The 144179-nt window shown below is 40.2% G+C and overlaps 8 protein-coding genes across 17 annotated transcripts in view; 5 read left to right on the top strand and 3 right to left on the bottom strand.

Annotated features, from left to right (window-relative positions):
* The window catches only part of gorasp2 (golgi reassembly stacking protein 2), a 6337-nt gene extending 941 nt beyond the window's left edge, over window positions 1–5396 (top strand). Inside the window, exons 2-9 of the mRNA XM_061840783.1 lie at window positions 1370–1450; window positions 1528–1731; window positions 3154–3240; window positions 3318–3448; window positions 3546–3648; window positions 3721–3820; window positions 3884–3961; window positions 5007–5396. Coding sequence (XP_061696767.1) covers window positions 1370–1450; window positions 1528–1731; window positions 3154–3240; window positions 3318–3448; window positions 3546–3648; window positions 3721–3820; window positions 3884–3961; window positions 5007–5239 — 1017 coding nt within the window. The 3' untranslated portion in view covers window positions 5240–5396. The remainder of the gene's footprint in view (window positions 1–1369; window positions 1451–1527; window positions 1732–3153; window positions 3241–3317; window positions 3449–3545; window positions 3649–3720; window positions 3821–3883; window positions 3962–5006) is intronic.
* Window positions 5397–5487: 91 nt separating this feature from the next.
* Window positions 5488–22459, bottom strand: tlk1a (tousled-like kinase 1a). Its single transcript, XM_061840774.1, has 22 exons — window positions 22037–22459; window positions 17022–17143; window positions 16863–16934; window positions 16105–16143; window positions 14276–14366; window positions 14136–14179; window positions 13852–13947; window positions 13686–13778; window positions 13501–13593; window positions 13262–13372; window positions 13041–13177; window positions 12644–12832; window positions 12091–12157; window positions 11729–11826; window positions 10150–10231; window positions 9988–10079; window positions 9807–9896; window positions 9536–9705; window positions 8401–8536; window positions 8165–8276; window positions 7981–8088; window positions 5488–6419 (listed from the first exon to the last, which is right to left on the bottom strand). Exons 2-22 carry the CDS (start codon window positions 17136–17138, stop codon window positions 6249–6251), a joined length of 2208 nt encoding a protein of 735 aa, XP_061696758.1. The 5' UTR covers window positions 17139–17143; window positions 22037–22459; the 3' UTR covers window positions 5488–6248.
* Window positions 22460–25534: 3075 nt separating this feature from the next.
* mettl8 (methyltransferase 8, methylcytidine) lies at window positions 25535–30519 on the bottom strand. The gene is given in 11 exon segments (XM_061840781.1): window positions 25535–25979; window positions 25981–26110; window positions 26215–26280; window positions 26386–26492; window positions 27277–27416; window positions 27543–27603; window positions 27739–27788; window positions 28258–28574; window positions 28666–28757; window positions 28863–29019; window positions 30411–30519. Coding segments are annotated over 10 exon segments (1164 nt in total). The 5' UTR covers window positions 29015–29019; window positions 30411–30519; the 3' UTR covers window positions 25535–25930.
* On the top strand, window positions 30022–41835 carry dcaf17 (ddb1 and cul4 associated factor 17). 6 transcript variants are annotated; one of them, XM_061840776.1, is made up of 16 exons: window positions 30022–30147; window positions 32340–32419; window positions 32535–32680; window positions 32769–32872; window positions 33787–33877; window positions 33962–34098; window positions 34184–34262; window positions 35616–35705; window positions 35783–35887; window positions 36554–36656; window positions 36771–36913; window positions 37269–37378; window positions 37756–37843; window positions 37942–38025; window positions 40223–40378; window positions 40440–41835. In XM_061840776.1, exons 2-16 carry the CDS (start codon window positions 32392–32394, stop codon window positions 40545–40547), a joined length of 1572 nt encoding a protein of 523 aa, XP_061696760.1. In that variant the 5' UTR covers window positions 30022–30147; window positions 32340–32391; the 3' UTR covers window positions 40548–41835. The 6 variants fall into 6 exon arrangements, with proteins under 6 accessions (XP_061696760.1, XP_061696763.1, XP_061696761.1 ...); XM_061840777.1 differs by lacking the exon at window positions 30022–30147 and adding an exon at window positions 30487–30569; XM_061840775.1 differs by lacking the exon at window positions 30022–30147 and adding an exon at window positions 30599–30746.
* Window positions 41836–42837: 1002 nt separating this feature from the next.
* On the top strand, window positions 42838–46796 carry LOC133512189 (plasma membrane ascorbate-dependent reductase CYBRD1). Its single transcript, XM_061841561.1, has 4 exons — window positions 42838–43137; window positions 45529–45737; window positions 46015–46169; window positions 46259–46796. Exons 1-4 carry the CDS (start codon window positions 42951–42953, stop codon window positions 46536–46538), a joined length of 831 nt encoding a protein of 276 aa, XP_061697545.1. The 5' UTR covers window positions 42838–42950; the 3' UTR covers window positions 46539–46796.
* A 1167-nt stretch (window positions 46797–47963) lies between these two features.
* On the top strand, window positions 47964–76228 carry LOC133511939 (dynein, cytoplasmic 1, intermediate chain 2a-like). Of its 4 annotated transcripts, none has more exons than XM_061841057.1 (17): window positions 47964–48176; window positions 51207–51318; window positions 52936–53050; window positions 54217–54298; window positions 55889–55948; window positions 56190–56305; window positions 61811–61906; window positions 62373–62535; window positions 62618–62717; window positions 63782–63907; window positions 66947–67093; window positions 67169–67282; window positions 68504–68637; window positions 69654–69798; window positions 73133–73273; window positions 74794–74919; window positions 75585–76228. In XM_061841057.1, the coding sequence occupies exons 2-17, from the start codon at window positions 51211–51213 to the stop codon at window positions 75696–75698; spliced, it is 1887 nt and encodes a 628-aa protein (XP_061697041.1). In that variant the 5' UTR covers window positions 47964–48176; window positions 51207–51210; the 3' UTR covers window positions 75699–76228. The 4 variants fall into 4 exon arrangements, with proteins under 4 accessions (XP_061697041.1, XP_061697039.1, XP_061697042.1 ...); XM_061841055.1 differs by lacking the exon at window positions 47964–48176 and adding an exon at window positions 48582–48726; XM_061841056.1 differs by lacking the exon at window positions 47964–48176 and adding an exon at window positions 48747–48905.
* A 390-nt stretch (window positions 76229–76618) lies between these two features.
* Window positions 76619–104836, bottom strand: LOC133511938 (electrogenic aspartate/glutamate antiporter SLC25A12, mitochondrial-like). Its single transcript, XM_061841054.1, has 19 exons — window positions 104692–104836; window positions 104199–104375; window positions 103699–103752; window positions 99775–99917; window positions 98306–98421; window positions 97113–97252; window positions 95104–95250; window positions 93334–93472; window positions 92564–92657; window positions 90608–90692; window positions 89497–89578; window positions 87508–87666; window positions 85389–85441; window positions 85129–85209; window positions 82151–82291; window positions 81043–81181; window positions 79155–79313; window positions 77169–77259; window positions 76619–77093 (listed from the first exon to the last, which is right to left on the bottom strand). The coding sequence occupies exons 2-19, from the start codon at window positions 104208–104210 to the stop codon at window positions 76907–76909; spliced, it is 2022 nt and encodes a 673-aa protein (XP_061697038.1). The 5' UTR covers window positions 104211–104375; window positions 104692–104836; the 3' UTR covers window positions 76619–76906.
* Window positions 104837–108254: 3418 nt separating this feature from the next.
* On the top strand, window positions 108255–125114 carry hat1 (histone acetyltransferase 1). 2 transcript variants are annotated; one of them, XM_061842425.1, is made up of 11 exons: window positions 108255–108401; window positions 108847–108918; window positions 109247–109322; window positions 110326–110446; window positions 117623–117799; window positions 117893–118014; window positions 118598–118702; window positions 119929–120035; window positions 120530–120681; window positions 121040–121156; window positions 124608–125114. In XM_061842425.1, exons 1-11 carry the CDS (start codon window positions 108395–108397, stop codon window positions 124776–124778), a joined length of 1227 nt encoding a protein of 408 aa, XP_061698409.1. In that variant the 5' UTR covers window positions 108255–108394; the 3' UTR covers window positions 124779–125114. The 2 variants fall into 2 exon arrangements, with proteins under 2 accessions (XP_061698409.1, XP_061698410.1); XM_061842426.1 differs by lacking the exon at window positions 108255–108401 and adding an exon at window positions 108405–108470.
* The last annotated feature ends 19065 nt before the right edge of the window (window positions 125115–144179 follow it).

Here is a 144179-nt window from a genome sequence, read left to right as displayed (position 1 = left end):
CGCAGTAGAACAGCTAACAACTGTGTCATGTCCATTATCTGGAGCAGTTAAAAATCAATCTTTATCTCACTGAATGACACAAATATTACAATTTTAAATTATATGCTCTCTAGAGATGCTACAAGCATGTGTTGCGAGTCCAAATTGGCTACAAGTTTTCCTCTGACAAACCATCAAAAGACAGAAAATGCCAATATAACATTAATTTGAATGATAAATGCTTAAAGAAACAGTCTCATTGCTAATATAGTTTAAGTCAGGAGAGAATATAGACTCAGAACTCAGAGCTTTAGCGGTGCTGAGCTCCTGGGCAGGTAAATGAACACGTTTCAGATTTTATTTATTTATTCATCCATTCATCCATCCATTTTCTTAGCCGCTTATCCTCAAAAGGTCGCGGGGAGTGCTGGAGCCCATCCCAGCTGTCAACGAGTAGGAGGCGGGGTGCACCCTGAACTGGTTGCCAGCCAATCGCAGGGCACATAGAGAGAAACAGCCACACTCACAATCACACCTAGGAGCAATTTAGAGTGTCCAATTAATGTTGCATGTTTTTTGGGATGGTGGGAGAAAACCCACGCAGACTCCTCACAGGCGGGTCTGGGATTGAACCCGGGACCTCAGAACTGTGAGGTCAATGCTTTACTAGCTGAACCACCATGCTGTCTTATTTTTATTTATTCATTTATTTGAGATTTCATTATTGCATTTCTGAAAAACAAAAACATTTTATGGGGCGGGGAGGTAGTCTACGGTGCCACCATCAAATCTCATCAAGGTTTAATTAATTGTCGAATCACAGCAAAAGATAAATGAGTTGGAGAAAAATAAACAGATTGTAAGGCTAATGGGGGCGGATGTAACAACACAATATAATACAGTAGCACACCCCCTAAAGTGAGTATCGAAACTGTACCTTAGATTTCTTTTGGGGGTATGCTTAATTTATTTATATAATACAATGTGCAACATGTAAAACAATAGAAACTGAGTTCTATAAAAAAAAAAGAATTTTTAGGTGTGTTGTGATTCATTTTCTATGTGCTTCAGCACCCTCAAAAATGGGATACAAATGCCTGTGGTTTCAATTCCTTCAACCAGTACTGCAATGCTGGAAAGATTAAATTGAGATGGGAGCACTTAAAGGCTTAAATTCAATTGGACAAACAAAATATCATCTAAATACTGTAAACAGTAAACATGAAAGAAAACTATAAAATGTAGAAAATTGACTGTTGGGAATAAATGAATACAATTTTATGGAACATATATTATAATTTAGGATGTAAATGTAGGTCATTTAATCTGGTTCTGACTGTCCACGACTGAAATCCCTTTATGTCTCTTTTTTTTTTTTTTTTTTTTGCAGGTGCAGCAGAATTCTCCAGGTTATTGTGCAGGACTGGAGCCATTCTTTGATTTCATCATCGGAATATGTGATACTAGACTAGTTAGTTGAACCGGTGCGTGCAGTCAAAATCGGGTGTGTCTATTTCATGCATGTAATGCATGTGTGTTATGTGACAGAGCAAAGACAACGACACCCTCCAACGTGCGCTGGAGAGGAACGTGGACAAACCCACCAAACTGATGTTGTACAGTAGCAGGACGCTTGACGTGAGGGAGACGGTGATCGTGCCCAGCAGCATGTGGGGCGGACCGGGGCTTCTCGGGATCAGCATCCGCTTTTCTGACTTTCAGGGAGCCAGAGAAAATGTTTGGCATGTCCTGGTGAGTAGAAACATAAAGACATATTTATTTTTATTGAGTTAGCTTACTGTGAGTGCTGTGATGCCAAAAGTGGTGGGAAAAACACCTGCGCATTAAAATAAATGCTAAACAAATAGTGCATAGTTCTGTTTGTCTGTGGGGTGCCACTAACTAATTTGAAGTCAGTGTTTCATACTATATTGATTTCCAGTTCATTTTTGAGAAGGGAAAATCTGTTATAAAGATATGTGAAAAAAATGTTTTAAATAGCTTCAGCCTTATCCTTACCACATAATTTTAAACTTTTGAAAATACACTTTTGAAAACACACCGTAAATGTATTTGAATGCACAGAAAAATACATGAGCATAAACTCTGTAGAAAATATGTAACAACCATGTGATGAACATTTTGGGGAGTCCCTGTAGTTTGAGTGCACTTAAGTGTCAAAAGTCCCAATGACATCCAAATCCTGTTTTTCCAGTCTTATGCAGTACATATCTTGCAAACCCAATGAAAGGTATCCCTTTTTAAAAATAGATGTGGAATGGGAGCTTTAAAGTCACTCTAATGTAAAAATATGAGAGAGAGACAGAGAATAATGTTAACAAGCCTGTCAGTCCAATATCACAACAGAGCAGATTTTTCTTCTTCTGCACATTCTTCATTGAGGAGTAATAATGTAGCTGCCTAAAGCACTGGTGTCAAACTCAAGGCTCTGGGGCCAGATCTGGCCCGCCACATGATAGCATGTGGCCCGTGAAAGTAACGCATCTGTGTCAACTTCCTTGATTCTTGTTCAAATCTGTACACAAATTTCAAACCGTCATATGATAAATGATAACATTGAGATACGGCAAACGTTTTTTTTTTCCATCTTACCAAACATCAATAATCGTTGAAAACACCATTACCCTTGATTTCTGACTTCAAAAATAGTTCATAAATGTCATGTATAAATATGATGAGGCGGATAAAGATTTTTATATTTTCAGTCATAACGGCCCTCTAAGGGAAACCAGAACTACAATGTGGCCCGCGATAAAAATGAGTTTGACACCCCTGGCTTAAAGCCTCCGGTGGTTGGGCTGTTTCTTACTGGATCGTCACGGTTCTTTCCTCGTCGTGACAGTGTTCGTCAGCCACCATCTTTTCTTGGGTCTAGTAATAATAACAAAGTGGTTTGCAATTGTGACAGCTAACCCAAAAAAATCTGGAGAGCTGAAATGGTGAGGAACAGTTTAACGCTACATCTGCAAGATTGTTTACTACGTAGTTCTTGGTATTTGGCACTTATCTCAATGTATAATTTTGGAACAAATTTCTGATTTCACTTTTTCAGGCCCTTTATTTGGGCTTATCACTCACCTAGATTGCACTGTCATCATCCACTGTTCTCTCAAGCAAATGCAATGTCTTCTTGTGGTGTTGGTGGATGTTCAGGAAGTGGAGCCAAACTCTCCTGCAGCCCTGGCCGGCCTCAGAGCCTACACTGACTACGTTATAGGAGCTGAAACATTCATGGACAAGGTAGCCAGTTTGACAATTGGATCGACGTCGTCACAAGGGCGAGGGGCTCACCTATTTTGTGCCTTTTCTTGAAACAGAACGAAAATCTCTTTAAACTCATCAACAGCCACGAAGGGAGGCTGCTGAAGCTCTACGTCTACAACACAGACACAGTCGAGTGCCGTGAGGTGTATGTCAGGCCAAATTGTAACTGGGGAGGAGCGGGCAGGTATGCCTGTAACCATGGAAACCATTCTACTCAATTTGGGCCAATGCTCCCGCAGTACCAGATGTGAATGATTAGTCCAGATTTTTCGTGTTTTCAGTCTAGGCTGCGGGATCGGATATGGTTACCTGCACAGGGTACCCACCGCGCCTTCCGCCGAGAACAAGATTAGTTTTCCTACAACGGGTGAAAATTTCTCAGAGGTAGCGTCACAGTTTTAAATGCGTGATGAAGTTTCCAGATATTATTCACCAAGATGGAATGATTTGGGTTAGCAGGTTGGTCTCACTGCAGTCATTCCGACCATTCCAGTGAATATTTCGGCTCTATTAGAACAGAAAAACACAGCTTTTGGACTCACCAGTGTTCAAACAGGTATGCTGAAGCATTTTACAAAATCTTTTGGGTTATCGAGTTAACGTGGCAGCTTTGCTTTAGATGCACCAGTAACCATGACAGACCCTGTGACATCCCAACAATGCGTTCAAACGCCAATCCATCCGGCTGCCACACAAGGTTGGTACAGTGTTCCCTCACATATTTGCAACTGGCTGATGGGAATCTTCACTGCTGGGGGGAGCCACCTATTCTGATATTGTTCCAAGGCCAAAGCCATGTCTAATATAAACACATTGCTTTGGTGGAATTTCTTTGCCATCTTGGAGTCAAGGAACTAGGTTGAAGTTAGGTGCAGAGCTTAATTAGTTATGCTGTAGCTTTGTCTATTAGAAAACATGTTTTGTCCCCATCTTGTGGCATTTATAGGCAATTCAAAACCTTTTTTGTGGTGGTCAATCGTCACTATTCACCATAGGTACAGAATACTACACAAATTATTTGCATCCCAATAGTTCATCCAATCAGCTTTCCTATGTCAAACATTTTCTATTTTGTCATGATCACTGTTTTCATGGAAGCACCTGGAACTAACCGTAGCAATTTTCAGGGAAGTTCTCACACAGTATTCAAGCAAAAGTACAGATACTTAAAATAACTGGTAAAGGTAGAAATTGATTTGGATGATTAAGTTAAGGCTATGAAATGAATTTGATGAAATTAAAAGTGAAATGCATATCATACATATCAAAAATACTTCCCTCTTATAAATGTATAAACTCCCCCTGCTAGCATTGGCTCGACTTTTCAAAGTGTGTCCCATCAACTTTGCTAACACTGTTTAACGAAGTAACAAAAACTTCTAAATTAGCTAATACGTGGGAGTTTTTTTTCTTTTCTCAGATTAGTCACCTGAAAACTCAAAAATATTACTTCATTACCAATAACTACGCGCAGTTGTAGAATGGAAGGTGGCTATGGCAAAGCACCAATCCCCACCTTAAATTTTACATTTTGGAAAATAAATCCTATAAACTAAGTATATAAATGATTAAAAATGTTTTGTAAAAGGCCATCATAATGTACTGTATGCGCTCATGATTTTGGAATTCTACAACAACAATATTTAACTATGGGAGTCGCAACTCATAGATCCGTTCACATTAGCTAAGTGCAAAAGGTCAATATTCTAAATTGGGCTTGACTTTGTGTTGTGTGCCTCCAGAGGTTGTCCCTTCAAAGCAGTCCATCACAGTCTCCACTTCCACTCTGCCTCCATCTGAGCATTCCCTCCCAACCTCTTGCGCAAACGCTGCTGTCACACAGGATGAAGCATTTCCCTCTACTGTTGTCCAAATGATGGGTTCACCGAGCCAAACTCCATCATCGGTAATCAGCTCTGACTCCATAAATATCACAGTGTCTGCAGACTCATCTTTGCACTCACAAACTCAGTGAGGATTTGAATGTCAGAACTTGCAGGTTCAAACTATTGATGCTGTAAGGGTTTTAGTTGTGGATTGCAAATGAAAATGCTTGAACTATATATACAGAACTCTATTTCAATAATTGTAAAATGATACATTTGTCTACATTAAACATTTATACGCAGCTTGTGTGTCTGCTCAGCTGTTATAAAGGAGGGTCTCTATACTGAAAGAAGTAGTGATGTATGGATTAAACTAAAATGAACATACTCAACATAGTTCACTTGGGGGGGAGAGGGCAATTCCTGTCATTTATTATTCACTCTTAGTGGAACTATACAATTTGTACCCGAAGTGAAATATACAGCCCTTGAAAAAATAAGAGCAACAAAAGCAGCAAAACTAATCCACCCACATTTTTTCTAAAAGTGGACATTAACGCTTTGTACATGTTACTGCTGCATTTCAAAATCCAAAGACAAACTGTACAGAATATACTTTTCCAAGTTATCTGTATTAATATTCCTGCATAGGATTTTATGCCACAACTCTACATTTGGTTATTTTGTGCATGAAACGGAAGTACTGAACGCTTCCTCGGCCTACATGACACTAGATGCTCTTTGTATGCTACACATTACATTCTCAAGGCTAACAAACTCAAATTAAAGCCTAACATGTACATGTGAACCATAAACCTTAATTAACAGCGGGTTGCCCAGTCTCCCTCAGGCTCTATCCATCTGCAACATTAGAACAGTGTCCACTCACATATTCTTCAAGGTACGGAGTCTGTTTCAGTGCTTTTGTCATCTCCTCAAAGCGGCTGACAAGCCCATGTCCTTTCTTAATTTAAAAAAAAAAAAAAAAAAAAAACACCACTCTTTACTGTCCGTCTATTGATGAAGTCAGAGGTGGCCATGCAGGTGAGATCCGCTCACCCCACTCCCTCTTGCTGCCTGATGGCCTCAGCGATGCTCACCCTGCACGGGGCGGGAAGGGGGTCCGTTTGGGTCAGGCTGTGTCACAGTATCAGGCTGTCAGTATGAGATGATGCTAGAGGAGGCCGTTCCTGAGCCAGCTGCATTCATCTGAAGATTGCCAGAGGAGCTAGACCTCCGTATGTGAGGAAGAAGGTAGGGGTCACTTCCCATCTGGTGAACGCCAATGCGGTCCTCCTTCCTGTATGCCAGGCAGCGCCTTATAAAGGCCTGAAAAGGGAAGAGGAGGGACAATCAGTAGTGTTTAAAGATAGGGTGTCAAAACCCGCACTGTAGACATACATGTGTTCCTGAAGCAGGCTACATAAAAAAATGTGCCAGGCAGGATCTGACATGTAGTTTGATATTTGTGGCTTAAAGTCAAATGAATTGTGACACTGCAATGTCTATTGGTGCATAAGTTGCTTGACTGCGTATTTGTGTAATGAACACCTAATCAAGCAATCTTCAATCCTTAGTTCACTGTCACATTGTGTTTGATATATAAAGTTTGACCTCTTTTTAAAACATACATTGTCAGACTGTGCAAGAGGTGATAATTTCAGTGACGGAATAATCTTAGCAGTGATAGTCAACTCTTGCTTACCATCAATTTTCCAAAGCAGCTCACCCCCCCCCCCCCCCATAAAAGCCCTATTTGCAGGTTATTTACTTTAAAAGAATGCAATGATTGTTGGAAGTGATGCCGGTAGTGCGACACAAAGCAAAAATCTGCCATTTTGAGTAGCAAGCAAAGTAGCATTACTTCACTGGATAAGTAGTAAAGTTCAGCTGCTTATTCACTCCAACAATAGTTAGTTTTGCATCATCAATGTCTCTCACCAAACAGTAATTTATAGCTGGAGATACAAAGAGCAGTCTGCAGTAACATTTAAATGGAGACACACCCACACACCCGTCCCTCCCCAAGGAATAGAAGAAAGTGATTGGGAATTGATTGTTGATTCTACAATCCAGTGACACTGTAGTACTATAAAAGAGCAAAGAAATGTATGATTTCACTGTCATCATGCTATTTTTATTTTCCTTGGTAAAAAAAAAAATGTTACCTTTTCCATTTACACATTACAAATTCAGTTTTACTGGCATGTTAAACATGGAATGCATTGTCGGTTAATTATTACTACAGACTGCAGGATCAACAATCAGTCAAGGAGAGTAAGGACTGACTCAACTTTGCTTAAACCATATTTTCAATTAAAAGTGAGAACTCTCAAATACGCCTGGGAGATGGCTGAACGCACTGATGTCAAGCAGTAGGAAGTTCTCTAGCTCTTCACATCAAAACTAGTGTGGTGGGAGAAATGGTGTGCGCACGCATGGGTCACTTTCACATTTATGTACATGCATGCTCAAAGGAACACGCGCTCACACAGTTCCTTTCATGGACCACAATCAGCTGTGTACTGACAACTGTACTGCTTGTTTATCTTTAGGAGCTTAACTGTATTGTGCTGACATGTCAAGCTTGCACTAAGTTGCTGATTTAATGTGGCTTCAACTCCACTAATATTTGAAGTTATTGCTTCATGTTGATAACATTCTGTAACTTGTGTGGCATACATTAGCAAGTAATTGGTACAGTTAAGCGAATGCTTTCTGTACTGTGGAGAAGTGTTACTCCTGCCACTTGGGAGCTGCCAAAAGTAAAACGTTTTTTCTCCCCAAGTTATTTTTGAAATCAAGTAATCACTAAAGCAACTACATTGTTAAGTATTAGTTAAGTGTAACAACACTTTGTTGGCTGGCTAACAATAAAACCAAGACAAACCTTAGCTTCATTACTGGAAACGGGCTTCACGGGGAACTGAACGTCGGTAGCTTTGAGTATTGTGTTCTCCTGAAGGATGTCCTGTTGTGATTGATTGTGACCAAAGGGCTGAAGAGAAGGAGTAATTTTTAATCGTCACTTTAAAATATTCAAAAAGAGGAAGTAGCTGCATTTTACTCCTTACCTTCCTTCCATAAAGACATTGGAAGAAGATGACACCAACAGACCACACATCTACCTTGTTGGAGATCTTTGGAGGCTCTTTTCCAACCACAAAACATTCAGGAGGCAAGTACCTAACACCAGATGTAATAAGAATTGGTGCACCTCGTGGCTGCTGGCTAATTTTTTATATTTATTTATTTTTTAACGTGTCACAGGCCACACAGGCTTTCAGTCATGTAGGATTTTATTTCTCACCAATATGTCCCCGCACCCTGCGACGTTAGGTCCATCCCATCCACACCATAGTTGTCATCATCCATGATTTTGGACAAACCAAAATCAGTGATTTTGATTTCTCCACAGGCTGTCCCGTCCACTAATAAAATGTTACCTTAAAACAAAAATAGACCAAGATGTAAGAGATCATCAAGCGTGCAGTGGGAAACAATGAAAATAATAATTGGCCCCCAATTTTTTTTAAATAAATAAATATCAAGATCTGTGTGTTGCTTCACTTACTGCAAGGAATATATTTATGTTCAGGTAAACAGGCCCAGATTTTACCTTGCATGAGTAAATCGAGACAGTATCGTCATTATTTCAGTACAGGAAATACTTTTGTGATATTTTTTGTCAGGCTATGTGCGGTTACATTTCTCTGAATTAAGAAATAACCCTTTGCTCAAAGGTCAGGAAACACTTATTAGTTGACTCATCAACTGTGTCATCTGTTAGTAAGAGGCCAAGAAGATTATTGTCATTAGTGTTGGTTTGTGTGTTCCGTTATGTCGAAATCTTGTACATATTACCTATAATATACCTGCATATTCACAATTGGACAGTGATGTTCCAGTTCATTTTCAACTTTTGTGAGACACTGATGGCATTCATTTTTTTCCCCCAAATGTATTGTCCTGGATTATCACAATGTATCCAAGTATCCTCCAGTTTTTTCAAATTTAAAAATTAAATTTAAGAGCTACATTTTGGTTAACTTGAACATCACAATATTAGATGATCCCTAAAACATTATAATCTGTATTGTGCATGTACACACAAGTAATTTTAGTGAACCACAGAAATATAAGAAACATCCCCCAAAACCTGTACTGTTTATAATGAGCCATTCCAATTTAACTTTAGTTCAACAAATCCCCCTTTGACATTTTTAGATCCCATTTCATCAGATTTTAATGTATTGTGCATGGTGGACGTTATTACTCTATCACCTGGTTGGGCGTTCACTCAATGACTCAAGGATTTGCAGAGATCTCTTGTTGACCCATTTTAAGCTTTTGTGGTGAGTGCTACGGTTTTAACTCAAATTTTTTATATGGGACTCCACTGATCAACAGATTAGGTGTTACCAAAATCAGAAGAGGACATTTACCTGGTTTAAGGTCATAATGGATGATAGGGGGTTTGATGTCATTCAGGTATTTTAGTGCATTCACAATCTGCATGACTATGGACCGAGCCTCCTTCTCTGACATGAGCTTGTGCTGCTTCAAGTAGAAATCCAAGTCGTTGCCGTCGCAATACTCCATAACAGTGCAAAACCTGTCAGACGAGACGGTGGAGTAAAAGGTCAAGTCCAACCCCAAACCAAACCATTAGCGCTGCTTCAGAAACAATAATGGGGAATTCATGAGGTGACTAACGTGTCTGTGTCCAGTGAGAAGTAGTCATAAAGTTTCACGATTCTGGGATGGTCCAGCTCCTTGTGTATTCTATACTCTCGACACGCATGCCTGTAGAGAGAGCCAGCACTTAGAAGATCCAATGCTCCAGGCAGTGCTTCCATATCAAAGGTGTTGTGTCTTTTCAGTCTGTGCTACATACTTATGGTAGTTCTCCTTTTTCTCCTCCCTCCAGTTTTTGTTGAGTTGGTGGATTTTCACAGCGGCATATCTTTGCTCAATCAAGTCAAAAGCCTGCATTAGACAGAAGGGTGTTATTTCTTTTATGTCCCCCCCCCCAATTCCAACGATGGATGCGACTTGCCTTGTAAACTTCACTAAATCCCCCCCTCCCAAGAAGGTGCAAGAGCAGATATCTTTCATTCAACGTAGGGTGATCTTTAAATCTGTGTGGATGGAATGAAAACAAACACATTACGGGGTGACAACCCATTCTGAAACATCATCATATCTGCGTTCGTTCAATGTAGCAGAACCACTTATTACCCAATGATGAAAACATTTTGTAAGACTTTGGAAACAATAAGCAGTGTTGGTAAAGTTCAGTTTCTACATGAACTAATTTAGTTCATCCTCCCAAAAATGAATTAGCTCAGTATTTTCCCCAAAATATGTTGCTGATAGACTATTGTTACCCCCCAAAAAAAGCTGCCATTTGATTTCCTCATTGTTGCTATCCATTTAGTGCACACTGGTAGCCAGATGCCACTCACCTTAAAATCTCAAAATTAGGAAAAACTTTCTTAAATAGTGCTTTTTTTTTTTTTTAAATTAGGAATGAAAACCAAATTAGGAATTCTGTCTTTAATGGGCAAACAAAAACGTGCAATACTGTATGACGGCACCAATGGCGAAAGGACACAGATAACTGCATTTCTTCAAGCTCCAGTTGATCATATTAATATTTTATCTGATCTGTTTTTATATTACAAAACAAAATAAATTCATTATTACGACAATGATCGCATGGTATTTTACTAACGCATCAAATACGCATTAAAATCACTAACAGGATAAATGATTTTCCTCATATTAAATTTTTACAATGATGTACTGCATTGCAAAACAACCAAAGAATACGTTCCCTCCCATTTACAGTGTCCCTGAATCCAAGTTATGATGGCTCATGTATAGTGTGTCCATGAGGGTTTTGTCCAGGAAGTCCTTAATAGAACTTCAATGAAAATAAACTTACATTCGGGGGAAAAAAAAATTATTTGATGCCGCAATGAGCACATTCTCAATAACGTTCATCAGGCAGAAATGAACTAAATTCAGTTCAGTCACCAAAAATATTAACTATTTCATTAACTTTCATTCCCTGAACTTGTTCAGGTACAACATTGCCAATAAGGTTTTCATCCACGCTTCAAATTAACAACCATTTTGAAAATTGGGACATATTATCTTACCTAACGCACCTCATGTACTGTATGGTCTTGCCCAGTGAGACATTATTCACTACTGACTGGAAGTTGTGTGTAAATTTAAAGCCCCAAAAAAGTCCACTCTGGAATTATACGCTTCCTTCAATTTTAGACATTTTTTCCAGCATCACCAAACTGTGTCAATCATACCACCAATGTATCCTTAACAGCATTCTAAACTGTACATTATAAATGATAAGACACCTCATTAATCCTGAGAGGAAAGTTCAGCATCCAGTCATATTGATGTCAACGGTAGATTTTTTTTTTTTTTAATTTACTGAATCCAGCTCACATATTCCAGTTACATTTGTATCCTACTGGTAGCCAGATTTGATCAATAAATATTCCTATTTTTAACAGTTGCTTCTACATCCAGTGATCTCTTGAATACTGGCTTTGTGTGAAACTGTGAACGCCAAGCTCCCTGATGTCAATCCAATCACTTTCACTCACTGTGAGCTGTCTTCATTATTTATTCTCTTCAGTTCCCGAATGTGAAGGTTGCGCACCCTCTCCAGACGCTCCAGCTCAGCCTGGATCTCTGCTTCTTCCTATAAAAGATTCAAGTGCACAAACAAGGAACTTCAGAATAGTGACTACAAGGACAGGGTATCATCAAACCCCGCTTGTCCACAGCTGATGAGCAGTCTTGAATATTAATGAATGGCTCAATACAGCGTTGTTACCACAAAAACAATGCAAACTTACAAAGATGAAAATGTTGACAGCTCTTATTTACAGACTTAAAGGGCTTCTTAGTCATGTTTTGCTTCACACAAAAATTATTAATAATACATCGTCATTGATTAACAAACCTTCTTAAGGTGTCCAAGACGCAGTTTGAAGATCTCCTCCTGTTCATGGTACTCAGCTAAAGTTAGCCTTTACAAGAGACAAAAACATGGAGGAAAAACAAAGACCGTGATCATTGATTTATTTACTCTGTTATGGTACAATTAACCAACCAGACTGCTGAACATCACTCCATTTGCTGCACAAGTGGTACAGCAAAATTAATAGAGAACCTGCAGTGACGTCACCACGGTCGCCCCATGCGCAATTATAAAGAGGCCTTCAATAGACTGAAGCATATTTCCAAATATAATAGAACAATTTTTTTTATGCTTTCACTGATGTTTTAGATTTTTGCTGTGGTATGGTTACAGTACAAGTAAGAGATACTTTGTGCAGATATAGTATCAAAGACAGAAGTTTGGTATTGTGACAACACCCTTTGCAATGATGAAGCTTGTTCCAGAACTTTGGTTATTTTCTCAGGCATACCTGAGATTTTTTTTGTAATGTGAAAAGCAACGTTTATGGCACCATTTGAATCATCATACTGTCCCAAACACTACATGAACTTACAGCTGAGGTAGGCTGGGTTTCAGGAAAGGATCACTTTCTGCTCCATTCACTGCCTTTGTTTTGCGTTGCTTTGGCTCAGAATTTGTTGCAGGTGCCTGCGAGTTGCTGGACGAAGGTGGTTTTCTCTTGGCTAGTAGTTTTCTTTGCCTCTCAATGTCCTCCCTTTGTTGATTGATCAACTCCTGCTGTCTATAAAGCAACAAAAAGGGAAAGTTTTGTTTGAAGGTACTACACTTTCTTTAATGACTTAAAAAAATAACATTTACTAAGAATATTTTTTGGCTTGACAATAACATATCTGGAGTATTTTTAATTGCATTCTCAGCAAATGAATAATAAATTAAAATTATATCTGCTCAAGGAGACGTGTAATGTCAAGACCATGACAGTGTCTCACTTTACGAGGTTTTGGAAGGCATAGCCGTCGGTCCACTGTTCGGTGAACGATGCTCCGTGTCTCACTGTGGTGAAATGGCCCAGACGGAGCCGATCCTGCATGCTTTTCTCCCGACAGGCCTGCTTCTCTTGGTTGCTCTGTCGAACCGTTAGAAATAGAGGTTAGCAACTAACTGCAGAACTAAACATCTGTTTTGTGTAAGACATGGCAATGAAATGTACCTTTTCTATGAGTAGTTTCTTGCTCATGGTGATGCATTTATTCAAGCGTTCCTTGTATTTTTCAAGTAATTTTTGCTGTTCATCTATCTGTCTCCTGAGATCACAGTTAGCCTATAAAGAAGAACATTATTAACCAGTACCCTCAGAAATTGTAGTTTTGTGATTCAAAGTGAAACAAAGGTTTATTTTTAGTCACGTGTGTCAGGTTTTTAAACAATTTTAAATAAATGGCTGATTACTCGTAACAAATCATCTATTCTCCCCTCCTTCTTCTCAAGGTCTAGATTCTTAGTGCTTTCAAGGGCAGCCAACTTCAACACTGTGAGGTCCGTCTGATTGGAAAAGAAAAAAAAAGTGGAAAGACTTGGACAAAATTGGCTTATAAACAACTATAAAGTGACATGAAGATCAAAGAGTCCCTCACCTGAACAAATTTGACCGCTAATTGTTTTGGATGTGCCATGTGGTCACCAAAAGACAAACTGGTGGGAGATGAGCTATTTTGTCTACCCTGCAACTAAAGAGATAGCAATTGTGCTGAGAAAGCCCAACTCCAATCGAAACACAACACAGACATTTGGACAACTTACAGCAGTGCCCTGAGCGGAGTGCGAGTGAGAATTCTGAGGTGAACGAATCACTGGTGGGAGGCCTCTCACCGGACTGGACCCATTCCCACCGTGGAACTAGAAGGGTGGGTGGGGGGGGGGGGACAAAGATTGAGCAAAAGTGGTCACTGACAAAACTTGGGAATAGCAGCTCTGCCAGTGTTTTTTTGTTTTGCCTTTCTGTTAGTTTTTCTTTTAAAGCATGACGAAATTAAATTGGAATAGTACTTCCTTTGAATGAACTGACAACAAAATGGAAAACTTACATCAAAATAATCACTTATTTTGGGACCTCGCACAGTTGTCTTTCCTATGGAGAGGAAAGAAAATGAAAAATTATGTTAGCCGTATTTATTTTTTTGACATAGTGGACATTGCAATAAGTGAGTAACTAAAAGATACTTGCCTTGGCTGCTCTCTGACTGAATGTCCGGTTTTCTTTTTCTGCCTCTGGGTGTTTCAGACTGTTTCTTCTCTGGAGTCTGAAAAGAGTTATGCTATATAATTTTAAAAATGATAATAAACTTTCTAAACTACTGCATCTAGGCTATTGGTACACCATCAGAATCATCTTAATTTGACCACTATGTGGGGAAAAAAAAAACATTATTTCTGGTAGTTGGAGCCGCTCTAGTACATCAACAGATAGCCATTTGACAGAAAATACTTTCCAGCTATAAAAACAAAGTAGGGAGACTCACTGAGCAACGAAAGGTTAACAGTAATTTGTTCATGCCGATACTATTCTGTTTTCGACAACTGTACAGATGATGAGTCCTCTATCAATTTAGAGCAGGTTGAAATCAGTCACAGTCACTTAAAACTGCCAAACATTGGAGCAGCTTCAAAATGACTTGTCTTTTTGAGAAATGACTGTGCTACTTCAGACTCTGGAGTCTAGGATTCTTGTATAACAATACCTGGGCCAGGCTGCTGAGCAATTACCTACACTTGCCTTGGCAAACTCACCAGTTATGTAACCTTAGTTAAAGGTAAATAAAGACTAGCGTGAACAAATATTTAGAGATTTTTTTGCTTCCGTTTTTGAACGAAAATCGGTACTCGAAGGCGCTGAAAAAACACGGAAATAACATATTACATGCAGCCAGACCAGCTGACCCACGACGCGCTTTGTTGTGAATTTCCATGCCGCCGAAAAAAACGGGAAATAATGCGTGCGGCACAAGCAGTGGACCCAACCACAACAGGCTTTGTTGTCGTCGATTTGAACGCGCCCCAAAAAAACCCAAAAATAACAGCGCGCGCGGCGCAAGCAGTTGACCCACCCACGACGCATTTTGTTATTGTCTATTCGTACGCCCCACGAAGAAAAAAAACTGAAATCACATAACGCAACCTCTGTACACAGATGTGTCCCAATAGTGACTGTTGTTTGTCCCAAGTGCTGACAACAAAGCCATCTGTGCCAAGTGGAATGAAATCCATAATTTCGTCGAACTTCATCAGAGCACTCCAAAATTTTAATGTCGCCGTGATGAGCCACTTCAGAAATGTTCTTAAGAGACGGCAGAATGAAATGAGTCGTTTTTTGTTAAAAGGGGGGGAGTCACCACCCCTCAAGACATTTGATACATACAGTTGTTGAAGCAATTCTGCATTTTTGTTTTGTTAACTCGAGTTACAAATGTTTTTGTGTGTTACTTTTTGTAAAAATGAAAATTTGAAAAAAAAAAAAATTCCCCCTTATTATTGTTTGTTTAAAGTTATTCTGCACTTTTGTTAATAAAAAAAAAAAAAAAAAAAGTTTACAATGCTGGGGGCTGAGCCGCTACAAATACGGGGCAATGCACTCCCAGCCTAGGGTACTCTACGACTAAAGCATACATGTCAAGCAAAAAACAAATATAATTCCTAAATTATTTTATTATATAAAGTATTTAAACTATACACGTATTTCTACTGTGCAGTTTATTATCAGGAAAAGCTAAAAAGAAAAAAAATGCTTTAAAAAGCCTCATTTTTTTTAGGCTTGGAATGGATTATTTTTCCATTCATTGTAATGGAAAACATTGATTTGGTTTTCGAAGAATTCACTTTTTGAACCGTTTTCTGGAACGGATTGTGGTCGAGAACTGAGGTATCACTGTATATTAGGAAAAAAAAGATAATGCTTTGTTTATTACCTTGAGTTGCAAATTTACATTCATTTCACGATAAGAGGCTAATTTGTGAAATTATGACAGCAAAAAAATTCTCTTTTGACCCAAAACTCACCGAGTAAGCTGGCGAACCGCCTCTTTTCACATCTGAACCCTAAAAATTCAAGAGAGCAAACTATTAGACAAACATTGAAAAGCTCTATTTTCAAATTTTGGCGACAGTATCATTCATAACTGCAAAAAAAGCTGTACCAGCCAAACGTAAGTGTATTGTTTTACCAAATCACTTTTGACATTTTGTGACTGCTTATAACAATATCTTAGCAATTAGTATTGCCTTGATATCATCATCATCTAATTTGGTAGCATGGAGGCAATGATCAGTGATATCAGACACGAAGAGAAGTTTTGTCTCATAATAAACTAGCATGCACCAAGCAGCTGTTCAATGTGGATGCGATGGTAATGCCCCCAACCCCCCAATATTGAGAATGATCAGTTACGTCCGTAAGGAGACAACATTTGGTGATTTCTGTAACAAAATATGGATATTCTGGATCATTTAGCAACTCTGCAGTTGAATCTTTAATCAGGTTTTAATTAAATGTATTTATACCATAAACCAATGAACAAATTGGTTAAGAACATCAATGATTGAGCACAAGTTAAGAGTATTGCTTGGCTTGAGGGAGTTTAAATGGTTGTAATTGTCAACTTAAACCACAAAATAATTGTATTGACAGACACTTCAAATCAATTCACTAAGTTGAGTCTTGAAAATTACATGGAGGAGGGATCAAGAAAAATAAGAGGGACCTTATAAACAGAATTCAGTGATTTATTGCCCAGGATAAAAGTGGGAAAAAAGGGTACCTCTGATTCTTTATCACTTGAAGATCCCAAGCTTCCAAAACTGTGGTTTGAACATTCATTATTTGTCAAACCCTAAAATGACAAGTGTTATAATTTATATGATATACATTCACAAATCCTCAAGATTGTTTCATTTATAAGAATAAATTAAAGATTCACTTTGGTTCCGCCGCTTGCGCTACCAGTGCTGCCACCAGTGTTGCCGCTGACCCCGCCCATAAAGCGAGCCTCCAGCAGCTCCTGTCTGCGGGGGTCCAGGCTGTGCAGCTCCTCCATGGCGCCTATGAACATTTGCAACAATTGACATCTCATTTTGGTTACAAGAGAATACAGTTTAATTGCCCTGGAGAACATACTCAAGATCTGAAAGGAGAAGACCGCAGTGTCGTAACACTATAGAAGCAATAACAATGCTTCGCCATCAAGCACATTTTTTGTCATCTTTATTCCTGTTACGACTGCAAGGTGTATACAAGTTACATTGCTAAGCACAAATTTCATACGAGGTCCAGGACCAATGTTTCGACAGCAAGTCAAGGATGAATAATTAATTCTTATTAGGCTATTGCGTGTGCTCCCAGGGGACCAGCATCTCTGCAGCCGCAGTAAACCTGCGCGATAATGATGCAACCATTTTGTATCTGGAGATCAAGCTGGACAGTGAATTTGCATAAGACCAAGCAGAGACAATATACTCATAAAACTATATATATTAACACAATACAAGGTAAGAACAAGTTACCATTGGATAGATGTGGGGCAGAGGGGGAGAAAGATGTGGACCACTTACTACAGACTGGCTCATAATTATCCATCAAGTTGTAATCACTTATTGCTCTGCATTCTTTAAGATTTACGTATAAATGAAACGCCACTAAAGTTGTCAGATGTCAAGGTGAGGAAAGGAAAAGTGGCTTGAATAAACGTTTCAAGCCGTTCCGTGACCACACTCTGCAGTATTATGGCGCTCATTTGGATATGTGCCCTTTGGCCACTAGGGGTAGTATAATACATTCCACATTGATATTTGAAAATGAAAGTAGGCCTTTGCAACAAGTTGTTTTGGTAGAGGACAAAGACCACGTCTGTGATTTATTTTGTATCCTCCATCTGCAAGCGTTGCTACTGCTTATGTTCAAAGAGCAGTTGTTTAAAGGTTTTAAACGAGGAGTATACATTTTGTTACCCCGTGTATGGCATTTCACTCTATGTTTTAGCATTAAGCCAGCAGACTTGTGTAGATTTCAACTGCAAAAGGCAGTAAACAACAAAGGAAGCACATTGTCTTTTTCTGAATAATTGTTCAACATTTTCTGTTGGTCGTGAAGTTGGTTACCACCAGCAAGCCCAAACTTGTCCTCGTAACTCAAAAAAACAAAATGGCTGAACTGTGTCCCGAAAACCTCTAAGTTGGGTCCCTTGAGAAGTCAATCATCATTTTCGTTCGTTTCATAAGTGTTCAAAACGAAGATGGGGTGCCATTTTAGTCCCTTTATTTTATGTTTCTGTTGATGCTCCAAACAAGAATGTGACCCGTGTTTTGCACAACATAGCAAGAGTGGAAAGTGCCACAATATGTGCCTCTTAGAAACAATTACAATCTAAGTATTGTTTCCCTCAATAGTAAACATTTGTTTTTGATCAAGTCCATTTCCACTCACATCCACATTGTTTTTGTATATGCGAAGCGCTGTCATCTTCAGCTCTTTTGCCAAGTCTTAAATCACCTCAAGATGACTGAAACCACTCTTAACCCTGACTAAGACGACTGCATAATGAAAAATTGACCCAAATAAATAAATAAATACAAATTTGGCCCTATTAATGCCCCTAAATTGGTCCTATTAATTTGTGACATACACATTCCTTTCTACCATTGCAGATCATCTGGTATTATTCACATTGGGTGCATTAGGTAATCACATTTGGATTTAGATATACATTTGGCACATTGCAAAGTATTTATACCCCACTCATTCGTATTATCAAGTTATGAATAAACTCCCATTACCAATTTACCAATTAGTACTAAATATCTTGGTACAAGGCTTTATTCAAGATACTTACTGAGAAAAGATTTATAAATTGAAACAGGCAAACATTTTTTTGTGGATACAGTCGTGCCTTGCCAAATTGACATTTACTTTTTGCAGCCTCATTGTAATGTAGTTTTTTTTTTTTAATTATACAGATCTAGTTTTATAAAATTGCTGCTTTTTGACTTTCGTTTTTGCAGGGATCATTTTCCACACTGACTAATGTTACTGCAGACTCATGCAGCAGTAAGTGTGAGCCAAGAAGAAAGGGTGTGTATATGACAGCATGTCCAACATTTGGGATCATTTCACTCTTAACACTAACATATTAACTCTGCGCTGAACTATTTTATTGTCACCTCATCTTTTAATAATTATTATTTCTAACTGATCTGTTTTTTCTTCATGGCAAATTATTGAGAGTAAGGCAGTGCTTCAGTTTCCTTCTTTTCAGTGCTCTTACATACTGGGCTATGTGTAAGAGAAGGTGTGTGAGTGAGATGGGAATTTCACTGTGTGTAAGTTCGTAACCTGGGTTCCAATCCGGCCTCCCCTGTGGGGCATTTGCATGTTCTTCACGGGTTCTCTGGGTATGTCGGTTTCCTTCAACATCCACAGTAGGTTAATTGAAGCCTCTAATTTGCCCGTTGGTGTGAATGTGAAAGGTTGGTTGTTTCTATACACTGTGTGATTGGCCGGTGACCAATTCAGGGTGTTCCACGCTTCTCGCCCAAAGATACCCGAGTACAGCACACCCATGACCCAAGTAAGGAATAGCAGTCCAGAAGATGTATGGATGGATGGATTGATTGATGATTGATTCATAAATACAGTACATAAGTACAGTAAATAACCTGTGATGCCCAGTTATACTCAACATGCAAACTGACTAACTTGAAGTATTAACAGTCATCTGCTACCCATGAGTCAACACCACCAAACTCTACACACTGATTTGTGGACTACCACATCACTTCGCAGGCCATGCATGCCCTGCGTTTCCCAAGCCACTCACATTGAAGATCAGTGGGGAAGTGGACAAAAATACCCCCACCTCAGATGCATACTTTGTATTGATATGAATAATCTGGTTTTATACATTTACTCAAATAATCGACGAAATGGTAAGTAGGATAACATATTTTAAAAATATCTGATAGGATAAATAGGAAGTGTTTGCAAATGAGCATACGGGAAGGATAATTTATTTATTTATTCATTCATCTTCCATTTTGCTTATCCTCACTAGGGTCGCAGGGTAATAAAAGCTTTAATATAATAATAAACTGTGTAGGTTGTTACTTTGCAGAGTTTTGTCCATCACAAGGGTTCTGGAACATAACCTCCACAATAAACAAGGGAGTACTGTGTTTCCAATTGAATTTGCAGTCTATAATGCTTGTGAAACCATCTGCTGCAGCAGTAGAACGACACCACAAATGTGATCACATAGCTAAAACAAATGAGAGAGGGAAAAGCAGCAAACTTGGGGCAAAGCCAATGCAATGGAAGTTGATAAATCTATCAATAATATTAGAGTAGATAAAACAAAAATTAAGGAACAAGTTACCTCGCGCCTTTTTTCCATCCGCCATTTCAATGAAACAATGGAAACAGTAGAAAATAATTTGTTAAAAGGCGGGAGGGGTGGATATTGACTTCTACCAAGAAGATTTCCAAGGAACTTGCTGACTCATCACGTTTAACTGGCTACTACAGTTGTTGGAATGATTTATAATTTGATGCAACCAGTGACTGCTATTCCTAAAGTCAATACAAATGCTTTTGGTTTTCTCATTAAGGTGATTATACCAAAGAGTTCAAATTCGGTTTATATGCCAAGGACAAAGATGCCATTTTACACTCTCTAAGGCCTGTTCGGTTCAAGTGAAGCAACACAGATAGGAATACAACCCTTTGCCTTTTGACCCAGTAAGTTTCCAACACATTATTATAAGCCAGTTATGTGTTTTTATAAAGGTTTGACCTAAGGCCTCAGTGTACTAGAATTATCTATATTCAAGCCCCTGCGAGAACAAGCGGTTGAACCCTTATAGCCCTTGCTGTGAATGTCATTTTAACTCCATGCTGCTCAGCACATTGACCACCTGTTTATGGCAGAGACACTTGAGAAAGTCCTAAAAAGCTCTGGCATTAATTAGTGGCCCACTTCCAACAAGGTTCATTGCATTGGAGATGTAACTAAGAACAAATTCCACTAAATGTCATTGTTCTTAATTTCTCCATCTATGTAGTATAATATATCTATATCCCAATCGCACTCAAAGTCTAATTATGTCAACATTTACAGTTAAAGACAGAGCCAGAGAGGCAGGATGTCCAGGCCAAATGTGTCCACTTTGAATTTAAAATGGTGTCAATTTGTGGCTTTGCAGGCAGGGCCATCCATCCGATTTAGCAAGTTACTCTAGGCTGGTTTGATAAAAGGTCACGTAAGGACAACATCCCAATCTTCCGTTACGCGAGCAGTTTTAGTATTTCATGGCAAGCTTTAGCCTGCATTTAACATTAAACGCAGAGCTTGGTGCAAAGTGATGATAGACGTCATGTCTTGACACGACAATCGCCACACAATGGTGGATGCACACCTATACACTTGCATGCCAACCCGTGATAGAAAGAACGGTAACAACCAACAGACACTGCTTTGTCCCCACATTTGCAGCTCCATTTTTTTTTCTTTTTGTACCTTCATCGTTAACTTGACTAGCTCATGCAAAAGGTGCATGTTAATACGGCTGCGAGCATCCACAACAATTGCGACCTTTCCTACTCATGAATACCCGTCGACGGTATGTGCGCAATTGTTTCGTTTAAAAAAATATATATATATGTATGTATATATATATATATATATATATATATATATATATATATATACACACACACACACACACACACAATCCGGAGCCGTCGAAAAGACGATGCTTTGATGTTGCTAGCTAGTAGCCAAAGAGCCTCAATGGACTTTGGAGCCGACATTCTGCTAACATTCACGACTCCGTCGCCTCGATACAAATTCCTTCCCGTTCTGCCCCCACGAAAACCAAACCCCAGGAGCACAGACTCATACACACCTAACAAGATAAATCACCCCAAAGGCGTTTTTCAAAATACCTTAAAGGGCCTTCAGCACCGCCGTGGTATGTTGCTGAAAACACGGTCCGTGGTGAGGACGTGGAGAGCTGGGACCAAAGATGGCGGCCCCTCCAAACTTCCACTACTTTGGACACTCATCAAGCTACTTTTCCCCCGTGTAGTTGACGCCTCGACGCCGATGCATTTCCTCACCCGCTAGCGGTGGAATTACTAAATCGCGATTAGGGCCGAGCCCGCTGGAGAAAGGTGGTGATTATAACTTGGTTAACGTCGTGCAAAACCTCTTGACAGTACCTCGGAACGTGTATTGTGTGTAATCGTGTGTACTAGAGTGTAATTCTGAGCTCTCTCTCTCGCTCCTCAAGTGGAAGCCGACGTCACGCATCGTGTGCAAACATTAGTTCGTGGTTTATGTTTCGTCTCAATAACAACAAATCAAACGCTCCCCCCACTCCAAAATACTGACATTGGCAAGATACCCACGGGTGGTGTGCAAAACGATTAAACGACTATGATGCACTAAAACCTATTAATACATTTGAAAAAAATACACATTTGTTTTCCTGGCAAGTCTCATAGTACATGATACAAAAAGTCTCCACACCCCTGTTAAAATGTCAGTTTGTCAGTCATGAGACAAAGATACTGTAATGTAAATAATTTAAAAACTTTATCGCACCATTAATGGAACTCATAACCTACCGACAACTCAAACATTATTTAAAAAAAAATCATTTGGAGGGAGGAAATCAAAATAACTGAGGTAATGTGGTTGCACATCCTTCTTAAATAAAGTATTATTTCCTACAAATAATGCTTCCGCTTATTTATCAATTCTAGCGACATATAGTGACAGGCGCAGTATTTAAATGAACATCCACTAGATGGCAAAACGTACAATTCACCTTTTGCCATTTATACCACAGAGTAATATCTTTGTTTTTCAACTAAATAGGTCCAGGTTTCCTACAAAGTAATTATGCGATTATTTTTTGGGTCATGTTTTTGTTACATTGAACATTAAAATGTGATTTTTGATCCAATCAAAATAACCACCACACAGCTGCATTTGACATTTTTAATATCAAAATGTAAAAATACTGTACATAGACTGTTTCAAAGAAAAAGTAGAAAGTATAAAATTAGAATGTCAAAAATAAAGGCTCCAAATGATATTAGTACATCCAAACATGAATGGCTGGGTCAATGACGTAGATAAAAACTAAACTATGCATAGGCCCCTTTCACGTTGTAATTCGGCTTCAACTTCCGGTCAGGGCAAAACATTGCTTTGGGTATGATTTCACTTGAAAGTTGACATCCTTACAACTGTACACTGTGAAACATAATAACATTGAATTCAATTGGAATACATTGGGTTTAGCTTTTTTGGTGTCAATATGGTTATAATTCTTGCTGTGCTGTTGGCTGTCCAAACCATGCAGGCAGTCACAAAGAAGTAACTTTTCACCGGTGTGTTTCAGTTTAACCTTCATTAGGCCGTAGGCTTGAATTTGAAGCTTAAAGTGCCACTGACACCTAGAACATGAAATATAGTATGTTGTTAAGCAAAAAAACTCAGCCGGAATGGACTCATCTGTTTGTTTCCAGCATGTCAGAATGTTGCCATATATCAATTTTCCCATCACTCGCCATGAAAAATCTCTCGAGGGTTTTGGGTTGAAGAAGAAGCCCGAAGTGACGTATTTTGCAGACAGCTACAGCAGCGGAGTCGAGTGTCTTTACCTCTTGTACCGGGAAGAAATTACCTGTTTTTTCTGCACGCTGGCCAAAATTTCAGCAGGTTGTGTTGCTGGATTTGGCTCGAACACTCGAGAGGATGGATTCACTCTTCACACATTCCCAAAAAACCCAATTTATCGTGAAAAATGGGTTGCACAGGTGCAAAGGACAAGAGCTTTGTGGGTTCCAAATAACAGGTAGGTGTGTATAGAGCTAATTAAAAAAAAATAGTTGAGGGGGGACTAATTTGTCTGACTTTATAGCATGTATTATGTGTGAATTTAGAATAAATCCCCTTGGTCAAACCAGCAAAGTATATATAACAAAGCCCTTGTATTGCGTTTAAGACAATTTAATCACACGCAATACAATACAACACAAAACAATAAGATAGAAGCACAAAGACCATTTTGTAGCGCGTAACATGAGCTCACTAGCCAAACGACGTATAGTCACCAAACTCGAGCGAATGTTTCAAATGGGCAAATGTTATTTCCAGCGAATGTTCCGGGAAGTCAATGTAGTGTCTGTGTACTTGTCCGAAAGCAGCAGTGTTAATATAAACATAAAATATAAACAGACAGCCATCCTCGTCCTTATAGGAACATTCTAGAAATCTGCGTCTGACAGCGTAATCCTACTCTCATACTCTCAGAACGTAACAAAAGATCCGCGTCATAATAACTTAATAAAGTACGTAAATCAGGGGCGCTAAATGTGTCGATGCGCGCGGCCCACCGTTAGGGGTGGCGCAGGCCGCCGTGAGAGGTGGCTGCCATTTACCCAAATGTGGAGGTGGGTCGGGTGGGGCCAAACATTAGTAATACTAATATTTAGTACTGCCATAGCCTAGTATAGTAGTATTGAACTTGTACATAGATCCACAATGGGGAGGTCTTCTGTTAACATCAAGGAAGTTGTTAGTGCGCAGTCGGGAGACGATGTTGGTATTTAAAATGTTGATTGACCTTCCTGAAATGATTCAGCACTTTATAGAAACTACAAAAGGTATTGACTCACACTGTTATGCAATGATCAAATTGATTTGTGAACGCTTCATCAAGGTTTGTAGATTTCACACAATCAATCTCACCAATCTTGTCATACAGGGGACAGTGTCAAGACACCAGTTGAACAAAACGCCGTTATTTAAACACAAGCAGGACAAAAAGCAAGATGGTGCTACTAAACTGGTACTAAAATGGCATGTGCATGTACTGTATAGATTTTTGGCCATTGTGCATCAATATCTCAGGTGAACTTGTATCTGTGTCTTCAATGAGTTAATGGTTAACATAACAAGCATGTATGTAACTGGTCTCTTATTGTGTATATCTGTAATCAATACAAACTGTATCATGTTGCTACTGCTCATTTATATGATGTAATATTACATGTGTAGCTTAACTGTAAATGGTTGTAAATGTGGAGTAAGGTTTTGTATATTTTATATTTCCTTCAAATGGATGATATCATTGAGGTACGTAATGCTGGAAATTTTACATTAAATAATAGTGTTCAGAATTATTGGTTACAAGTGAATGCGTATATTGTGAATATTTTTATGTTCACTTTCAGATACCTTATACCGGTGAAAGAAATACTAGATTTTGGTGTGCAATAAAAGTTTTCTGATGTATTTTATTTGTACTCAATAATAAAAGTAAAAGAAACTCATAAGTTGTGATGAAAAGGATAGTGGGTGTTACGTTCAGAAGGCCTAAGTGGATAAACAAAACTAACGTAAATGCTTCAGATGATTGATTTATAAACCTGAGAGCGATACTGTGGAATTTATTGATAATATTTCCGAGATTGTTCATTCTCTTGTACAAAAAGTGTCAAAAAAAATTCCATGTCATTTGTGGAATATATCAATTGAAATGCCTGCTTCACTAAGATGAGTGGTGGGCGAGGCAGTCGACATCTTTGGCATGGGGAATATTATTAAGACCTCTACTTCCTATTAAATATCTATGTGTCAATGTATCTTCTAAACCTTCCTGGGCATGCTGCAAATGTTTACATTATATTCTCTAGGGATCCAAAACATCCCAAGTATTTAGCTGTATTGCATCGTTTTCCATAACAATGTGAGTATGTTTACAAAGTCACAGCCTATTGGCCATGTCGGCATACAGAATGTATGCTGAGTGCGCATTCTAGTTTTTATTCTACGTCATTGGGTGGGGTGTTAACAGGGTGGAAATGGATGTGATTTCCTGTACTTGCTCTGCATCCATACCCGGTGCATTGACACTTTTTTCCCTCTGTTAACTTGAAGTCGTCGATCTTCTAGATTCTGAACTTCCTCCAATCCAGCATTGGAAAATAAATTATGAACATCATCTGTGGAGATGAAACAGAGTATTGTATGATTTACATGTTTAGTACATGAAATTATTTGAACAAAAATTGCTTCAGTCAGTAGATTATTGTGTTGTTCTATTTACCTTTTGTAAAAAAATAAACACAGGTTCCATCTCCTCGCACGTAGAAATTGTCTGACAAGCACCGACCTGATTCCAAAATCATATATCTGTATTAAGAGACTACATTCACACAAGACATTTATATAAAGGAGACGGTCATTAGAAAGTTTGTCCAACGAAGCCATGACTTACCTTTCTTAAACCTGAGTTGTGAAAAATCATATCTCCCATAATCACGAAAGAGGAAAGTCCCTCCAAATTTCAGGTAGGAGGCTAGGGTATTGACAACTCCTTGGACCCTGTAAGTCAAATCCCATTTACTGGAACTGTCAACGTACTAACCACAACGATAGCATCCATATATACAGAAGTAATCATACATACATATTGTTATATTAATATAAAATATGACTGCAGATTACCACATCATGTGTAGTAGTGAAGTGAAACATTTCATTTGTCCGCGTGACTTTATTATGCTGTCCCTGATGCCCAAGTTGAGCACACCAGAAGGATCCACAATGAATTAATCATGATGCAAAAACTGAAGAATTCTTGATATTATATTATATTGCTTTATGTGGCCCCATAGCTCTGTGGTTAGAGCGTTGGTTTGGTAAACCAAGGGTCGGGAGTTCGTTTCTCACTGGGGCCTCCACTCCCCAAGAGGGGTTGCGTCAAGAATGGCATCCGTTGTAGAAACTGTGCGAAATAAATATGAGCGTTCATCTGAGATGACTCGCTGTGGCGACCCCTAATGGGACAAGCCGAAAGAAAATATATTATATTGCTTTATAAAGTACAATATGGCAGAGTATCTCAAGGCAACACTGTACTTGTAGTTACAGTTTGTACTATAAAACATTTTTAGCCCTCAAAGAAATTGCTAAATTGATCTTAGTTGAGCTACATACTCACCCATGGTGTTACTATATTGTTGCTATAACTTGAAAAAAACCTTTGAATATGCGTTCAAGCAAAGATTATCAATCTGACAATGCCTGTGGTGGGTCTTCCGAAGTATGTAGACCGAAGTAATAAAGTAGCAAACTCTCCTGTGTTTTTGCAGGAAACTTCACCCACCTGTCTGGATGAATGGAGGAGAGCACAAAAACTGCAAGGATAACATCCAGACTCTGTGGAGGAAAGGGAAGAGAGCACTCTTCCTGACAAATATCATGGACAAACGCATGGCACAAAGAGTGGTCATGGTCGGGATGGCTCTATGAGAGGGGAACAAAATCACGGATATTCAAAATGAAATGCAGTATACAGTATTAAGAGAACACGTTAAACAGATACTGTACATTCAATATATCACTACAGCATGTAAATGTAAGTCTTCTTACCTTCAACAGTTGAATAGCACATGTGGAGAAGTCACAGCAGTATAAAAATGCATCACTTTGCCTGGGAACAAAAAGTTAATAACAGACAATAATAATAATATACTCACAAGATGTCATGATGCACATATGAGACTGGAATGTTATTTAAAACACAATTAAGAGGTTAGACTGTGGTATTATTTCACATGACACTTACTTGATATTATTAATAATAGGAAATACACTGTTCCCAACTCCACACCCAACCTGTAAAGATGTGCAATAGTTTGTATAGACTGCATATTTATGATCTTAAATTTATTTATTTATCTATTTTCTTTACTGCTTATCTTCATTCGGGTCGTGGATGAGTTGGAGGCTATCCCAGCTCACATTGGGTGAATGGCAAGGTACACCCTGGTCCAATCACCGGCCAATTGCAAGGCACACCTATGGACAATTTAGTTTTCAATGAACGTAACAAGCATGTTTTGGGGCCAGCAGATCCACAACCTTAATGAAGATAAATGCTATGGTAAATGAATGGATGGATGTAATAACTTTTTCCAAATCAGATCTGCAACTGAACATGCAAACCCCACACAGGAAGACCAGATCCAGGGATTCGAAACCCCAAACTCAGTCATGTGAAGGTAATGTACGAACCAATTTTTCAACATGCCACAATAAAATAAACATAAGTTCAGAAAACACACAAAATAATATTTTACAAAACCTCCAATATCCTGAAAGAGGCATGTTGTCCAGGGTAAGAAACGTGCATGGATGCTTCTTTAGTTTCCAGGTCTGCATCTTGACAGAGGTGTTGATGTGTTGACGTACAATCTAAGTTTGTGAAGCTGATCTGTTGCTGACGTCTGCTATCCACCTCCCCGTTGAAGCCGCTCTCAAAATTACCAGCTTGGTTTCTTGAATCTAACGGAAGCAGTTCTGGGAATTCCAAAAAGAGCCACTTGCGATCTTTGAAGAATTTATCCTTGTGTTGTTCATAAAATTGATCCCAGTAGTGGCAAGCTTCTGTATCAAATTTTCCTGTGGCCAAGACATTTATGAATAATGTCATATTTCACAGATCAATTTGGAAGGTAATAGCTTTGTAATTCAAATTTAAACACATTCTTGCCTTGCTCGCTTAAAGGAACGTGCACCTTAGAGTTCTCAACTGCTTTTAACAATGCATTTTCTTTGTCCTCGTCTGTCCACTGCACATGATCCCTAAACATTAGGAGAACAATGGTACACACTTCCTCTATAGAATACATACATACAGTAGATGTATATTGAGGATGTTGAATCATATTAGTCCACTAAAGCACTGACCACATATTGTGTTTAAAGATGTCATCAGGATTGGTGAGAATTCTTGAACCCAACGGAGCCAAAGGTCTCCCTTCTGTGCTCTTCAATCTTGTAGATAGTCTGCTGAAGACTTTCTGTAGTGTGCTTGAAAAGAGGCTCCGAAATTGATGCATTTATACTGTGAAAACAGGGCCACATGTTAAATAACATATTTGTCCCACAAAATTAGTTTGAGTAATAGCCCATCATTTGCAGTGCTGGGAAGTATCAATGTAGAAAAAAAAACATTTTACATATGTAATTAGGTATCTACCATGTACTTGAGGATTTGTTTTTTTCTGACTTTTTACTTTTACTCCCCACATTTAGACAAACTTCTGTACTTTTTCCTCATTATTTTGTCAAAAAATGGCCCCTTACTTTTTGGAGTCAATGTGGATGCCACCACACAAACCCCACCCCAAAAGCCAAAAAAGTAGATAGATAAAGTCAACTGTGGTTGACATCTTGATTGACTGATAAGATTGAGAATACAGGGGCAGCAGCCACATGGAGGAACATGAACTGCAGAGCATTAACGACGATGATGGAACAGATTTGGAGAAATGAGCTATACGCCAGCTAAGGCCTTATTTAAGATAATTGTTTGATGTTGTCGGTTTCAAGAATACTTGTGGTTAATGAATTGTGTCTTGTGCCAGCCTAAAAAAACACACACACACACCACACACACACACACACACACACACACACACACACACACACTAAGTTCTGGCTTTCACAAATTCTGTCTAATCTGCAAAAAAAAAAAAAATGCAAGTATAGTGTATTTTTATCATAAGCCCATTTAGCTGTTTAAAAAAAAATTCAGTTCACAACTTTAACTATGCTATGGTAACACGTTGTTCAGATAGTATAAAAGGAGATCGAAAAAGTACTCACATTCCTCTCTAGTAAAAGTACAGATATTTGTGTACAAAGACTGCAAAAAGTAGATTCCAGTCCTGTACTTCATTAAAAGTAATTAAAAATATACAGAATGTGAAACGTAGTTAAGCGCAAAAGTAAATAGTAAAAATCTTTTTTCTTTTTTTTGCATTATGCAACGTCCGTGTTGGTAACTTATTTGTGCAAATGTACTGACGCGTCTTGATTTATGATGTTCCCCTCCCCTCCAGTCGGTGTCAGTAATAAGAATTAACGCCGTTGGGTGGCAGTTACCGTGCGGGAAAACGATCACGAGAAGAAGACCGGTTTTCAAAACAGAGCCAAGGATCAGTAAACATATTCATCTAACGCTCCGACGGTAAAAGAACTACAACATCAAGTTTAACGATACAGTAGTTGATTGTTTGTGTCTTTTGGAAGAATAGCCTCATAAATTTGTCGATAAAATCGCCATTTGAATTAGATCTACCTGATTGAGTATGATACTCTGGTGATGCCTCGTTCTCTATCGTGACTAAGGTCATTTAGATACATTTGAGATCCTCCAAGAGAGTTCTAAAACCTAGGATACACAGCACATAGCTGGTTGTTAAATTTAAAAAAAAATCAGACTATAATCACCCCGCTTGGTTGTGTTGGAGCAGTAAGCTGGAGCATTGACTTTCGCGCATGCGTACTGTTTCATTCGCTTGTACGTGTCGACTGGTTTTGACGTAATGCAACAATGCGGGTCAAACTTTGGTCGAGTACATTTTGTTAGACAACACACACTACTTTTTGGTACAAATTATTTTGTTCTGTGGAAAATACCGCAGCTATCAACCCATGTATTTAAGTTAAATCGGAAGTTTTGAAAAATATCCTGCATCGGATCTCATGATGAGCTCATGATTTGGCACCGAATATACAGTATTGTATTATATTTCTGTAAATGCGGCCCCCTCCCTGCTTATCCATGTTTGTACAATTGTTTCATACTATTTTATTGGCTCTATGTAGTCACATTTTTAAACTTCTTTAGTTGTGTTGCTATATGTATAATGAAGATTCCCATACGTGTGGATATTTATCTTTTTTTCCCAACTAAAACTTTAAATATGTGAATAGTATACTGTAGAAATTGTACCTTTTGTCCCCTCGTGCCCACTTTTAGCCAGCAAACCAGTTCAAACTACCTTTTCTACCGTAATTCCTTGTTTGCTGTTAACTGGATTCAATCATCCAATTTAGTTACATAGGTTTCAGGAATTTTCATGTAATTTCATGTTTTTGATTTCTGATACATTTACTGTCTTACTGCATTCCAATATAGTAAGTGATTAAGATGGGGACGCAGTGGATGACTGATTAGCACATCTGCCTCACAATTCTGGAGTGATGTTTTTAATTTAAAGTAGAAGTAGTCTGTTTATCATAAAGAATACTGTATTACAGTTAATTACAGTTTAAGGTCCCTCTGCTGGCTATAGTAAGACTGTACGTAGGGTTGTAAATTTTTTAACTTTCCTTTTCCAAAATCAGTCATGTAACATGATTGGATGAAACTTGTAGTCTAATTAAAGAAACCATACTCCATTTTCAACATTCTTTAAAAAAAAAAAATCCCCCCGAAACAGAAAAAAGTATTAAATATACATTACAGCCAATGATATGAAATGCAAAACCGTGTTAAATCATCGAAAAGGCCATTACAAGTCAATTTGACTGAAAATGGATCAAAGATAAGTTGCACAGTTGTCATAATGTATACGAGTTTCGGTCTGTACTCTTACATTCACTTTATAAGTCATGTACGGGTAAATTTGGGGAAATCTGTCCCGTTTAGTAGTGATATATCATAGCCTACGGTTATCCCAAATCCTGGAGTTTAAATTTCTAATTTCACTTTTACTATACAAACCAAGTAAGAGTTGAGGAAATCTGTTTTTCTTCAACTAGTGATATGCCTGCTGTCTCTAACGTTGTCTCCAAAACATTCAACCTTCCTGTCCCTCAATTGAGCTCATTTCTGATCCTATCCAAACTCGTCACTCCTAGAGCGAGGGCACAACACCTACAGGCAATTTAGGGTCTCCAATTAACCTACCATGCATGTCTTTGGGATGTGGGAGGAAACCGGAGTGCCCCCCCAAAAAAAAATGCAGGCACGGAGAGAACATGTAAACTCCACACAGGTAGAATTTGAACCCTGGTCCTCAGAACTGTGAGACAGATGCCCTAACATCCATCCATTTTCCAACACATTTATCCTCACAAGGGTCGTGGGAGTGCTGGAACCTATCCCAGCTAATTTCGGGCAAAATGCGGACTACACCCTGAACTGGTCGCCGGTCGGTTGCAGGGCACGTATTGACACAATCACTGAGCTGAAATTGATCGCATGCTGCCCGCAGTAGTCACAGTACTTGCAAAATTATATTGCTGCACCAACGACCCTTGATGATAAGCCGCTTGGAAGAGGGGTGGATGGGTAGAGAGCACTGAACATGGCATAGGTGTCCACTGAGTGTGGCTAAAGCTCTGTGCTTGTTGTGTTGACTGCTTTCAAAGGTTTCAATGCAAAAGGAAGTTGGATCTATTGGGGGCTGTACTTTATCAATTCATGAATGAAAATTACCAACACATTCAAGGTGCTCTGACATTTCTTTTTTGCTGTTCCATGGAAATGTTCTTTCGTTTTTTTACATATGCCATCTCATTTAATTGATTATTGTTTTCCTGCAAATGTTCTCTTGAATGGTTCAGAGAAATCCCACGAGACGATGGCACTTTACCGGAGAAAAAGTAATGTGAATGCTGCTGAAGTGCTGAGCTGGAGGGGGAGAGGAATCAGAGATGGTGGAACTCTAACTAGGCTCAATATAAAAGTCCTCAGGGGCATCCTTTTAGGAGTAAGTGAAAGCACAATAAGCACTAACATAAACATGGCTGGGGTTTCTATTTATGTTTAACTCATTTTTGTCTATTGTCATAATTCAGGACAATAGGGATTTTCATAAAGTGTGGAGCAAGACCTCAAAATCTACAATAATGTATGAAAATGGTAAGATCTATCTGGATAACTACCTGAAGTGCTACAGCTGGTGAGTGCAAATCATTTCAATATTTAGTACTTTAGTGCAAAGTATTGCTTGCACAAATGTCATTCCAAATAACTTGTGCTAGTGATAGCAGTCGTACTATTTTCTGTCATGGCATTTCAAGTACATACTATATGTGGTTGAATATTTACAGTTAAAATGAGTCTTACATGGCCAAATATTGTTTTTTATTTGTTGAATGAAATTATGGTGGGCTGGTAGTGAGCACAGGTCCCTCAATATTCTGGGTTTAGGGGTTTGAGCTTGGGCTCCAGCCTTTGTCTATTGAGTTTGCATGTTCAACCTATCCTTGTATGGATTTTCTTTGGGAACTCCTGCTTCCTCCCACATTCTAAAAATATTGCTTGTTTGTCAATATATGACCTCGAATTGGCTGGCAACCCAGTCCAGGGTCTACCCCTGCTTCTCGCCTAAATTCTGCTGGGATGAACTCCAGCACATCTAGGACCCTAATGAGGGTAAACAGTAGAAAATTGATGGATCCATGTTGAATTATATCTGAGGGCTGATGGTGAATATGTTTTAGATTGAGAGATGAGGTTTTATTGCCCTACTTATAGTGGCATATCCATTGTTATAATTTCGTAGTTCATTCTAAGGTTTCATGGTAGATGTTACTATGGTCATTTAAAAGAGGTTCTCCTCAAAATTTTCACATCCAAATAATTTCTAAAATTGAATTATTCTCATTGCTACTTTCCAGCTAGAGATACCCATTCAACAATTAAAATTCACTTCAATTCCAAATGTGGCTATGCCATGAATATATAGTTTGCATATTATCAGGATCATGTAAGTCATTTTTGCACATTTTTTCCTTCTGCCTAAATGAATGCTGAAGGTGGAGGTCATTGTGAACTTATAACGGTATTCTAACTTTCTGATGAACTTTTCAGTGTTCATTCCAAGCCTCATGCTCTCTACAATTTGCCTTCACGATCTAAAATTGATAAGTTTGAAGATACCTTGCTGTGTCAGAGCCCACTTGTAAGTCCTGCCAAAAAAAAAAAACATTACATCTATACTTTTACATGTATAATGACCATGATTGTGAATTTGTTTTGTTGGCAGGAAACCACACTGGCGTCTCCTTCTGATCACAAGCCCAGCCTTTTGTTTTTGACAGCCAATAATTGGTTGTATCGCTTATCGGACGCAACAGGACAGGAGTTGGAGGGAGTTTTCCTCTCTTCAAAACACAAGTTCAGGTAAATGTAAACCATCTAGTGTTAGTTTTTTATTGTTGTTATTGTTTTTTTCCAAAGTGTGTTTAATTTTGCTTTTTTTTCCCAGGTATTTAAGTTGGGATGTTTCTCAAGAGATATTTTATGTAAAATCTGTTCAAAGGAAAGGCCCACGCTTATCGGGGCAGGTATGAATGAATTTTCTGTTTCTCGAGGTGTTTAAAACACTTAAGTTACCTAATTTGACACCTTTGATGAGGGCAAAATATCAGCAATACCTCTCTATACAATGTAATATCTAGTATATTTCTGTAAGTAAATAAGTTGTTATATGTTATATTTCATCGATTCAAATAGTACACGTATGTTTATCACGTATATGTCAGGAAGTGCCGCAATGACAGCATTTTAAAGGGCCATGGACATACCTAGAAACATTCTAAAATAGATATTGTAATGAAAAATGCATATAACATTATTCACTTCAATGTCTATACAAAAAAATAAATATGAGCGGAGAGCATGTCATGCATGGGCAAAGTTGCGGAAGTCTCACTCCACATCCAAGTGGTACCCATATTGCCTGCAACGTCATCAGCAGACGTCACACTGGGACATTCACCATTGAAAACACGTAGTGACACCAGCTATAGGAGAAGAAGAACAGATTTTTCAGACGCCTCTTCTGAGACAGAAGCTATTTTCGAAGAAGAGAACATCTCACAGTCGAGTGAAGTGGCCGGGGCAATATTACCCTTTCGTTTCGAGCCATATTTAGATGATATGCGGATCACTTCTAACTAACAACAGACTCCCCAACAGTATGTATGACAGTATGTAGTGTACTCAGCCGAGAGTGACGACAACGTCGTAAAGCAGCGCGGCCCAGCGCCGCGACAAGTCATCCTGGTGGCGCCGCGACAAGCCACTCTGGCCACACCGACCGAAGCCGTGATCGGCGGACGCAGCGCCGACGCGCACATCGACACATTTAGCACCCCTGATTTACGGATTACGTCCCCCCCCCCCCCGACTATTTTTTTTTAGTCACTCTATATATACCTACCTGTCATTTGGAACCCATGAGTCTCTCATCCTTTGCACCTGTGCAATCCATTTTTCACAACGAACCGGATCTTTTGGAAACATATGAAGAGTAAATCCATCCACCCGAGTGTTCGACCAATATCCAGCGATACAACGAGCCGGGATTTTGGCTAACATGAAGGAACAAAGAGCTACCTTCCCGTAGGTAAAACTGGTATAAATACACGAGACCGGCTGATTGTGCTCCTGCTGACAATGTCACTTCCTGCTTCTTCTCCGAAACAAATCCCTCGAGAGGATTTTCATGGCAGGAGTTACAAAAAGCCATGTACGTCAAAATCATGTTGTGTGGCGAAAAAAAGGATGGGTCCATTCCGGCTGCCTTTTTTTTTTTTTTTTACTAAAATTGTACTAAGATGTACTTTTACTGTCAGTGGCCCTCTAAGCTGAAGGTGATTCACTGCACTAATTTATTTTCATTCTTATTTTACCAGGCTGGTGTAACACAGAATACAATGATTCATCTGGCCATATTCAAAGTTTTTCCCTTACAAATTGTGGGCATGATGGAAGTCAACAAACGGGTATGTACATTTATCCTTGTGTTGTGCTTTGTATATAGTAGGGATTTGGTGTGAGGACATCCATTTAAATCTTGCAGGTATTCGGGAGCGGCTTTACTGATGTCGTTTTATCTCAGGGTGTCCTGGCTGTTTCCTATAACAAGGCCGTGAAGCTGTTTAGTTTTGAGCACATTGTGGAAAAGGTGTGTATTTTTCACGTCACAGTAAATATTCATTGTTTGTTATATTTCTTCAAATAATGGCCTCTACTTTATAACACGCCATGCCACAATGGATTGCCAGCTGTCTCATCCACTTGAATACATAATCGCCTCACTTCAAATGCATCCTTTAGTGTCAACATTATGTTGTGGTACAACCTTTGTAGTAGACATGTAGTACTTTATCTTCTTTTTTAAATGTGAAATAATCCAGACTTTAGATATCCTATGTCTTTTATGTACTCTTTCCTCCCTGCTCGCCGACATTACGCCAACTTATTTGTAAAACGAATGATGCGTGTGACTGCAGGAACATTAGTCCCTGTAGAAATACGCTTGCTGCTGAGCTTCAAGTCAGAGATTTTGCGTCGACTTTTTTTGTAATCTAATTGAGTTATTTGATCATTTGTTTCAGCCTTACTGCACTTACCATTATTATGACATGTGCTTTGCTACTGTACCATGTTTGACAAATTAACACAATGATGTTTAATTATTTATTTTTTCTGGTCCATTTGTACTGTTGCTGGTAAATAGTCACAATATACCAGAATCATTATATATTGACTATACCATAAGACAGTAATTACTGTCCTTTCCTTTTGGTTTACTAAATTGCTAACACTAAAAATCTGTTTTATTGTGTAGTACTTGGTGGAGAAATTAATGCTTGGAAAGGCAAGTTCCCTTCTCAATGGCAACACAGTGGGAGATATTCCATTTGGCATCCCAATAAATATCCAGATCACAGGTACGTATAATACAGTCTGTGAGAAACATCTTATTAATACACTTGACCTCAAAATAAAACTTTTTTTTTTGGGGGGGGGGGTCACAATGTTTAATTTTTACTCTGATTGCATAGATTGCCCTCCGGTGCTTTTTGAAGTGTCCTGCTCCAATAACGGTGTGCAGATCGGAGGCTTTCCTTGGCACTACATTCACACACCTCTGCAAAACTGTCACCAAGGGACTCACCACTTCTGCTCACTTAAAGACAGTACGATGGTAAAAAAAATAAAACAAAAATAAGAAAATCTTAACTGGCTGAAAATATTGACATGAATGATAGAAATAATGTACAAACTGTAACATTCAGATGGTTTGAGTTTAAAGTATGTTGAATGTAACAGTACTAAACCACTGGTCAATTGGCTAGTAACTAAGTGAAATGTCAGCCTAAGTGGAGTGAGGGCGCAGCTGTTTTTGACAGTTGTTTTAGTCCTCTTCTAAAACCTGCTTTTGTTCCACTTTCTATTGATGTCTACTCCGGATACTTTCTTAAGCACTTTCCTCCCTGAGCTACACAGTACACCTCATAATTTACCCCAGCTAAGCCTTATTTCTTTTTAAATCAATGCAGGCCATAAATGGAATACAGAACATGAAGTGTAACTCTTTAGAGAGTGATGTAATTTTCTTCCATCCCGATGATTCAGGAAGAATCATTCACGTGGGGCCCAGCACCATTAAGTGAGTAGTACAAAGCAACAATGTTTCAGCATTAAGCATACCATTATAATGTGTGATTAACTTTTTCTCAGAAATGTAATAATTTAAACTCAATTATGTTTCACTAGGGTTTAGCCACTTGGTAGCTTAATGCATTAAAATAAGCATTTCATCTCACAGTATGACATTACAGTTCTCTATAAGAACAAGAATGAACATTGTTTGATTAATACTGTACATTCCTACAGTGTCATTCAAACAGAATATTTCTGTGGTATCTTTCTAAAACCCTATCTTTTGTCTCCAATAAGCATCTTTACAGTTATACATCTAAGTGTAATGCTCATTTAGCTGCTGTTGGTGTTTCTTGGTAAATGCCTTTTTTTTCCCCCACCCAGCATTCTAAAAATCCTTGGTGAGTTTAACAGTGGATTGCCATCAAAGGTAGTAAAAGATTTCTCAATGGCAACTCATCAAACCAACATTGTAAGTGTTGTGCTTTGGTATGACTAGATGTTTTTCTGTCACTTATGCGTCCATAATCTTTTATAATGTTGTTTCTGTTATATATATATCTACTGTAGTCTACCTCACAAGTTACTGTCACCTCGTCAGGCCGCACAGTGAGGAAACGATTCCAACGACTCGACGATGATCCTGATCAGGAGGTATGAAAATACAGTAATTTTGAGGTATTTTGGGCTCATGGACGATTGTTTCCTTCTCACCAAACTCCTTACTGATGTTCTTGTAACACACAGACTCAGTAACTACATCTTCCCAGAGTCATTACCAGACTCAACAGCCATAAACGAAACCCCACAAATTTCACCACACTCCTCACCTTTGAACTCTTCCCTACATTATCCAATATTTTCAGATGCACAATGTATTTGTTTGTTGGTTTTTTTTTTCTCTTTTTGTCATACCAAGGTGACGTGTTTCAATTTGCTCTTGCACCCCAATAACAATAAAGGCTATTCTAGTCTTGTCTAACACTCGTCTATGAAATACTTTGACAGCTTTTTATGTTGCCAGTGGTGGTTTGGAATAGAATATATTGATTCTTTGGTTTCTTTCAAATACAGTTGAAATGAGGAGCACTTCCTTAAAGTCACGGGATTCATCTGTGTGCCTTGGAGATACATAACCGGTTTGTGGGAGCCAGAATTATTGGTCGTTGGTAGGGGATCTAATTGTTTACCTTAATTAACCACCTGAGGTGACAAAAGTAATGGTATTCAGTACATCAATAAAAGTACTGATACTTGTACAAAAACAACTCTGGTAAAAGTGTTGAAGCGCCCCCTTGCTTTACTAAAACTACAAAAGTACACACTTATAAATGTACTTTAGTATCCATCCATCAATTGTCTGAGCCGCTTATCCCTGAAGCCAATCCCAGCTGTCATCGGGGATGGGGTGAGGTACACCCTGAACTGGTTCCCAGCCAATCGCAGGGCACATGGAGACAGACAACAGTCGGAATCAGAATAAGCCTTATTGGCCAAGTGTGTAAAAACACACAAGGAATTTTTCTCCAGCAGTCGGACATTCAAAACAAACAACAAAGCAACAACAACAAGATATTTCTGTTTATAGAAACTATTCTTTATAAGAGTCGTGCAAGATGTAAAATCTTAGAACAGGTAAGAGATAAGTGTGTCAACGTCCCACATTGGGTGAAGCTTGTACAGAGTGTCTTTACCTTTTCGCGGTTCCTGTTATAGACCAGTGCAATGATAATTGTGCAAAAGGAGCAGTTTAAAGTGACCAATCATGCGATAGTCTATAAAATAGATTACTAATACTAATACTGATTGGGCCAGGAGGATGTGAGTGAGTCTCCTAACATGGCATCGCATCGCATCATAAAAATAGTAGGTTCGCTGATCAAGAGTTTCATGACTTAATTGCCAGAGGGAAAAAACTGTTCGAATGCCTGCTAGTTTTGACATTCATTGATCATTAGCACTTTCCCAACGGAAGGAGCTGGAAGAGTTGGTGGCCAGGATGTGGAGGATCCAAAAGGATCCTGCCTGCTCTGGACATAGTTCACGTTCCGTCTAAGTCCACAATAGCAGGTAGCGTGGTCCCGACAATCCGTGTAGCGGTTTTGATTGTCCGTTACAGTCTGAGTTTGTCCTTTTTTGTGGCGGCCCCAAACCAGACTGTGATGGAGTTCCATAGTACTGATTGGATGACTGTTGTGTAGAACTGTCTCTGCAGCTCCTGTGACAGGCCGTGCTTCCTCAGAAGCCTCAAGAAGTACATCCTTTGTTGGGCTTTTTTGAGGTTATAATTTTTTTTAACTTGATCGGCCTCCAAAATCCTGATCGTGTAAAGCCTACTAAAATTATTCTTACCTTTGCCTTTGAAATGTTATTCTCAGGAAATATGATTTGCTTTAATATATGAATAATAAAAATATAATCTTTTCTTTACCAAAGTGAAACTATTTCATCCTTGCAGTAATACAAACCAACGTGTTCCCAAATACATTGAAAGTGTTTTTTAAACACATCAGAAACCTTAACAGTTCACATTTTAATCCAATGAATACCAATAGCTAAATGTCAACTAAAGAGGCTTGAATACTAGAAAAACTTTGTTTGGTAAATAATGGGACCTTTAACTACAAATTAAATATTCAATGTATTTTACAACATCCTAAAGTCTTAATAAGTTCCTCCTTGTTAAAATATATCCGCAATTTAAGAAAAAAACAGCTGAAAGTAAGTTTCGGGCACAGAAATAAACCCACTGTGTTTTGTTATACAGTGTCTTCTCGAACAAATGGACCACATGCTACCAGGAAATAAATCATGTAGCGGAAAATCTAAAAAAAAGTAACAAATGTTTCAGACCTTCCGCATGGTAGTATATGAGGACGAGCTGGACCTTTTGGCAGTGGTGGTCACTAACGGTGCAGACGGGGATGGAAGAGCACAGGTTCGACTGCATGACAACCAGAGTGGGCGGTTACTGAAGACTGTTGATCTCTTGGAAACATGGGATGAGGTGAGTAACGACACGCTCGTGTGCCAGTGTACTGAGGTGAACCTTTTATCTTTGGTTTCAGACTTACAGACATGATCTGGTCTTTGACAAGGACACAATTGTTCATATTGAACAAAAGAACACCAAGGTCTGCTGCCATGTCTACAAGCTTAAGACTGACGCCAAATAGCATAAAAGGAGAAATGGAGCTACTTTTAGTTTGAAATGTCCCATAGGTTTGTGGTTTGGAATTCAAAACAGTGACTATCTAACATGAACTTTGTCTTAAAGTGACATTTTCATTAAATAAAGACAAAAAAAACTGCGACTGTTGTGAGTGTCCAAAAAAAAAGGCCCCTCTGACAGCTACTTTTGTTTGACCCAGTTTTGTATCTGCTTTGGAGAGGTAGACGGTGATCTTCACTTGTGACATAGATAACCTCGAGAAATTCGAATTACAGGATTTCAGGGATCTCGGCAAAATTACCATTTATAACTCGACTGCATGGATGATTTTAATTAACACAATTACTGAAGCACCATAACTAAATATCTGGAATACTAGGAAAAGTTGGTTTGGTAAAATATGGGATCTTTTAGTGTTCCACTCTGCTACTTTGCAGTGTCTAAGTGGAATATGTGTATAAATATGTTTTTTTAAATAAATCATCCCATTATTATTTTGTTATGAGAGATGTTATTTCATTGTTATTTAAATCAGTCAAACACAATTGTCATCCAACTTTTAATAAATTGACAGGTCTCTTGACAATGTAATTTTATTTATTTTTTTATTTTTTAAAGGAACAAAGAATGTATCCTGTCACAAAAACACCCTAAAAGTGGTGGTTTGGTTCTGGATTTTGCATGATGACTCATAATTCTATTCCTTTTTACAGTTGTTCCTTCATACAGTTAATGTGCTTGTGTAGATTTGTGGCCCAAAAAATGTTAGGTAATCTGTACGGGCTAAGTATAGTGTGACGTGGACCTTTTTTTTTGTCCATTGTGAAAATTAACAAACACATGGAGGAGCAGCATGGTTTCACAACATCCGGGTGAGTCACAGTCCCTGGGATGGTTGTGGAACTTTTACTGGCTTTTGCAGGGAACTATTCTGAGAGCGGCAGCCAGTGAAGCAGCCAAAGATTACAAAAAAGCCACACACTCCAAAACACACTTGACATTAACCTTGAGGTTTTAAAATATGTTTTTGAACTTTGTGGCAATCACACATTAACCTTGAGGTTTTAAAATATGTTTTTGAACTTTGTGGCAATCACACAACATGTCAAGGCAAGAAAAACAGCTGTTCAGGGTCAAAGCCGAGGCCTGGTGTGCTTGCTAGTCAATCACTGGTTGATTGTAAATGGAGCATTGAGTGAATGGGAATTTATCCCCATCAGTTGTATTGCATGATTGTCAATGATTTGAACCATTACATTTTCTGTCTCCCACTCACAAATCTACATAATAAAACTTGCATTTTGCTTACCTACTGTATGTGCTTTAATTATTTTGATCTACATACAGCAGCATTCAGTCCAGCGCAAATTATTTTAGCACTTAATCGTACACCCTCACGGGTATATTTACATCCAATTGTCCTCATTAGGGTCGCAGTCTAGATTTACAGTGCCATGAAGAAGAAATGAGAAAAAAGTAATTGAAATCTATCAGTCTGGAAAAGGTTACAAAGCCATTTCCAACGCACTGGGTCTCCAGTGAACCACTGTCAGAGCCATTATCCATAAAGACAACAGAAAACTGGGAACAGTGGCAAGCCATCCCAGGAGTTGGCGAACGACTAAAACTATTCTAAAAGTGTGACGGCGACTCATCCAGAAGGTCACAAAAGAACCTTGAACAACATCGAAAGACCTGCTAGCCTCAGTGTTCTTGACTCTAAGAAAGACAGTGGCCAATAATGACATCCATGGGAGAGGTCTCAGGCAAAACCCCCTGCTGTCAGCAAAGAATACAAAGGCTCATCTCACATTTGCCAAGCATCTTTCCTCCTCATACATCTGAAAAACAAAGATTTCTTGACATAAACCATTTTTATTTATAGAATATGCTCTATTGCTTCTATAATATGCTGACTGTGGCTCTTTGAACACATCTTGCTTGATCCAAAACGCTTGTGTTCTTGTTGTTGTTTTTAAACGTGACAATTAAGTATTCTGACAATGTCCTGTGTTATATTAGTCCCATATTTTCTGTTAAATGCGCTTGGAAGCATATGACTACTTGCTATACCGGACATCAGGATTATTTTACTATGTTGCTCTTTATACAAATACATTGTTTGGTTTATTCGAAATATAAAAAATATATATATGCAATGTATTATGTCTCTGATGTAAGGAGACTTGTGGGACACCCTGTAGTTTGTAGTTTGGAGAAGATACATACATGTCGGACTTCCACGACACAGGGTAAGATACAAGAAGTAAATAATTGTGAGTTTTGTAAGCAGTAGTTACAAAAAGCTCCGCCTCCGAAGAAGTTGCAGAACAGCGCGTCACGAGACTCAAGTCTGGAATTCTTCATCGTCTTGGTCAGTCAGCCACTGACAGAGGACGAGGCGACCATGGAGTACTACAAGCCATTTCTGGTCATTTTGTCCTGCGCCGTAGTCGTGGGCATTATCTCGATAATATTCGTGCTAAGATGGGTTCTTTACTATCAAGGGGGTCTGGCCTGGAACGGTGGACTGGCCGAATTCAACTGGCATCCGGTGTTAAACATCTCCGGATTTATCGTGCTGCAGGGTCTGGGTGAGTTGTAGTTTTCATTTATTATTTCCTCGTCAAAAGGAACGCAACAAGTTTTGAGTTCAGTAACGTTACACAAGCCATATTTTCAGACAGTGCGTAGAAGGAGGCGTGGCTGTGTTGGGCGACTTATACCAAACAGACTTTTTGAAGGATTTTCTTTGATTTCTTGATTTGTTTATTTATTCATTCTTTCATTTGCTTCAGCATACATCAACCTGCTCAGAAATAAAATCTATCCATTATCCTCACAAGGCTCGCAGGGAGTGCTGGAGTCCATCCCAGCTGTCAACGAGTAGGGTGCACCCTGAACTGGTTTCCAGCCAATCGCAGGGCACATAGAGACAAACAGCCACATTCACAATCACACCTAAGGGCAATTTAGACTGTACAATGTTGCATGTTTTTGGGATGTGGAAGGAAACTGGAGTGCCCAGAGAAAACCCACACAGGCACAGGGAGAACATGGAAAAACAGGCGGGTCTGGGATTGAATCCGGGACCTCAAAACTTTGAGGCCAAAACTTTACCAGCTGATCCACCGTCCGCCTCGGAAATAAAATGTTATATAAATATTTTTACATTATCATGTGAAAACATGTGTTGCTTCTTGGGGAAAAAAATTGTCAAGATGTGTGTTTTATGCCTGGATCAGACTACAAGACAATTTTTTTTCACGATTGCACTATTCAGACTCCTGCCATAAAATCTTGTCGTATCTCAGGCAGACAGTGCATTTATTCAGATAGCACCGTATCCCGTCTTTTGCGATCGCTGGGCTTCGTCCTATTAAATGAAACACTGTCAGAGAGGCGGAACCAAAAAACCTGTCACTAATAAATGCAACTAGATCCACCCGTTACCATATCGATGATCACAACAATGAATTCATGACAATGTGTGTTATATTGTGTTGGGTTAGGGGAAGAACAAAAACAAGGAAACTGCTGTGTGAAACACTGTCAGAGAGGCGGAACCAGAAAACTTGCTACCGGTCAATGCAACCAGATCTACCCATTACCATAGCGATGATTACAACAATGTATCTTGTCAATGTGTATTGTATTGAATGAGGAGAAGTGTAGTTTCTCAGAATTGAGCTGTCCATTCAAGAAGAGCTTGATGTATGTTCACATACTTTTAATACAATACCGTTTGCAAACACTCAACACAATGTTATGTACCCTGGCAACCTAGTTCTAGCACTTATCGTTGTATGTAAAGAAGCCCGTGTTCTGTCGAATCATGTTAGAGCGCTTCGGTACACATTGATTTGTGTGCGTGAATAAATGTAAACGAAGCACCAATCACAATATGCAATCCTATTGGTCGAGGTGGGCTGCCGGAGAGTTGTCGCTGATACGTCACATTACACTGAACAGCCATCCATCCTTTTTCCGAGCTGTAAACCTGATAGACTTTTCTTATTGGCGTCGTAGGGCTATTGTTGGGCCAAGTCATTGGTCATGAATTGTGTCATACTACCAACATTTTGTCGTTCCCGCCAAACTATGCTGGTGCCAATCTGGGAAATCGCCCCATTAGTTAATCGGGCCACTATCAGGGCAGAAATCTATTAGTCTGATCTATGCATTACATAAACATGATTTCGATCGATTTAACATTTAACATGTTCATTACGGAGATTTTAACATCATAAAGTCAACCGTCAAACTGGTTTGCTCAGATGGTCCATACTATACGTCTGTTGTTGCAGAGTCATGCAGCACTCCTTCCAGAAAATATTTGTAGCTTGGAAGCACATACCACAGGTTAAAGGTTTCCTACATTTCAATAAATAAGAGCTTTTGCAGTATGTACATGAGCATTAGATAACATCTATGTCTTTCCAAATGTTTAGCACAAGTTACTGCCTCCAACCTTCTTTCTTGTTATACACAAAATGTGAAAGCAGTAGCAAGTTGGGCGTTTCTTAGCAGTAATTAAAGTCCTTAATTACTTTTTGAAAAATATTTGCTCGAGGGGTCCGAAAAGCCAGCAATGTGGCAACACTGATTGTGCTTTTGGAAATGTACTCCTCTCAGTTCACAGTCATGTTATTTGTAGAAGCAGTGCACGCAAGCTTTAAACTATTGAAATCGTAATTCAAAAACAAAAAAATAAAATTCCCGGGTAACAAACTTGAATTCATCAGGGGATACTTTGTCATTGTGGTTATTACTGTCTGTATGGCAAAACTTTAGAAAGAGTTCCAAGACTATCCATCATCAAAATTTCTTTACTGAGCTTTTCCATCTCATTCTTCGAATGCCATTAAAAAGTGCAGCTGCGCTTAATGTTGGATATAACTGCACCATTTTCTTCTAAAGTGACGTGTTTCAGGGATTGTAGTTATGTAACGCCTCATTTGAAAGACCCCCTTTCTCTCTTGCAGCCATCATCGTCTACAGACTACCATGGAGCTGGAGGTGCAGCAAACTTACCATGAAGTTAATCCATGCAAGCTTGAACCTGGTGGCTTTCATCTTTGCCGTTGTGGCTACAGTGGCAGTTTTTGACTTTCACAATGCTGCCAAAATCCCAAACATGTACAGTCTGCACAGCTGGGTGGGCCTGGCAGCTGTAATACAATACTGCCTTCAGGTAAATGCCTTCTCTTTCATTTCTTTCTTTTTTTATGGAATTTGGTGTGATATACCTAGCAGTACATAGTTTAGCTACATGAAAGTTCATATATCACTCTTGTTTTTGGCTCATTCGAGGCAGATGCGTAGGCAGTCAATTTGTATATCTGGTTATGATTTGTAAAATTTGAAGATCTCTAACATTAATTAATTATGTGGTCGACAAAGATGGTTTAAATTATGCATTTGTGAAACTTTTTTTGGTATAATTTTAAAGTAGATGTGTTTTTATGCAGCTTGTTTTAGGGGTTGGGCTGTATTTGGTCCCATTCATGCCTGTATCCTGGAAAATGGCCTTTATGCCCATCCATGTCTACAGTGGCCTGATCCTCTTTAGCTCAGTTATAGCAGTGGCACTCATGGGCATCACCGAGAAACTAATTTTTAGCCTGTAAGTACATGAAATCATTTTAACTAAGTTTACTTATTATAGAAGGTTTGTTGAAGCACTGAATGTAACTTCATTGTATTTCCTCCTAGGAACAACCCAAAGTATAAGGATTTGCCCCCAGAGGCAGTATTTGTGAACATTCTAGGACTCCTTCTGGTAGTTTATGGAGCGCTAATCCTTTGGATTGCCACTCGGCAGTCTTGGAAACGGCCCAATGACCAGACCTTGCATAGTTTGAATTCCGATGGAGGCGGTGAGGATGGCACAAAAGTGGGTCCAGCGCTGTCTCAACTGTCAGATGCAGCAGAAGGTGAAGACTTTGGGGAAGTCCGCAAGAGAAGTAATAAATATGATGATCAGGTCAACTGAATTTCAATACAAATAACTCAGAGTTGGAGGTGTCTGTGATGTAGAATGAATGTACTGTATACTTCTTTTCCGCCAGTCAATTATGCTGTATTTTTTTCATATTTAATGTTTGTTTTATATTTTTATTACTTATAGTGAATTCTGAATATGTTTCGCTACGTCCTTATTGTATGTAAACAGCCTCCTTTGTTTCACATGAACTGGATTCACATGTATCGTTAATCATGACAAATTTTACTAAACATCCCCTGATGCTTCTATTGTTGTATGTTTGAAATGTTCTGATGCTATTTTATATAATTTAAAACGAAAAAAAATGCAGATTTTAATGTGAGTCTCTCAGTAGTTTGGTATTGAGTGTAAGTAGTAGTATATACTGAGCATATACAAGTGGTGGGCAAAGCATTTTCCGCGTATTCCCCACTCTGGTCAACCATAGTGCCCGGGTAAAGTGTAACTAAATGTGTCAAAAATTTGAGAAGCGTTTTTCACAACTGTAGCAAATTAGATTTTTTTTTCTTAAAATCCACAAGCATATAAAACAAGGCTTCAAAATTGTCAAAGACCAAGCCATTGTCTCTGCTCTCAAACGCTATGGATCTGTCTGCTGAATCTGTGAAACTGTCCTGTGGAAAAATTGTTAATCCATCTCGCTACTTTCTTACTAACATCTCTACATGTTTGAGTCCTGCTAATATATCCAGATAATGCCCCCGCTGCTTGGGATATATCTCACCATGTCGTCATGTGGCTTTTGACAGTGAGGTGCTCTTATGCAGCCACAGTAATGTAAAATCACGGTCCACATCTTTTGTTGTGAAAGGGTGACTTCTGCTGATTTGTTTGAGTCATGCCCTAAAAATCAGAAGTGGTTAAAAAAAAAAAAAACAACACTATATTGCTACATATTTTTAAGTACTTTGGACATTTGGAGCAAATATCTTTAAATGTGTACAGTAATGATGTACAGTATTTAGAAACAAATCTCTGAATTAACTTTATACGGTCTTTTAATAGGCGGCACGGTGGTGCAGCTGTAAAGTGTTGGCCTCACAGTTCTGAGAACCCGGATTCAATCACGACCCTGAGTGTGTGAAGTTTGCATTTTGTCCTGTGCCTGTGTGGGTTTTCTCTGGATACTCCGGTTTCCTCCCACATCCCAAAAACATGACTTAATTGGACACTCTAAATTCCCCCTTGGGTGTGATTGAGAGTGTGACTGTTGTCTCTCTCCACGTGCCCTGCGATTGTCTGGCAACCAGTTCAAGGTGTACCCTGCCTCCCTCCTGGTGACAGCTGGGAAAGGCTCCAGCACTCCTGTGACCCCTGTGAGGATAGGCGGTTAAGAAAATGGTTGGATGGGTCTTTAAGTATGATGGGACAGTGAGTGGCTTGTTGCCGCTTCTGCCTTACAGTTTGGAGGATTTGCCTGTGTGGAGGTTGGATGTTTTGTGTGTGTTTTCTCTGGGTGCTCTGGTTTCCTCCCCTTCCCCAAAACATACATGGCAGATTAATTGAAAATGCAGAAATTTTCCATAGGTGTGAATGTGAGTGAAACAGGACTTTTGTTTTTCTTTCTGTGTCCTGCGATTGGCTGGTATCAGCTGGAATAGTCTCCAGCCTGCCCACGGCTCTGTGGTAAGTGGTACGGAAAATGAAGGGGTCCTGCGTTTTTCGCTAAAATTGGTTAATTAAAATGTATTTTGTTATTTCCCCCAACATCGCCTATTTGCTTCATAGTTACCAATAAAACGAAAACACTATTATCTGTATATAAAACATTTTAAAAATACAGGTGAATTTAATTGAGTAACTTAAAACTTTGAAAATGAGAATTTCATTATTACAATTGTTTTTTAAATTAAATGCAGATTTGAATAATTTTAAAATTCACCTGGCTGACCTGGCCCAGCTTTTTGTGGCCCTTGATTATTAAAATTTGCCTAGATATGATCGAAGCCAACCGATAGGTATAATTGATTTGCTAATTATTTAATGGGGTAAAAATAAAGTGATATTTTGAGCAGGTGATGTATATTTTCTCAACAACTGAATACATCCTATCGCAATGACTTCCGCACAAAACGCCAAATGCCTATTTTGTCCCTTAGCCAGAGCCGTACTTGCCTGAAAGCTGGTTTGTTTTGACTTTTTGCTATAGATTTTCCGACCATTAACTAACTCAAAGGTTTGTATGCTAACTGACATTTCCATTGGAGTTGTCCTAGCACACACTCGTTGTATTTCGATTTTTTCTCATAGTTTTAGTATGCTTTGAGGCTTTATTCCGCCGTCGCCATGAGAGTTGCAAGCGCATGACAGCCCCCCCTTGGTTCTGGACTAGCTTTTGTAGCTAAATGCTAATAGGTTAGTTCAGTGGTATAACGCTTTGTCTAACTCCAATAATGGTTCGATTGTGTAAGATTATTTTATTCAAACATTATAGCTTTATATGCTACTGCCTTGTGTTTTTTTAGCACGTGGTAAATGGAAGCAATCTAGCCAATCGTGGCATGAAGGCTAACAGAAAGTGGTAAAAACAAAGCGAAGAGGTGATTTGAACAATTAATCAAACGTTCTGTTCATTGAGTATACGCGCATCAAGTGAAAAACAGCGGTCTTTTGTTTTTCCGGGTCCAGATTGAAGTTTACCATTGTAACAGGGTGGGGCTTTAATCATTGCGTTCTCAAGCGGGGACAGGAGTAGTATTTCATGTTTAATTGACACCGACCCCAAACGGGACAAGCCGAAAGAAAGAAAGTTGCACAATGCGATGCAATAATCAAAAAGCTTTCAAGAAATTGTTCCGAGGAGGAAACTGAACAATATACAGTCTCCCCCAAAAGTATTGTAACAACAAAATCATTGCCTTTGTTTTTGGTGTATCCTAAAGACGTTTGGATTTCAAATCAAAAGATGAGTATGAAACACAAGTTCAGGGTTCCAGCTTTTATTTCATGGTATGTAAATCTAATTGTGTTAACTTAGGACAGAGAACCTTTTATTTGAAGCCACACACTTTTCAAATGAACAAAAGTATTGGCACAGACATTATCAAATTAACTTAAAGTGAAATGTAATATTTAGGGGCATAGCCCTTACTTGTGATGACTGCATCAAGCCTGCAGCCTGTTGACTTCAGACTTTTGCATTCTTCATTTGGAAGACTTTTCCAAATCTTGCTCTCATCAGTCCATAAAACTTGGTTTTAAAACCTTTGTGGCTCATCTCTGTACTTTGAAAAATCCAATCTAGCCTTCCAATTCTTTTTGATGCCGAGTGGTTTGTATCTCTCATTTATATTTCTTTTCTCAAGTTCTTTTCAAACAATGGACTGTGATACCTTCAGCTGTGTCCTGTGGAGGTTGGCAGTTATGTCACTGACGGCTGTCTTAGTATGTTTCTTCACAGCATTCAATGTTTCTGTCAACTGCTGTTGATACCCTTTGCTGACCTATTCGATGTCTGTGCAATTGCTCTGATTGTTTTTCCCTCTTCTCTCAGCTTCAAAATGGTTTGCTTTTCAACCATAGAAACCACTGTGATCTTAAAAGCAAATGCAGTTTTTACAAATGAATGAAATCTAATGTTTAAGCAATCAATCTAAAATCAATCAAAAGGCAACACTTGAGCAACTAGAAACACCCAACAGTCACATGTTCCAATCATTTTCCTCTCTTGAAAAGTGGGAAGGTTCAAACAAAAGGTGCTTTGTCCTGAGTTGTTTAACACATCTAGATGTAAATATTATGATGTAAAAGCTAAAATTCTGAACGTTAATTTCATATTCATCTTTTGATCTAAAACCCAAAGATTTCACTAGGCAACAAAAATCTAAGAATTAACCTTGCCACTCCAATACTTTTGGAGGGGACTGTATTTATCCTTGCCATCCAGTACTACGAAGTAATGCTTCTCACATTTTTTTTTCTTGTTTTTAAGTAACCAAAATCTCTGTTCCACACCACCACAAAGTACAAAAACACCAATGAAACAAAGTGTTAAATTAATCCATCCAAACTGTATCTATGTATATGATCTAAAATCTGAATGCAAAGTCATTGCTTTCAACTCAAACACCATTATTGTTCGTTTAATCTGAGCAATGTGACATGATTCCTCCTGGACAAATTGAGTTTTGTGTGTGTGACTTCAAAGAAAATCTGGTCCACAAATCCCTTCAAATTAGAGTAAAACAGTATAACTTCATTATTTCTCAACATATCGTGACTCTTTTTTTTTGGTCTGCTATTCTATGAACCGTTCTGTAATTGTGTATCAAATTTCAGTTAAAAATATCTGCAAAAAACTTACAGGCCATAATTTCAAGGGGTTCTCCACAAATGTCAAAATTATGGTGACTTTTCAAACTCCATTACTTCCCGTTACACTGAAATTGTCCAAATTGACTGTTATTCATGAGAACGGTAGTGTGCAGGAAGGAACTGCTTGTTTCTGAATTTATGATGGTTTTTAGCGGCATTTGAAGTGCTCTTTCCACCTTTTTTTTTTAAAAGAAAATTCCGCGATGATGGCGGCTAATTGGAAAATTTGCAATTAATGTTCCCACAGTGTAGTTGTACAGCTACTATTTTTTTTTTTGTATTGGGTCACATTTCTATTATGTTATTAATGAAATACACATTTTCCCTCCTATATCACTGCAGCACAATGTCTGACAAAAGTGAACTGAAAGCAGAGCTGGAAAGGAAGAAGCAACGCTTGGCCCAAATCAGAGAAGAAAAGAAAAGGAAAGAGGAGGAACGCAAGAGGAAGGAGGTATCTGTTAACCTGAATTCCATTTTGTGCCGTCACAGGAAGGACATCCGGCGTAAAAATTGTGCCAAACATATATATGCGTTCATCTGAGATGATACGCTGTGGCGACCCCCGAAAGGGACAAGCCAAAAGAAACACACACAATAGATTAGTCAGGCTCAGTCATTGGACCAGTCACTCAAGAGCACCTACAAGTAGTGGTCTTTACAGTGTTGACATTCTGTGCCTTTATCATCTTATTTTGATGTGAACTGTCATTACAACATTTTCCTCATTTTATTAACGTTATCATGCAAGCTTGCAACCTGTAAATGGAGACTGTTATAAAACCTTGTCAAAGTTTTCAAAAGTGCATCTTTGTTCAAGCCAAGATGAGGTTAATGAGAGAAAAGACAAACCACCTCTTGGGTTATCCTCTTGCACACGCATGTGATCATAAAAATTGTATCCAGGGAGATTATGTTTTCCACAATGTAAAACAGCAATATTAATAAAAAGTCTGACATTGTCGAATAAAAAAAATGCCCCCCAAAAAATAACAAAGGACAACAAATGAGAACTCATGTTCTCATTTTGGGGGCTGTCCTGTCTTACAAATTCTGTCTTACTGATTACGGCTTTGTTACCGCCTGGACTGGGGGAAGAGCGATGGTAGTATGACAAAGTGAGGACTACTCAATGTTACCAAAGTAGTGATTTTTTTTTTTTTTTTTTTTTTTACATGACTCGCAACAAGTCCTTCGAGTTTTTGTGGTGTTAATCCTTTTTCCACTGAACTTGATTTTCATGGTATTCACTGTGGTAGAGGATGCAGGACAGTGCAGGGATGACAGCATTGAGGCACAGCAAGAATGTCCTTTTTGTTTTATTTCCTTTCTGCTGATGTCTGAGCAATTGAACAGCAAGTAACCTGGTGCCTTTTCACACTAGTTGACAGTGAAAATAGGAAGCCCTGGCTTTTCATATAATGAGGAAGAACTGTGGTGTAGGTGAAACGTGTACTAATAGTATAGTTTATTTTAAGATAACATTTCTATTGTTAAAAATGCTAAATTACTAAATTTCATATATTGGTCATGTTGGAGCTCTTCATCCATAGGTGTGGCTTCATTCCCTTGTCACGTTACATCATTTGTTTTATGTCCCTGAGCTTAGACAGTGAGACATTTGAATTTTCCCCCTCCATTTTCTCCATGTCCATTTCTGGTAAAATCTTTTGCTGAAACGGTGAAATCCACCACCTCTCCTAGTAGAGGCCCTTTCTGTTGTCACAGTTACGCTGCACCAGAATTGATCATTTTACATTTCGCTTGCGGGCTGTACACCGTTGCACCGCAGCAGGACGTACATTCACATGACGTTGTCAACTGCTCCAGGGCAGGAGATGTTGACCCTTCCACGTGCAGACTACAATTTAATTGCGCTTGCCCAAATCCTTGGACATATTACTCCAAAAAGTTCTAGCATGAGACATGAGCAGAGAAACTAGCTAACTGTAAAATTGCCGAAGTTTGGAATGGGTCACTTAAAAACTACTAGCACTATTTGTATTTTCCATAATATATTACCATGACTTGGTAATTGGTGACATCTCAATTTCCTCTCATTATAAAACAGGCAGAACAACTGAAAGATACCGCCATTCACCATGAAGAGTCTGACTTGGAGAAGAAGCGGTGTGAAGCTGATGCCCTGCTACAAAGCTTTGGAATAGCTTCAGATGTTCCTGTTGGTAGGTGGCATATTTTCTATAAATATCTGAAACATATCTATAGTTGATACTCTGATTTCATTCCTGTATAGCACCTGTCAATTAATTGCTTGTGATTGATTACAGGGTTTACGTGTAGAGAAGAAATGCACTGAATATGTCATATCACAAGCATTTTAGTGACCAAAATGATCAAATATTATGCATATGTTCAACTTTTTTTTGTAGGAAAGGAATGTGAAATCAGGAACCCTATGCACTTGTACATTCAAAATTATTAACAGCAACAACCAAAGTGAAGGTCATGCGTGCAAGGCTAGCATACAGAATGAACTTTACTTGATTAGTCCACAGCAATGGCATCGAGTTAAGAAGATAGTAACCAGTTTTGCAACCACTTGTTGCCCCCCTTGTGGTGAATTTTGATCTTTAGTTCATTTTTCATAAAATCTGAATTCCCTCACTTCTGTTCTGCTCATTCTGCTGCAACTGTACAATTGGGATGGAAACTACTGTAAGACGTAATTCTAAAGTTACATCATCAACTACAAAAATAACATGGCCCAGAAAAAAATCCATAATGTGTTCACTGAGAAAAGTAAAGTGCATTATACAGTGGAGCCCTGCTATTTGCAAGGGATGGGGATAGAACCCGATCATAAATAGCAAAATAATTTATGCTTCCCTAAAATGGTTATAATTGCCTAAACTCTATGATGGTGTCTAAGTGACTTGCTACTGGCACCCAGTTCAGGGTTTAGTCCGCCTTTCGCCTGAAGTTACCTGGCAAAGGCTCCAGCACTCCTGTGACCCTTGCGAGGATAAACAGCTTCGCTATGGATGGATGGATGAATGTTGCTGTCAACCATAGGTAAAACTGTCACTGTGTGAACAGCAGGTGGCAGAAGAGAGCCATTAAAAAGATTTGAGCCATGCGACAGACAACCTTAGCATATTATAGCTATATAACACAAATTGGATTCTTGTTTTACTATTCATTTCACTGTGATTGCATTTATTTGAGATATATCCGACTTAAACTGTCATTCGATACGGTCAAGATGTCCAAGATCTGGGCAGTGTTTGAAAACAAAGTTGGCATTGGGAAGACTATTTTCACTGTGCTTTAGTGTCCAGTCGTAATCTTTTCATCAAAATGTGTTTTTCCAATTTGTTTCTCTCTGTAGGTCCTCCTCCTACGTCTCCAACTGCCAAATCAGCAGACAGTGAGACAGGGAGCCAGGACTCGGATGGAGCTGTTGGGCCGAGGTACAAACATGCACACGCGATCACCAACTCAAAGTTAATTTTCTTCTGACAGTACAGAATGATACACTAGTGGGAGCAGTGCGATGAATTACAGTGATAAATGACAAGTTTACTTCAGCTGAGTGCTTGTTTATTTGATTTATGTGTTGTTGATTTAGTGTGATCTTGAATTATCAATAAAACAGCAGGGTGTTTTGGTGCCTGGGGGACTTCTTAACCCCTAATTAGATCTCCATCCCTGAGCTGAAATTCAAGCTTCCCCCAGTGTCCTATCAGGCCTAGGGAGCTGTCTCCCTCCCGCACCCCCATTCATCGCATTGACTCATTTCCCTCACCACGACGGCCATTTCCTACACACATGGAGGTCATGTTTTCTCCCTGAGGCTCGGGGCTCCACTTGCCTTTCTAAACATCTCTCCAAGCCTTTGGTGGCACAATCGTGGGTGCACATTAACACTTTGTGTCATACACACGTGAAGAGTTTCTTGTGTGGATACTGTGTGTGCTTTTTTTTTTTTGGGGGGGGGGTTGGAGATGCTCGTGTGTGTGGGCACATTCACAACTCACTTTGTCAATCAGTGAGGAAGTGTAATTGAATTTTCAAGCAAGATGAAAATGTTCAGAGTTGCAACCCCGTAACCCAAAATGCTTCTTCTATGGTGTTTGCTCAAGAAAACATTTACTTGCCAACATGACCACAGGAAGTTTTCTACTATGTTTAGCTTCTCATATTCTGAATGATGCACTTTCTTGCAACACAAGAGTGATGAAATCAACCAGTATCCTCCACTTGTCTCCGTTTTTCTTTGTAGTGCACATTACTTTTATTAAACAACAAAAACACAGATGAAAGAAATCCTAAACTTCTGTTTCCAGATTTAAAGTTTTTGCGAGTGTTACAGTATTAAAAGTTGACATTTACATTTAACTGATTTCTGACCAAGGAGCTCATCTGTACAAAATAGTATGAACAGAATAAAAGTGGGGTGCTGAAAATAAAGTAAAACAATGTTGCAGTTCTATTTTTAAGTTAAACTATTTGGTAAAAAAAAATGTTTATTTGGGAGGGGAACATAAAATTAATATTATGATCAAATACTTGAGATCTCGCGAAGTTACACTTTAGTTTGGCAAACAATAAAATAGTTTTCAACATCATGATCATCAGTATTAAAGTGTTGCTTGATTTGATTATGTAAACTTTGTATTTTACTGGGAGAGAACTACATAGGCTGAAGTTCCGTAATTTAACCAGAAATACTGAAGTAACAGTAAATATATAACTTTATCTTATAACTATATGACAGGACACCACCAACTGTTTACGTTTTGCTCAATTCAGTTAGTTTTTATGACATAATTTTGAATATTATCAATTCATTCTTGGGCATTGACTTAATAGTCATAAATTTCAATTTTACTTATTTTTCTTTTTTTTTCCCCAATATATTTTTTTTCTTCTCCAGTGTGCCCATAATACTGCCTTGTAAATGTGCATGTTGCACCATGATGCTAACTGTGTTTCCTCTCCTGGTTTGTGCTGGCTTGTGTCTTTCACTAATGCTGCCTTGCTGATGTGACACTAACCAGGACTCTGCACTGGGACTCTGACCCGTCCACTCTTCAGCTTCACTCTGATTCTCAGCTGGGGTACTGGACACTCTCTTCTCTCCTTTCCTGGTCATTTTCCCTTCTCTCAATCAATGGCATGATACTTGTCATGACTCAATTAATCTACAAGTTGTGTATGCACTAGGGGTATGTTAATTTTAACATTGGCTGTAAAACTAATGAGAGCTTGCTATTCCATCTGACATTTCTCTGGTGAGGGAGTGATATTGTTTTCCGTTGTTCTGACTTGTGTAGTGTTTGAATGGTTTTCTGCTTTTAGGCGGGGGACTTCGAAACTGGGAATGGCCAAAGTCACACAGGTGGACTTCCCTCCACGTGAGACTGTGTCTTATACAAAAGAAACTCAGACACCTGTAATGACACAGCAAAAAGAAGGTAATGTGTGAAAGTGTTGTTGTTTTTGTGCATATTACTGGGATGCATTGCTAAAAGGACTTCAACTGCTTCCATTGTCTCTACACACATTTTTTAAGCCCTAATGTGGGGGGGAAAATCCAAGAAACCTCTCTAAGAGGATGGAAATGAATTTTTGTATGTATGAATGCTGACACTGTATATTGTAAAAATGCTCTAAAATGACACGGATACCACTTTACCTGCTTAACATATATCTCTTCTGGGCAGGTGAGGAGGAGCCATGTTAGCAAAATTAGATGAAGATTCTTGATTAACAGTAGAACTATCCATCCACCTGTATGTTACTTCACACTATAAGGCGCACTGTATTATAAGGCGCACCGTATTATAAGGCGCACCTTCAATGACTGGCCTATTTTAAGACTTTTTCATATACAATGCGCACCAGATTATGAGCCGCATCACATTATAAGGCTCATCGAATAGACGCTACAGTAGAGGCTGGGGTTACGTATGCCTCCATTAGATCGAGTTGCACTAAAGACTTTATTGATCCATATATAAGGCGCACCATCGACTTTTTGAGAAAATTAAAGGCTTTTAGGTGCTCCTTATAGTGTGGAAAATACAGCAATAAGAAAAGAACATCAAGTATTTTATTCCTAAATAGTGCATGAGCAATTATTTTTATTTGTTAAAGAACACAATAATCCAATTGTGTGTCAAATGAATGCACAAATGTGTGCCAGGAGTGATTGTGCGTGAGCGCTGAGATGAAAGTAAATGGGGGAAAAATGAGGCCCAGGAAACGCTTGACTTCAGTTTAAAGATTAAATTCAGACAAACCCCACACCCCTCAGGCTTATATGCAGTTCTCCTTCCAACTGGTTTAATTAATAAGCAGGATGAGAAAACCATGACAGGAAGGAGATATAAGATTGATAAGGAAGATAAAAAGCAATGACCATACAACCAGTTAAATGTCTCAGAAGCACAGCGATATTTTCTTTCCATGCTGTGCCTTTTTTTTGCAAATAAGAATATTTGGCAATTCTCTCTGTGTGCAGTTGACTTTTTTTTTTTTTATAATGACAGGGTAGAACATGCTAAACTGAATTTTTGATAGTTCTGTTTTTCCCAACTCGTCCTCTCCAAGAGATGTCCGACCTATCCACAGGTCTTAGAAATTCACCATCTATTGCAAGTCTGTCATTTTTGCTGTCTGTTTGATTCACTTGCATCACTGAACACATCATTTTCAGCATTCGTGAAAGCCTGCTTAGGATTTTAAACAGTTTACACATCTTCTGTGGCTGAGATGTCAAGTGCAGAAATTTGAGGTGGCCCAGTGAGAGAGAAAAAGATAAAATTGTATCGTTTAGTTATTTTTTTTTCCCCCAGCAGAACTATTGAAAGACACATTACAGTTCACTCTGGACTCTATGAGCATAGTAAAACCCTGTTAAACAACAATGTGCTCTGCCAGCTGTTCAGCACGCAACGGCTTTGCCTCGCCACCACTGTATAATCATTTCATCAACTCCCTTGCTTCCCTGTCTTCTCCCTTCGGCGCACATAACAAAACACATTTGGTGAGACTGTGCATTTTCACGCCAAACTTCTTCGGCCAGCAGCCACCTCGCCACTCACTCGCTCCCCTCTGTGCATTTCGATGTTCAGTGTAGCGTCAGGCCTGTTTTCTGATTGAGCGATTTATCATGTTGTCAAATGGAGGTAACGTGACAGGGCGACACTCTCAAGGTCAGCGGGCGGCGGCATTATAGAGGAAGCCCCCCTCCACATGAGAATTCACACTGTCTTTAGTACAAGTCTCCTCTGAGAAAGGAGTAACAAATTTAGGGTTGAAACATCACCTAGCACCTGTCAAGGAGAGGGCATTTAGTATTAGTAGTGGCACTAGACAGAAAATCCCTAGACAAAGCTGCCTCATTTGAAATGACTTACAGACACTATAAATTCAGAGATTTGTTTCTACATATATTATACATATTTGCAAAAAATTGCTGTAAACGTACAAAAACTAACTACCAGACAAGAGGTGGTAATATACTATCGAACAAATTTTCACCATTTCTTTTTTTTTTCTTTTAATTTTTTTTGGGCTGTGGCTAAAACAGTGTCTTGTGACACACTGGAGTTGCCCCTACCCCTCTGTATAAAAACTTGAGTTTGTTTGTATCCATCAGTGGTTATCTGGCACAGTGGGGATATGGAATTAGGTAGATTGCTATGCCTACTCCCTGAAAACCCTTTTTTTCTTTGGGTAGATAGTCCACTGTCATGGCTTCTTTGCAATCCCTCAGATGTAAGTGTCTATGTATCATGGAGAGAACGGTGAAAAAGTGAGGGAGGTGGTGGGAGATTCAACGTCATAGCAATTGAGTGGACAGGGTCTTCACGGCGGTGTGGAAAACCCCCGCGGATCTAGTTCAACTACCAAATGCTTTAATCAGTTATATTGTCAGAGTTTAAACATTTTACAAATATGGATGCACAAGAAAGGTGCTCGATGAAATAGCATTCATTTTTCTGGGTTACAGTACAGGTTCAGTGTTTGACAGGTGAGTGGGTGTGGTTCTTTAATTGACAGTTGATTAGGGTATAGTTTCTGACCATTCAGCAGACACGCCCACATTGTGAGAGAGTGGAGAATATTGCCTTTTTTCTAGTTTAGAAGTAATTTTTATACTTGAGGTTTTTTTTAATACAAAATCATATTTGGCACATGTGTTACTCATCTCTGTGCTATGTCAAATTTAGAGAACATTTATATTCATTTTACAGGGACTTTTTCTATTTTATTTGCATATTCAGTAAGATAGAAAAATCCCAATTCAGTTTTAAAGGCTGTTTCATCTCTTGGCAGATTTTCAATTAATTTGCCAATTACTACCTGGAGCTTGGTAAATTTGTCTATTGCATTTACAAAGAGCACTAGATGGTTACAATACACACAATCAGGATGCACTCTTCAACAAGAGGGTGTAATTACTGACTTAGATGTATTGCTGGTGTGTGAGGTGGTAATGGCATGGTGGTGTACAGTGGTTGGTCTGGTGCAGTGCTACAAAAAGCTTCTCATGCTTTACAAGTATGTACAGCAGTTTAGCCAATCCAGCATTTAATGGCATGGGATTGTTTTAATCACTGTCGATTCAGAGTAAGATCACAACTTCGAATCACAAAAGCCCTTAGTGGCCTTCTCATCTGAAGTGCCACTTTAGAGTTTAGTTGGCTTTTATGCACTTAATGATTAAATACCTATTGTATGAAGAGACGTGGGTAGGCACTTCCTTTGCAATACGGTTATGATTTACCTATCATTGGTGCACCTTTACTTTCTGCGTGGCTGCACAGCACCACTTTTTCATTAATTAACATGCTCCATGTCAACCTCCTTTTATTTAGAGCTCTAAAGTACAATCCAAATTTCCAGGACATACTGTTTAATCAATCAATCACTCTGGTACTTGGCCTTGAATTTAATTTGTCCTTCCAATTTTGAGGGAAAGTTGGGGGAAGATCTTCTTCTATTCCCGCATTATGGTCCAAATGTACAAAGCAAGGTCCATTAAATCATAATTGGATGCGTTCACCATTCACAATCACCATTTTATTAAATGTAACAAAGTGGTTTTCAGAGCTTCTTATTTGTGGAAACAAGAAATGATCTTTCCCACTGTGTGCTTCAGTGATTAGCCTGGCTGGCAAAGTAGTTTGCAAAGTAAAAGCCTGTGGTCATTGCAAAGTGGTTCGCATGTACTGCTTTCAGACTTATTGTGCTATCTGGACTCCCCATCTGCAGCTCAGAGCAAAGGTCATTTAGTTGTATTCTTGTACATCAACGATTGTGTTTGCCTTAATATGTTGTACAAGGGGTAGGACCGGTCATTACCTTACAACCTCCCTCAAAGCCCGGCGCTTTTCAGTGCAAAAGCCATAATAAGGCCTTGTTTCAGAGGAGGTGTTGGTATATAGGACATCCATGATCCGGGTGAATTCAGTTAAATGTAACCCCGTTGTCCCCCCCCCCAACCCCCCGGCCTCCTCCTGCTTTCCTTTGGCACCCACGTTTGCTCGCCGCTACATGCCCCCCTACACATCCCCAGCGGGGTCACCAGGATCACTAGCTTTTCTCCAAATGGCCATTTTGGCTGGCAGGTGCATTATACCCTTTATTTTCAGATTGTCTATCCGCTCCTAATGCCTGGCAGGTTGATTGCTTCGGCTGCCTCACCAGGGAAAGGGCTGACGAGTGCTGCCAGGTCCAGCTAAAAGACAGTGATTACTGTTTTCCTTTAAGCTTGATTGAGGCCCTTGAAAGAAGAGATTTTAACCTTCTCTTGTTAGTTGGAAAGCATACGGACGTACATTGAAATGGCACGCGTCTTCAAACCAGTAAACTCATCAGTGCACCCAATAATGTTCTTCCCTAATGCTCTTTCTTCTTCCATCGGAAAAGGGGGTAAATCACTTCATGGACAAAGTGACAGATGACATTATCATTTAGATTATCTCAGTGGGAAGGAAATTCTGCCATGCCACGCTGTCATTTTAAATTAGCTATGAGACCAAGATAAATGCTTGTATGAACCCCACCCATGTCCCCCAATCCCTCTGCCGCTATTATTTTATCAATATTTATTTATTTATTTACATTCAAACCATGGGCTATATGCCGTCTAAGAGACATGATTTGGAAAAAAAAAAAACTCGCTTTGAGGTACAACCAATGAGCAGTTTGCCAGCTGGTCTGGCCTATAGTTTGTTGTACATTATCTAAGCTTGAATAGAAGTTTCAGGACCTCCTGCTAGGATGGTAATTACACAAACTTGCCCTTCAGGGGTGGGGGAATGCTTGTCTTGGAGCAGCGGGGTGGAAAACCTCTGTGCCCATCCCCATGCCACCTCTGAAGAGCACGAGACAATCGCAGCATCACCACCTGCCCTTGCACTATGCCGTCATCTGGCTAGGCCAATGGGATGAACCCGGGCACCTGCTCGATCCCCTCTGCCCTGTTGCCTCGTCGCCTTTAGAAAAGGCCAACTAGCTTCTGGGACACAGAGCAAACAGCTACACTGACAACTAGGCTCTCCTTTGAATGGATGGATTCTCATTAACAGCTGGGAAAAACCGCGCTGCCTGTGACAACAAGACACCCGCTGTGCTGTGTCCGTTTAACAGAAATAACAACCTCCTTGCTTTTGAGACGCAGCATCTCTTTGAAAGGGGACATCATGCTTGAAAAACCTAACAAATCCACGGCAGAGATACAAAAGTCTTTTGCTGCAGCCATAATCACTGGGGAAAGCTTTTATTGAAAGAAGAGAATACGGGATGTTGAGGAGGTGAAAATCTGTCAGACTTCATTCTTACAAGGCGGCAGTGTTTTGTGTATAATCTTTCCTACATTGATTATATAAAATGCAACATTTATAATAGAAATACGATTATACTGCTTTATAAATCACCCTGTTTAACATTAACCTTCTAATAATCAGATGAGGAAGAAGAAGAAGATGAAGGAGAAGCTGCTCCACCACAACCTGTAGTCGAGACTCTGACTGAGAAGCCGGACCTCAAAGAGGAAGAAGAAGGTAACACTACTATTGATGATGCACAGTTGATTGGCACATCAATCAGTTTAATGAGCTCACCATTAATTTAGCCTCAAAAAAGAAAGCACAGGTTTTGTTGACTTTGACAGATTTGTCAGATGTATCATCCTTGTATTTCATGTTGCATCAGTACAATTCGGAAAAGTTCTACCCTGCTGCGGACTTAAGCCTCCAATAAACACATTGTTGATTTAGTATCTCTATGCGATTCAAGCAGGGCACGTATAAATGGTATCTAACACACACATGCATTGAAGTGCATTCATCTGCTTGTATTAAAAGGCAAGAGAAAATCCAAATTACGCCCTGTGAAATACTTTGCGGTTGTCTATTTACTTTCCTACGAGCTAAAGGTTTGATGTCTGTTGTGTCTCATGCGAGTGTTTAATTATGTGTTGCCTGTGACTGTGCGTGGCATTTTTCACTGAATTCCTCTCGTGCGCAGTGAGCCTCCACGAGCTGACCGAGGAAGAGAAACTTCAGATTTTGCACTCGGAGGAGTTTGTGAATTTTTTCGACCACAGTACTCGCATCATCGAGCGGGCTTTGTCGGAGCACGTGGACCTCTTTTTTGACTACAGTGGCCGTGACCTGGAGGAGAAGGAAGGGTGATCATCTCAAGAGTTTGTACATTTTTTTTCGTCTGTTTAAAGTAGGATTTAATGCTATGCAGTCTTCTTTCTTTCACAGCGAAATCCAGGGCGGGGCAAAACTTTCACTGAACAGACATTTTACGGATGAACGCTGGTCCAAGCACCGTGTTGTCACTTGCCTGGATTGGTCACCACAGGTCTTTTTTTCATCATTATTTATACAGTTGAACTAATTTTCACTACAGGCAAAAGGTTGGAAGAAGAGCGCATGTGGCCAATATACCTACAGGGACCTGGAATATGAGAAAATAGAGAATTTGTATTCCTGTTGCATCTCTAACAGAGATTGATGGACGAGGTGGTCTGATAATCAATCAAGTCATTCTGTGTTCTAGTTCATCCTAATGGTGTTACGTTCTTTCTCACTAAACTTATCAAAGCAGAAATTCACAAATTTGACCTTGTGCACTGGGACATAATGAGGCTTGATTTGTCAAGATTGAGAATTAAGACTCAGAGGGGACTAAGAAATGTATCCCAACTCTTAAGTGATTAAGTGTTGTTTGAAAATATATATCCATGTAACTTAGTTCAAGCAGATGTAGTTAATTGTCCACAAAGCTACAGCTAATTAGCTGTGTTCAAACAACTTTAACTTTTCCAAGACTTTATGCTTTACAATTACATAGCTTGAGTTCGACAGTGTTTATTTTGAGCCACAAGTCCCTCAGGATTGAGAATGTCCCACTGAAATTATCACCAAGTCAGAGACCCTAATTTGTTTCCTTTGGCATCTAGAGTTATTTTTAGAGTTCTTTTTATTTGTTCACAGTATTTACGTGCCCAGTCTGAAATCCATACCCTTCTGATTTGTAATTATGCATCCAAACTGTACTTTACATATTACCCATCCAAAACAACAAAAGATTAATGGTTTGTTTAGGCAAGGTCATCTTTTAATTTGTACTGCTTGTCCCCTGAAAGTAAATGCTTCTGTTTTGAAAGCTTCTTGGGGTCCGAGTTAGGCATTGAAAAGGGTTAGTTATGGTTTCAAGTTCTGAAAATAAGTACCCAACCAGGGCTTCTGAAAGCATGAAGTGAATTAAAGCAGCCATAAATCTTGAGGGAATGGATTCTCTTTAAAGGGATTCAACAGCACGACTCAGGGCGTGCATCCACATAGGGCCAAGCCTGCGTGCTCCCTCGCCTTCAACCTACCAACCCTCCATTCTTCCAACCACTGTTTTCATTCTTTCTTTAGTATCCTGAACTTCTGGTTGCTTCCTACAACAACAACATGGACGCTCCTCACGAGCCAGATGGCGTGGCCTTGGTGTGGAACATGAAGTACAAGAAGACCACACCAGAATATGTCTTTCACTGTCAGGTACTGAAAGCACTATATTTGTCTCCCTCCCCCTCATCCATATGTGTGACTTCCTCCACGACAAGCGTGTAGTCATGACGACCACCCTCCCCCCTCCACCTTCTGTTAATCCACAGTTTGAGTCCCGTATGCTTGCTCCACCTCCACCACATCGGTCCTCACACAGGTGCTCCCATGGTACCGGAAAAGGGCCTGTGGGGCAGGCCTCAAATGGAATCTAAGAATTCCAGCAAAGCTTAAGTGTGCTTGAAGCAGTAGTGATTTGTCAAATTTATTCAAACAAGGACCGCAATGTTCCGAGAGCAGCATGCAGGAGAGAACTTGTAGTGGTCTTCCCAATGCTCTCCATCCTTATTATGCAGCTTGCCTTGAGGCTACTCCTGTAAGACTGGCTGAGCAGAACCACATGTTGGTTGGATGTATAGCGGATGTGGTCGCAGGCTCAGCTGAATGCAACTTAACAGAAGTGTGAATACAAATTTTAAAGGAGGTTCCCTTAACACATGACTAGAAAAGTCCTTATTGATACGACTTCAGGTTTGCACTCGTTTAAGTATGTAGGAATCTCCTTTTGAGGCTCCAATATAGTTTTTTACTTTTGTCCTCTACTTCCCACACAACAGTGAGCTTTTTGGGGGGGTGAGGCCTGGGGGGGGATTTATCTCAGCATTGAAAGATTTATTTTTTTCTTCTTTTTTTTTCAAGGCATGGTTACGGAACACATTGTACTTGTGTCTCAAGGTACGACTACTCAAAAATATGATAATATAATAAAATATATCTAATAATAATATAGTAAAAATATGATCGCGTGCTAATTCAGCTTTGGTGACTTTCCATAGTATGTATGGCATCCAAGTTCACATATGAACTCCCAATCCCTTAGGATGGTCCTTGGCAAAAAATATTTCTGAGGCATCACAGCAGCTTAATGTTACTACCAGTGACTGCTACAATTTTTTGTTGATACATTTTCTTGCAGCCAATCAATTAATAGTACTCCTTTATTGCCTCATTCAAACAATACTCTATCATGCGAAGAGGACAGGCAAAAATTTGACCAGCTTCTCGCCACAAAGCCTTAGATGACATCCACGCATGTATGCTTCTGGCCACAACACAATTAAGATCATTCATAGAGTAGTCGAGGAACAATTTTTTTCTCTGGTTTTCATTTCATTGTTAATCAGTGATCCAAATAGGTGCTAATTCAGTAGCTGAATTAGACTCACTATACACTTCATTAGGGACATTCTAATGAGTTCAATACAAGAGCTCCACCAAATATTCTGCCTTTGCAAAGAATACAAAGCTCTGTTTTGATGGGCATTGATAGGTATTAATTTAACCATGTTTGTATTATTCTAGTTGTAGTGAAAATCTCAGTCAACAGTGAGATGTTATTTCAAGAGATTTTTTTTGTTCCTTTCACGTAAATAGGCATTCCAATACAAAATGTTACACATCCATTACTTTTGAATCAATACTTTTCACAAGAATAGTTTACACATACACACTCGCACACAGAATGGTTACAGAAAGTTTTAAGAACCCCTTGAGTTTTTCAACATTATATTGTAGACAATTTTTTTCAGTACTTTTCACAATAAGAATAGTTTTTGACTCATCAGTCCAGAGAATGTTTCTCCAAAAGTCTTGAGGATCATGGAGATGTTTTTTTAAGCAAACGTAAGACGAGCCTTTGTATTCTTTGCTGACAGCAGGGCTTTTCACCTGGGAACTCTACTATGGTGCGATTTTTTTTGGTCAGTGTCTTTCTTATGGTAACGTCATGAACACTGACCTTAGCCAGATCTGCAGGTCCATCGATATTGTTCGAGGTTCTTTTGTGATGGGCTTGATGAGTTGTTATCGCACTCTTGGAGTAATTTCAGTTGGTTGTCCACTCTGGGAAGGTTTGCCACTGTTCCCAGTTTTTTCCACTTGTGTATAATGGCTCAGACAGTGGTTTGTGGGAGACCAAACCTTGGAAATGGCTTTGTAACCTTTTCTAGACTGATGGATTTCAATTACTTTTTCTTCTTGAATTTATTTGGATCGTGGCATGATGCAATGGTCCTTGATCTTGTAGCCTACTTCACGTTCACTGACGTTCTATTTGTGTTTTCTTGATTCAACAACTATGGTGATAATCAGGTTTGGGTGCAGCTTGTGAAATCGAACTCACCTTTCCCTAATTTGTGGTTTTTCACAGTGAATTTGTGATTCAACAATTACCTGTTCACAAAGGGTTAGAAAGGTTTGACTTTGTTTGCACCTTAATAAATGGAATTGCCATTTGATCACTGTATTTTCTATTGCCTTGGGTCGTCTCTAAGTGCTATTAGAATTGGTTTGACTATTTTAAACCGGTGTGTGATGTGCAAAAAAAAAAAACTGAAATCAAGAAAGTGACTAACTTGACTTAGTTACACCAGTCCCATCAGGTAGACTGGACCAGGATTCCAGCAGAGTACTGTCAGAAGCGTGTGGAAGGTTACCCAAAATGTTTGACCCAAGTCATGCAATTCTCCATACGAAGGAAAAAACATGTCAACTTTCGACTTTGATGAAAATAATAGAAAATTCTCTAAGAAATTCTCTCTCTCTCTCTCTCTCTCTCTCTCTCTCTCTCTCTCTCATTATTGTGGGATTTAACAAAATAAAATAATTTTGGTGATGCTGACTGACCTGAAACAGGAGAGGTTTAGTCTGATTTGACTTCAGACAGTGAGACACAAAATGAATTTTTTGCACAGCGTTTGTAAATTTGTGGCTTCAACTGTACTTTAAAATTAAGCACAACAAAATTATACTTCACAAATGTACTATATGAGATCACAAAAAAGTAAAGCAACAGTAACTGGGTGAATGTTTAATTCATTGATTGCTTTGCATTCTGTGGGTACCACTCGTGGTACTACCTCCACTGAAACTGTTCCTGCCGTGACGAGTTAGCACTGAATGCATCAATTCAGCATGTGTTTCATGGACGCTACCTAAAATATCTATGTAATCCTTTGCTCTACTCTTTGACAGTCTGCTGTAATGTCCGCTGCCTTTGCGAAGTTCCACCCGAATGTGGTGGTCGGGGGCACATACTCAGGCCAGATTGTTTTGTGGGACAACAGGAGCAACAAGAGGACTCCAGTGCAGAGAACACCCCTGTCTGCTGCCGCACATACGGTACCTTTTTAAGACTAGATTTCAAGTTTGACCTTGTGTCACGAGCTTCTGTCTTAAATTATGCTTCTGCTGCAGCACCCGGTTTACTGTGTCAACGTGGTTGGCACCCAGAACGCCAACAACCTGATCAGCATCTCCACTGATGGCAAGATGTGCTCCTGGAGTCTGGACATGCTCTCTCAGCCGCAAGTACGTCTGTAATGTGTGTGAGACTTTCCTGTGTGGGTGTTTAGTGCAATATTTACATTAACTCATTCACTGCCATTTTTAAAACAGAGTTCCCCATATGGTCAGCATTGTAGAGCATTTGAATTGATGTTTTAAGACCCACAGACAAAAAAGTGAAGTTTACTTTTTGTGTAAAGGAACACGTCAAGCAAAACTTTTGTGACACCTCTAACAATAAAATAACAAAATCAAGACAGCGAAAGAATAATTTTACAGTTATGGGCCAATGAAACATAACTTTAGTGAAACCAACTAACTGCATGGTTTCTATCAATGGTGTTTGTAATTCCTTCCATGAACTGAGTTGTCTTTTCTTATGATTACAGTTCACACTTTCTACTACCTACTGTGATATACTTTTATTAAACCATACATAGTGTTCGAGTGTGACGTCTCTAAATTTTTCTGACTTCCAATGTGTCTGCAATACTCTCCCTCAAAATTGACATGACAAGCTGAGATTGATTACCTATTATTTTTCTTTTCACTACTCAGTACTTGACAAATGTATACATGTATACGGCAGTAAACAGTCGGATTCCAGTTGCTGAATACAAATATCCACAACAGTGAGTTAGTTAAGGACAAAGCACCAAAAGAACACTCTGCTACATATTTGTCTCATATAAATGAGTGAAAAGTTATGTTCTTGTTAAAAGGAGGAAAAATTGAATACAGATGCAAATTTTTCTTGATCCAAAGAAACAAAATGTAATAAGAGCTGACTTATGTGCAACAAACTACTGTATGATCTGATGATATTTGACAAGTGTCATTGTCTGAACATGGTCAGTAGGATTTTCATGTTCATTTTCAAGTACCCGGCTTTAATCACATCCAGATTAAACCTGGTTTGACATTCGATGGCTTACACACATAAAGTCAAGGGAGATGCATAGGTTTTCTGTCCATCTGAATCATCCCCTTTAAATCAGTCTGACCAAATTTCTTTCTTTCAGCCTCCAGCACTGGTTTTATTGTTTTTGTTTTTTTTCCTCATTCATCCTGGAAGCGGGGCTTATTTTTTTAAACTTTGAAGAAAATTATCTTGGCTTCTTCTGTCATTTTATCCCCATAGTCAGGCAAATTGAAATTATGGCAATATAAATAAATGATTTTTGTTTGTTTTTAATTCAAATTTTTAGCTGCGTGCGTGTTGATCTAAACTTGTCTCTTCCATAGGACAGCATGGAGCTGGTTTTCAAGCAGTCCAAAGCTGTAGCCGTCACCTCCATGTCTTTCCCACTGGGAGACGTAAACAATTTCGTGGTGGGCAGTGAGGACGGCTCCGTCTACATGTCGTGTCGTCACGGAAGGTGCGTTAATCAGAACCCTCAGGGTCCAAAAATTGAACATTCCCACCAGTCAAAACAACATCATAGAGCAACACAAAAGTCCCAACAGTCCATCTCCTGCTGTTTTAGGTTTTTACACCTGTCCAAGTAGTCATGTTTTTCTCCTCTGCCTGTCAGTTGGCCACATAAAGCTTGTTCAGCATTAACAGGGTACAGATGCAAGGAAGAGGTGAATCAGTTTTTCCCCTTCAAACACTGAAAAACCGAGTTTACAGTCTGTCATCCCAGCAGGATTTTAACCTGAAGCTCATCCACACTGCTGCCATTAAACAGCTCGGCTCATACCGGATGATGTCCGTGCAAATGCGGCTTAAGGCTGAGCCCCTGCTGAGATGCGTATTATCCCAAGACCAAATAATTGAAATGTCCTGCTGTAGGCCGGGACACCGCCGAGAGGTGATCATTGCTCGGCTCACACACCTTTGTAATTTGCCCAGTCATTTTCCACCTCGTTTGCAATACTATGATACTGTCGTTGCAGTTTAATAATGCATAAGCATCTCTCACGCTGAGTATTTACGGCTCTGTGTTAATTATCTGAGCTTCAGTTGGATAATTGCTCTGCAATAGATGATGGAGGGGAGTTATCGGCATTTTGGATTTAAGTGAATGCCTTAAATACATATGATCCTCTGAAATTATCTGTGGGTCATAAAAATAGGAATTTGACCAACAATATACTTCAGACGTTGTACAAATATTTTTACCCTGCCTTGATGCATAACATCACAGAAGACTTGAGCATATTTATTCAGCTCAGTCAGCATCCAGAGGATGCCGTGAGCCTGATTTGTATTGTTCCTTGGCCTTAGTGGTTCTTTTTGTGATGGCTCTGTAGAAGGATACAAGTTATGACAAAGGGGGGAAAATGTGACAGTGAGCGTATCAAAGAAACTTTTCTTTGTCAAAAAAACTCATCAACCAGCATCTTGGTACACTCAATGTTATCTTCATCTCTTTGAGTGTGTGCTCTGTAGCAAAGCAGGCATCAGCGAAATGTTCGAGGGCCACCACGGGCCCATCACAGGCATCCACTGCCACACAGCCGCTGGGCCGCTGGACTTTTCCCATCTCTTTGTGACATCCTCTTTTGACTGGACAGTCAAACTGTGGAGCACCAAGGTAGGCCGTGACTCAATTGAATGCAACAGTGTAGGCGACAAGTCATTGAGGAAGACCGTTCCATTACACATTAATGTCCTACCAATAACAGCTACAACATTTGAGCACACTTGCACAATTTAATTACTCGGTGATCGCTCCATTTTAGAAATGTGTATTGATAAAGATGATAATGTGTAACAGTAGTTAATTTTGGTTACTTTGTTTAAAAAATATATATATATATATTTTTAATTTATTATTTTTTCCCCAATCATAGTTAATAAATGCGAGATTGGGTCATTTATTTAAATATTGGTATTTGTATTGAAGAAATCTGAGTGGCTCCATCACTATGTGGGATTTATTCTCGATTGACAACAGATCCAACAACGAACCCTATTTGTATGCATCCAGACTTTTCTTTGCTTTGCTTTCAAACTCTTCTGTGTGAATCTCGACGACTTACTCACCAGATAACTGTGTAGATCCAGTTGTCCAAGACAAGCAGAAGTGACTTAACAGTCCACTTTCTTATCAGTGAACACATCGTCTTCGGCATTAAATATGGATCCATATCTTTCATTTTTCACGTACCTTTGTTTATTATCACCTTCTAAATGTTAAACTTTATCGGACAAAACTTTGGGCGTCGTGCTATAAGACATATTTTCGTTTCGTCTGAACGGAATTAACTGGCAACAATGCTTTGTTTGACTGGCAGTATGGTGACGTAAACAAAAATTATGTGATTTTATGAGGTAGGTGCACAAACTCTATATTGTGCTGTGAAAAAGTATTCGCCACCTTCCTGATTTTTTTTTTTTTTTGCATATCACGCAACGGTTTCAAATAATCAAATCAATTTAATATTACTCAGAAACAACTCAAGGAAATACAAAATACAGTTTTAAGTAACAATTCAGTATGTTAAGTCACAAAAAATCCAAACTTTTCAGACCCTCTGCAACATTCGTATCCTGATTTTCCTTCATAACTAGAAACAATATTTTTCCGAGGAGGCATTTTGTAACGTGAATTTTTTGTTACTCGAGACGTTCATAAGTAGAGGTACCAATGTGTACATGTATGTGAGTGTTTGTGTTTGTATACTGTATGATACTAGCATGCATACATCCACAATACATATTAAATTAGTGTCTTTCTGATGGTGTCAATCAAAAGAAATTATAATATAGTGCTTGTAATGTATCTGAAATTCTGAATCAACTTATGGTGTTTTTTTTTTTTTTTTTTTTTTTTTTTTTTAAATGTAATCAAGCATATAGTGCAGATGAGGTGAGAGTTAACTAATTAATAGACCATCTAAGAGTCTTCAAGTTTAAGTTAGGGCACTGGTTTCCAATTTTTTTGCAGCGCCCTCCTTTTGGAAATGAAATTATTTTATTTCCACACAGTTTTGCTCTCACTGCATTGGTTACCTTTACAGTTGAAAATAACCAGGGTGAGTTTATCAAGCCACCAAGAATAAACAAATTAAAACTTTGTTTTTTCAAGCTAATATTTAACGTCTTTCATCATTTCATTTGTCATTTTAGGGGCTAGTGTGGGCTTGTGTGCTTAGTATTCAAATTAGTTCCATCTGCCGGGTGTAACTTAATACTGAGGAGTGTTAGAAGTAGCCCTGCCCCCCCGTCATATCGCTGTGCCCCCTTATGGGGTGCGCCCCCCAGTTTGAATACCACTGAGTTAGGTGCAGACAAGAATTATCTTCTTCTGGCTCTTTGGCAACCACAAACTATTGATTCAAGACTTGGATTTTGTTTAAAATTATTATGACTTGTACTCTCTCCTTTCAAATATAAAAAAACATAAATCGCATTATCCCAATAATTTTAGATGTGCCGTGAGGGATTATCAGGTGTCCACAGAAAATCATTAAATTTCACATAATTGATTTGAAATGTTTTTACTCCAAATAATGTATCTTTGTTCATCTATTGTATCTATGCTTGCGACAAGTATCCAAGTACAGGTATAGTGACAGGCAGAACAATTAACTCCTCTTCCACTAGATGGCAGAAGGTAGATTTACCCGGTAACCTTTGTTATCCACCCTTTGCCATTCATACAATTGAATGATAGCTTTGTTTTAAAAGATATTTAACAGGCCCAGGTTTCACTGAGTTAACAAATGTGTGAAAAAATTTAGATGAGATAATCATAATTCTTTTGTGTATATATATTTAATGTTTGCAACATTTTTGTTTTGTGGTGTGGCGTAATGTTTTTCAAATATAACATGGGTACTTTGTTTCTGTTAAGTTTGAGGAAAAACTACATTGTGGGTTTTATGGAATGCTTACCATATCTGCAATGGAGTGACCGAAATGATAATTACACATACAGTTGAAGCCAGATGTTTACATACACGGTGCAAAAACACACATTTTCATTTTTGTGTCAATGTCAGAGGTCAAATCAGATGAAACTTCTCCTGTTTCAGGATGGTCAGGATTGCCAAAATTGTGAAATTGCACAATAATGAGAGAGAGAATTTCTCTGAAAATATTTTCTTCTAGGTCAAAAGTTTACACACATTTCCTTTGAACTGCATGACTTGGGTCAAACATTTTGGGTAACCTTCCACAGGCATCTGACAGTACTCTGCTGGAAGCTTGTAGACCAGAGAAAAACCATACTAACTGTGAAGCATGGAGGTGACTGCATAATGTTGTGGGGCTGTTTAGCTGCTGCAGGAACTGGAGCGCTTCATAAAATCGATAGCATCATGAAGAAAGGACATTAAATGGAGATATAAAGGCAACATTTTAAGACATCAGCCAGGAAGCTAAAACTTGAGTGCAAATGGGTCTTCCAAATGGACAACGATCCTAACCATACTAGCAAAATGTGGCTTTAGGATAAAGTCAATGTCTTGGAGTGGCCATCACAAAGCCCTGATCTGAATCCCATTAAAAGTTTGTGGGGAGCTCTGAAAGACAACCGACAAACCTGAATCGGTTCCACCAGTTTTGTTAGGAGGAATGGGCCAGAATTCCAGCAGAGTACTGTCAGAAGGTTCTGGAAAGTTACCCAGAACATCCCAATCACCCAAGTCATGCAGTTCAAAGGAAATGCACTCCATAGTAAGGAAATGTGTGTAAACTTTTGACCTAGAAGAAAATATTTTCTAAGAAATTCTCTCCGTCATTTTGGCCTATAACAAACTAAAATAATTTTGGTGATCCTGACTGACCCGAAACGAGAGAGGTTTAGTCTGATTTGACTTCAGACAGTGACAGAAAAATGAAATGTTTTTGCATAGTGTATGTAAACTTCTGGCTTCAACTGGCAGTAAAATTTTCATGACACGTTGTTGCGTTGTTTGCAGAACAACAAGCCGCTCTATTCGTTTGAGGACAACTCTGACTATGTGTATGACGTCATGTGGTCTCCGACTCACCCGGCTCTGTTCGCTTGTGTGGACGGTGTGGGCCACCTGGACCTGTGGAACCTCAACAATGACACAGAGGTGCAACATTAACTCCAACACGCGAGATATTAAGCATACAGCATGAAATCTCAAATTATTTTGTTTTTATGTATTTATTTTAAGGTCTTTTTTTTCAAGCACAGATCTGAAACAGTTTCATCATCACGTTACAGTGAGCAGCCGTTTGGAAACTAGTGAATCATTTATAAAAAAAAAATGAGGCTTCACTTCATGCTGTTTCCTTTTCCCACCCGTTTTACTGTCAAAACTAAACATAGAATAAATATAATTACACTTTGTGTATTTAGAACAGCCAAACTCCCTGACAAAAGGCCCTGCTATCGTAACGCTAATTAGCGACTTTTTTCACACGCTTTCAACCCCGCAGTTTTTGCGGTGATGCGGCTAATTTTTGCATTTTTTTCTAAAGGCCGCAAGGGGCACTCGAGCTGAAAAGGTAAGAATGAGACCGGTGAAATATATGTGCCAAGCAAGTGACTTTTACTGGTCCAGCCTGGTTAGCGCTGCGCTAGCAGGTTAGTGCCGTTTCTCTGTGATTTTTACCGGTGTGTTTTATTTTTAACCGGCGCTGTTAGCGTGGCGGTGCTAGTGTTAGCATTAGCGTGGCGGCGCTTGCGTTAAACTTTCTGTGTACCGTCTTTCTTCATAAATATCTCATGTTTCAATGTGGGCACTGGCTGCTTTTACACAGCTGCGGCGTATGTACGTACCAAATGGTATTTTACAAATGTAATGGGTGAGGCTTATAACCAGGTGCGCTCTGTAGGCTGGGAATTATGGTCTATGTTTGTGCTTTAACCCATTAAGCAAAAGATTTAACACAGTTGGTTCAGCTACAAAGCAAAGAGAGAATATACTGGCAAAGTATTATTGTTAGTCTTTATTCACTGCATAGCACTACTAACACTATTCCCCTACTGATGAGGTAGACAGTATTATGAATCCCACTTGACTTCAAGATGGTGCACACCACATTGCAACGTTATTGGCAGCTACGAAGCAGCGAGGACTACGTAGTGCTCAAGTGCGATTCTAAATAACACCCCAGTGAACAGTATATATTTTCAATTCTATCTAAATGTCAGTACTGCATGTTTTTATAAGTACAATGTTATGAGGCACTATTTTTCATCATTAAAATACATAGGTTTGGGGTGGGGTGGGGTGGGATGTAATGGATTAATGCCATTTCCACTCATTTCAATGGGGGGGAAAAAAAAATCATCTGATCGGTTTTGAGTCGTTTTGAGCGTGCTCACGGAATGGCTCATCTTAATTTCTCAAGGCACCGCTGAAAGTCCAAACATGGGGACGGCCATGCTTTTATTGGATACATTTCATTAGCCTAAAGTCCTGTTTGAGAAATTGAGGGGGGAAAAAACAAATTTATTCCAGTTGCCTCGATTTAATGTTTGTGGCTTACTAGGACTTTAACTGCTCGCTATGACTCATTACTTCTTGAACCATTGCCTGGATGCTTGGCACATGACCTGATGCTTCTTTTGATGTCGTTATTATTCGTCCACACTTCCTTTCAGGTCCCAACAGCCAGCGTGACCGTGGATGGGAACCCGGCTCTCAACAGGATCCGATGGGCTCCTTCCGGAAGAGAAATCGCCGTGGGAGACTCAGAGGGACGAGTGCTGGTGTATGACATTGGGGAGGTGAGTAAGCCTGAGCCTTGTGCTGTTTATGTGAACACGTCACTCTAAGTTTAGTTTGTTGTGGTACGGTGAGATTTGTCAAGTTTTAACAAATCTTTACTGGAATCAGGTCAAAGTTCCCCTTCCAGTGGGCGCCACTGTGTGAGACGTTAGATTCATCTCTGTGATGACTAGTCTTACCACAGTTACCAAGAAAATGTCATCTGATTACTAATTTCTATCTTGGGTAATATTTGAAATACTGCTAGCTTCGTATCGTAAGAAATTCTCGCGCACGATACCATGACGTTTAAGGTGCGGAGGACTCATAATAATAATAATAATAATAGTACCTGCATCACTACGCAATGAGTCACTCAACATGCAGACTGGCTTAATAGGTTAACTAATTAAAAGCCATCCAACGTGACATTTTCATTCGCTGACATCCACGTCACTAACCAGGCCGGGCCCCGTCTTTCAAAGCCACACACACTCAAGTTCACAGATACTGCGACGGAATTTGAAGATGCCCACTCCAAGTGGGCAATGAAAATACCTGCTACTCACATGCACATTTAATAAATCAGTAATTTTTCATCAAATGCTATTTGCTCACTGCTGCCCTAAAAGAATGGGTCAGTTTTGATGATGTACAGATGGCAGTCATGGTCTCTCATCCACAGCAAATCGCTGCCCCGCGGAACGACGAGTGGAGCCGTTTCGTCCGTACTTTGGCTGACATCAACGAGAACAGAGACGACGCCGAGGAGCTGGCGGCTCAGCGTTTGACAGCGTGATGACGCCGCACATGGCCGCAGTGTGTTCAGGGATCATCAGCGGACTCGTTAAGACCCCGGCTTGAAAATTTCCTGCTGCGAGGCGAGTCAGCCGATCATTTCCACCTCGTCTTTTGGGAACAGGTCAACCCTAACCCAAACATCAGAGCCACACTTGGAAAGCTCCAAATTTTGTTTTTTTTTTTTCCTTCTTCAACGAGATGCCTTAAACATTTGAAATTCAACCCCGCGTCTTTGTCTTGGTCATGTTGACACTCGCCATACATGAATTCTTCAAGCCAAATAGTTTCTCTCCACCACATTCCTCCTCTTGTTTCCCTTCCTCCATTTTTGTGGAATCATTCACATCTTTCAAATGTAAACATCTCTTAACTGTAGCTCATCTGCATGAAAAATTCCAGAGGGGTTGATGTTGTTCAAGGAAGTAATGTTTCCTTGCAGCTCTTACCAGAATGTCCTCCATGCATAAGATGATCATCTATGCTGTAAACACTCAGTGATTTAAAGATCTATAAAACAAGTTCATAGTATCTTCAGTGTTGATTTGTTTCTTTACCAAGCAATACAGAAAATGAGTGCATTTTATTTCCTTTGGGAAATCTCAAAAAAAGCAAGGGTTGATAAAATATGGGTTGCTACCAAAAAGTTGCGCTGTCAATGGTTTAATAAAATAAAATGGCAAAAGTTCTTCCTAAGGAAATTCAGTACTCAAAGCATTTGGCCAGCTTGGGTTCACTGTAGATTGTTTTTTCCATCCATGTACTGAACCCTCATCCTCAATAGGGTCACAGGTTCTCCCCCAAAAAGATGCATATGCAGCAGGTGGGGTCCCCGTATTTACAGTTTTAATATATTCCATTGATTGGGCAAGTGGGAAGCTCCATGCTTTAGAAACTCAAATCTCCTTTTCACACAATAGAAACGGTTGGAAACCATTTATTCCAATAAAATAAATACATTTAAAATAGCCCCGGATCAAAATAACCACTTTGAAAACATCTGTACATAGCATATGCATGCACCAACACCCAAGCTCATTTGCATACAGTAACAATCCTTTGCAATGTCATAATGTTCCTCTAGGAAGAAGTACAGTATGTACAAATTGTGCAAGCCTTGCAACGTAAACACCAAAAAGCCATACTCATGCAGCATTTGAAAAGAAAGTCACTTGCTCAGTTAAAGCCATTTTTTGCAGGAAATGGGTCTCACAGTGTTGGCGCTTTGACCTGCGCTGCCACTGAAGCTTCAAACTTAGGCAGCTGAAGGCCGAACTTTCTCTCCACGCCTGCAAACGTGGCAGCTGCCAGACGGTATCCGCCCACGTGGTCCACGCTGATGGGAGGGAGGTCGTCCGATTTGGGAACAGCAGTGGGTTGCGATCCTGGAGGATGGCTGTGGGGGAGGGTGGTATGATTAGGGCTGAGATGATTGATGGATGTAACGTGCGATGGTGGTCGAAGTACTTACTGTCCACCAAAATCGACGTTAAACCATCTTTGCAGCAGTTCGTAGGTCACCAAGGTGACGCCGAATTGCGGTGAGGATCGGAAGACTCGAGCTAAAAGACACGTGGAGGTTAATATTTCTACTGATCAAACATCGGTGTCTACAGTTAATATAAAAGGTTCTCTTCAAATGTCAGATTTTAGGAAAAAAATGGTAGAAGAAATTGTTTCCAAATTTGTTCCACCTTTGTGACCACTAACCTGTAGAACTCAAAGTGTGAGTTGTTTTTTTTTTTTTTTTTGATAGGGACAATGAAAACATGGTTGCATGAATGTGAATAATATAACCAGTAATGTTGCTGTGTTCTTAAAACTTAAATCGGAGTTGGCAAGCACCAACAAGCTGGCACAATTTTGTGTTGACACCACAACTAAAGTTCAAAGGTTGGATTTCAGTCTGGCCAAAACATTTAAACTTGGTTTCAAAATTTAGCAAAAAAAAAAAAAAAAATGTTCCCGCTTGGTCTTATTTTATTACCACAAAAACACGCCATTTGAATATGGGTGTGTTAATGTTTTATGTACTGTATATTCATTGGTCAATTGAGTCCACTAAAATTGTAATGTTATTATTGTAGTTACTGTACAGCCTTCTCTGGGGTACTGTGGGTTCCTCTTGAAAACCATGGTAAGTCAATTGAAGACTAAACCAAGGACTGACATTTTGCTGTAAATCACAGACGCTGCACGGGTTTGTTTTTAAGAATTATAAAGAAAAATATTCTTTTTATATTGTATGTTTTACATTTAATCTTCATTATTGTTTTACAGTACAGCTGTGGTTTTTTTTTTTTTTTTTTGTGGGGGGGGTTTATCCCCAAAACATAAGGTCAAGTTGATTTGAGTTTGAGCGATGTCCAAAGTCCAGGCCAGGGGACATTTGCAGCCAACTCCACATTTTTGGGGGGCCCATTGCATATTCTAATAAAGTCAAACATGTCCTGCATTAAAAGGATTTGAAAAAAGTTAACTTTAAAAACACCATTTTTGTATGGAACATACTTTACATATACATTCATTAATAGTCGCATCCTTTCGGCAGTGTGTTTTCCCCAAAAAAGGTTACTTAAAAAAAAAATTCAATTCAATTCAATTTACAGCAAAGCCTCAGTTCTCAAACGTCCCCATTTTCAAACGAAAAGTTTGAGATTTTTTTGCTTTTGTCTTTGAACGAAAATCGCTACTCGCTGAAAAAACACGGAAATAACATTTTACATGCAGCCAGACCAGCTGACCCACCACGACAAGCTTTCCCACGCTGCCGAAAAAAACCCCGGAAATAATGCGTGCGGCGCAACCAGCTTACCCACCCGTGACAGATTTTGTTATTGTCAATTTGAAAGCCCCTAGAAAAAAATCCGGAAATGACATAACGCGTGCGCGGCGCAACCCGTGCGCTTTTTTTGTTATTCTGTATAACGCAGACGTGTCCCGGTAATGACTACCGTATTAACCCCCAATCATGGCTGCAAAGAAAGCAAGTTGCTTGTTTAAAGTTATTCTGCACTTTTGTTAATAAAATGTTTACAAGGCTGGGGCCGACTCGCTATACAGATAGGGGAATACACTCCCAGCCAGCGTACTTTACTACTAAAGCATACATATTAAGCAAAAATAAATATTTCTTAAATTATTTTATGATAAGTATTTAAACTTTACATGTATTTCTACTATGAAGTTTAGTATCAGGAAAATTTTTAAAAATGCTTTAAAAATCCTAATTTTTTTAGGCTTGGAACGCATCATTTCTTATTCTATTCATCGTAATGGGAAGCATTGATTCGGTTTTCGAACATATCACTTCTCGAACCGCCTTCTGGAACAGATTGTGGTGGAGAACCAAGCCATCACTGTATTTACGAATCTCATGTGTCTACTGTAAGTGACATAACGTTAGTTAAGTGAATGTTCCATGTGCTTGAATCTGTGCTTAAATCAGGCGTCCTACCTCCCGCGCCCTTCCAAAAGGCCCGGAAACCTTCCTCCTTGAGGATCTTTCTGAAGCAGTCAATGACTCCGTTGTACGTGGTCTGGCCCGCTCTGGCCGCCACCTGCAGTCTCGTCTTGATGACATCGGCGGGAGTCACGAGCGATGCTGCGGGGACCCCTTTGAGGAAACAATTCACAAACAAGGAATCAAGTGGTGATTAATGCCGGGTTTGAAGCGACACTGGTCGCGAGATAGGTCACTTGTGACCTCCATTCAAAACAAGCAGCAGCTTGGGAACTTGGAAACAATCATTCCAAAAAAAGACTTCAAGCTGTTTATTGCCACTCCCAATTGAAGTTTACTGTTAAATATACCAAACAGACAATTACACCTTAGTCATTTGAAAACACATTTTGTTTTGACTTATTATCAGGGATGAGAATGACCAATTCTGAAAAACACACAAAAACCTTTGGCAACACATGCGTGGGGGGATTTCATAGGCGCAAACACACTTAAATGGTGAGCTCTGGTTACTTCTAACAGTGTACCTACAGTGCAATCATATGATTTTGAAAACTTAAAATATGAGTCCAAACAACCAATATCATTTTCCCCAAACTTCAGACACAAAAAATGTAGACTGGGTGAAATTTACATCAAATAAGCTGCTGCACTTATAAGTTATACATCAAAAATAGGTACACAAGTAAGAGAGCGAGAGAGAGATCATGAAATATAAAAGTGAGCGATAAATTCCGTGATCTACAGGACCATGGCTACAGATAGGCCTAATCGTATTAACAGTTGTCAATGATATAATATTTGACAAATTTATGTCCAACATACCATTGTGTTTCCTTGTTTGGATATGCTCTTGGATAGTTTTTGCTCTTCGGCTTCCATAATTGATCATATCGGAACACAGAGTACACAGCCCTTTGCCGGGAACGTCCACTTTTTGTATGTGTTCGTTCCTATCTGCACGGTTACACTTTTTTTCAAGCCATGAAACCGTTTTTTCCCCCTGTGGTTTTTATCAATTTCCCTGGCACTATCTTCGTCTTTTCGCGCCAAGACTTTCGTCATACTGGAAAACGTGCAGACCACTCGAAAACATATGCGTACGTATGTGTCTCGGCCCTGCCGTTCCAACCCTGGCTGGGCGGGTCCCAGCAGGCCGGCGCTAATTCGGAGGCCCACACCTGCGTCTCATCCCCTCTGATTAGACCATGTACTTCTAGGACCCCGGGGACGATTGGTCTTCGCCAGATAATCACCTCGCATGCCTCGTTCCCGCGCTTCCGCATTCCTGACGCCGACCCCCTGTGTACCGACCAACGCCTGTCGCTACTGTTCCTGCTGTTTGTGCTGACTGACTCCCCGGTTACCGACTCTGGAACGAATAAAGACTTTCTCTTTACTACTTTCCTGTCGCCCGAGTCGTGCATTTGGATCCGCCCACAAGTCCCAGTTATGACAGTATCAGTATGTCTATAAGTTGATAACGATGCCGTAATTAAAAAGAATGCGCCTCTATGAAATGTTAACAGAGTGAAAATACCGATGAAATACCGCCAATATGCTGCCGGAAATTGGAACATTGTCGTTTTTACAATCACCAAACAGATAGCAATGCCGTTTTCCGCTATCACTGCTGTGACTAATTTCACGACGAGCGTTGCCGATAGATGCTGGGGGCCAGTCTTGATCACAGCCTTGCCCCGGGTCAAGCCGTGAAAACAGATGCAAAGGAATACTTGCGTGTGGAATTCGATGTGTATTTTAAAATGTTTAAATAAAGTGTGTGTAACATAGTACAAATATGTATCTAACCCTATATTTCTTTTTTTGAAGATAAAAATGATATACTGTATATAGATGCTTAGCCAAACTGGGTGGGTACCTGCAATGGCTCCAGCAGCGAGCAGCTGCAACGCCCCCACTTTTCCTTTGTCATCTGCGAGCATCTCTTTGGTGTGGGCGTACGCAGGGAAGTAGATGGCGGAGAAGGGGATGTCTCTGAGGAAGCAGGCTTTAGCGCCCTAAAACACAACAAATACAGAGGATCATTTGGAATATGCGGACATGGGACTGCTTCGTGGGCAAAATGGGGGTGTCGTCTTGGCGAGGAAGTGCTTTTGGGAGCTGTCTTATTTCGCCTCAAGGCAACTTTAATGTTGATGGAGCCAAAGCTCCTCAAGGCAGAGGCAGGCCTCCTGAGAGACATCCATCACACTCTGTTGGCTGTTTGCTGCTTCTGCCAAGAAGTAGTCAGCATTTTTCACAGCTTTTGTGTGTGTATGTGTGACTTTTCTTACGAAGCCACACACTGTCTGCTCGACGTCAAACTACGTGATTTGCCCTGCCAGGAAAGCCGCAGGAATCTGGAAAAGCAGCAGCGGTGGCGTGTTGCAAGCGGCCCACCCTCATTTGTTCATCGCATTGTTTCATTTTGCTTGTTCCACAGTTTGAAAACAGCACAAGTTTCGTGTCTGGGAATCTACACAGACAAGATTAACTGCAACGCCTTCGCAGCTGAGAATGGAGAGTCACAGTTGAAGATGCATTTTGTGGCCATTTCGTAAACTCCATGGAAACAGTAAACCATAAACAAGCTGCGAGCACGCGGATGTGCAGAGGCTGCTGTCTGTCACAGTTCACGCCCAGGCGTTCACACACGGACTCACCGATGTCTCGCCCATCTCACGTCATGAAAACAAGTAAAAACCATAACTGTGTAGAACTCAACTGTGAAGTTATAGTGTTATCAAACTGTTTTTCACCATTTCAGTTCCTAATTTTTTTTCAAATTCAATTCAAACGCTTGTTAACAATATCTGTGTGTTGTGTCAAATTTGCATGACATTTATCTTCACTTTACAGGGTCTAAGTTGGGGGGGAAGCATCCTTTCTCAGTACCTGTGTGTACCAAAAGTAACATGTAAACTCTTGACGCGTGTCCTCCTCCGCCCTTGTGTGACAGACAGCCCGGCGCAGGTTTGCTGACCCACCTTGTAGAGGCCAAAGAAGCCCAGATCTCGTACAACATTGAGGGCGCTGACCCTGGGGCCCGTGGTGATCTCTCCGGCCACCTGCAGGCGGATCTTTACGATCTCCAGAGGGTTGGTGAAAATCACCTGGGAGCCACCGGCCTGTGGGATACAATGAGGGCTGACTAAAGGTTTGCAAATAGAGCAGTAGTTCAATTTGAACGGTTAAGTGAGTTCACGCAGCAACGTGTGACGGTGGTAATGATGTGTAAGCATTTGCCCCAAATGTGGTCTCATAAATTACGACAACACAAAAGCCACTTTTCATCCCCGCCCGCTGCAGTTTCACGCTGTCAGGCGTCGGCCTTGGAAGGAGCAGGAAAAAAAAGCAGGCATTGATAGAGGAGCAAGCGGGGTCAGGTCAGAGCAGACGTCGGGTGAGGACTGGCCCTGGATCGCGCTCAGGAGGCTGTGACCCTGGCACAGGCCCTCTGCTCTCTCTTCCACCCACTCTCCTCCCCAGGGCAGCTCCTGTGGTGGGGGCAAGTGAGCCGGCCTGGCCTTAGCCCCGCACACTTCCCAAATTCACCCTCGTTCCCAGGGGGGGGAAGAGCGCCGAACCACCCCTGGACGGCTCAGCCCGAGGCACGGCGCCCTGTGACTCAGGCACATTTATCACCCCCTCCCCCAAAAGCTAATCAGGCTTCAGGATGGCCGCTGGTGACATCAAGGGCAGGGGTCTTATCTGTAAACATCCGAGCTAGGATCTAAAAAAAGCTCGGGCGCATTTACTCATTTTTTAGTGGAAGACGAGGAGGAGGGGGAGCATCCGCTGCTCTGAAGATGGATGCTCTCAACCCCTCGCTTTTATCTTCTTTACTTCTCTGATGCCAGGCATCATTTGGCAGCCTTTCATGGGAGGAAAAAAAAAAGGGGGTACGGTAAAATCCTACCAAGCCTTCTAAATGAAGGACAGAAGTCCCCAGATGGGATGCATCCAGTACAAGGTTTGTACAAGAAACATCCTGTGGTGTCACCGCCCATGTTGGCGGGCTTCAGGTATGGACGTCGCTGTCAAACTCAATCACAAATGAGCAAGAACCGGCTTCGTCCAGGACCCCGCAGGGCCTCTTCTCCAATTACACCCTGACAGGGGTTGCGACCCCGCGGACCCCGCGAGCAACCTGCGGGGCTCTTCTCCGCAGCCGGCCTGGTTTCCTTCAGAACCTCCAGCCACCCAGTGCCTGGCAGGAAACACACTTCTTGGATCTATACTATGGCATTAGAAACATACAATTTGGCTGAATTCACAACAAAGTGCAACATGAATAAAGATGTAAAACTGAGAGCACCCAAAGCCCTCAACCCCTTCATTTTATTTTGACAATGTGTTGCAGAAGTACATATTGTGTACAGTTCATGTTGGGAATTGGAGGTGAGACTCCCAAGCGTAGAAATGGATACGTTCACACTGCAGGTCAGTTCAGATTATTTTTTTGTACATTTGTGAGATGTATCTGATTTTAATGATTTTATGCAATTCTAATTCATTCAAATTTTTGTAGGTTGATCTAAACCTGATACGGATCCAAAGCGACTGCAGTATCAAGTCGGGCTAATCAAACCTATAACTCATCTAAAAGCAACAAACGTCATAACCGTTCAAAAAAAAAAAAACCACGTCTCGAAAAAAGGGCAAAGGAAAGATAAGTCAGTGGCGTAAAGCAAACGCTTTTGAACAATGAATGGGGCGGGTGGATAATTTCAAGTACCACGTAAACACACCACGCCACGTGATGCCAAATTTTATGCACGTGTGTCATTTCACGGACAAAATTAAGTCACAGTTTTTGTTTTTAGGTGAAGCGCTACATGAAAAGACTGGATTATACAACAAATTCAAATTAGGTCTCATGCTCTGCACGTGAATGCGAAGTCAGGCAAAGGTATCACTCAACCAAGAAAAGATTTTTCTGCACTTGGGGAAAAAAAAAGGACAGAAACTCCACTATGATTAGTGTGGCCCTTTTTGTGCCATTATGATTGGCTGGATGGATGAATGTCGCGTTCCTTCTCAGCCTGTGCTCTTAATCCACTTATTAGTGAATTACTGTACATACAACAGTATATTTGTGTCCCAATTTATTTGGGGCCGATTTAATTGACTCATCAGTTCTGAGTGTTGTGAAAGGCACTTTCCATGCGTCATCGTGAGTATTAATGTTTCTTAAAAAATGTCAACACATCTAATATCAATGTAGAAAAAAAAATACACGTTTGTCAGACTTGTTTCATTTTAATGACCGTGGAATAATGTGGGAGAGAGCTGTTGAGCAATCCCGAGATGACGGTGAAGGGGCAATCAAGGGACTAAAGCCAATAAAACACGACCACAGCATTACATAAATGCACACATCTAAGGTGACTATCATTAATTCTGGCTTTACAAAGGCAATAATGCTCAATAATGTATTACAGTATGTTGACACTGATTGACATTATACCTTGCAGTTTTGCCTCAGTCAGTTCAACCAAAGGGACAAAAACACTCCAAATATTGCAAAAAGCTCTCAGCAAGTTCCACTTTAAGACGCAAACAATCAGTAATATAAATTAACAGCTCCCAGACTGTGGGAAATCAAATAATTGACACAAGTGATTTGTAAAGGCAGCACATCTACTTTTTCGACCTCTATCGGCCATTATCCAGATCCCGTGTCTATTAAGATATTAATAAACATTTAAGAATCATTATGTTCTATGTGTATCAGTATTTTTATTATTGTATGTAATATTTAGTTACTTAAATAGATGAGCAAAGCCACTAGCAAAATCTACAAGCGTTATGTAACTTCAACTTGCAAATTTTTAAATCACATTCAATTATGTTGACGATGTATATGACAAAATATCTGAACTTCAAACATTTCACATTCAGTACGTACAACAGTTCTTCGTTTCCCCTGCAGACGGTATATAAATATTAAAGTTATGCTTACACAGCCGCCAGCGAGAATTTCAGCTGCCAGAGGGATGGAACCATCTTCTATGGTGAACTTGTCTCTGACGAAATCGTTCATCTGAGAAGAGGGCGAGCGAGGGAGGAACAGAACAAAAAAAGCAGATGAGACGCAATTCCTCCCTCGATAGCCCAACATTAACATGAACTTGTGGTCGGGGCTGCGTCTTGATTGCAAAGAGCGCCCGCTACCATGCATGTTTTTTTTATCCACAAAGCCAGTTCTTCACAACGACTTGCCGTTAGCTTGATGGCCTTCTCCGGCGCCACGCCGATGAGTTGCGGGAGGAGACCTGCAAAATATTATTCATACAGAGACCATTAGGAGAGCTGGCGGTCAAAGACGGTTAAAATTAACGTGTAATCTTTCCGGAGAGATAGTGGAGGGAAAAATAAATTACAAATTTCCCACAATCTTGCATGTGTAGTGAAACCTCAGAGATTAAACGCCTCCAGATATTTGGTTGAAGGATTCCAAATGAACATTTTCCATAAAAATCTCAAAGCACCCTCACACGTGACATAATTTCACTGCAGTGAGCACATGAAGTTTTACTCCACAAGCGTGTTCTGCTTTTTCTTTGACGTCAAGATAGCAGTAATGGCAAAAGAGGAAAATGTGATGAGATCTTTGGCAAACGGGATGATGATGACAAAAGAAGCAGAGATTGTACAATGGAGTGAGCTTCGGTGCACACAGTGATATCCTTTTGCACATTCGACAGAGTCCCTTTCCTGCATTGGGCGTTAATAATTTTACTTTACTTTACACTCCCATCACACTTTATAATTGTGTAATGTTATTTAAAACATTGAAGACTTTCAAAGGATTCTTATGGCGAATTTAAACCTAGAGCATATTCTTTCTTTGCCAATATCTTCTGTCAGAAAAATCCTTCATCCAATCCATTATCCAAGCCGCTCATCCTCACAAGGGTCACGGGAAAGATGGAGCCTATCCCAGCTAGCTTCGGGCGAACAGTAAAATCCTGAATAGGTTGAATCATAATTTACTTGAAAGGTTTTAAACACTATGTAAAAATATCACAAAACATAATGCAATATATTATGCCACCCAAAGCAGAGCTTCTCGAACTTTTTGGGTCCGGAGAGATTTTTTTTTCCCCCCTTATAATTAAAATCAAAATTAATCCTAAACATGTTGTGGGTTACCTATTCCAACATAAATTTATATTATGACATTAAAGTCATATTTTAATAAAGTACATTTTAACAAATATTCTGGAAAACGTAATTAAGGCACAATATTCTAAAAAAAATAATAATAATAAAAAAATCCCTGTTCTTCAAAAAATGTTGCCTTTACTCATGTCGGGATGTCAAGATTTATGTGATAATGTGTTCCAATTATTGAAATTGGGCCAAAGCCAAGATAGAGAAGAGTAATTGGTTTGTGTTTTGTCTTACTGGCACCAGGGTCCCAATGTACTCGACGTAACATAGCAATGACCTTTTTTTTTTTTCCTTTTTATTTTAATTCTTAAACATAATTTATTACAAATTATGATGCAGACCCCAAGTTAAAGCTTGGTGAGAATCACTAATTTAAAGCAGAAGGATGACTTTGGAGAGAGATGACTGGATGCTGATGAAGGGCCCCGACCAGTGCTTTTGCGTCCACAATCTCACCCAGTCACGACTTTAGAACCCGTCTTTCTTTGATTGAACTCCACTCTTTCAACAATATGCGCATTTTAACATTTTAACCACTGATTCATTGCGGAATAAAATCAGCACGAACGCTTGACTCTCTTAGCATTCACATCGCGGGATCGACGCGATGCGGCCTCGGACGTGAAATGGGCAGGGGAGTGGCTGGGGGGGGCACTGTTTTGTCGTGCGTCCTTCATCAAGCCAGCTCGCTTTGTGCGGGAGCTGCTGAGTGACTGCTACTAGGACACCGCCGGCAAAAAAGGCGAACGCCTCCTTCGCCGAGTCAATCAGCCTCCTCCATCAAGTGAGGAAGAGGAGGAGGAAAGCAACAAAAGGGCTGTGTCGATGGAGGAAGCAGTAGGTGGCAGTCTTGACTTCTTCCACGTGAAGCGCCCCAGGGTGAGAGTGTTGTGCGTCGCCAGCCCTCAGCGCCATTATCGCCATCCGGTCTGAACGAGATCACACAGTGCTGCTACTCTGCCGCTCATTGTCCTCTCGGGGGCTTGCCTCGGACATAATGAAAACGCAACCCCTGGGTGTCGCTTTATTCACCGTTGAAGCGGGAGGCCCAAAGGTTTCTGGTATCAATTAGCAAAGCGGGCCGCCAACACTCGCTCCCTGATGCATTTGAGGTGCCGGCTCAGGATGATTTTTCACAGATAATAACAATGAGCCACTGGATTACCTCGGTAGAATCCGAAGAAGCCCTCGTAGCGCAGCACTTTCTTGGCACAGTCGAAGCTGTTTTTGTACATGAGCTCGCCCACCAACGAGCCTGTGGACCGCTGGTTCTGCATGCGAGTCTTGACCAGGTCGATGGGGTACACAGCTGTAGCCCCGGTGGCTGAAAAAAACAAACATATTAGTCCATAGCTGAATATTTGATGGGCTATTGACATGTAGGTTATGTATACAATTGCATGTACATCAAATTGGATGGCAGTGGCGGGCCATGCATTTGCTACATACTGCACCTCCACTAACAACTTGCAATTAAGGGAAATCATCAACACTGTAGAAAAAAAAATATATACATATTATGGAGCAGTTCATAATCAAACTATGTCTAATAACATGACAAATGCGTACTAAAATTAAATGAAATACATCACGCTTACAAGAGATGCTGAATGAATCAATGTATGCAGATCGCTACTGATGTGTTTAGCTAGCCCAATTTGACAGGGTATGACCAACAAATCAAAGGGCATAAAATTGCTGACATTATCAACTGACTGCACTGCGGCCGGATGAAGATGAATTTGAAATCGGATTGGTTAAAGAAACAGTCCAACTGCGAATAGAGTTTAAGTTACCATTGTTGGCACGACTGATTTTGAAGGCCCTGGGCACATTAGATTGACACGGCAACACACACAGGTTGAAATCTGATTGGACAAAGAATTTACACTACTGGAAGCACTGCAACCACGAGAAACTAAATGACAGGGAGCAAATCAATTATTGGAAATAATTTAATACAATTCCGTGGAATAAAACTGTAGAATTAGGTACTATATGTAGGTCAGTGCTTTTGGTAGAGTTTAGGCCAGCAGAGAAGGCCTTGATCAGTTCGCATTTTAACAATTAACTCCACGTGTGTCCCTCCATGTTCTGGGGGGTCTTTCTTCTCTTTTGAATTCCGTCTCCCTCTGCATGATCGACAGAGCTTTGTCACTGGTTATCGAAGTTAAGAGTAAGAACTTATTTTCTGTCAGTTCACTGTTTTTATCTTAGCATGATAGTTAAGAATGGTATAGTTAATTGAACACATTGCCTCTACAGTTTTATGATGAGTTCTGACCCAATTTCTACAACTTTGAATGGAGAAAAAACATTTGAAATAAAGAGAAACTGAAAATTGACCCACAACCTGGTTCAGATCACGTTCTCCTTGACAATAATCAAATACTATGTAATTTTTTTAGCTCCTTGTGAGAATTTCCAAATTGTTTCATGGGTAATGTTTTCATTGCCGTTTTCTATTAATTAAACGAGAACTAGTTTTGTGGAAGAAAGGATCTGTGGGCCAAGTACGAAGCCAGAACATTTTGATGGGGACACAGATATACTCTGGGATGTAATGATTCCAGGATAGTTCCCACCTCAGTCAACAATTGTGATGAGGCTTTTTCCTTAATTCCTCAAAGTCTAATTTCTTCCATCCATGTCGGAATAGTTCAGCCTTGGCAGAGATCTGCAGTCTCCTGAATACTGAATCAAAGAATCAAGAAGAGGATGGCGAGCAGTGGAATAAATCCTACTTGTGAACACCACTGAATTTGACAGTGGCTCATTAACGTCCAAAACACACGTGGTGGTTGCGTCAAGTCCTGTGATTAATGATGTCTGCTCCCCTGATTTCAATTGGTATAAAGCCACATACACATGTAAACTGCTCCCAACACAAGGCCCGTTATTTCTGAGGTTGCTTGTATCAATTCCTCACAGTCTAATCATGCAGCGATTCCAGGGAGTGCGGTTCCGGAAGATTTGGAATATTCCAAAGCTCCGGATCCAACGACAGCCTGGAGCCACCGCCGGCGCGGCCGCACAATGCGGGAGCCTCAGATCTCAGCTCCTCGCCCTGCAGCACAATGGCCGGCCCCGGAATCTCGGGCTCGTCCGTCTGGCCGGCTAGAGTTACCCCCTTGGCGGCAGACGCATCACTCACCTCCGGCAATTGAGCCCAGAGTGAACCTGTAGGCAGACTCTGCAACCTGGAGCCAGATGGGCCGGGACAATTCATGGGTATGCTGTGAGAGAAAAAGACAGCACAGGTCCAATGAGTGTGAGGGGAAGGTTATTTATTAAACTGTGCAAAACCAGATACAGTGTGGATGGAAAGAAGCGCAAGAGTGGGTAGGACAACGCCATTCAGGATTTAGGATTTGACCGCATGACCTGGAGTTTTCCCTTGGAAGCTACATGTGGAGGAGCTGAAGTTCTTATATTTTCACAAAGCATAATTTCTTTCTTATCTGTCTGCTCAGCTACATTTATGTCTGATGTTGAAAGCTTTGTTTTCACAGCGGTGCAGGGGAGTAGATAAGCCCCACAAGCCTTCTCCCTGTTCAGATAAATATCTACAAGTCTGTGTGAGATTCTGTGTGTGCGTGTGTTGAAGTGGTGAGTAACTTTTCCCAGACATGAACGCAACATGTTGCTCCTTCTCGCCCCCACCTCTCCCGCCAGATGCGGAGTTGCATGCGATCGAGATCCCGGACTTGATCAAAGGTTTAAAACAATTAGCGTGCTTCCGTTAAGGGCAGGCCTTGGAATCGTAGCATCACCCCGGAGGAATCAAATTCCAGACCTCTGAGACATCCCGAGAGCACCACTGGCTCGGTAGGTCTGACCACAGCCCAATAGAGAAACATGTTATCCGATGAAGGCAAGATTGTTGTTCTCCCGGCCACCTTGATCCCCTCTCAACTCCTTCATGCCATTAGCAGACCTTGCTAAAGGCCTCTAAAATCCCTGCCTTTTATCAGCCTGCAGATGTGAGATGGCTGTGGATGTGTGTGAGGACAGCCTTTCGCGAAGAGGTGAAACAATCCATTCCTTTTCTATAAATGTAATTTCTCTACTTTCATCTGGGAGTTTAAGTAATGCACTTTCACAAGAGGAGGGGAAAAAAATGTGCCCACTCTGCTAATTCACTTACAGAGCATCCTCTAAAGGTTTTTTTTTTTTTGGTTTGTTTGTTGCTACTGTGCCAGAAGTCTTGGAAGGGAAGCTCAGATAAAAGGCATCAGAATGTGGTGAGGTGTCAATCAGGCTACCTGTCTCTGGGCCTCCACAAGGTGGTAAGGCATGTCTCCTTCTTCCAGGGGGGCTATCCTCTCGATGTCACTGTGGTTGAGTCGCCTTCACACACACACCACACACACACACACACACACACACACACACACACACACACACACACACACACACACAAACACACACAAAACAGAGGAGGTTACAGAATTAGGACAGGAAAAAGGGCAGCCCGGTGTCACGTGATGTAACATTTCCCAGGCAAATTTGACTGGCTTGAACGTGACATAGAAAAAAATGCATCGATGAATGTGTTTTAATAAATAAGACGGACTCCTTAACGTATTGCTTGTAGGCCAGTTTTACGATGTTTTTCTTATAATGCAACCTGTGGAGCCATTTATTAGGCAATAGCTTTTGCATTTTCAACCATTGCTTCGTTTAATGTGTGAACTCAATTATAAAAGGTCTAAATCTCTGGATCCAATGTACTAGTACATTCTCAAGACAAACTAGCACTTAAGTTTTCATTTTGAAAGTTGAATGAAAAACGTTACGGCAAATTGCTGCTTGGATCTGCACGTTGGAAAATAAAAACTACAATGCGAAAGTACATCCATAGTTCTGGAATCCCTATCTGTGATTGTAAATTTTTATTTTGAAAATGTGGAATCTTTCAATAAATGGCCACTTTTAATTGAAAGTGACCACTTTTAATATTAGTTTTTTGTTTTTGTTTTTTTGATTAGGTTAGATCAGTGATTCCCAAACATTAGTGTGCCATGAGCTCTCGAAGTTATCCAATTTTATGTAATTGCTAAAAAAAAAATATTTATTCCAAGAAATTATGTATCTTTTTTCATCTATTTATGACAGACAGAACAAAAAAATCCTCTTCTATGAGATGGCAGGAAGTACATACAGTAATTAATCAATCCATTTTTGGTGACATTTACTTTTGTTGGTGTGCCGTGAGATTTTTCAATTGTAGAATATGTGCCTTGCCTCTATAAAGGTTGGAAATCATTGGGTTGGATGACCTTTATTATTCTCACAATGGGAAAATTTAAGTGTAAATTTAGACTGGGTTTTGAGCTACATGACGAGATTCCCCATGCAGCGTTGAAGCCTCCAAATGTTGTTAAATGAGGAACCTTAAACTGTATTTCCTCACATAGTGGCAGCGGGCAATTCATATGCCACTGCTGTGTGTATCAGACATATGGTCGAAATAAAAGTGTACTGTATTACAGAAGCACAGGGAGCCTTTTATTTGTACAAATGCATGTTTATAGTGTAATATTAAAAGAGCTGTGTAGGTTTTCACACAAATAAATATGTGGTACCTTTTGCACAGTAATGCTCCACTTAAAAGTCACCATAAACTTCAGCTTTACAGATGCTCAGCCTGCTCTAGGCAGTGTATGCTGTGGTAAGTAAGTAAAGTCAGAGTAAAGGTAATCACACACAAGGCAGTGTCTATTTCAGATTCTGCTTCTAGATGCGGTAGTTAAGTTGATTTAACAGGGGGGGAACACAATACAAATTACACAATCCAGTGGAAAATCCTACTAAATTCCTGTGAGAGGGGTAGGAAATTGTGTCATTATTTGGATAACAGCAAGGTAGAGGAATGGAGGAAAAACTCCAAAAGATGGGGTATTAGTATGAAATGTGAATATTAATATGACCACAAGTCATCATTTGAATTTTCATATGCAATTCAATCATACAAGTGACTGAAAGCTCAACTAATGTGTAGCTCCACTACCTAGTGGGGAACTTGTTAGACCAAACGTGTCAAAATTGAACAAAGAAATACCCTTTTGGCCAATGCTGAGATCTCAGGAACTAATAAAAACAACAAAAAGGGAACATGTTTGAAGAAAAAAAAAAGTGGCACACACTGTCCAACACAATGATTTGCCATGGTATAACATTAATAATCATAATACTGTATTATAATCATAAAAACCTACCCCGAGTGAGTGTGCAGACCAGCGAGTTGGTACAGGATGTCGATCTCCATTGGAGTGATCTGACCAAACTTATTGGCAGCGTGGACAAACTCCTCTAAAATGATAAAAAGTGAAAAAGGGTGTCTATCCTCAAAAAGATCAAAGTTGACCATTTTGGTTGATCTGCCGGATAGTATTTGCAAATACCGTTCCTTTTCCAGTGAAATGAAAGGTATATGGTTAACATGCTGTTTTAGGAGATTGGAGGTCATTAGCTACATTATATTTTTATGAAGGCAGTCCCTTAATACCGGCAGTGCTTTATTTTAACATCAGTTCATTAGGCTTAAAAGAGACACTCAAACAAATCCCAGATCTTTGCGCCCCATTTTGCAATGGCATATTTTGGCGCAACTGAAACGTGCTAGTTATTTCAAGGTTCGCCGACTCAAACTCAATTATTTGCAAATACTACAACGAGGGAGGGGACAGAAGTGGAGTATCTTAACAGGAAACACTGAGGAGTAGATGGTGGCTGACAGCACGACTATCAGTTACACAGATCTACATGTAGGGGGAAGTGGTCTGATTACCAGGTTAAACGTTTTCATTTACCTTAGTAATTTAGCGCTACAGAAAATGTTCCCTGTGTGGTCACTCACACCATTCTGTCAAGACAGTTAAACATGATCACACAGCTACAGAACAAAATCCATGCTGATTATTATTGAGTCATGACGAGCAGCAGCACATTGTGTCAGTGACGAGGTGGCGAGTCTGATCGGGACTACCTTTGGTGACAAGCGTGTCTTTGTGTGTGCCGACGAGGGTGCTGTAAATCTTGCGGATCAGCTCCATGTTGTTGAGGAGGGCGTTAAAGGCGTTGAAGTAGGAGAAGCTCACCACGTGGGAGGTACCTCCTCCAGCAGCCTGGAGAAACAGCAAAAGATGTCAGAGGCCACGCTGGGCCGTTTTGTTGGGAAGGGGGTTTCCCCATTTTAAAACAAACATTTCGGCAACTACCAACTAATCATTAACAATTTATTTCTATAACACCACTGCTAGCCGAAAACCACTATATAGCAGCGGAGAGCCACTCGGCTTCAGCTGTTCAATCCTCCAAAATAAAACACTCCTCTTCACCCACCTATCAGCATATGAAACACTATGTTTACCCTAAAAAGAAAACCGCAGTTATCTTAGCCTCCTTGTATGATAAAATGGCAGGGCTACAAAGCTTTGTACACTTCTGGTGGCAATTGACTACCATCTCCAATGATTATTTAACTACTGTATGTCAAAATTTTGACTTTCGTGATGCCCAAAGGCCGAAGCACCTGAATCCCAACGTCAAAATCGGTAGCAGTGCCTTGTCACCCCTGTCTACCTGTCCCAATTTTACATGAAATATTCATTATCTGTCACAGTTATGGAGTTTATAAGGCTGTGATTGTGTGTGCGCTTTCATCTGCTAAATGGATGGTGTATCATATAGCAACGCCCGCACAACCCATGAGGCAAACACAAATTGAAAGTTACTGCTTGATAGAAATATGGCTTTATCAATTCCTCAACACACAAAGTCAATATACCATCATACACGTGGTCCCAAGTTTTCGTGAGCCATGGACCAGTTCATGTAAAGACATATTTTGACACATAAACATCAGAAAAAACATTTCCACCGATGACTGAATATAAAACTAACCATTACGGCAGTGATTTCCAACTTTATGGAGCCAAGGCACATATTTTACAATTGAAAAATCCCACGGTGCACCAACAAAAGTAAATGTCACCAAAAATGGATCGATTAATTACTGTATGTACTTCCTGCCATCTAATGGAAGAGGATTTTTTTTGTTCTCTGTCATTGTGCCTCACTGGCATAAATAGATGAAAAAAAATACATTATTTCTTGGAATAAATGTTTTTTTTAGCAATCACATAAAATTGGATAACTTCCCACCGCACACCCGAAGAGCCCTCACGGCACATTAATGTACCTCGGCACACTGTTTGGTTTGGGAATCACTACATTACGCTATATGTAATTGTTGCAATGAGTGGGAGCCACGTGCTTGTTTCTCCTATCTTGGGGAAATCTTTTTTTTTTTTGGCTGAAAAGTACTCAACGTCTTGTCTTTTAATGCCTTGTTCTTTGCCGGAAGCAAGTTTGTTGGCTTCACTGCCTCATTTGCCTGTTGTGACCTATTACTCAGAGCGTGTTGGTGCATGTGAGTCAGCAAACAATAAACCTGTACCTTATGTAGGACTACTAATATTGCCTTTTAAACACAGCTTTCATTTTCTTGAAAGTTGTACACAGTTGTATTTATTATGTATGTATTTATCTGGCGCTCCTTTCCAAGGAAGCTCTCCAAACTTGTTTTTTTGTGGGGAATTGTTGCAAGGTAACCAAGCTGAATGAGCATTTTGACGAAAGCACAGGCAGATAAGTAAAGCTGATTTTCAAAATAAAATATCTTTGAGATGACTCGGGCCCAGTGGTTGGGGAACCCGGTCTAAACAGCTGCCACACAACGTTTTCTCCAACTCACAGAAACCAGATTCTCCTCCACAAATGGAGTCAGCATGTGGTGCCTGATGGTGGCCATGATGTCGCTGAAGTCCAATGCCGTGATGGTGCCACTTTTCCCCATGTCTTTTTGGGCGAAAGCCTGGCGGGCATGCTCCAGCTGCAGCTCCTACAGCAATGGAGGAGAGACAGGAAGAGAGCAAGTGGGTCAGGCTGACAAAAGGCGACGAGATAGGTTTCCTGTGATGAGGAGCAACACACAATAAGTGAGCTGTGAAATGGAATCTTGAAGGGGAAAAAGTGTAATAATGTCACCGTTGCGCAGATGTGAAAGTCATCTGATGTGACAGTGAGAGACACAGGCTTTGGTAATCACCATGTGTCTCTGGAGACTAATGGAAACCATGTCCCGAAAAGCCGGATCCTGGAACAGAGAGGAGCGCTCTTTGAGCCGACTGCCGGGTACGTGTGTGTGCGTTTGTGTGTTTGTGAAATGATTCAAAACGACAAGCGTGCAATCAGAACGGGATGCAGAGGAAGGCTGACCCCGGGCCAACGTCTGCTGTCAAAGTTCATGTAACCAGAGCATCAGAGAGCCACGTCACCACAATATCCAGCTGTTACTTCCTCTTTGCAACGCTCTCATAACCTAATCAGTGGATTGTGGTTCAATAACTCTTCTCTCAATGTTTGGTGATTTGGAGACACACGCTATATGATAGGATGTCTCACAAATAATTAAGAATGCCTACAAGTTCAGGTTTTGTGTAATAATATCCCAAACACAAGGAGGCAGTAGATAACCCAGTTCGATAACCTGATATCTTATTTAAAAGGTAGGATTTTTTTTAAAAATGGACCAGTCAAGTCAGATAAACCAAAGAATGTTCCAGTGGACTTGGTCATGCTCACTGTGGGACAGCTCAGTCTTCTGCGTTCTGCTAACCCGAACACAAAATATTTTAGGTTAAGCTTTAACAGCACCATCTTTTTTTTTTTTTAGGTCCTCATAGAATAATGGTGATCACTACAACTGGGTGTCCCCTTTGCTATCATTCTTGAAACTAGAATGTATAGCATTCTGCAAAACGTCCATTAAACGTGTTGCTGGATGGGCCTGCTGAGTTCTGGAGGCTCAAATGGCACATGACCTTTTGGCCCACGGTCCACCTCACATGCCAGCATGTTCCCTCCTGGCCCCGCACCTTTCTGATGGGGATTTTCATGTTTGTCACTTTATGTCAAGGCATTTTACATATGAAACGTGGACACCGCGCAGCTTTGGACCACATTTGTTGCCTCGGCAGTTGAACATAGCTTGCTTGTCTTAGCCTGGGCCCAGAGTTGGCATCAGCACAGGAGGGGGGGGCATATAAACTATAGTGCTTCTCAATAAATGTTTGATTTTTCTGTCAAAAGATAATTCGCATATCCATCTCGCCCAAAATCTGCAAAGGATGAAGGAAATGATTATGTTTGTTTGTTTGACATTTAAGCGCATGCATTACTGGCTCACCACTACTAAACCAACTTAATTGTTAGTTTACAGAGAACCGCCGCTATTTCACAAGTGGCAAAAATCTGTAATTCAGTCACACTTAAAATGTGTACAGTATAGGGTAATTACCTACATTCATACTTTAACCTTAGATATTTTGCAAACTATGATCCCAAACCCCTTTATGATTTCCAACTCATCAAAACAATATTACCCTAAAAAATAAATGTCTTACAGGTGATGTGACTTTGAAAAAAAGTAATACTGTATCTGCATCATCGGGAACTTTTGACATTACAGAAAGCGTAAACAGCAAATAGCTGTTTGTTAGCCGTTTGTAAGGGGTCAGTTAGAAATCCAAATAGGTGAAGTTGTGAATGGCGAAACGAGAACATGCGGTGCTTTATTGTACACTGGAAACTAGTCACTAAAGCTTAACTACTATTACTACTATGACTATTTCTTTAGTCAATTAAAAGTTAATTAACGGTGTTCACAGATTTGGATGGAGAGAGGGAAAAGATGTTTTTTACCTGCAGAAACTGGGTAAATTCTGTGTAGCTGAGGTTCTTGCTTCTGTCATGACCGAAGTGTAGCCTGATGAACTCACAGTCCCAGTTGAAGGGAATGTGATGATGGACTTTAGTCTGGCTGAAAATGTCACGTACATTCTCTGAAAGTGTGAAATGCCAGTAAGAAACGGAGCGGAATACTTGCACGAAGAGGCTGCATACGTTGAACTGTTTATTTATAGTCTCAGAGAATATATTAACGTGACGGCGCACGCTTGCCGCCCTGAGATGAAACCTTAATCATTTAAGCAACAGGCATCTATCCTACACTGCAACATATTCCGTCTAATGCTCTGGCTAATTATTAATTATAATAATAATTATAGTAATATAATTATAATTAAACTTCAGTGGTCCAATATTCCCAAAGTCATATGATTTAGAATTTTACTGACATTAGCCTGTGTGCCACTGTGCAAAAATCCAGAGGTTGAATTTCAATCATGCACAACGACACACGAAAGGCCTTCGCATATCTTATGAGACTTTAGTTCACGGGCGGCTTTCCTTTGACCCTTTTTTGTGTTCTTTTGTGACAGTGACACCATGGAGGAAAAATGCTGATAACGTCCATTTAACTGTAAAGTTCACATATTACAACCATTTACATATTACAATTATGAAACCAGTACTGCTTTTGTGGCTGCTCTCAAGATGACTGAAATGTAATAAGTCGACAACAGAAATAACAATAACAAAAGAACCTAATGTACTGTACACTGAATGGATGGATGCATTCACTGTTTATGTAGAAAGACTCACTTCCTAGTACACATTCAATTCTCGACAAATCAGATTATAAAGTGGTTAACTTCTTATTGAAGTTGTATGACTGTAAAAAAAAATTGTTACATATTTCCTATGGTAAAAACAGTTTCTAAATTCTAAAATTAAAATATAGCACTAAAGACCAAAAATCTGAAATGGCCTGAGAAAAAAGGGAAAATAATGAAGCACTTAGTATTACCATAGCAACCTCTCGCAGCAGCACGTTTTAGAACATTTGAATGTGTGTGCGTTCATGTCTCCCTTGCAATGGAGTAATGAAGCCAATTAGTACAGCATTAGAGACGCATGTATTGCATAATATAACCAACCTAGATAGTAATCAGTTTCTGCCACCACACAAACCTGTCAGACTACTATGTACATACCGAAAGAAACGTTCCCCGTGCCGGTCTTGTCGAACAGTTGGAAGGCAACTATGAAGAGGGCATCGGGGGCACATAGAACTGATTCAAAGGCCAGAAACTCCTGGAATGAGATCAACCTGTTGCGACAAAGTTTATCCACTTTACATAAACTCAATAAACATCTCCACAACTGAATAACTTCTAATACAAATGCTGTATGAAAACGTCTACCTTTACATTGAAAATGGAGCCCGTTGTTGGTTTACAACACTTACGCTCTTGTGGTTGGTGCTATCGGACAATGGAAACTAAAACAAGCAGACATTGTAACATGCTGCCAATTTTGTCTTTAGATGGTTGTCTTTGTCGGGCAAATTATAGCGTACTCATGTAGTAGTAGTCTCGCCACTCTGCACTATTTGCATATGTGCTGTTGACCAATACTAGCAACTCATGTGCTCGAGTAGCATCTGCACCATTTGCACAATTGACATTTTCCAAGTCTTTCACACTACTTGTCACTTTAAACTGCACAATTTTCTTGAAGTCTCGGCACCCTTTTCAAAATGATCATTGCGCCGGTCTATTGTTCTATTAGTCATTTTAAACTCCTCTAATTGATAGAGGACTCAGCATCATTTTGCACAATTGAAAAAAAAAAAACGTACTAGGATTACCTCATTAATGATAGCCTTTTACTGCTCAGTTACTGTGGGGTTTATTTTATGTCTTTATGTCTGAAAAATATTCTCTATCAATTGACCGTCAGTTGTCATACTACTTTTTAGCGGCTGCACCGAACAGAGACCAACTCCTTGTTTTTCTTTGACGTACTTGGCAAATAAAGATGATTCTGATGGTGGCCACAAACCAAATTTATACACAAGTTGGAATGCGCTTTTGCTTACTAACCATTAATGAAAAACACTTTTAGACCATAGTTGTAAAATCATCAAATGGAAAAACAGTTAAGTAGTTCTAAAGCTCCGATATTTACTGTGGCCCAATGGCTCTGTGTTAATGTGGCAATGTCGAGCCACCAAGCACCTTATTGATCCTGGTCTGACCGGGCCGGCACAACTTTCCTAAACAAGTACCATGAAATCAACACATTTCATACTCATCTTGAAAACAATTTCCAATATAATTTTGCTACTTTGTGTCATCGCCAACCAGAACAGTTCATAGATGTTTTTTGTTTTCGGTTCATCTCAAACCTTCTTTTCTTCCAATGAATTCTGCTGAGAACCATTTCTAGTAAAGTAGGTTTCAGATGAACGCTCATATTGTTTGGCACAGTTTCTATGCCGGACTCCCTTCCTGACTCAACCTCTCTCGGGAGTGGAGGCCCCAGTGGGATACAAACTCACGACCTCTGGTTTACCAAACCAATGGTCTAACCACTGAGCTATGGGGCCTCCGGCTGCTGAGAACAGTCTCTAATACTTTGAATTATATGTAATGAAATCACAACACTGGACGATACTCACCCATCTTTGGTGGTATCAGCCACTCCAGCTATCAGGCCCACAGTCTTGGGATTGTGTTGCGCTTGTGTTTGCAGACCGAGGTAACTTTGCACAAAGTCTTTGGGTGTCATGTAATGCTCCCCATCCTCCACCACGCTGGCATACTGAAAAAAACACACATGACAAAACAAGGCGGACCGCCCTTAACGTCCATCTTTACCCATCATCCATTTTGATAAGTAGAATCAAGTCATGGTGGGCAGAATAGACTATGTTTCCCTTTGCCTGCCATTTCTGGTCTAATAACTTGCTATTGTACTTGGCATATGAAAGTAATACACAGTATGAAAAGTATCCATTGATGAATATTTAAAAAAAAAAAAAATTATATATATATATATATATATATATATATATATATAAACACACACACACTTCAATTTGATCTGGAAATATTTAAACGCTTAAAGGAAAATACTGACTCATGAGCAGGATAAAATCAAACCACCATTACCATAAAGGTGTTTCCCGTCATTCATTATTATATGCCAGAGTGAAAGTCATCGTATTTCCCCCCTCATACCCCGCCGAGGTTGCAGTATTGTCTTGCACAAAGCAATAAAATTGAACTGCGACATAGTTCTGATGAAGAGGCGACCTTATATGAACTGTTCCAAAAGCAGTAGGAGGGGATTCTCACTCTTGATTGAGTTGCTCTCACATGTCCTTACCGTGCTATAAGAGACTCAGTCAGACCACGAGAAAAAATAAAGGGCAGGACTTAGTGTCAGTGAGGGCCCTTTCGCGTCCATGAAAGATGATAAGCACTGCAAGACGTAGAAGTAGGGCATCTAAAAATACAACTGCCTGTATGTTCTGAGTCTATGCAGCATATGTTTTATTTATGCAGAGAAGCTCGCTCGTTGCTATCTTGTGGACACATTTTACTGTGAAGGAGCAAATCACACGACTGTGGAGTATTATGGCCAAACCTACATTAACATTTCTAGCCACCGATGGTTATTAGGTGAATGTTACAAGGTAATGCTCATGTCACGCCACACAAATTTCCATCTCACTGTTTTTTAACTTTATCATACGTGTAAAATTTGAGGCTGAGAATTCTGCTTGCGGAAAACAAAATCACTTTGTCTGTATTTACTTTACTGGTACCTCTTTGTCATAATAAACTCATATATTCCCTTTCTTATACAAGAAATTCACTCAGTTTACCAGCTCGCCTCAAATTGCTTGTCACCCAAAGTCAGCTTCAGCTTACCGGGGACCCTACTGAGCATAAACAACACAAAAAAGAAAATGGTTGGATGGAACGGAAAGGTTGTCGAAGGTTCTTCAAGACCGAACTCATCCAAGCATGCCTTCACATGCTTTTGCGCACCAGGGCAAGGTCGGGTTGGAACAGAAACGGGCCTTCCCCACAGACCTGTGTTATTTGGGTGCTCGAGGATAACAGAGCGACTTTATGGCACTAGCGTGAGAGCTCAACCTGCAACCTGTGGATACAATGCAACTCTTACATTCAGATCACGCTTGATTTCAATTACAGTGGAAACTCTCAAGAGACATTAGAATACAGACAAAATTTGTTTACGGCAAGTGACAGGAACATACTCAAAGCACAAGCTCAAGCAAAGCTGTGACTTGCCATTTTATTGTCATAGCATATTACAGTACTATTTAAAGATCTTACATTATTTTTAGCGGCAAAGTGGTGCAGCAGGAAAGCATTGGCCTCACAGTTCTGAGGACCCAGTTCCCAGCCCTCCCTGTGCGGAGTTTGCATGTTCTCCTCGTACCTGCATGTGTTTTCTCCAGGCACTCCGGTTTCCTCCCACATCCCAAAAACATGCAACATTAATTGGACACTAAATTGCCCCTAGGTGTGATTGTGAGTGCGGCTGTTTGTCTCTATGTGCCCTGTGATTGGCTGGCAACCAGTTCAGGGTGTACCCCGCCACCTGCCCGTTGACAGCTGGGATAAGCTCCAGCGCTGTTTGTTGCACCCTTGTGAGGATAAGCGGCGAAGAAAATAGATGGATTATTTTTATACTCGGTTTTGCAATTAATGAAAGTTCAAAAATGCATGAACATTGGACTGATAACAAAATGGTTCTATCATTTTCAAAGGAGGAAAAGTGTAGGATATGAAATTCGATTGGGATTAAATGGTTTGCCAACCAGATGAGAGTGTTTTGCGAATAAAGTTACTTTCGTCCAAAATGCGAGGAAAAAAAAAAAAAAAAAAACCAAGAGCCAATAAGTGTCATGGCCGTGTTGTCCTTCAACAATCCGAAGCAAATATACACACGAGCCGGCACTACCATCTTCTAAACTTGCAATCTCAAACAGCCTATAAAACCTGCAGTCCATTTTAGAGTCGGGGTTGGGTTTCAAACTGGAGCAGCGATAGATGAGGGAACACAAGCACCGCGTGAACTGGCACGGCAAAAAAAAAAGACTCGAAGATCGCAGAAGTGAGCCAAGAAAGGCAGAAAGGGCTCGAGATAAACACAAACGGCGAGCCTGGAGCATTTCCTGCCAACTGTTTTCATTGCACTGCGCTGAATTCACGTATCAAGTGAAAATATTAATTCCCGGCAATTTATGGCTGTGCCGCCTTTTCTCCATCACGTTATTATTGTTTCTATTCACTCTCGCAGTAGGCCTCGAGTAGTTCTTAATCAAATTATACAGGCAGTCACAAAGAGCTGGCAGTAATTAAATCTTCCACCTGAATGTGCATCGGAAATTACAGTCAGCCCTGTTGTGGAAGCGTGAAGACCATGTGGAGACTTTAAGGAAATTTGCACTCCAAAATCTGTGTGTGTGTGTCTAACACAGGTGTCAAACACTAGATCACGAGCTAATAGTCAGTCTACTTATGTAACTTAACATAAAACAACCGCAATTTATGCACTTCTAAATATATGGATAAAATTGTGTATAATACAGTGGCGCCCTAAGATATGAGTTTAATTCATTCTGTGACCAAGCGCTTAACTTAAAACACACCAATCATTTTTCCTCATTGATAATAATGGGAATGGCATTAATGTATTCCAGACTCCCCCCCAAAAAACAACAAAGCTTTGTCATGTGATTGTTAATATGGGGGAAAAAAAAATAGCAATCTATAATATTTACTCTATAAACATAGTAATAGCATAATTAAAAAGAACGTAAATCACAATTGAACCATTGCAAATCCTTATTGTGCGTGCAACTTAGTCACCGGAGAGAATATAATATACTCGGGGAGACACAAAGAAGACTGCAATAAACTACAATAATATTAGTTGTTTTTCACAGACGACAGAGAAAATATGCTAAAGATTATTGTTGTATTTTCAGCCGTTATCTCTGGATCCATTTGTGTTCACATACATGTTCCTCAAAGGGCTAAAACACCAGGACTATCGATGCTATCCATGGCTATCTATGGCATTTTGCAATGTGTGTTAGCATTAAGCAAGCGTAAGGCAAAATTATGTGGTCATTTTAAATGTGACATGCCATTATTTTTTGGGATAATATTTAACGTCTTTTTATCGGGTTTACAAGATTTCAAGTTTTCACATAACTAATCCCGCCTTGCATTAGAACAAAAAGGAGAGCTATTATTAATTAATATATGATGTGATTGCACATCAAATGAGGTTGTATGTGCCACCTGAACTCCAATGAGTTTGACAACCTGCTCTAATGGAAACTACAGCGTATCGTCTGATGTGGTCCATGACAAAAATATGGTGGACACCTGTACAACAATAGCTTTTCTGCATTGTTCACTTCTCTATCTATATATTCTGTTTTTAAGCCACTCCAAAATAAATTAAGCCAAGTGTGTGACCTTTAAGTAAGACGATGTGACCCGTCACACAATGACAATCCACAAACTAACACAATTAAAAAAAAAGGCCTTACCTTGAGAAAAACTGCCTTCAAGTCATGGGGGTCAGCTCTTTTTGTCATCTGCACCTGGAACACACAAGGCGAATTTTAGTCGTTGTCGAGTTGCATCTTCAACAAACCCGAAAGTGATTCAACCGGTTTATCAATGAACTTTTTCCTCTTGCGATTAGCTCGGATTCTAGCGAACCCCCACGGCGGTCCAAAACATCCCCGGAAAGGCAACCCGACCCTCCAGGCGACAGCGAGCCGCCGAACAGAGCGGCGAAAACAAAACGAAAGCAAAAACGTCTCGTCGTAAACATGACGGCCGCGTCGAGACGTCGGCGAGAAGCCCGACGGTGATGCGTTCCTCCGGACGGTGTGCCGGCAGCATTGACTGGTGGGGGGGGGGGTCCGCGGCATTTCTGACACACGCCCTAACCGCTCGCCGGTCCCCGCGGATGACAGCGGAATACACACGCTCGCCTCAGGGTCTTTTAAAGTTAATATCTGATGAATAGTGACGGAGTCACCTTGACCGCCATGCTGGCTGTGACGTCAGCTGTAAGGAAGTAGCGCAGGCGCCGACTGGATGCAGTACAGAAACGCAAGACATCTAAATCCTGGACGGTTCCTTTCTGTTCAGGGCGGTGAGAGTGACACCGCGCAGCAGTTCCTGTTTGTCAGGTTCAGACGAGGATACGATGAGCCTGTAAAGAGACGCCAACCAGAAGCAGGAAGCGCCGAACATCGGAGCCTCACATTCGTTGAAAGGAGTGCAAGGCGCTTGCACCGGCCCTAATCACAGCGGCGTTGATCCAACAAATTTAGCACCTTTACTAGTGATTACGTCATTTAATCAAATTGCTAAATCCTATTGCTTTTTCGTGCGTAAATATTCCTTCAACTTCAATTTCATGCCAGACGAAAGTTCAGAAAAATTAAAAAAAAAATGTCTTTAATTAGAAACATGTGAGTGTCATATTTGGGTATAAAAGGAACATCCAAAGCAGCGGCGACGCCTACTTCTGGGGGGCTTGTTTGTGTTTCGACGCACATACACGATGCAGCACGGTGGGTCAGCTGGAAAGAGTTGTCCTCACAGTTCTGAGGGCCCGGGTTCGATCCCGGACCCGCCTGTCTGGAGTTTCCTTTTTCTCCCTGTGAGTTTTCTCCAGGCACTGCGGTTTCCTCCCACATCCCAAAAACATGCAACATTAATTGGACACTCTAAATTGCCCCTAGGTGTGATTGTGAGTGGGGCTGTTTGTCTCAATGGGCCCTGCGATTGGCTGGAAACCAGTTCAGGGCGTATCCTGCTTCCTGCCCGTTGACAGCCGCGATGGCCTCCAGCACTCCCATGACCCTCGTGAAAAGAAAATGGAACGATGGTTATACACACAGTGGGGCAGTCGTAAAGCGTTGGCCTCACAGTTCTGAGGGCCCGGGTTCAATCCCGCTCCTGTGTGGAGTTTGCATGTTCTCCCCGAGCTGTAAAGACTTTGCCTCACAGTTCTGAGGTCCCAGGTTCGATCCCGGACCCGCCTGTCTGGAATTTCCATGTTCTCCCTGTGGGTTTTCTCTGAACATTCTGGTATTCTCCCACATCCCAAAAACATGCATTAATTGGACCGTCTAAAAATTGCCCCTCGGTGTGATTGTGGGTGCGACTGTTGTCTGTCTCTATGTGCTCTGCGATTGTCTGGCAACCAGTTCAGGGTGCACCCTACCTCCTGCTCGTTGATAGCTGGGATAGGCTAACTCCCGCGACCCTTGCAAGGAGAAGCGGCTAAGAAAATGGATGGATATAATGTACTGTATATATATATATATATATACATATATATATATATATGTCCTATAATTGTTGTGTCAGCAACGCTGCGGCAAAGGACCGTTCCCGATCAATCGAGGACAGAACCGGGACCACCCGTGAGCAACCCTGTCGACAGGACATGTCCCACATTGAGGGCCCCCAGGTTGGTCCCCGGCCTCTCCCTCTGTGGCACCCCGAAAACTAGCCACCCGGTAGTGGCTGCCCACCCTCGCTCCACACTCCGCTGGCACCCACTGCCCACCCCTCCACCCAGGAGATCAGGAAGCCCACCACAACCCGCAGGGCACACGATGAGGTCAGTCCCAACCCAGGCTGAGGACAGGAAAATTCCCTCATTTGTTGGAAAAGGGGGGTGGATAGAATACCCAAGAAAAGAACGATGAGGGTGGGAATCCAGGGAGCAGCCATGGTCTAATAGAGGGGAACCCTCATGCCAAGCACCCATCCAGCCTGGTGGGGGCGGCCTCAGCAGCACAGCCATGTAACTAAGTGTAAAACCCACTTCCACCCCATTATGATGAATGCCTGGTCCCCAACAGGCAGTCATTGGCCCTACCCTGTTTATAAGTGCATACATATTTGGATTTGGGATTGCTGGTCCTCTAAATCAGTAAAAAGATTTATCATCATAATGGTGCATTAGCTCACATTGTCATGACAGTAGCAAGCATGAAGCAACTCAATTTTTGTCACAATTGTTTTACAGTTTACATTCGGATTTGCCTTGGAATGTAAATCTAACACATATTATGCAGTCTGCATTTCATCTCCTTTGTCATTCTATTGCATAAATGGTTTACATAAAGTACGGTACATCCAAATTGATTTTATTGCCTGTGCGTGAGAGTTAATTTGAGTTGAGTGGTGCTCAAAACCACTTTCCTGTTGCATACCTACACATACGCTGTAGTAATTCAAACCAGGGTTAGGGGTTACTTCTGGAAATTTCCAATGTTGTAAAATTATTATTCATTCATTGCAAATATACTGTCTCTTTGTCATCTACTGACCTGTAGTGACAGGCAAAACAATTAAATGCTATTCCATTAGATAGAGAAGGTAAAGTAAAATTACTGTATGTATCCTCTTGTTGTTACTCATACCGTATAACAGAACAGGTCAAGTCTTCCTGCAAGTCTGTCTGTAAAAGCTTTTTGTTCAATTAAAAAGGCCATAATTTCACAGTGAGTATGTCACATTGAGAATAATTTAAGACAGGATTTTCATTTCAGTATTATTAGTTTTGTATCTTTTTTTTTTTTTTTTTTTTTTTGCTGGTGGGTTTTGAATGCGAAATGGGTTTCTTGGCTCAAAAATGTCGGGGAAAAACTGATGTGCACTGCACTGAGAGCTCAAACACTCACTGAGATTTTAATTTGGCAAAACACATTATTTTCAATAACCATAACCCTCTTTGCTGGATTCTCTCATGGATCACTGCCCACAAAAAAAGTTACAAGATAAAAATCATACAGGACACCTCCAAACAAAAAGGTCACAAAAAATATGAATGTTAAAATAATGAGCTCAACAACTTGTCTCAATTTACTCACAAATTTACTAACTCAATGCCAAATTGGGCCCTGTTCACCTGAACATAAATAATATTATATTTTAATCGGCGATTATTATCACGCCCTGTTAGTGAACTACAAGAAAAATAGGCTACGATCATTAAGAGACAAAATGATGCATCTGCATGCCTTGTCTAGGGCGAGTGGAACAGCCTACAGCAGATGTTGTGGGCCACATTGTAGTTCTGGTTTCCCTCAGAGGGCCCGTAGAACCATATCCATGCAAAAATGTCTCACATATCTTTACATGTACAAAATAACAATTTTTCCCGGACGTTGAGGGAAGTAGTTGGCTCTTAACTTTCTTTTTTGTTTTAAAGGGGGGGGGGTGTTCTAACAAAAGAATGCTTGCAACATCTTAATTTGGGGCAGTGTGGTTGTGTAGCTGTAGAGCGTTGGTCTCACAGTTCTGAGGACTGAGGTTCAAGGCCCTGCCTGTGTGGCGTTTGCATGTTCTCCTCGTGCATGCATGGGTTTTCTCCAGGCACTCCGGTTTCCTCCCACATCACAAAAACATACATTAATTAGAGACTCTAAATTGCCCATAGGTGTGATAGTAGGTGTGACAGGTGTTCCTCTTTGCCCTGTGATTGGCTGGCAACCAGTTCAGGGTGTACACCGCCTCCTGCCCGATGACATCTGGGATAGGCTCCAGCACTTCCCCGACCCTTGTGAGGACAAGCAACTTAGCAAATGGATGGATGGATGGATGGAAATCTCAATTTGCAATATTTATTCAGATGAACATCAACTACGACCACACTTAGCTTTTGCTGGTCACATCAAATGATGTGGTGGGTCAGATCTGGCCACCAGGCCATTAGTTTTAAACTTGTGGCCTACAGTCACAGAATATTTCTTTATATATAATAAAATGTATTTACAACAGGTTAAGAAAAAACGAGAAAGTCTACCGCAAGTCTATATAATGAATGTGGGAATAATGGAGACGTTTGGTTACAACATGACATCCATAAATCATGTGACGTGGATTTGACCAATGACAGAGCAGTACGGTAACTTTACTAAGTGTCCAAACTCTTGCTTATATGGCTTTGCACTGCGATTATTCGCACAATAATTATATAAATTGAGATTTTTTTACAAAGCGAACTATAAATTGTTTATTTTTAATTGGAAAAATATTTACTAATTTACGTACTGCATTTAAATATTCTATTTTTAAAAAACACAACAAAGCGGGTTTGGGGGTTAAAAAAAATACATCCGCTTTTGCCGGAAACAGGCATACCCGGAAGTGCTGATTGCGCGGTCTTTTAGGACAACAACACATACACTCCCCACAAGAAGTGCCGAAATGGCGGGTACGTATTTGACAGCTTCGTTGTATTTGCCTCTGCCTTCAAACAGCTCTCCTGTATCCCGAGCCAAACGTAGGCAGACGTGTGCTCCCCGAGACGTGTAAAGTGCCGAGCGGGACGAGATATTACTGCAATGAATTAGCGAAGGGGGCCTGCTTTTTATGTTAGCTCCATGCTATCAGTCTGTCATAACATGATGCTTGTTCCACAAAGTGCGGGCTTATACGAATGATGTAACTTTTTACATTGTTAATATCATGATAGCTGTTGCCGTTATTATGCATGAAAGCCACCTTAACTATACTACGAGATGTGAATGATCGTCTATAATAGAAATAGGTATATTATCTCTGTTTACCAGTCTCGTTAAGCGCAAATCTGTTGTATTTCCTCGAGAATTTGTTTGGATGGACTGATCTTTTGTCGTACTGCTTTCTGTGATGTACAGGAGTAAACAACATGGAAAAGAAACTGGCCGAATTTAAGTGCGACACCAACGAAGCTGTATGTTTAAAACTAAGTATGTTGTTTTTCTATTTTTTTCTATTCATCATGTATATGAGTGTTTATTCACCTGAATCAAACGGTTTTGTTTTTTTTTTTCCAAAATTAGTGAAAGAAATAATGATCTAGTCTCAATGTACTTGTACTCATTGTACAATCTGGGCCCATTTGAATACAAAGCTGATAGGGATGTTGGAAGCCTGCACATATTGTATTGTATGAGAGGCAAAGAATGCATACACAGGTTTATTATTATTGTATGTTGTATCACTCACTTATGGAAATAAAGGAATTATTTGGTAAAAAGCAAAAACATGAATACACTTTTTTTTTTTGTTACTCAGTACGCTTCCCAGAGGATGTTGATGATGATGGTACCACATTCCACCCAGAGTACAGCCACCAGATTTTTGGAGATGAGTAAGTACTTTTTTCCCCCCGTCTTTATATACTGTAGAGCATAGGATTGCTATTGAGGGTTTTCCGCTTAATGTCACCAAATGAGTTTCGGTCGAGCCTTCATATATCTCACAGACATGAGAAGCTCTTCTTCCTTACCCCCTATTACAAATAAAACTTGTACACATTCATGGTCTCACAGGCCCACAGATCTTACTAAACCCTTGCAACAATCCACGTAACACAACTGCAGGCAGGTTTGCTACAATATATTACTCCAAAGCATTCACTTGTTAATTTTTTCATAATTATTATAATTACGTTAGTTAATTATAATTCTCTAGAGAGTACCAAATAGGCTGTTGCAATAAGCTCCAATGGACAGCACTAATTTGGGCTTTGTTTCATTGCTTGCAGTTGTATGAGTCTGTAAACTACCATAAACTGCAGGGGATCTTGGACTGAAAAAAAAGCAAACAAAGACCACAACAAAGTGAAGGCCTGCAGTGTTATGTAAATTTTTGATGAATTATGAAAATTAAGTGCTAATAAATTCTATTCTACTCCTAAAATTTGCAAAATTCCGATTAATTACCCGGTGGCTTGGTGGGTGACTGGTTAAAGCTTCTGCCTCACAGTTCTGAGGACTGGGGTTCATATCCTGGCCCCGCCTATGTGGAGTTTGGATGTTTTCCCCGTGCCAGTGTGGATTTTCTCCGACTACTCTGGTTTCCTCCCACATCTCCAAAACATGCATTAATTGTAGTCTCTAAATTGTCCTTAGGTGTGATTGTGACTCCGACTGGTTTTTTTTTTTTTCCCTAAGTGTCATTGACTGGTAACCAGTGCAGGGTGTACCCTGGCTCCTGCCCAAATATAGCAGGGATAGGCTCCAGTACCCCCGCGACTCTTGTGAGGATGAATGGCTCAAATGATGGGTGGACAATGAACTACCTATTGTTGTTTTTGTTGTTGTTGAGAATTTTTACCATATTCTATGTTTATTCTGTTCTTTTCCCCACAGTGAAGTGGCTTTTGGGTACAAGGGCCTTCAGATACAACTCTTTTACACAGCAGGAAGCCTAACCACTCTTTATAAAGTCAAATATTCTTCCAAAGTCACAGACACATTTGACTGTGTGGAGGTAAGATTTGCTTGTTTGGGTGATTATTTTATTTATTTCAGGTCGTTATTGTTGCCTTTAAAACTCCAATAGCTCTAAGTGTGATTATGAACATTGTCATGAATTCACTTTATTATATACTGATATTGCACTAGTTCCAGCCAGCTATTGTTGGATGATGAGTGTTTTTGCACTGCAGAGATCAGTGTGGTATTAAATGACAAACCATCTCATAACAAAGACTCATTAGTTGAAAAGGTAAAATTACAAATACCTATGTATGTTTGTATCTCCCCAAACTTTGCTTTGGTTGAGGTTTGCCCCCTTGCTATCTTTTGAAAATGCAGAGACGAACACTTTTTTTTTTTTTAATTCTCAAATGTGTCTACTCTAAACACCCCTTGTTGAGAACGGACTTTCTATTTTTTGTGAATGTGTTGTAAATGGAATCCGGTGTAGAGATTGTGCGCCTATGTCATAAAATCATGTGATTTTTGTTTATGTCGCCATTTGCCGATCAAACAAAGCATTGTTGCACATTAATTCCGTTGAGACAAAACGAAAATCTATCTTGTAGCACGACACCCAGAATTTTGTCCGATACCGTGGTGATAATAAACGAAGGTACGTGGAAAAATTAAAGACACTTGGCAGAGAGGATCCATATTTATTTCCGAAGTCGATTTTTTTTTTTTTTTCGTCAAAAGGAAATTTGACTGTTAATTCACTTTCCTGTCTTGGACAGCTGGGTATACATATGTATCTGGTGAGTAAGTCATCGAGATTTTCACAGAAGAGTCTGAAAGCGTATAAAAGTTGGACTATGGAAGTAAATATGTGCCACCAGGATTTGAATTTGAAAACAGTTCAAAACAAATGTAAAGTGATCACATTTTCAGTACTTGTATTTCACTGTAACTTTTCAATATTAACAATTCAGCTGGCTACAATTCGCTGTCTGAAATTCAACGAGCTACAATTCGCTGTCTAAACGTCACCGTGGGTGCCACCAGGTAGGGTTACTTCAAGTCAGAACCAAACACCCAGCCAATCGCAGTTACGCTTTCTTAGTTACATGACATCACATACTAAGAAAGCATTACTGGATTGGCTCTAGCTGGTTGAATTTCAGACAGCAAATTGTAGCCGGTTTAACTTCAGGTAGCAAATTGTAGCCCATTGAATTGTTAACATTGAAAAGTTACACTGAAATACAATTATTGAAAATGTGATCACTTTACATTTCAAATTTTAATCCCATTTTCTGTGGCATTGCATATTCAAATCCTGGTGTCACATATTTACTTCCATACTGGACGCATACAAATACTATGTTGCTGGATCTGTTCTGGATCTGTTCTCACCCACTTAGATTTTTTTTTAATACAAATACCAATATTTAAATAAATGACCCCTGGTTTTACACAGAAAAATTTAGGACAGGGAGTTGTCTCCTCCGTACATGGAAGCGTATTGCTGCCACACGTTAACCTCCGTAAAACTCTGTGACAGACTTTTTTTTTTTTTTTTAAATACGCATTGTTCTCAAATGAGTCAATTTGGCGTTATAAATACTTCTTGATAATTTGAGATTGAGAAGAATAATTCCTACCTGACTATACAGGCGTGTATTTGCACCATCCATTCCATTTAATTGCCGAAATCCATTGATCTTTTCTGGCCTTTTCAGATGGTATGCTATAGATTGATCTATTTGAAGAACTGTCTATTGTGACAACCAACAGCACAACAGGTCTCGGTCATTGTGAAAAATCTGCTCCGGTTCAACAACTCCCGCACTGCCGAACAGCTTTGTTGGACCAGCAATATAGCGCCGTAAAAATGTTGATGTCACACGATCTCTATAGTCATGCATTATTACTTATTTAGGCATTCTAGCAACTTGGCTAAACATTTAACACAACTCTTAAAATCAATATATAATCATTTTGAACTAATTTAACTTGTGTTAGTGTGGGGATGCAGTTACATCACAACCCAAACAGTAATTGTCAAGTGGGGCCACAGCACAATATCTACAGTGTATATATATATATATATATATGGTATGTTAACTCCACCACTAGTATCCATAAATAGCAGTTGAGATCTTAAAGAATTTGTTATGAGGTGGTTAAAACAGAGAGAGCTGTGATATGGAGCGACATGAACTACGGAGCTTAAATAAAGATAACAAATTTGGAGAAGGAAAGTTTTCCCCATCCATGGTCCCATTTAAGAGAATTGCTTGATTTTTGTAGAATCTAAGAATAATTCATGGAATGTATTCTGTTCTGCCAACTTACGAACCACCAGGTTTGTTTAAAAAAAATCCCATATAGTCTGGGAGGGACAACAGGTTAGGTTTATTAACTCTCTCGTTCCCAAAAGCTAGCCTATGATTTTTTTACGTTAGTTTACAATGTTAGCATCATTACGGGAACACTTGTTTTGATAGCTTTTCCAATTATATTTTTTATCTTCTCTCACGATGCAAGTCAATAAAGAGGGGAACTTTTGTGTGAAGAGGTTCTATTTATTAATTTATTTTGGGCTTCTCAAAACATTTCATCACTTAATTGAAACCAAAACTACATTTGTACCTTTAGACAAATTGCTGTACTTCTACTTAAGTAGAGAGCATGAATACTGTTGGTACATCTGATGTTGAGACTTATTTTGTGTTTTAGTAATCTTAACACACAGAGGCCCTGTAGCTCAGTGGTTAGAGCACTGGTTTGATAAACCAGGGGTTGTGGGTTCGTATCCCACTGGGGCCTCCACTCCCTGAGAAGGGTTGCGTCAGGAAGGGCATCCGGTGTAAAAATTGTGCCAAACATATGTGCGTTCATCTGAGATGACACGCTGTGGCGACCCCGAAAGGGACAAGCCGAAAGAAACTTACTTACTTTAGTAATCTTAACACTGTGGATACAATACTAAGATGGATTGTTTTTAAAATCATTGAAAATATCACATTTGTGAAGTATTCAATATTTACACTTGACAGAACTTCTACAGTGAAGAAAATAAGTATTGAAACACCCTGCTATGTTGCAAGTTCTCCCACTTAGAAATCATGGAGGGGTCTGAAATTTTAATCGTAGGTGCATGTCCACTGTGTGAGAGATGATCTAAAAAGAAAAATCCAGTAATCACAATGTATGATTTTGTAACAATTTGTGTGATACAGTTGCAAATAAGTATTTCAACACCTGTCTGTCAGCGAGAATTCTGACCTCAAAGACCTGTTAGTCCTCCTTAAAAAAAAGTCCACCTCCACTCCATGTATTATCCTGAATCAGATGCACCTGTGTGAGGTCGTTAGCTGCATAAAGACACCTGTCCACCCCCTACGATCAGTAAGACTCAAACTTGTAACATGGCCAAGACCAAAGAGCTGTCCAAAGACACCAGAGACAAAATTGTACAACTCCACATGGCTGGAAAGGGCTACAGAGAAATTGCCAAGCAGCTTGGTGAAAAAAGGTCCATTGTTGGAGCAATCATTGGAAAAAAGCTAAACATGACGGTCAACCTCAGAGTGAAGCCCCATGTAAGATATCACCTTGTGGGGTCTCAATAATCCTTAAAAAGGTGAGGAATCAGCCCAGGACTACACGACAGGACTTGGTCAATGACCTGAAAATAGCTGAGACCACCGTTTCCAAGGTTACTGCTGGTAATACACTAAGACGTCATGGTTTGAAATCATGCAAGGTTCCCCTGGTTTAACCACCACATGTCAAGGCCCATCTTAAGTTTGCCAATGACCATCTGGATGATACAGAGGGATACAGAGTCATGGGAGAAGGTTTTGTTGTCAGATGAGACCAAAATTGAACTTTTGGTCATAATTCCACTATCCGTGTTTGGAGGAAGACAAATGAAGAGTTCCATCCCAAGAACACCATCCCTACTGTTAAGCATGGTGGTGGTACCATTATGCTATGGGGGTGTTTTTCTGCACATGGGACAGGACGACTGCACTCTATTAAGGAGAGGATGTCCGCGGCCATGTATTGTGAGATTTTGGGGAACAACCTCTTTCCTTCAGTCAGAACATTGAAGATGGGTCATGGCTGAGTCTTTCAACATGACAATGACTCGAAACACACGATCAGGAAAACGAAGGAGTGGCTCCGTAAGAAGCATATCAAGGTTCAGGCGTGATCTAGCCAGTCTCCAGACCCAAACCCAATAGAAAATCTTTGAAGGGTGCTGAAACTCTGTATTTCTCAGCGGCAGCCCAGAAACCTCTCTGATCTAGAGAAGATCTGTGTGGAGGACTGGGCCAAAATCCCTCCTGCAGTGTGTGCAAACCTGGTGAACAACTACAGGAAAAACATGACCTCTGTAATTGCAAACAAAGGCTACTGTACCAAATATTAACATTGGTTTTCTCAGGTGTTCAAATACTTATTTGCAGCTGTATCCCACAAATAAATTGTTAAAAAAAAATCGTACATTGTGATTTCTGGATTTTTCTTTTTCGATTATTTCTCTCACAGTGGACATGCACCTTCAATGAAAAATTTCAGACCCCACTATGATTTCTAAGTGGGAGAACTTGCAATATAGCAGGATGTTCAAATCCTAATTTTCTACACTATACAATTGTTAAGCGATAATCCAAATTCATTTGCAAATTCCTCACAAATTATACCAATAGATGCTCATTACTTTGTAGACCCAAAGGTCAATCTCAAACATAAAATTTCACCCAATTTGCATCACTGGGCAATTCTTTTTGTCACAACTCTAAATGGTTGTGTTAATGTTGATGAGATGTGTGTTTGTGGTGCACTCTTTGAAAAAAAAAAAAAAAAAATCTGTATTATATAATTCAACTATTAGTTGTTTTTGGTGAACAAGTTAATGTCTTGGGTCCAACTTTGAATGCCCAGATGATGTTCGAGATGGATGATGGTTGCCTGACAGTCCATGTGCGCTCAGCGTTGACCTTGATGTAGCTCTGAGCGTTAAGGGTTTGAGTGCAGCTGGTGTCAGGGTGGAGAGCGATGGCTGGCTGCGTCTGAAGAGTGTTTGTCTCCTGGTCCGAGTGCATGTGGACTGTCAGGCTGTGGTGCAGCTGGTGAGAAAAGGCGCTCAAATTTAAGCAGCTGCAATATAGTCCCTCATCAAAAATTACATCTTTTTGGACAATAAATATAATGAATATATACGGTAGACCTATGGTAATTTTCAACATTTCCATCACCTCTCTAGATGTGTGCATTTGATTGAACTAAAAAAAATGAATGCCTTACTAAAAGATTGAGTTAAGAGCTTCATGGTTTTGAAGTGTTAAAGCCCCTACAGAATCTTAAAGGAGATGTAATAATACCACAAATTAGATTATTTATTCCCCTTTGTGATTATTGTTTTGAAATCAAATACATTGACAATGTCCTAAAGGTACATTGTTAGGTTATATTCACACCAAACTAAGGCAGTTATTCTGAAAGGCTCTGCAATTTAGTGTCTAGTATGTCGAAGAGTGGCTAAAACAAAGTCTTGTTTGTCCAAGGCCTTTTAAGGATGCTTCTCATTTCTTCGAAATGCGGCTAAACAATCGCAATGCTGGAGAGGCATTGAGCTGCAGGTGCATTACCTCCAGTTTGATATTAGCTGATGTCTAAAAGGGAGAGAATAAGCAGTATTTTGTATTAGCCTTTTGTAGTGCATTTTGGCCCAACCTTCTTCATTTTCCCCGTTCTCAATGGTGAGCAGCGAGGGTCTCTGTGACAACATAATGCCCATCACACATGTAAATGGTGTGAAAGGGCTGCTTAGCAAAGTGTTCTCATGTCAATCCTTGTGGAAATGGATACAATGCAAACATTACAGCTGAACTAACCACGCGTTGGGCTAAGTAAAAAATCCGGGGGTAGCGCCCTTTTGTCTCCGAGGCCCTTTGAAAATGCGGGGCCCAATTCATTTGATTGGGTTCACTTGGCAGGATTAGAGGAGAGGCCTCTATTATGTATGGCCAAAGGTTTATTAGGTTGAGATCAATTCATCAGCTTTAATTTCTCAGTGAGTGGCAGAAATGCGTTATTGTGGCAACTTCATCACATATTCATGGTTTAACTTGAGGAGTAAATGTACAGATTTAAGTGGTCTTTTTACTAGGAGGGGGCTGCAGAAGCCTCTGCTCAGCTGACAGTTTTAATTGCCTAATGGTTTTCTTTCATTGGCGCGCGCACACCCACAAGATTTGTGATTTATTTGTACAACCTATTTTATATATTTCTTGCATGTCTTCCCGTGTGTGAAGACATGTTTATTGTAAAATATGTGGCATAAAGTTGGTGACTTATATGCGTGACCCGACAAGCGGGTTTTTTTTTTTTTTTTTTTTTTTTTTTTTTTTTTGCAGTACCAGTCGTCGATGGGCAGATTTTTGCTTTTACTTGAGATACAACCGGTGTGGTGGCCTTTAACTTCAAACAAAGTGGGAATTTGGCACATATAATTTGTCAGTATTGCAAGATTGCAACTCTCAGCTGAAGGTTACTGTCAAATTAAATAAAAGATGGAATTACACCTTCTGAATACAACCACATGCATAACTAAAATCTAAAATACAAACCAAAACTCCATAAGATAACAGGCTTACAAATAACATTCGTGTTTGTGTGTAATCTTGTACACAACAGATATCTGAACACAAACGGTGAGACAATGCAAGTAGACTGAATTACAACAATGCTTACAGGCATATCTTTGTATCTGTGAAGAACAACTAACATTACTCCATCTTGCTGAGAAAGAGAGAAATGTTGAATCTCCAGTAAAATGTATCTGTTTATACTGGCCCCAGGTGGGAAAGGCAAGTACACACAGAAAAAGCGCATTGTGCATTGAAGGAGTTAGGGTGACAAAACTGGTTTTATTTTGAATTCTGTTTTTATAATGTATAGTATTGTAGCACATTATTTTCCTCATGAAAAATTCACTATATTGTTGGTATTTTTGTAAAGCATTGAACAGATAAATGGGACTTCCACTTGGGAATGGGGAAATATGACTTGAGAAACAAGTCTTTTGAGTTACGAGGGTGGTCAAGAAACTGATTTTCTGAATTTCCGATTTTCTGAAACTGATGTTGTTACAACTGTATTTGGAAGCTTATGAACCTATTTTTTTTCACTTAGTCTTTCACCACTGTAATGATCTGAATTCACATTTCAGCCCGACAATATTGATGGGAAAATCCGGGAAATTGTCCCTGCTGGGTTCACTTGTAACACTGACGACTTCATCACGCTCCTGGAGAAGGAGGCCAATTTCAGGCCCTTCGGCACCTTGTTGCACACGTACACGGTCCACAACGAGGAAGCTGGAGATCTCACTTATCAGATTCACAAGGTGTGAATTCTCATCTTTTGCTCCGTCAATTGTTGTCGAAAGCTGTATAATACTTTGGTCTTTATATTTCCTTTTCCGTTGTACCTGCCGTAGGCCGACTTGAGCTGCCCCGGATTCCGAGAGTACCACGAGCGCCTGCAGACCTTCCTTATGTGGTTCATAGAGACCGCGAGCTTCATTGACCCAGATGACGATCGTTGGGACTTCTTTCTTGTGTGCGTGATCTCTTTAATTGACATTCTCCCTCAAATGTGCGCACCCCACCCCCACACTAAACCATCCTAAAGCCTATATTGTGTCATTGAAAAACAAAGCCCCCTTTTGAGGCGCTTGTGGCCAATTACCCGGCCAGTTTGATTATATTCCCCCTGTAGGAGAGTTGTTGATCAGGCAAGAGGTTCTTTTGTGCCAAAAGCCCTTTTGAATTTTTTTTTTTTTAGGAGCATGGGCAGATTTGAATGCTGTTGTCTTTTGAAACATTGAACAATGTCTTAACAGTAAAAAGAGCCTCTGCCAGTGTTTCCTTTACCTTGGCACCTATTAATACTGACAATGGGCAAAATGGATTGAAGTGATTTTTGAGGAGCTCAGTCCCTCTTTTGGGCCTTTCTCTCCCTCTAAGTTGCAGTACTCCAATTAAGTGCATAATGTATTCAGCTTGCAGCAGGTGTACCGATCGGGGTTGGCTGCTCTAACTTGGCTGGCGTGGAAGTGGGCGAAGTACATAGAAGCTAAAATGGACACTGGAAGAAAGTGTGCTTGTAATTGACCTGTTTGTCCTTTGTGTTTTATCTACAGATTTGAAAAGTACAAGAAAGATGGGGAGACCCTCTATGCAACCATTGGCTACATGACAGTTTATAATTACTATGCCTACCCAGACAAAACACGGCCACGTGTAAGGTAATTGCTAGGGCAGCGTGGGCTGTCCCATTCTTTTGTGTGTTAAAGGGAAGAGGAAAATTGCACATTTCTTTATCCTCTTCCCCAAAATGACCCAAATTACTGTCTTAGTTCACCAATCATTGGTTTCATTATGAAACAAGGAGGGTGTGTGTCTGAAAACAACTTTATAAATAAGCATTTGATGAAAATGAATTAATTGTCGATGGATCAAAAATAGGCCTTACATAATCAAGAATTTAGCACAAATTAATAATGCATGAAAGGACAAACCAATAACAAAAAAAAAACATTTACATAACACTAACATTGCAACAATGCTCAATATGAAATAAAATAAAATGACTCAAAAAGTCACTGGTCCCTAAACTTTTTAGCGGCAGTGATCATTTTCATTGAATGCATTTTGCGAGAACAAATTATTTAAAAAAAAATAAATAGAATAACTCGTGCTTTGCTGATTCAATTCTATTTTATCTTCACAGTGTCAAACACCAGAAATTAATCTGCCCACAAACAATTAAGCATTTCTGTGTCACTGCTGCTATTGAGCCCGCTCTTTTATTGTATTTGAAGGTAAATAGGGTGTTCCGACAATAACGACACAGTGCCATAAAGTGTCACAGTGTTTTCGTTCACATTGTGTCTTCTGAACCCAATTTTGATAATGAATAAACTTCCCGTGAGCATGCAATTGTTGTCCACGAACTATTGGTCATAATAATTTGGTGATGAAACCCACGTTGAAGCAATGAGATTTTAAAGGAGCGACTCTGCACAGTGTTTAGCTATGCTAGCGAGCTAGCCACAGGCACAGGAATGACTGAGGTGACCTGACGACAGTTCTAAAGAAATCAACTACCTTTCACATTCAAATGTATACAATAGCCGCACGGCACTTCCTTAGAGTAAAAGAGATTTTGCCAGCAATAATGTCTTAATTGGCAGGTCCAAGAAGTAGTGTCATTGATCAAGCAGCAAATTAAGACATTACAGGCAATCAGAAAATTTACAGGAAATGCAAATTAACCGCCTATTCAATCAAGCCAATTAGATAGGCGTACTTGGGCCATGTACATGTAGCTGGATTTATATTTGTATGCATGACACAAAGCTTAAATAGAAATAATTAGTCAATTCATATAACATGTTTTTGAAACTATTTTAGAAAACCAAAACAACCACCCCTACCCCATTATCTTTTTGTGTGTTTTTTCGGGAAACAGCCAAATGCTGATTCTGCCTCCATTCCAAGGAGAAGGTCACGGAGCACAACTTTTGGAGGCAGTGCACAGATTTTATTCTAGTGTGCCAAAAGTGCAAGACATCACAGGTGAGCGATACATTGCCTTGTACACCAAGGGGCATTGCAAACTACAAACACCTTAATAAACATTGTTGGATCAATAACTTTCTGGCTGTGTCACCCAAAAACGACTTCTGCAAAAACATCTTTTTTTTTTTTTTAATTTTACTGCTCTTTTTACTGCCCTTAGAATGTTGTCGTATTTGAAATGAAATTGTATAAAGAATGTATGGTTCAGTGACAAATGCTTGAATTGATTTGTCACTGCGGTGACTGTATCCTGTGGGGAAAGTTGATTTGGTGAGCTGGCATGAAAAATAGCCTGCTGAGGCTTTATTGAAACTTACTCGATCCAAGTGGTTGACATCGCTATTTGGAGACGGGAGATGAATACTAAAAAGGCATGCCAGAGTGGAATTTGAAGTGTGGTCCGTGAAAAGGCTTCATGTTCCTCCTTAGAGGCTAACAAACCAAACACAGATTTCTAGCATTCCTCCCTGACTGTAATCCATTGTTTTTAGCTGAAGATCCTTCTGAGAGCTACGTAAAGCTGAGGGACTACGTGCTGGTCAAGCTTTGTCAGGGCCTGACGTCCTTCTCTGAGGACAAACTACACCTCGGTCTGTCAGCTGAAATGGTCGAAGAGGCACGAGGAAAACTGAAAATCAACAAGGTGCTTTGTCAGTAATTGCTTGGTCATTTCCTCACCGCGATAAATGTCGGAAAATGTCAACAATCTAACGTGCCAAAATATTGAATAAGCAATTTGTAGATACTTATCACATCCTGTCACCTTTTTGTATTTTTCCTCTTTGTTTTGATCTGTCGAGGTGTGTTGCAGTCTTTATTAGTTCATCAGCTAAATACTTTTCAAACTTTGAATGTACAACAAAGGATTGATGTTTGGAAATATTTACTTGATTTGATCAATGAGAAGTGTTTTAATCATGGATTAGTACAGTATGCTAATTTAGTATGTTCTTGTGTTTTTGTTTTTGAGTTAAATCTCCTATTTGATGTTACCCCTATAGAAACATGCAAGGAGAGTGTATGAAATCCTGCGTCTTAGAGTGACAGACATGAGTGATGAGGAGAAATCAAGAGCGTACCGTTTGGCAGTGAAGAAGAGGCTGTTTGGACCATACAGGGTGAGTTTTTAAACTCCGACAGTCATTGCATTTTAAAATAACACTTTCTTTTTTACTTTCGCCATTATTATCAATAGTAAACATAAACGGCGTATCTAGCTCGTCTTCGCTCTACGTTGCCCAGATGGAATGCTTTGCTAACGCAAGCACTGGTGGTGGGCAGAGCAGAAGGACCCTGTCATTTTTAACCACGTCGATGGACTGCCACGTACTGTAATGTTTATAATTATGAGTGTACCCCTTTAACAGCAGAGGGGGGCGGCGTAAGGTAAATTGACCCCTCCATACAGGGCACTTAACCACGCCTCCTGAAGTTACGTCACCCCACGTGTGCTAACCTCAGACAAACAATTAGCAAAAATGGCGGCGCAGGAAGAAAAGACTGTCTGATTTACCAGGTGATTTCTCACTCGCATTCTTAGCGAGTATTGAAATATCGTTGAAAAGCAGTATTTCAGCGAGGGGTATTTCAATGGTATTTACATGCATATTGACGGAGAAGCCATTGATATTAACGCGAGATCTTTCCAGAGTCAGAGGAAGACCGAGAAGCCACATAATATAATATATTATAACCCAAAGACGAATTTGTCAGTTTCCTATTTTCGTGTTACATATCACACTTGTGTGCAGAATCTGTATGTGTATCTGTATAGCCGTTTGTGAACCGCCGTATGAAGGAAAAGAAGAAGGCGAGGCTTGATTTACGAGTTGTTTCTCTAGTTTTCTTTGTGTAACGTCACCCACTCCCTTCAATAATTATTCTTGAACTAGTGCCGAACCTACGTAAGTCCCGACCAAGTACGACAATCACTATTTTATAGTGTCCTCAAACATCCTTCCTTCAGTCTTGGTGTCTCGGTGCACTTCGAAGGCTTTTAGGACTCGCTAGTCCGGTTTAGCTTGGCTGGGTAGCCGCCAAAAGAGACACGTTTGTGCAGTCAGATCATCGCAAAATATCGCTCAACACAGATCAAGTTTGTCAATCATTCACACGTAGCTATGTTATGGAAGCGAAGAACTGCTAATTCATTTATATGAGACATGTATTGAAAATCAAATATAGGGCATACCTTCGTGCAAACATAGTCCGGTTTAGCTTAGCTCACTAGCCGGCAACAAAGAGAGACGTTTGTGCAGTCCGATCATCGCTAAATATCCCTCAACAAAGAATAAGTGTGTCAATCGTTCACACGCAGCAGTGTTATGCTAGCGAAGAACTTCGAATTCATTTATACGAGACATGTATTGAAGATCAAATATAGGGCATACCTTCGTGCAAACATATGTGTTCCGGTTGATATTGGATGGATTTAGTTGATGATGCGGTCTTCCACAAAGTTTGATCCATCGAAGGCATTTTTTGTACTGGGTCTTCGGTTTTGGAAAGGGTACGAATCGAACTCCACCAACTAGCCTTTCAGGATACCTGTCGTCACTATTACAAAGTCCGTGACTACACCTCTTAACCATATTTTTTGTTAAATAACCCAAATACGCGATAAAACGCTAACTAAACCTATACTGGACCATGCAATGTTGTCTGAGAAAATGGCGGGAGCAAAAACGGGCTTTGGTCTATGCAAATCTCTGGCCTCTGATTGGTCAGTGACGCGGATTGCGCAATATCCACGGAGGGGTCAATTAGGCAGGAGAGTATGGCCGAGCAGCGGCTCGTTGTTAAGAGAGAGTTCAGTGTGCTCCCAAAGTGTTCAATAAAAAACAACTAAATGAACCAAGTGGTGACTGTTTCCGCATTGGCCATTACTAATGCCCAGAGAAACCCCCCCCACACACGGGGAGAACAGGCAAACTCCACTAAGGCGGTGTCAAGCTTTGAACTCCGGTCCACAGAACTGTGAGGCAGTCCATTGTGCCGCCAATATGAAGAATAATCCTGACTAATAGTCATGCTTATAATTTTTATCAAAATAATTATTTTGTACATAACCGTGCAGCCCTACTCACAGGCATATACAGGATATGTTTTATCCTCTGTGGAGAACAGCTAGTATTACTATTATGTAGTGCCACCAGGGGGCCAAGGCGCGCACACCAGAATGAGTAGTAAGATTTTTACTGAAGGAAAAAATTGGAGGAAAACTTTAAATTGTATTAATTACTGAAATATTATACTATAGTGATATTTATCATCATTAAAAACAATCCTCCCCCCACCTCCTGCTGCCCCTGCCTTTGGATACTTCTTTTCAGGCTGTGAAAATTGCTACATTGTTGCTGTTACAACAGGGTGGACGAGGCTCTGTCATCACTCAGGAATATGTGGTCTGACTCGTTATGTAGAGCATTTGTGTCGGCATCTGCATGGCTTTGTCATGAATAATCTTGGGAGAAATTTGTTTAAAGCAGTTTGCCAAGAACAAGCTTCTATTTAGACTTCTGTTGCTTTGTGTCCTCGCATCTTTCCTTCGTCATCAGGGCAACTGCAACTTCTGTCTTTTTTTTTTTCCGGGCAAGCTTTCAATACAACAATAACAGTGAACAAGATCCTCATTATGAAATCACGGAGTAGAGCGCTGTGACCTAACATAACCTCTCACATCCTGTTTTCATGTGACGTTTTCTATCGGACTTGTTTTGCATACCAACCATTAGGCATTCTGCTGTCAGCAGAGTAACCATGCCTTTAAAGAGGCAGAGGAGATCTGGTGGCCAGATGCTGCCAGAGTTTTCCTTCCCTGGGGAGATTTAACATGTAGTTCACTGAACGTTGGATGCCGCCACTTTGTAAACGTGAAAGAATACTTTATAACATGCCTCCAGAGAGATTGTCTGCATGCATGTGGAACTTTATTGTGGAAAAAGACATCGCTGTTTCAAATGTCATTCATCAATAGCTGATAACTATGTGAGTTACCAAGTTAGTTTGCAATCAAATTCTGTTTTGTTTAAAAAAAAAATATATATATATATATATATATTTATGGACACTGCACTGACTATTACCATCGGGCCCAGGAGCCAGAGTCCATTCTGGAATAACTTCTTTAAACCTGAAAATTAAAAAAAATATTGGACATTTACTCACATTTGAATGAAGTGCACATTGCACACATTTTTGAATCACCAGTGCTGCAGAAGTAGGGTATGAATGGCCTTGACTGGCCTCCTTGCTGTCCCGTCCTGTCTCAGTTAATGAGAGCGGGGCAGCTTTTTTATTTAAGACTTATGTGCTCCAAGAATTCTTTGAATGAAGAAGGGCAGCTAATTAAATCTTAAATGCGTCGCTGCTGCATCGAACCTGGATGTTTGAAGTTTTGAGAAAAGACATGGCATCTTGACAAACCGGTAAACTTTTATCCATTGCACATTTGAAATGGGGCCAATTACCTTGTAATCGTTAAATCACTAGCGGTCAGAAATCATTTCCTAATTGACCAAATTATAGTTTTCACCCTCACCGACATTGCCCGTCTTGTTTCTTTCTCAGAAAAATCAAAGGGAGCTAACGAAGATGACGAAGTGCCTCCGGCTTGAGGAGGTGGTGTCCCAGTTGGGTCAGATGGACACTCAGATGCAGCACGAGGAGCTGGAGAAGAGCTACCAGGTGGTTTTGGAAGACTACCGGAGAATCATCGAGAGGCTGGCGGCGCAGGCCTGATTGGGAGAGACCTCTGGCTAGGATCCCAAACTGTCAATGCTGTGGTCTGTGTGTACAAAGCCCTCATGAACTCTCACGTCAACCAAGAAGAGACACTCGTAAAGATGTACAATCTAATCACAGTCCCAATTGCAGAGTGTTTTTACAGTAGTAGAGTCATGGGTTACAGTGGAAAATTTTTGTCTCCCAGCTTGTGTTGGTACACTGGAGGATAAGTGCAACTTGGTGGGGGTCTGTCCCCCATTTGCAAGATCAGTCATGTTTGTAGATCTTTTTGTTGAACATTTCCCATTCTTCCACTGTTTTTCACCACTTCAAATAAAAATGGTGTTTGTATTTGCCTCGCACTGCGCATATCTTTACTAATACTGTAGCACCTTGAATCATGAGTGACCCGACAAAGGAGTGTCACGAGATTCAAGTCGCTCTGACAATTTTTTTGCTTTGAATTTAAAGATATATATAAAAATTGTATAAAGATATATATATATATATATACTCTATATAGCTTTATATATACCCTGCCTATTGAGAGCTGGGACAGGCTCCAGCACTCCCGTGACCCTTGTGTGGATAAGCGGCTAAGAAGATGGATGGATGGATATATGAATACTCGATGGCAGCAGTGAACTCTACTCACTTCATAACAATTTGCAGTTTGGTACGTAGTAAAATAAAACTTTTTTAAAAAGAATTAATCTGTTTATTGCCACCCTCCATTGAAGATTACTGTCAAACAGAATTATGTTGTGTAATTAAAACAACCATTTCACTTTGAATGTCTCCTCGTTTAGTGGTAATGCAAACTGCCATATATAGACTAATGGATAAATTAGCATCTATGCGGTGATAGTATAACAATACAAGCAGAAAACTAACTACTACATCTTATTGAGTACTCACACACACACCCCACGCAGTTTTCTTTATATTTTCGTCCACCCACCCCGAGGTGGACAAGCTGCTCACACCACAAGAGTACAAGGACTGTAATGGATTGTCATTTCCATTTATTTCAATGGGGAAAGATAATGTGAATTACAAGCCTGGTCACGCAACAAATGAAACTTGAGTAACTGAGTATACGTGTATACTCACTTGTATCGTAATCCCGTGTCTTTATGTAGCCTCTGTTGTGAATGAAGTAATTTCAAGAAAATCAAAAGTGCACAGATTTTGATCTGTTCTCAAAGTGTAAGGGGACAGGTTTATGGATTGCCGCACATTGTGATACTGCATAGTCCAGGGGTCAGTGAGGCTGAGGGCTACTTCGTGAGCACTGATCATATGAAGGACTACATGACCTGTTTGATCAACTTCCAAAATAACGAAACTCCTTATACTCTACAAATATCTAAATATCCATCCATTTTCTTTTGCCGCTTATCCTCACGAGCGTCGCAGGGAGTGCTGGAGCCTATCCCAGCTGTCAATGGGCAGGAGCCGGGGTACGCCCTGATCTGTTTGCCACCCAATCGCAGGGCGCATAGAGACAAACAGCCGCAATCACAATCACACGTAGGGGCAATTCAGAGTGTCCAATTAATTTGACATGTTTTTGGGATGTGGGAGGAAACCGGAGTGCCCGGAGAAAACCCATGCAGGCACAAGGAGAACATGCAAACTCCACACAGGTGGGTCCGGGATTGAACCAGGGACCTCAGAACTGTGAGGCCAATGCTTTACCAGCTCATCCAATGTGCCGCCCATATCTAAATGCATTATTTTAAAATTTAATTGATGTAAGCAAGTCAGATTCAAAATTTGAAGCACAAATAATAACAATATGTGACCTGTGCTATTTTCAGAACATGCCTCGCGGGCACCTTGAGTAGTCTTCGCGGCAACCATGTGCCCGTGGGCACTATGTTGGTACCCCCTGGTATAGTGCCTGTCCGTGTGGCTCATGCATTTTCCAGCATGGTTTTTGCGCATAATGTACCTGCTCAAAATGTCACTTTTGTTCAGAAACACTCTCCTAGCTAATTCAACTTCTAATTGCCACTGGTGTTGAGTGCCTCGATGTGCTAATGATTATTATGATGTTCAATTGAAAAACCTTTGTATCCCTTTAACGTCCGAACTTGTGCAGATCACCGGAAAATACCCGTCATACTTCATGATACTTTAGCACATTGTTACTAAATGAGGACTGCCAGCCAGGTCAATTTTACCTTTTTTTCCCTCCACCCTGTTCCACTTGTAAGAAGACAAAACCTTGGAACTCATCACTTCTGTAATTCAGCTTGATAAAATCCACTCAAACTGGCACAAGAGGCCTCATCGCTCTAGTTCCCTTTTACTGCTGCTTGTGCACATTTTGTATAGCAATAAGCTTAGTAGGCAGACTTGCGAATTCTCAGCTGGTGGGCTGGGACCCAATGGTTGGTTGGGGAGCCGTTTGGGATGGTTTGCAGACAGGTAGTAAAAATTTATAGTGTAATAATTCAAACTTGTTACAGTTTCATTGGTCTGCAACCTTCATTTCCACAAATGAAAACAAACTTTTTGTGTTGTACTTCCCCGAAAAGAATGAATCAGTGCCAAGATATAACATTTTTGTACGCAGTTTGACTATATTGGCAAAAGTCACTTACCCACCTTGACTCGCGTTTGATTTCTTTTGATTACCCATTCTGAATCCATATAACTTAATATCCCATTTGTGTTACTTTTGCAGCTGTAACAGCAACTCTTGTGGGGAGACTTTGAACACAGTGAGTTTGTTGGAATTTTTGCACATTCTTCCAGGACTATATTTGTGAGGTCACACTGATGTTGGACGAGAAGGCCTGCCTCACTGTCCACTTGAACTAAACCCAAAGATGTTCTTTCAGGTTGAGGGCAGGACTCTGTGCAGCCCAAATATGTTTATCCATCCATTTTCTGAGCCACCTATCCTCACAAGGGTCGTGGGATTGCTGGAGCCTTTCCCAGCTATCTTCAGGCAAGAGGCGTAGTTCACCCTGGACTGGCGACCAGACAATTGCAGGGCACATGGAGACAGACAACAGTCGCACTCACAATCACACCTAGAGGCAATTTAGAGTCTCCAATGAATGCATGTTTTTTAGATGTGGAAGGTAACTGGAGTGCCAAAGAAAAACCCACACAGGCACGGGGAAAACATGCAAACTCCGCACAGGCGGGGCTGCGATTTGACCCCCAGTCCCCAGAACTGTGAGGCAGATGTTCTAACCAGGTCTACCGCCCCTTTCCTGTTTATCCATACCATATTCACTTATCCATGTCTTTATGGACCTTGATTTGTTCACTGGTGCCCAATCCTCAAACGGTAGGTAACAAATAAAATAAAGAGATTGTGATTAAAAAAATGAGAATAAAGTCTCCAGGAAGATGAATAAAAATATGGGTAAAATCCACATACAACTTCTCTCTTACTGTCAACAGTGCAAAGTACACACTACATGACTACACGACACTACACATTTTACGTATTGTATTGCAAAAGTACTGTTATGGAATGCCCACAATAGTAGTGGGGCAGAATAAATTACCTTTGGCACACAGTCATTACACTCAGGTTACTGAACACAGCATTGGGGACGAAGATAGATTTCCACTGGTTTTTGTGTTGCTAGCTGCCCTCGTGCCTCGTCTTTCCCGGTAAGCCGATCAGACTAGCCAAGGTAAATGATGCACGGCTAACCTCAATATTAATCCACAATTTGGGCATCAGGGCCATCACAGATGTACATGGACTCTGTTGCCTTATTGGCATCACACTTAGCTGCTCCATGGCCTTGTAGGTAGGTAGTATCTTCAATCTAGACTTATGTTGAACACCTTTTAAAAAATAAACATAAGTTTGATAGCACAGTGAGGTCGTGGCTGTACGTGGAATGGAGGAACACATCTGAAAGGCCTTGTCAAGGTTCCGCCATTTCTAACGCGACACAGGTTCATGTATTTGAAGACCACGATTTGTTAGAATTGTTACAGCCGAATGCAGAAGCATTCTGAGTTCCTTTCACTGGAGCACAGAGGCTAATATTTTCAGCTTTTCAATCTTTGTGGGAACAGTTTGGAGATGATCCCTTCCTGTTCCAACAAAGTTCATAAAGACACGGAGGAGAGAGTTTGATCTGGATGAACTTGACTGATTTGGACTCAAACGTATAGAATACTTTTTGATACATTAGAGTGAAGAATGAGAGCCAGGCCTTCTCATCTAGCATCAGTGAGTGACTTTAAAAAGAGTATTAAAATTCAGGCCCCAGAGTGGCAAGAGTTGGAAACCGGTGGTCCAGAAGGCTTTGGAATGCAATCCAAAGCTTCACATGACTGCCTCCCCTGTAGGTATTTTTGAGCAGTTTCTTATAACGTTTTACTTTTAAAAGTGCAAAAACCTCAACACGTCAATTTCCATTCTTTAGTCAATCACCCACTTGGGTGCAGCAAAGGCAGTGAGCTACCTTGTGGAGACGAGCCATTATAGGCAATTCAGCAGTGGGTCCTCAATCGCTGAGCTTCTGTTCAATGGGGACACAGGCTGTCTATTCTTTAGATATGTGCTGAAATGTGTAAGCTAAATTTGTGTGTGAAATTCCCATTAAGTCAAATTCACTTGTTCGTATTTCTGAAGACATGCATATAATTGGAGTCATCCCCCATCATGTTTCAGCATATTTAATCACAAGCAATGACTATGACACTGGCAGTGAGACTTAATATGGTGTGAATGGAAAGCAACGGTATTGAGCTAGACTGGAATATTTGGTTTCACCTGTGGTATTTTGGTTTTATGGTGCCTCAGGCCTCTCCGTACCGAGGCAGACAGTCAGGACTTTGGACTGGTGCCCAGTTGCACTGACAGACCCGCTAAATATGATACCTGTGTGGAGTGGCAGCGTCTTAGCTGCCAAATTCCCAGGAGAGAATTTGCTGAGAAAGAGAATGCACCCGCTGCAATTTTCCCCAAGCAATGCTTCTCTTATCAAGTTCCTTCTTCTTTTGTGCCGCAGAGATAGCCACATTCCCCGTGGCTAACGGGGCACTGACCTGGTCCCCTTTTCACTGCTAAAAAGCCCTCTTTAAGATCATGTCTGATGCTCTGACAAGCAGACACAAAACAGTGTAAAGGAAACCAAGTTTGACATATTTTAATTGTGCGTCACGTACCCAAGATTGAACTTCTCGGGTTGCTCTCAGATGGCCGCTGATAATGTTGTTGGTGAAGTGAAGGATGTGAAAGTGAAGAGCGTCCAGTTAACCGGCATGTCTGTATATCCAGCAACAAACAGACAAGTGGGATTTCAAACAAATGACAGATGTGCGGTCGAACGGGACTGCCGGGGCTTTCAGTTCTTGCCTTACTGTACTCGCATCTCTTGAGTGAGATGATTTGACTTGTTTAGCCATCACACAAACCACAAAAAAAAAAAAAGTGATTCCAATGCTTCAGGTTTTTCTTTAATACTGTTCATTGTGCTCTAGGGTTGGACAGTGGTCAACCTCTTATTAGTCCCCCCACCCCCATTGGGTGTAAATGAAATAGGAACGATGTGTTCTACAAGTCCTGAAACTTTTATGACAATCCTTATGCTGACACTGTAATCTTCCTCTTTTGAATTAGTCTTTTTTTTTTTTTTACTTCACAATACTTTCACGGACTATTCTTCTTCTGGCAGTCTTATTCTTTTAATACCGGAGCAGGTACTTTTTGGGAATAAGTGTAGCCCAAAAACCAAAGAAAAAACAAATAAACCCAAGGTTTGATTGAATTGAGGTCTTGTGAGGCACCCTTGCTTGACATCACGCGTGATGGGTGTTCAAAATTACATTTTAGAGCCAGTCCAAGAATATTTGGGTCAAATTGCACGAGCTGGACTTGATGCTTCACTAATATTTGTGAAAGCCTGACTGAGAGAAATAATTGCTCCAGATGGCAAGTGTGTCGGAAACAGGAAGTGAATGTTTTGACCTTCTTGTGTCAATCAAATGTCTTTGCAAGAGTAGTTTAAGAACGTCTTTGTCAGTCACCATATTTTTTTGTCTATACTAGAGTAAATCGGTATATTACAGGTAGTGTTCGACTTTTCATATCACATTGCAGAGAGTAATGGGATCATTTTCTATATATATACTTTTTAAACAAATATATACCACAATGGGTTTCTTGGACATATTTAGAGTCAGAAATTTTAACCGATGTGATCAGTCATCGCTGTCTGTAAATATAATTATGATTCTAAATAAGCAAAAACATCCGTATGTTTCTCAAAAATCAATCGCAAACACTGTTTCCACAAAGTCCTGCATGTCATCAAAGAATTAAATATTTTCACTGAAATTCAGTGTAATCAATATCAGTATGGCTTATTCAGCCGGAATCAATCGGACTCAGTTCTCTGAAATGTATACCTTTGTTGTCAGTCATCTGATCAAAACATTGCATTTTTAATCATAGGTTCTCATGTTTGGTTTTATTTAAACAAGGTGGCTGTTTGCTACACATAGGCAAAAAAAAGCAAAGCTTTCAGCTCATGGATATATTTACACAAGGTGTCAGACGTCGATATTCGATGGCGGCTCTTTCCTGGATTTATGAATTGAAATTTTTTCATGTTTGACGTTATTTTTATGAATTTGTTTCTGCTTCTTGGCCACCGTAGCCGGAATAAACAATGCAATAGTGTGAATGCTTTCCCTTGATTTCTTGCAATGGCCTGACATTTAAGTCAGGAGATGGGAGAGGTGGAAGAAAGAAGGGAAGTGGTAGTAATACACAGCAAAATCCAGATGTCACGGTTTGAGGCTGGGCGACTGACTAGTAGCAGACACGATGTGGTTTAGCAAAACATGTCACTGTAGAAATGAGTCTTCCTTGTCACTCTATTTACAGTGGGTTGGGCATCCCAGGGTACTGGATCCCAAACAGAGAATAGTCTAGAAACTTTTTGTGAGCACTGATGGAGCAAAAGGTACCATAAGTTAGCAAGATAGGAACTCGTTAACTCACGTAATATTTTATGAATAAGTGCGAAGTTGCCTTGAGTGGAAATGAATGGCATTTGTGCTTAAATAGGAAACACAGAAGATTTTCAGTGTGCACTTGGCTTCATGTTTTGAGTATCCCATCAACCGGTCTACTTGTCCTGCTGTTTTGGTTGCAACTGACCTTCACTGTACTGTTGGCCAGTCAGTGTATTAATCTCTTAAATGAGCCGTGGCGCAGTTGGACGGCCATGTGATTTACTCGATGTGTTTTCCAATTAAAACTGCCCCATTAGAGCGTAATTGGTGCTATCTGAGGCTGTGAGCGAGCCGTATGGGAGTGGAGCGAGAAGCCAGTCTGATGCTATCAGGTTGGAGGAGACAGGAAACCTCTGTAATCTCGTCAGGTTGGAGATGGCGAGTGCGATCGCGCATGGCGACTCGGCTTGCTGACATTTTCGGCACGGCTGTTTTGATCCAGCAGGAATCTGAAAGCAACTGTGGGTTTGTTTTTTGTAAGGACCCTGGGGAGAGGGAGCGGTGGCCTCGAAGAAAAATACCAGAAATGGGAACTTGCGAGGACAGGTTGCTTCTTTAAACAGATTTTGGCGGAATAGTAGTCCAGACAGGACTTCTCACTCTTTCCTTGTGTAATAATCTGAGTTTTACATGTGTTATAAGATGTGATAAAAATGTCATGTGGCTAGAGGCAACCAAGCAGGAAACATACTTTTTTTTTATACCAAACCCCTAAAGTAAACCACGCAGAAGAGTGACTTCTTTCTCCTCTTCTGACAACATCCCTAAATAGGCTCCAAATGTATTTTGTTTAAACCACACCAGAACAGTAATGCATACAGTATTTCTGTGGTGTGCATTTGTTCCGTATGCTGGAACAAGAAAATGCTCAGTAAACGCCAACCACACCAAAAAAAAAAAAAAAAAAAATCTGGATCGAATCCACGCGCTGTTACAACGATATGTGTCACACACAATACGGCAGCAACCCGCTTCCAGACCCGAGTGTGAAGCGCTCACACTGTTCCTCTCCAACTTTCTAAGCAAATACGCACACAGACACAAGGTGAGATTGGCCAGATGCTCTGTGCTAATTAAGGCCAAGTATTCCCTGTTGTCCAGGTCGTTTGAGAAACCTTAAATGCACTCCTGGCCAGAGTTTTAAATCTGAGCGCTTTAACGTAATACATTATTATGCACCAATAATATTAATTATAGCAGTAGAATGTTTTTCATTTCGCAGAAAACAAAAAACTTTACTTTTTAATTCAATCAAGTGAAAACATTTCTCTTGAGAATTTAGTAGGACATCCTCCAAATAGTTCACCAAAGTATATATTTATAAAAACCATGAACTGGGTGCATGAGCATGTGCAACCCCCCCCCCCCCCCACACACACACACACACCAGCACACAAAAAAATGATGAATCCTGTTGATACTTCATATTCATGTGTGTGCATGCAGTGCTAGCAATGCAATTTTTCAAACCAAAATAACAGAAATGTTACAATAATTTTATCTTGATTTAGTACAGTGGTTTTCAAACTTTTTATACCAGGAAACAGCTCAAGAAATACTTCGCTCTCCCAGTGCCACCATAGTGACCAACATTAAAATAAAATAGCATAGTAAGCCCAAGTGGGAATTGAAAATGAGACACTATATTCCTCCCAAAAGTATTTTTTTATTTTAAGCCACTGTGCTATTGTTCGTTTTGAACATCACTATGCTTGAATATTCATAAATCTCTTTTGATGATGAAGCTCATAACTTGCCTTTTTTCAAATCATTTTTTCCTTTGAAATCAATTGAATTGCCATTCATACAACTGTTTTTAATGAAGAAAAATAGCACTGTGTTGTATATAAAGGTAATTAAACATAATAAAAGAGCCTGTAAAGAAATATACTGGTTTTATGAATTGTAAATAATATAATGTGGGGTGGGATGGACAACAGGAACTGTTATGTTGCATGTGTGCCTTTAAGGGGGGGTGGTCTAGTGAGTGACTTCCTGAACGTGCCCAATTCTCCTGTGCTTACTGTAGCTTTATGCTAATATTCTCATTTTGCATTTACATGTGTGCCAGTCTGTTCTGTTCAAGAAACATCTGAAAGTGCATCGACAACTGTTTCACTCTTTTGTTTTTATTTTTCACTTCACTTGGGTGACGGCAGATATGAGCATCGCTCATAAAACAAATAAAAAAAAAAAAAAAAACGACCCAGCCACAACTTGTAACTTTAAAAAACTTTGTACGTTAGGACAATCACAACCCAGGTCAAGGTACCAGTGTATGTGAGATTCCCTATGCAGTTAGTTTTAAGTGCTTTACTTTTGATTCCTTGTATTTGAAGATTACAATTTAAATCCAGTCTGTTCAGGAATAACCAACAAATACACTGTAGTATGTGGTACATGCAAAGCCAGTAGTTGGCACTGGCATGACCGTACTGTATAAAGAAAAAGCATAGACACCTCTTCTCAATTGCCCAAAATGTGCTGTAGGAGGAAATGGAAAGACCTTAGACCCTCTCTTCCACCTTTAGGCCTGCTCCTGCAGGTTTCCGTGGTCTGGCTCCTGTCCAGGATCTGGTACTGTGATGTGGAGGGTCACGTTTGCGTCTGACCCCAAGGCCTTCGTGCTTGATGTTGTTATTATTGAGCACATTGGCCCCCGGGCAGCCGGTCCCCAAAGCAGAGAAGACTCTGGAGAGGCTCTGGACCTGGAGAACAGCTGTGAGGGTTAGAGGCTGTTGGGACCCCTTTGGACCCTGCACCTCCCCCCAATGGTCCCCTGAGAGCACTGCTGCACTGGTCAGCCAGGAGGTGCAAATCTGTTTGTTGTGCTTGTGTGAGTGTGTTAATTTTAAATACTAACTGCACTCCCCTGGACTGCCGCATGCCACAATGTGAACAGAGCGCAAACACAGAAGTGCTAAATACAGTTCCAGATTTGTATTAATTTTTGTTATTCTTGAAAATGAGATTAGTCACATTTTTTTTTGCAGAATTTGTGGCACAGATTTTCAATTTGTTGTTTCATTGCTGATGTAAGAGAGCAGGTGCTTCTATTCATCTCGTGTGTGAAATGAGTAATTTTCCCATGTATGGTTATTTCCATTGTTTTTTTTCTAAGTGGAAAGAATGCAGTCAATAATTTCTCATATTTCCAGAGGAGCAATTGTACGTAAGATTCCTAACCTAATGTGAGAGAAATACAGTAATCTGGAGCAACCAGAGAATTTTAATTACTCGCTACTAGAGCGGCATTAATTGAATAATGTGGGTATTGCAGTTGTCATGCAGTAGACTAGAACAATACAGCATCATATTGAGAAGTGTTCCCAATATTTCTGACTCCTTCATGGGAATAAAATGGCTAACTGAAATATTGGATGGTTCTCATAACGATGCAGTACAGTTCCACACCACTGCAAACTAGCCCTCCATCCATTGTCTGAACCGCTTATCCACACGAGGGTGGCGGGAGTGCTGAAGCCAATCCCAGCGGTCATCGGGCAGGAGCTGAGGTACACCCTTAGCTGGTTGCCAGCCAATCGCAGGGCACATAGAAACAACAAACGGGCAATTTAGAGTTTCCTATTAATGGATGTTTGTGGGGACGTGGGTGGAAACCGGAGTTCCCCGAGAAAACCCACGCAGGCGCAGGGAGAACATGGAAACAGAACACAGGTGGGGCCGGTACTTGAACCCCGGTCCTCAGAACTGTGAGGCCAATGCTCTAACCGGTTGTACCACCGTGCTGCCCCACTGCAACCTGTTAACCAATATAATGGCACTGAAAACTGAGCCAGTGTTTACTTCAGATGTCTTTTTGTATTGGATATTTTACAAGTAGTATTAATGTTGTGGCTAGTTATTCTTTAGCATGCCATTGTATGTTGAACGCATTGCAATGTCATGTAAAGCTAACTGGCCACATGAACTACATCCACTTATCAAGGTTTAGTTTTGATTGACACTAGGTATTGAATGTATTTGTTTATGTGGTTTTAGTTTGCATTGGTGTGGAACTGCAGTTTTATGACAGGTTCAGAAAACTTTCTTTTTGTCATTTGGGCAATTTAGTGACAGCTTCCAACTCATGCATGCAACTCTAACACTGAACTCTGAATTGTCAGTAAATCATTCCAACCAATGGTTTCCCTGCAGCGATACCTTGTACCTATACAGTATTATAAAAAAAAACATCAAACAAAAAATGAAGAAGTAGGATAATATGATAAATAAAGTGACAAAAGAAAACCTATGCATTAAAACGGGCACGCCTCTTGTGTAGCTTCCTTTTTAATAGCCTAGCCATGGTTGTGGCCATATAATGGTGGATTTTTAGGGGTTTATAAACCTTCCACCCAACTCTACCACCTTAACCTTGGCATTTTTACTAAGGTGGGTTGGAGTTGTGGTCAGGGGGCTTCTAACTGTGTAAATAGGGCTGAAAATTGCATGTGGCCTTTGACTGTCTCTATAATTGCGAGCCTCTTGCAGTATTTTGCTTGGCAGCCTGACAGCTTAACCCCTGAGGGATAGAGCCCTGAAGCTCTTTTTCTGACTGGCAGAGGGCTCCTCAAAGACTCTCTTGTTCACCTCCCAGCCTGGGCAACTAAGCCTTAGCTGATTGTCTTCTAGATGGGAGCGAGACGCGGGCTGCTGTGTTCAGATCCGCCGTTCATAACTGGCTCACCGAGCCCCGCCATCCCAGGCTGCACTTGGCCAGTCAGCATTACCTGTACGGCTTTGTCGCCTCTGCGGGAAAGCGTGTGCAACTTTGATGCCATATTCTGATCTAACTCATAGGTGACAAAATTAGGTATGCCTGCACATAGAAGAGCTATATCAAAAAGTGTTAATTTTATAGTGTAATAATGAAGTCGTCACTGTTACCTCACTAACAGTTTTTCAATCAGGTATTTTTTTTTTTTGTAGCATTCATCAATTTTCTAAGGATTTTGTTTTCTTTTGTTTTGTTTTTTTGCCTGTCCCAACTTGATGGAAATATGTCCCAGGCATTAAACACACCCCCACCCCCTAAAAAAAAAAAGTCTAAATATTTTTGTAGTGTATTAAACTGTAATAATGAAGTCGTCACTGTTACCTCACTAACACAAATATCAAAGATGAAAAGTTAGCCCTTGTGAGAGCTACAAGTTTCATATGGCTTGGAATGACACCTGAATTGAGGGTTTTGAAATAGTTTAAGTGAAGTCGTAGATGTGAAACGATGACATATTCACCACTTGATTTCCCATATTTTTCTTGCCTGGAAAATACTGAGAGACATGCAGAGGTTAAAAAAAAAGCGTTACACAAAGGCTTTATGCTCCCAAGTTTCATAGATTTTTATCTAGAGAAGTTGTCCGTAGACATGTAAACATTATTTTCATGTCAAGATCTCATGGATGGATAAGAGAAGAATTTATGACAACTCTACACCACAGCTTTTAAACAAGAGAAATTACAGAAAGGGCTCTGTGTTGTACACTGTCAACTTTTTTTTGTCCGTTTATATTATCCTAGGATAGGTTGAATGATGAGTGTGTGTATGTGAGTCTGATCAGGTGTAATCAGACATGGCTCCAACGCATCCCTTCATCATGTCTCTGACTCCGCTGAAGCGCTGCCCTCCAATTAAGCTTTGATTTAGTGAGCCTCAACTGCCTGCCTGCCCTGTAGAAAACTTTCAGGGGTCACAGTGCTCTTTACATTCACCTAAATAGGGTTTATTTAACGCCCACTGATTTATTGTTATGTGGATATTCAAGCTGACTCGAATACACAAAGGTAGACAAAGTAATAATATGAAGTAACAGTGAACTATGCTACAGTATATTTTCAATCAGTATATTCATCCAAGTTTATTTGTAAGTGCTTTACACACCTTATATACATATTTCCTGACAGCTATTTGTATATTTTGCTTAGTTGGAGAATGTGATGATCTTTGTCAAAGAGACCGCTATACACAAATTCTTAAATATAGTAAATATGTAATAATCCCAGTACTGTAGAATTTTTATAATACAATTCAAAACATACACATAGGGTCCACAATCTTTGGAAACCCCACACAAGCGAATTACAGCCAAAGTGGGACGGAAGTCATCTAATTGCACTATGTTGCAGTATGAGGTGTTTTTAAAATGATTCCCCTTGCAAATTGTCTAGTTGAAAATTCTAATTAATCTAATTTTAAGTCTAATGCACACAAACCTGGGTGGCTCAGCTGGTAAAACGTTGGCTTTACGGTTCTGAGGACCAGGGTTTGATCCAGGCCCAACCTGTGTGGAGTTTGCACGTTCTCCCCGTGCCTGCGTGGGTTTCCTCCTGGCCCTCTGGTCTCCTCCCGCATCCCAAAAACATGCACCATTAATTTGACACTCTCAATTGCCCCTAGGTGTGATTGTGAGTGTGGCTGTTTGTCTCTATGTGCCCTGCAATTGCCTGGCAACCAGTTCAGGCTGTACCCTGCCTCCTGCCCATTGACAGCTGGGATAGGCTCCAGCACTCCCCGCGACCCTCTGGAGGATGAGCGGCAAAGAAAATGGATGGATTCACACAAACAAGCCTATGATTGGATTATTTCTTAGTGTGTTCTAATATTATGAATGTGATATAACTTAACAATTTTGTAGAGCTGCAAACAGAAAAATTGATGAACGAAAGTGACTCTTCTCAAAAGCTGCTAACCATCGAAAATAAATACATTTTTGGGGTGCACATAAACATAAACAGCATGTTAAAGTGTCTGCCAAAGCACTCGAAAACGTCTCTTCGAAAACTGTGGACTTCCTCATGCATTGATGTCACTTTCATTCATGATTCATGATTCATGTTGTTTCTGTCTACCACTGACAATAATGAGCTAAGGCTTCTCCAATGAAGTGTGCATTTATTGTTACCACATACTACAGTAACTTGATTTTTTTTTCCAAATCCACAACCAGTAAAGTATTGAAAATGGAAAAAAAACTGTCGGGCTTTGCATGTGTCTGGAACTGGGACGGTTTGCAAATGACAATGTCTTCAGGCATTTTTTTATATTTTTTTTTTTATTAATGGTGACATACTGTTTTTATAAGATCATTCTTGTGTAAATGCACCCATGAGTCAAAATGAATCTAAATGACTGACAGTTAAGAATGTTGCAAAATTGCCGAAAACATGGCATATTCAATTGAGTACACTACAGTACAAAGACAAGATAATGTTCAATCCCTTTTTAATTTGATGTCTGCAAGATGTTCTCAAAAGGTAGGACAACGGAATGTTTCGCGCAGTTTTACATCATATTCTCTTTTTATAACACCATCAATCACCATTTGATACAGGTCTGGGCTCCAAGTGAGGCCATTCTAGTGTTTCGTTCTTTTGTGACAAAGCTACGCTGTTGTAACATATGCAGAATGTGGTTTTGTTGTCCTTGGTGAAAAAATCGTGATGTCCATGAAAAAGATCTTGCTTGAATGGGAGGATATTGTTGCTCAAAAAAAGGGGTTGTACATTCCAGCATTAATGGTGCCTTCACAGACGTTCAAGTTAACCAAAGCAATTCGCATTAGCACGCCCTCAGACCATCACAGATGGTGGCTTTTGAACTTTGCACTGCTGACAATCCGGAAGTTCCTTTTCCTTGTCTATTTTTCTTAAACTGTTAAACTGATTTGTTATTCACGACGTGGTTAACCTCCCCCCCATCTTCGCTTGGAAACAATTGAGCCTTTCGGGGATGCTCCTTTTATACCCACTCATGAGACTCATCTGTTTCCAATTAACCGCTGCAAGTATGGAGTTTTTCAATCAGGTATTTTTTTTTGTAGCATTCATCAATTTTCCAAGGATTTTGTTTTGTTTTGTTTTGTTTTTTTGCCTGTCCCAACTTGATGGAAATATGTCCCAGGCATTAAACACACCCCCACCCCCTAAAAAAAAAAAGTCTAAATATTTTTGTAGTGTATTAAACTGAATATAAGTTGAAAAGGAAATAATTGAAACCAGTTTCATCAATCAACATCCCAACCTTAGTGGAATTGAGGTTTGTAAATAACGAACTTCTACTTTATCAAATGTCACTCGGGTTTTTCAGTGTTCGTATTTAAAGTCGTCTTTGCTGAGAACATCTCCCTTACCCCATGGTATCATATCTTTGTCTGGTGCTCTTTTGTCTTTTTTCATTTTTGATTTCGTTTTACAAGGCAAGTTTGTGACATAACAGACGAAGCGGCTCGTTTCAGACATGCAGACGCTCCGTGGTCCCCATCAAGAGCACTAAGCCCCACTGTTGTTTCTGCACTCACTGTGGATAACTGCCTCTCCAGTCTAGGTTCGTGGCGAGGCTCCCTGCAGCTGCTGTCTGTGAGGCTGATTAGTGAGTGGTGATGAGAGCATGAGGCCAGGGGACCCCCTCACTCACCCCTCCTTCCCCACCAAACACGCACGCACTCACGCACTCCTAAAGGGTTAAGCAGTTTGTTAGGGAGAGACCTGCTCTGTGTCCAGGATGTTGAGTGCTGTGGCACGATGGTGTGCTGTTACACTGCATGAGGCCTTGTCTCCACTTGATTGGGCCTGTAAGATCACAGCCAAGCCCACCCTCACCCCCTCGACTCCCACCCCTTCTCCCTGCCTGCCAACCCGCTCCTCTCCCCGAGGGTTTCTTTCGCCACATCCTCCCTGTTGATTATCACCATTGCTAGAGCCGACTGACTCCTGCACTCCAGCTGCTGTCCACACTTTGGCTCTGGGGCTAATTCAATCATGGTGGGAGCAAAGTTTCTCACAAGGTGCATGCAAGCATTCTGCTGCACAGGCAAACTTAGCTGTTTGCCCTCCGAAGAATCCGAAAACAACACGACTGACGATACAAGTTGCTGAACGATTTTCCTCCATAGCGTGTCCGGGCTCTCCCTGTGAGATAAGTTGAGAATCTTGGTCATCTGGGCTCAGAGACTTGAGGGGAGCCAGATGATGAGGTGGCTTGGGTATGTGTTCAGGATGCTGCCTGGATGCCTCCCTGCCACCTCTCACCAGTATGAAGCCCTGGGAAAGATGCAGGATATGCTGGAGAGACTATTGTTTCTTGGCTGGTCTGGAAAAATCTTTGGATTGCCCCCTAAGAGCTAGACGAAGTGGCCGGGGTAGTGAAATCCATGCTCCTTTTTTGCTTGAATTTCTGCCTCTGTGACCTGATCCCAGAAAAAAATGGGAAAATAAAAATAATGGATGTTTTTTTTTTTCAAGGTAGCGGAGATTAGCTCCAGCACTCCCGCGAGACCCTACTGGGGATAAGCGGCTCAGATAATGGAATGGAACAAAATGTTATGCTTAGCTGAGTTAGCATTTGTTTGTTACTCAATGCCCCTTTAGAAACTCTGTGACAAGTTTATTCAACAGTATAAAAGTTAACCCAACGCTAGCTACCTCTTAAACATAAACATGTGACATTTCATGTGGGTGACTTGTTTCAAGAAGTTCTCCATATTCTATAAAACTCCCAAATAAATCATGCGAGTGACTCACTGTGGTGACATATGATTGGACACGCCAAAAGTCGCTTCAACAACATCTACTTAAATACATTTCAAGATTTGTAGTTTTTGAAGTACAGGAGTTGAATAAGTATTACTTTTACTTTTTTTTTTTTTTTTTGCACACATCTGCCCCGCTGCCAACTACCACCAGCAAGGCTGCTACTTTAAACATACTTTTCAATCATACACTCCCTAGTGGCACATGTAAACAATATCCAGAGCTTCAAGTGTTAAAACGGAGAACAAGGTCACAGTTTTGCAAACATGGTGGGGCAGTCTAACATGTGTTGCTCTCTGCAGGTGTTTCCTCTGAGGAATAGCAGGACAGGGTGCTGCTTTCACCGCCCGAATGGCAACTTCCGATGAGGAACACATCCCAAGTACCCTGCATATAAAATATCTAACAAGCAAATTCTCATTCATTAGAGCTGTTTACTGCATGATGTTCTTTTTCAAGATTGAAGCTGAGGCTGGAGAATAATTTTCTCAAAAATTGCTTGTACTGCTTTAGAATCATTCAAGTCTTTGTTATCTGATAAAAGCAACGGTGGATGATTGACGCCGTTGCTGCAGAAACATTCATTTGCCCTTGTGGGGCTGCAAGAGAGAAAAACAGAATTATTGACTGTAGTTAAAGATATGGAGCACATAGACTCAGAAACACTGCTCGAGGTGTGTACAATGGACTTTTCAGTCGGGAGTAATACGAAACGTTAAGCAAGATATTACATTCAAACTGTGCTTTTTTTCAGGAACATGACGTTCAACCCATCCTATTCTTATAACCCCTGTCATAAGACCGCAAAGCTTTTGTGTCACCCATCTACAGTGTCGTGAACGTGGAATATGCCCTGATCCTGATATATGGCGTTTTTGTATATTACACACAAAGGTTTCAAATCATCAACCAATTTTAATATCACTCAGAAACACCCTCATACAAAATGCAGTTTTCACATTACAATTCAATTTATTAGGCCCCCCCAAAAAAAAAAAAAAACCTTCTGGTTCAATTTTTGACTCGTCAGTCCACAGAATGTTTCGCTAAAAGTCTTGAGACACATCAAGATTTTTTGGGGGCAAATATGAGGCAAGCCTTTGTATTCTTAGCTGACAGCAGAGGTTTTCGCCTCCCATGGTTGCCATTTTTGGCCAGTGTATTTCTTATGATGGAGTCATGAACCTTAACTGAGGCCAAGCGAGGCCTGGAGGTCTTTCCATGTTGTTCAAGGTTCTTTTGTGACGACCTGGATGAGTCATCATTGCATTTTTAGAATAATTTTAGTAGGTTGTCCACTCCTGGGATGAGTTGCCACTGTTCCCAGTTTTCTCCATTTGTGTGATAATGGCTCTGACGGTGGTTTGCTGGAGCCCCAAAGCCTTGGAAATAGCTTTGTAGCCTTTTCCAGACTGATGGATTTCAAATTCCTTGGACTGTGGCATGATCAATTGTTTCTTGATATATTGTAGCCTACTTCATGTTCTCTGACAGATTCTATATAAGTGATTTCTTGATTCAACACGTCTTGTGAAATTGAACTCACCTTTCTCGAATTTGTGGTTAATCCCAGTGAATTTGTGATTTATTGAGGGAGGGCAATTACTTTTTCAAATAGAGCCAGATTGTTTGTAATTTTCCCCCTTGTGGTTGATAAAATAATTTAGAAACTGCATTTTGTATTTCCTCGGGTTGTCTCTGAGTGATATTAAAACTGGTATGATGATTTGAAACATTTGCATGTGAGTGAAAATTTCTATAACTAATTTGAAAAATTCTTGTAATGCTTCAACGAACAGATTTCACTACAATCTTGTTGATGTGTTGTAACGTCCTCTTTATTTGTGATGCCATCTCAGAAGATTATTGGTGATGGTGACTTTAGAACTGGAAATTGTTATTGCTATTACACACATCTTTGTCCTGCTTAGTGAAAAATGTTTTAAGTTGACAGTAGATCAGTTATGATAGAACAGAATTTACATCAGCGGTGTTTCCATTTGATGTGAAAAGAATTCAGAGTTAACGGTGAGTACACAATTTGTTGTTTATAAGTTTTACTACAGAGTGATTAACTGTTTGAAACTTCTGTTGGAGTTTAGATGAGTAACTGAAAAAGTATTGCCTTCAACAAGCCTTCCTCTCAACTCCACCTAACAGTGTGTATGTCATCAAAGGGTGAGTTGTCTTACTTTATTTTGATTTTGTTATACTGAGTAACTCAAAAGTCACTCTCCACTTCTTTTTTTGAATTTAAATGAGACATGAGGCAGCAGCATTTTTCAGCTGAGGCTTTGCAGTTTTGCCCGTGGCTCATCAGACGCCAGGGCAGCGTTCCAAAATGACCGCCTGGTGCGACCACTATCCGCAAATGTTTGACTCAGCAGATGCTTCGTAGAGTTAACTTCAGGTTGTTGAGCATCATAATATTCCGCTTTAAACCTTTGAACTACCTAAAGTCGTTGCAAATAAGGCTTGATCACTCTCGGAAGCATCCGCTCAATTGAGCTTTTGTTAACACTGAATTCCACCGCAAGCTTCCAGATTGACTTTCCCTGGCTTTGAGTAAACACCTGCGCTAAAACTTCAGTGTTCTCTTTAGTGGTGCTAGTAGCATGCCTTCCCCTACCATTTATAGCCTAAATTGCACGATGGATTGTAGCAGTTAGTTGATGACCAACAACCTTCTCAAACTGAACTCCTGATTGGGACAGAAAAACCTCTTACCCCACTCATCCTGCACCTTTCAGCCTTCGTCTCGCTGCTGTGACGTCACACGAGCCGAACAGCTTGTTTCTTTGGCATTGTATGCCATTGTTCAATGCTGTTATTCCCATCCTGGTATATTTATTGTCGTATGATATAGCAATTGCA

Source organism: Syngnathoides biaculeatus, chromosome 14, assembly GCF_019802595.1.
Source record: "Syngnathoides biaculeatus isolate LvHL_M chromosome 14, ASM1980259v1, whole genome shotgun sequence".
Taxonomy (NCBI): Eukaryota; Metazoa; Chordata; class Actinopteri; order Syngnathiformes; family Syngnathidae; genus Syngnathoides; species Syngnathoides biaculeatus.
This window is presented reverse-complemented; position numbering and strand designations above follow the sequence as displayed.

Bases quoted from the DNA above. Each gene is read 5' to 3' on its own strand.
- tlk1a (XM_061840774.1), bottom strand. From the start codon at position 17,138: ATGGAGGAGCTGCACAGCCTGGACCCCCGCAGACAGGAGCTGCTGGAG. The intron at 13,948-14,135 runs GTAAGTTTTCCA...CCACCCTTCTAG, and splicing joins AAATAAGTGATTATTTTGAT to TTCCACGGTGGGAATGGGTC. The intron at 13,373-13,500 runs GTAATCAGCCAT...TCTTCTTTATAG, and splicing joins GAATAGATGATTTGTTACGA to GCTAACTGTGATCTCAGGAG.
- hat1 (XM_061842425.1), top strand. The intron at 108,919-109,246 runs GTATGTTGTTTT...TTTGTTACTCAG, and splicing joins AGCTGTATGTTTAAAACTAA to TACGCTTCCCAGAGGATGTT. The intron at 118,703-119,928 runs GTAATTGCTAGG...TTCGGGAAACAG, and splicing joins AAAACACGGCCACGTGTAAG to CCAAATGCTGATTCTGCCTC.
- dcaf17 (XM_061840775.1), top strand. From the start codon at position 30,721: ATGCGGCCCCCTCCCTGCTTATCCAT. The intron at 32,681-32,768 runs GTAAGTGAAAGC...GTCATAATTCAG, and splicing joins TCAGGGGCATCCTTTTAGGA to GACAATAGGGATTTTCATAA. The intron at 36,914-37,268 runs GTAAAAAAAATA...AAATCAATGCAG, and splicing joins CACTTAAAGACAGTACGATG to GCCATAAATGGAATACAGAA.
- LOC133512189 (XM_061841561.1), top strand. From the start codon at position 42,951: ATGGAGTACTACAAGCCATTTCTGGTCATTTTGTCCTGCGCCGTAGTC. The intron at 43,138-45,528 runs GTGAGTTGTAGT...TCTCTCTTGCAG, and splicing joins TATCGTGCTGCAGGGTCTGG to CCATCATCGTCTACAGACTA. The intron at 46,170-46,258 runs GTAAGTACATGA...ATTTCCTCCTAG, and splicing joins GAGAAACTAATTTTTAGCCT to GAACAACCCAAAGTATAAGG.
- LOC133511939 (XM_061841057.1), top strand. From the start codon at position 51,211: ATGTCTGACAAAAGTGAACTGAAAGCAGAGCTGGAAAGGAAGAAGCAA. The intron at 51,319-52,935 runs GTATCTGTTAAC...ATTATAAAACAG, and splicing joins AGGAACGCAAGAGGAAGGAG to GCAGAACAACTGAAAGATAC. The intron at 67,283-68,503 runs GTACGTCTGTAA...TCTCTTCCATAG, and splicing joins ACATGCTCTCTCAGCCGCAA to GACAGCATGGAGCTGGTTTT.
- LOC133511938 (XM_061841054.1), bottom strand. The intron at 89,579-90,607 runs GTAGCCTGATTG...TTTCTCTCACAG, and splicing joins TTGTGGAGGCCCAGAGACAG to CATACCCATGAATTGTCCCG. The intron at 85,210-85,388 runs GCAAGTCGTTGT...CCCTCTTCTCAG, and splicing joins AGAAGGCCATCAAGCTAACG to ATGAACGATTTCGTCAGAGA.